The sequence below is a fragment of the Dipodomys spectabilis genome, unplaced genomic scaffold (assembly GCF_019054845.1).
Source record: "Dipodomys spectabilis isolate Male_0828 unplaced genomic scaffold, ASM1905484v1 ptg000115l, whole genome shotgun sequence".
Lineage (NCBI taxonomy): Eukaryota > Metazoa > Chordata > Mammalia > Rodentia > Heteromyidae > Dipodomys > Dipodomys spectabilis.
In genome coordinates, this window is record NW_024870792.1 from 6,746,604 (window position 1) to 6,890,782 (window position 144,179).

At 38.2% G+C, this 144,179-nt stretch overlaps 2 protein-coding genes and 1 long non-coding RNA gene across 3 annotated transcripts; 2 read left to right on the plus strand and 1 right to left on the minus strand.

Annotated features, from left to right (window-relative positions):
* The first annotated feature begins 10,535 nt into the window (after nt 1-10,535).
* On the plus strand, nt 10,536-56,607 carry Hibch (3-hydroxyisobutyryl-CoA hydrolase). Its single transcript, XM_042688314.1, has 14 exons — nt 10,536-10,642; nt 17,590-17,632; nt 19,247-19,387; nt 20,384-20,468; nt 22,102-22,182; nt 23,566-23,618; nt 32,818-32,896; nt 36,277-36,422; nt 39,114-39,200; nt 41,024-41,082; nt 42,029-42,110; nt 47,739-47,858; nt 51,445-51,478; nt 54,592-56,607. The coding sequence occupies exons 1-14, from the start codon at nt 10,608-10,610 to the stop codon at nt 54,705-54,707; spliced, it is 1,161 nt and encodes a 386-aa protein (XP_042544248.1). The 5' UTR covers nt 10,536-10,607; the 3' UTR covers nt 54,708-56,607.
* Nucleotides 56,608-58,802: 2,195 nt separating this feature from the next.
* CUNH2orf88 (chromosome unknown C2orf88 homolog) lies at nt 58,803-77,426 on the minus strand. The gene is made up of 2 exons (XM_042688320.1): nt 77,149-77,426; nt 58,803-59,622 (listed from the first exon to the last, which is right to left on the minus strand). The coding sequence occupies exon 2, from the start codon at nt 59,464-59,466 to the stop codon at nt 59,167-59,169; it is 300 nt and encodes a 99-aa protein (XP_042544254.1). The 5' UTR covers nt 59,467-59,622; nt 77,149-77,426; the 3' UTR covers nt 58,803-59,166.
* Nucleotides 59,574-60,092, plus strand: LOC122115026. Its single transcript, XR_006148682.1, has 2 exons — nt 59,574-59,662; nt 59,812-60,092. It is a non-coding gene; the product is annotated as an uncharacterized LOC122115026 (long non-coding RNA).
* Nucleotides 77,427-144,179: the final 66,753 nt, after the last annotated feature.

The window sequence follows — 144,179 nt, forward strand, 5'->3', positions numbered from 1 at the left end:
ACTTTTAAAAATCCCGTTCCTTCATTCATCAGTACTGTGGGAAATGACTGCGGATTTGACCGCTGGGTTGGCAGCTGGGCCAGAGGCACTCGGGTCCAGGGTCTTAGTGGGAAGGACGCTGAATGCTCACCATAGCCACATCTCCTTTGCAAGGTGTGGGCCTAGCGACCTAGACAGACGTGTGTCATGGGTAGGGAATGGATCTAGCTCTAGGATGGTTTGGGGTGGCAGACAGGACTAGGACTAGGTGGTTCTGGGGGAGTACGGGTAGGAATTTCTGTTTCGAATGGGAACATAAAGCGATTTGAGTAGAAGGGGGGCTGGCATAGGCTAACCCAAGCAGAGGAATGTTTGTGAGTGCCTGGAGACTTCCAGGGCGGCGCTTGTGACCCTTTTACTCCAGGCTTCTGGTGGACTTGTGACAGTAGATTTGAACTTCCAAGATTCCTTCCAAGGCTTCCGTTGGATTCTGCAAACATGATTTCCTATCCTTATTTATTCAAGTCTGTTCCTTACTGCTGCAAGTGCCCAAGGTCATCCTTGTCTTTCCCTTCTTTTTTTCCCCCTCCTCCATCCAAATCCAGCCCTAAATCTAGTCCCAACTTCTGTAAATAGTGTCTTCAATAAAATCTCTTCAGTTGAAACATCTGAGTAAAGGTTGGTTCCTGTTATGACAGACTGATATGTACTAAGGAAAACTGTTGATCATCACAAAACACAAATCTTTTATTCTTTATTGAAGCAGGCTCTGTAAAATGTCAGATTTTACATCCAAGCTTTTGATCATTTGTGAGGCAATTACAGAATGATTTATATGTTCTCTGAGCAGGAATTTGTGCTACTGCTTTAAGGCCACTGTTCAGGAACAGCACATTCATGACTATCATTCTTAATGCTTCCAGTAGTTCTTGCAAACTAACACTCTTGCATTTAAAGAAATTATACAGCACAGCATTGTGATACTCAAACTTTAATATTCTTAGCTTTTGTTTTTGTTTTTCTTGGTCATGGGCTTAAACTTCAGGCTTGGACACTGTCCCTGAGCTCTTTTGCTCAAGGCTAGTACTCTACCATTTTGAGACACAGTTCCACTTTTGGTTTTCTGGTGATTAACTGGAGGTAAGAGTCTTGTGGACTTTCCTGCCCGGGCATAGCTTTGAACCATGATCCTCAGACCTCAGCCTCCTGAGTAGTTAGGATTACAGGTGTGAGCCACCCATGCCTGGCTCACAATTCTTATATAGACTAGATCTAGATTGCATTGCTATAGCTGAGATAGGACTTAGGAACCATCTCCTCATCTTTGAAGCAGACTTTGACATATAAATTTGGAGTCTCAGAGTCCAAGATTCACACAAGTATTGATTGTTATATTTCTTCAGGTTAAAGGCCTAGAATTACATGGTCATTAATATAATTTCACCAATTACCCTTCAACACACTCCTTACCATGAATCGTGTTGCCTATCTCATTACTGTTTCTGTCACTGCAGTCATATCAACTGGCATTGGCATTACAATTACTGTCACACAGATCAACACTGTGTGCTTGCTACGACTGTGCCTCATACCTGAAATAAGCTATTGGAAATGTGATACTGGTTTTGGCCATAGTTCACTGGATTATAATGAGCATTTTCAGCAATTGCCACCTCTGTCTCTCAGGTTAGGCATACATAAAAATAACTCACAGGGTTGCGCATAGTTAATAAAATGTGAGTTACATCAATAACCAGATATGATTTAATTGTAAGAAATTCTTGCACCATATTGCACAATCTTATTCTTGTGTTCCCATTAAATCACTAATATAAATCAATCTTAGCTAGTCAACTTAAGAAAGACTGAATCACATGAATTCAAATCATAACTAGGATTTGTTTAAAAAAAGATTTGGGAGAGGAATTCTTAACATTTGTGATAGTTTTTTAAACTCTTTGAGTGTACTAAAGTATCTAAGTTAGGGGAAATGGAAATTATTTGTAGTGCACTTAGCTGAAATACCACAGATATAAGCATGAAAAAGTGAAAGTGAAAGAGAAATTTGTAAAAACAATTCATTACAGATGCCTTATGGTTATTGCCCAGCAACAATTATGGTTATATCTTATGGTCATTTCACATGCACACACACACATATATGTATGTTAAATCCTCTAAAATGTTATTATCTTTTTTCTATTTACCTTTCCACAGAACTACTGCTTTCTGAAGTCCCAGAAGTAAAATAAGTAAATACCAAAGCTTTGAAGTATATGGGTAATTAGGATTTGAGTTCCTCTCTGTTTCCAGGAAATTAAAGCCTAAAACCTGAGGGGGAAAACTTTAGTGAAGGGGCCTTGGATTGTCTTCCCCTGCATTTCACCTGACCTGCCTTAGTACAGTGCCTCTTCCACATCTACCTAGTAGGTGTAGCATTAACTACTGTTCAGGACAAAGGTTATCCTCTGAACAGACTGTTATCAATGGCTTGCTTCCTTCAATTCTTAAGCTTTCCTGAACATTTTTGTGTTAACTTTAGCTTTCTATAGGTGACTCAAAATTAAACATTGTTGGATCTACTATAGTTTATGAAATCATTTATTACACACTTTCTCAGCTTGAATGTTTACATCCTGATTGAGAATTCCTCTGCTCATTCTGCCTTGAAGTTAAGTTTGCCTAACTTTATTTTTTAGAACTGTGTGCAATTTGGTGATCTATCTTTTGATATTTTGTAGAAAGCATCAATATATAATTAATTTCCTATGAATAGTTCACTAAAAATCACTTTACTTTTGGCACAAAAACAGGACATTTTGAGACTTTTAAAACCACCTAATATACAGAATTACTTTTTTCTTAAATTATATGCCTCATATCTCTTCCATACCTTATGATAGAAAATCCTTCTGGTAAAAAGGAAAAAAAAGGGCTGGGAAGGTGGCTCAGTGGTAGAGCATTTGCCTTGCATGCATGAGGCCCTGGGTTTGATTCCTCAGCACCACATAAGCAAAAAAGAAAAAAGCTGGAAGTGGCACTGTGGCTCAAGTGGTAGAGCGCTAGCCTTGAGCTGAAGAACTGAGGGACAGCACCCAGGCCCAGAGTTCCGGCCCCATGACTGGACCCCCTCCCAAAAAATTACCACAAAGATCAGAATTTATAATCAAATTTCAGAATTTATAAGCAAATTCCCCTTATTTATTTGTAGATATCTTAGTGGTAATTTTAAATATTTATTTTTAAATTAAAATCCTTAAAATTATATCTAAATCATACAAACACTTTTATTGGTAAGCCAATTAGAGACTAGAAAGACAAGTGGAAAAAATAGATCTTTAATACGTTGATTATTATGCTGTGTTTTATATTTTATCAATTTCCTTGTGCTTCATTATTTAGATAATGGTTGGAGATGTAGTAAATATATTTGGGGATTATGTTATTACTCCTACTAATTCATTATTTAAAAATAATTTTAAAATTTCAAAAGGCCTTCATATATTTTGAATACTTGATCCTAAATGCTTTCCCCAAGGTGGTTTTTTTTGGGGGGGTCGTGGGGCCTGAACTCTGGACCTGGCTGCTGTCCCTCAGCTCTTCAGCTCAAGGCTAGTGCTCTACCACTTGAGCCACAGTGCCACTTCCGGCTTTTTTCTTTTTGCTTATGTGGTGCTGAGGAATCTAACCCAGGGCCTCATGCATGCAAGGCAGGAGCTCTACCACTGAACCACCTTCCCAGCCCATATTTTTTATTCTTTGTCATGTATGTCTGCTTAGCATATTAATCTAGAGTTTCCACAAAGGAACTGCTATCCATGGAGAGAAAACATTAAAAAACAGAAAGAACATGCACTTGACTGCAGTCATGTTTGAACTTCCTTTTTTCATAAGCATCTCCCTCTCTTCTCATACTTTCTCTTTTCCTGTCCTACTCTTTCTACAAGATTGTGAAGAAAAGTTACATGACTTGTTATAAATAATTAAATTCTGTCTTAGAAACAGCAACAGATGCAATAACTAGATATTTCTATGAGGACCCATGAGATAAATGAAGGTTGCACACCATTGCTTGATCCCCAAAATGAAAAGAGAAAGCTCATTCTCAGTTCCCACTTCTCTCCCACTCCCTCTGCCTCCCACATTCTATCCATTTAGATAATCTCATCTTGTGAATGAATATGGGTATTTTTGACCTCAACATATCACTGAGTCTAGAAGGCGATCCTTGCATGGACAGTTGACTCTGATTTGTCATTGCTGTTGATATCAAAAGTTAAACTTGAAAAATACTTGATGTTACTGCCAACAAGAAATTTTGTATCAGCTACTATTTCTTATCTACCTTGAAGCTGAAAAACCATGTCAAACCTTGCTGTCTTGCTTTTCACTCTCTTTGCTCTAAGTGACTCTTGCTACTAAATGCAGGCAGAAATTATACATCTTTCAAACCATTTTACCACTAGTATTGTGCAATGTCATTTAAAACTTTTTGTTAATTTAGGATTTGGAGGCAGGAACTACAATGGAGGATTTTTGAACACGGTAGCTGAATATCAGGATACAACTTATCAATATTTACTGTTTTCTCTTTCTTTACCTATTTTTTTATCTTCCAAGGGGGAAGAAATGATACCATTGTGAATAGCAGAAGCCTCCCAAATACCAAATAGTAGAACAATAAAAGAGACACTGGTCTGGGTACCAGTGGTTCACATCTGATATATTAGGTGGAAATCAAGAACATTGTTTTTTTGAGGCTAGGTTGGACAAAAAATTCATGAGACTCCATCTTAACCAATAGCTAGGTAATAGTGGTCACATGTCATCTTAGTACTCAGGAGACAGATTGGAGGATCAAATTTCTAGGTCAGTCTGGACACAAAGTTCATGAGACTCCATCTCGATCGGATAATCTAGATGTAGCGACATGTATACGTCATCTCAGCTAGGGCAGGAAGTGTAAAAAGAAAGATTGTGGTCCATGTCTGCCCTGGCCCAAAAGTGAGAACCCTATCTCAACAATAATCAGAGCAAAAAGATGGATGAGTGGCTCAAGTGATAGTAAGAAAATTCCTAAGTTCAAACCCTGGTAACACCAAAATGAAAAAAAAAATCAAATATTCAGGCATCTAATGTTTATCAGAGGGAAACATACATATAATCTAAAAACATGTTAGGTATTTTATGTTCACATATTACCATTGCCATGTATTCTTAGGTAGAAATAAGTCTGGGGAAATACAGCAGACTTTAACACAATAATTATTACAAAGGACCTTATTCGCCCAGTTCAATGTAAGACTTGCCAAAATTTCAAAATTTATAAGTAAATTCCCTTATTTATTTGCAGGCATATTAGTGGTAATTTTAAATATTAATTTTAAACTAAAATTCTTAAAATTATATCTACATTATACAAACACTTTTTAATAATGGAATTAAACTGGCATTGTATTACATGCAAGTTATTAAAAATAACCTTGTACAATTACTATGTGGTAAAGTCCATGCATAGACTATGAAAATACCATGCAAGTTCTTTAAAATGCTGCGGATGTATTATGCATGTATTTTAATTAGGATAATTTCGCATGCTATCTGCTAAAAATCAAACCATATATTAAGATTTTATCTAATATATCTGTTTTGGAGGGACTAGAACACAAACCTTTCCATATCCTTGGGTGTATTAGATTCACCTCATGGACTCACTAGAAATGAAGTGAATACAGCAAAGAAAAAACTTAAGAAAAAGTTATTCTGCTTGACATATACTAATTGTATAAAGAGGTTTCAGTGTTACATTTCAACACATACATACAATATTTGATCATTTTTACACTCTCTATTGCTTTTTGTTAATGCCAGTCCTAGGGCTTAAACTCGGGGCCCATACACTATCTCTGAGCTGTTTTGCTCCAGGCTAGTGCTCTTTCACTTGAGCCACAGCTCCACTCCTGGCTTTCTTTTATTTATGTAATTTCTTTTTGGTAATTTATTGTAGATAAAAGTCCCACGAACTTTCCTGCCAGGCCTGACTTTGAACTGTAATCTTCAGGTCTCAGCTTCCTGAGTTGCTAGGATTGCAGGCTTGAACCACCAGCACCCAGCTCGGTCTTAAAAAAATGTACAATGGGTTTCATTATAATATTTTCATGTGTGCATATAATGTACCTTGATCATGTGCACTCCCTCCTCACGGCTCCCTACCACCAAATTATTCTCCTTTTAATATTCATGTTCTTTTTGCTAGGTCTGGATTTCTCATATAACAAAAAAAGAGGTATTTAGCTTTCTTAGTCTGGCTTATTTTACTTAACATTATGGTTTTTGCTGCATTCATTCCCCGCCCCCTGCAAATAACATACTTTCATTCTTTTTTTCACTGTTGAATAATACTGAATTAGGTATATGTGCTACATTTTTCTTTATTCATTCATCTGATAATTTCATAACTTGGCTATTGTGAATAGTACATCGCTGTTGTGTGCTGACATACTTCTTTTTTTCTTGAAAGATTTTAAAATATAAATAGTGTCATGCTGTATGCATTATTTCATAACTTGCTGGGAGGGGAAGCATATGTACACTATTTGACAAGTAGCCTTATGAGAGGTTTCCATAGTACCATGCAACCTCCAGGGTCCAACATCTGGCATAGCCTTTAGATCCTATCAGCTTGTCCATAATTAGATAAAGCAAACAGCCCACACGTTTGATTGAGAATCCACGCAGTCAAGGAGACAGGGAGATGGAGGGGAGTCCTCCAGTTTTGTTCTCGATGATCATTTCAGTAACTCCATCATAATGTATATGGTACAGCCTGTTTATTTGGACTTCCCAAATGATTAGAACAAACATAAAAGTCAGAAATAATTTATCTTTGAAATAATGGGAAACTACGGTACCATGCTTGCTTTGAGGTCAACTCTGGTGTGTAGCAGCCTGCAGGCTGTCCTAAAAAAGGGAAAAAGAGCCTCATAGGTTTTAGACACAGGTCTCCCAGTGTGCAAGCATTACCACCATGAAGTAGCATCTCCCTCAAAGAATCTAGACATCTGTGGATTCAGGGGGATGGGTCTCTATTTGTATATAGCTATATCAAAGTGTTCTTCACCAGTGCCTCTTAGGAGCTCCTTGAAGTCAGTGACTACTAACCAGTTCAGAAAGTTTATCGATGTATTAACAATCATATGGACACCTGATGCTTACTCACTGAACTTATCTCTTCAGGAAAACTTATTTCACTTGCTTTGTGTTCCTTTGCTGAGAATATCCTAGACATATTCTAGTTATTACAAATGAGGGAAGCCATACAGCCTAAGTTTCTTTGGGTTTGGCTTGCTTAGCTTAGTGTAATTTTTTCCAAGTCTTTCTATTTCCTTATGAATGGGGCAATGTCCTTCTTTCTGATGGAAGCATAGAATTCCATTGTGTATATATACCACATTTTCTTCTTTGTTTATTTATTTTATTATTTTATTTTATTTTTGCCAGTCCTGGGGCTTGAACTCAGGGCCTGGGTGCTGTCCCTGAGTTCTTTTGCTTATGGCTAGCATTCTACCACGTGAACCACAGCACCACTTCTGGCTTTTTCTGTTTATGTGGTAGTGAGGAATCGAGCCCAAGGCTTCATGAATGTTAGACAAGCATAGAACGTTTGGTTGTATACCTCATTTTCTTGGTCCATTCATCTACAGAGGGGCATCTGGATTGATTCCGTATCTTAGCTATCTACAATGCTGCAATGAACATGGTTGTGCTGGTGGCTCTCGTGTGGCCTGGTTTGTGGTCCATTGGCTAAATGCCCAGGAGAAGCATTACTGGGAGGCACCTCTGTATTGCTTTTGATTATAAACCACACTTTGTCTTTTATCTAGGTGGTTCTCTTTCTAGGATATCTTACTCTAGAGGAAGGAAGCTTCTACTTGTGAGCAGCCATATGAAAGAGCCCAGATGGTTAGAAAGCTACCAAGAATCAAAAGTTTGGTAAAGGATCCTCCTTCCTCCAGTGAGCATTCTAACATCTACAATCCCAGCTAACATGAGAAACTGAGAACTACAAACACCAAGCTAAGCCTTTCCCTGATTCCTGAACCTCAGAATCTGAATGAGATAATAAATGTTTGTTATTTTAAGCTGCTAATTTTTTGGGGTTATTATTAGGGTAGAAAGTGTGGCTCACTGGTAGTGTTTATCTAGTCTGAAGGAGGGCTTGAGTTCTAACCCTAGCTCTGAAAAACTTTCTAAAACTCTTCACCTGTTGCCTTATTTCTGATACTAAGTCAATACTTCCTTCATGATGAATGTTTACTGTTCTTTTGACCTTTGGGTGGATCTGGAAACAACTCTACAGTGGATCCTAATGGCGTAGTTAAATCTTGACTTAATAAGCTTTTTTTTGCTTAATGTGTCTATGCTTTTAACTGTTGTTAAACTGTTTTTAACTGCCTATGCTGTTAACTGTAATGTTTAGTTTAGCTGGTGAGATCATATCTATCACTTATTCTTTTTGTCACCGGGAAGAAGGATCTGTAACTTGCCAAGTAAACTGGAAATGTCCCAATATCAATGTAAAAGATTTCAGCTATGTTGGATTAGGAACAAACTATATTGATAATTTATTTGTTATCAACTGTATTCCATCTGCTTGAGTTTCAAAGAATATTAAATTTTATTGTTCTTTTCTTTTTTATAGTGGGATCTGAAGTGAGAGCCTGGTGTTTGCTTGCTAGGCAGGTGGATAACTACTTGTTCCACTCCTTCAGTCATTTTTTGGCTGGTATATTTGAGATGGAGTCTCACAAACTTTTCCTCCCTGGCTGACCTCAAACCAATGTCTCATCCTCCTACATAGCTAGGATTAAAAGCATGAGCAATTAGTGTCTGGCTTTTATTTTTATTTAAAGGTTATTAAAATTCTAGAAAAGTCTTTTTTTTAAATTGATTTTTATTGTAAATGTGATGTACAGAGGGATTTACAGGTAAGCCAGGCAAGGAGTATATTTCTTTTTGAACAGTGTCACTTCTTTTTTTTCTCCCAGTTTTCCCCTCCTCCCCCTAAGTTACATAGTTCACTCTCAACATAGTGTCTAGTGAGTATCACTGCTATATTTGTTCACCCTTTGTCCCCCCATTTCTATGCTTCCTGTGCCTCCAATCAAATAAACTTACATACAAGACAAAAAGCACAGAAATAAAAAACAGCAACAAAAGGGGGAAAACAAAGTATTTCCATTTCAATAAGCATTACTTTATATAATCATATGCACATAGCTATTGAGCCCTTGTGATCCTAAGAATATCTTCTTTTTGTCTCACTGTGTGAATGTTTATCAAATCCTATCATGTCCATGTCTTGTTTATCATGTCCAAGTGTAATTTTTTTGTCCCTTACCATCCATTGTATTTACTTATAGATTTATAGGCATGTTCTAATTATTACAAATGAAGGAAGCAATGCAACCTGTTTCTTTGGGTCTGGCTTACTTCACTTAATAGTTTATTGCCAAATGCTTATTTCCATTTCCTTCCAAATGGGGCAATATCATGCTTTCTGATTTAAGAGTAGAATTCCATTGTGTATATATAGCACATTTTCTTGATCCATTCATCCACTGAGGTATTTCTGGATTGCATCCCTAACTTGGCTATGGGATACAATGCTTCAATGAACATGGTTGTGCTACTGGCTTTAGCGTGGCCTGGCTTGTGGTCAATTGGATAAATGCTCAGGAGTGGGATTACTGAGTCATAAAGAAGTTGTACGTTTTAGTCTTTTGAGGAACCTCCATACTGCTTTCCAGAGTGGTTGAACTAGTTCACATTCCCACCAACAGTGTAGTAGTGTTTCCTTTTGGCCACATCCCCACCAGCATCTGTTATTATTAGTTTTCTTGATAATGGCCAGTCTGACTGGGGCGAGGTAGAATCTCAATGTTGTTAGGACACAGCTAGCAAGATAAATAGAAAGCCCACAGAATGGGAGATCTTTACTAGCTATACATTCGACTAAGGGCTAAAAAAAATTACTCATTCTTTCCCCTTACCCAAAAAAACAGAAATCCTCAACGAAACAACAACCTAGTTAGTAAATAGGCTGAAGACTTAAAGAGAGACTTCTCAGAAGAAGTAAGACTGGCCAATAGACACATGGAGAATGCTCAACATCTCTGGCCATAAAAGAAATGCCAATCATAACACTGAGAGATTCCACTTCATCCTAGTTAGAATAGAGAAGTCTTTACCTAAATACTCTGGTCCTATTAGCAGCGGGCCAAACCTGAATGACCGATTCGTCTTTACCCAAGACAGCCTCTAGAGGGCAATCTCTTTTTTTTTTGTTTTTTCCTTTTTTTCTTTTCTCCCGGCCTCAGCATCTTCTCTGCTTTGGCTTTCACCCCGCCTCCGATTCTGACCACGCCCCTAAGTCTCAACCCATTTCTTCAAGAGGTTATTTTGCCCCGCCCCCTGGCAGCTCACAACCAAACAAAACAGCTGGCTTCGGGGCCTCTCTAGCGGTTTGGAGGACCTCTCGGTGTCTCACGGAAGTGGGCGGGGCTGACGCCGGGTACGGACTCGCTGCGGCCCTCTCGACGGCTTTAACTCAGACAAATATTGTGGGCATGGGGCAGCAAGACTTGTGGAGGTTGCTGTCGAGGTGAGTGGGCGAAGAAGCCAGCAGAGCGGCGGCGGGGGCCGTTGGCTACTTTCGCCCAGCTGGGAGAAGGGCCGGGGTGTCCGCTCGCCCGCCCGGCCAGTCCCCTGCCTGGGCTGCGAGCACACTCGCAGCGAGCACACTCGCGCGTTGCCGGCTGTGTCTGGGGCTGGTGATGGGACTCGATGGTTGGGTTATGTCGGACGGCTCCAGCTTCACCCCGGCGGCTGCCGTTCGCAGGCCCCTGAACGTGGCTTGGGGTTGGGGGAGTTGTGTGCAGATGTTAGCCCTTTGAAAGTGTTCCTCGCGGAAATCGGGTCATCATCCTTTCAGAAAGTGAGGGTGCATTTGCTTTGGAGCCAGCGCTTGTCCTGATCAAATAAGGACGACTGTCCCGTGTGCAAAGGCTCAACAGTTTGCTTGATGTTTTCCCACGAAGGGACAAAAAGTTTGTGGGGAAGTTAATAGTTACTGTTGCAAAAGAGTCCAACATTGTATCCACTGGCCTGCTTCTCAAACCTTTGTTCGACGTGGATACTTTTTTTTTTTTTTACACTTTTTGCTTTTTTAGTACTTTACAGTTAACCAGCTCTTGGAGAGAGTGCGTACACTCATTGCTGCCTTTTTTTCTTTTGACATGGTTAGTAATACCAAATTATTTGAGAAACAGATTTTTAACAGCCTAATAGAAGAGACGATCATTTCCATGCTTCTCCTCGTTATTCCATCCTAGCTTTCAGGATGCGGATTGACTATGTTAGATCAGGACTAGCTTGGGGGGTTGATTAGAGGTGGTTTTCCTGTGGCAGCCCTGGAATAGGATTTTCCCTAGCAAAACAGAGGTGAGGCCAAGACCGTCCAGTCTACAGTAGTGTAATCCACAAATACGAAAGAGATTCCCATGACAGAGAGGGAAAGGGCCTGCTTTCCATGGCTGGCATTGTTGGGCAATTCTGCTTGAACTCTGGTCTTCTTTGGTTTCTTTAGCACTGTCATATGTTCCTATTATCACTATTACTAATCTGTTCCAGTGCCAGCTTTGCCTTTGAATTTATTTTTTATATTTTGCCCCCAGACCCACTTTCCTGAAGATAATGGACAATTTAGTTGTCTAGCCTTATTTACTGTAAGCTCTGGTGCTGGTGAAAACTATTTGAATGTCTCCATTGAAGAGTAAGTGCACCCAAATGCATCCAAATGTTACTCTTTACGTTCACCAACTTCTGGGTTCCCAATGCTAAGTTCTCTCATACTCCCAAACAAATTTATATGCATTCTCAAATTTATCACTCGTTCATTTTGTGGAAGCTTGACTGACATACTGCCTCCCAATTTAGTAAGTTCTATACAATACTGCTAGATTAATATTAACTAAGTTTTATACTTGCAGGAATACTCTCCTGCTTGTGGAGCTAAATAAAAATTTGAAGGCTTAGAGTTGAAGATTTTTTGGCTTCAGTTTACTTCATGAGTACCACAGTACTTAATTCATTCTAGCTACTGGAAGGCACATTTTAGGCATTTCTGTTATCTGGACTATGTGTTTCTTCTGTTCTTTACATAAGATTTCCAGATGCCCTTGACATCTGAAAGAGAAGATATTAAATAAATGATTAGACAAACATGAATTTGGTTAACAACTCTTGTAAGGGTCTTAATGCAAAAGTATAGATGTGAGAAGGAGGAGGTCAAACTCTTAAAAAGAATTGATCTTTAACTTGTTGATAATACTATTTTCTTCCCCTCATGGCCCATCAGCTTTCTACTCCTTTAACTACTTTGTTTTGGTTCTTGCTCTTTTGGCTGTCTGTTCTCTTCTGTTTCGACTTAGTTGTTTCTTAGTTGATTAGAGGGTCAGTCTTTAATGCTGTTACATTTTTCTGTGCCAGGAGATGTAACCCAAAATTTAGAGGTCAGGAAACATGTAGTGTTGTTAGCTAGATGAATGCTTGTGGCTTTAAAACACTGCACTAATCAAATCCAAGTAACCACAACAAAACCACATTTGCAGACCCAGGCATCAATCTTACCACCATTACATTTCCAAGGGCAGCTTCTTTCTTTTTTGCAGAGAGTGGAGTGGTTCTTCTCCCTCTGTGATTGTCCATGCATGTGACTTCCAGCTTGTCTGTGGTCTTTTACTTTTCTTTCAGGCCCCAGGCTCTTTTCTTTATTTGTTATATAGTGTTTTTACTTATGTATACAAATAGAATCAGGATGAAAATCATTTTTAGTAATACTGTATTAGGATAAGCATATTCAGATTTTTCAAAAAATATATGGAAACTTGATTTTAAAATACTCCTTAATAGATGGGGTGCTAGTGGCTAATGCTTGTAATCTTAGCTAATTAGGAGGCTGAGATCTGAGAATTGAGGATCAAAGCCAGCTGGAGCAGGAAACTCCTTGAGACTTTTATCTCCAATTAACTACAGAAAACCAGAAGTGGTGCTGTGGCTCAAAGTGGTAGAGCACTAGCCTTGAACAGGAAAAGCTCAGGGACAGTGCACAGGCCCGTATTTTAAGCCCCACCCAGGGAGGGAAGAGGGAGGGGAATACTCCCTAGTAAGTTATAATCTGTCACTTTAGTTTACTTTTTATCAAGTATTGCTTTTAATGGCAACATGACTGCCTTTTGTAGTCATTGTGTAGAGCTTAAAACAAAATACTTACGCCTATATCCCACCCTCTGGTCTTTGATTTAATTAGTCTTGGATATGACATGAGCTTTGGAATTTTTTATGAGTCCTTGGGGGGTGATTGTAATAGGAGTTATTAGTTAGGATGAGAGAATATTTTACTTGTGGAGCAAATTTAAAATACTAGGCCAGAGATGAAAAGTGTGACTGATTCAAGTGATTGATTTCCTTCTTTTTTATAGTAGTATTCAATAAGAATATATCAAAGAGGAAAGAAACAAAAATTCCCCAAAGTTCCAGTTTTTAAAGTATAAACTCAAACATCTAATATGTGGTTACAAGTGGTAAACATGGTCTTACTCACTTTTTCTTCTCCTTTGCCTTTGGCTATTGTTCTTTTTATGACCTCAAACTAGCCTTGAAAAAATTAGTTCCATCAGCTAAAATCTGGATCTGCAGATGTGCACAATTCCTGCCATGCTACTGTGGATATTGATCCCTGCTGTGACTTCTTTTCATACATTTTGAACTTCTCAAGTATGCATTCCAGCAGTGAGGGTTCATTTGCATGCATGCATACAATGTTTCTGGCTTATATTTATCCTCCTCTATTACTCTTCCGTATCCTTCCTCCCCCAGCCTTTCCCCTTTTAAGTTTCTTACAAATGTTTTATATAAGTTTCATTGTGACCTTTGCACACATAATATTTCTAATCATGTTCTGCCTTTCTCATGTTTTCTATCCCACCCCATTTTTCACCCCAAAGAAGTCTTCCACCTAAGTTAACTAAATTTTTTTTTTGTTTAAGATTTAGATTCTTGAAAAAACTGTAAGTCTAGCTTGTTTCACTAGACGTTTTGTATTCCTAGCCTAAGCATTTTTAAATAACAAAATTAGAAACTGTTGCTTTGTAACTTGTGGTTTTGGTATTGTTGTAAGTTGTGTCATAACTATTTTTACATGATGTAAGTATTTAAATAAGCATTTTAGTAGCTGTTTTATGGGTGTGCCTTTAAAAACATTGCTGTATTAGACTTTTATTTTTGGTCAGTCATGGGGCTTGAACTAAAGGTACTGTTCCCCAGCTCTTCAGCTCAAGGCTAGGGCTCTATCACTTGAGCCACAACACCACTTCCATTTATCTGGTAGTTTATTGGGCTGGCTTCAAACCATGATCCTTAGATCTCAGCCTCCTAAGTAGCTAAGGATTGCAGGAGTGATCAGCTTGTATTAGATATTTTGTTTCGAATTTTTTCTTTCACATAAATAATTGCTGTGAACATCTGTATAAATCAACTGCAAATGCTTGTGAAATTACTAGATGGAAGTGGAAGATTTTTTTAAATTAATAAAATATATTTCTTTGGGTCTAGCTTATTTCACTTAATAAAATTTTTTTCCAAGTCTTTTCATTTCCTAACAAATGGGGCAATGTCATTCTTTCTGATGGAGGCATAGAATTCCATTGTGTATATATACCCTTTTCTTATTCCATTCATCTATTGAGGAGCATCTGGGTTGGTTCTATATCTTAGCTATGGTGAATAATGCTGTGATAAACATAGTTGTACTGGTAGCTTTAGTATGGCCTTGTTTGTGATCGTTTGAGTAAATGCTCAATCAAAAGTGTGATTGCTGGATCATAGTGGAGCTTTCTGAGTAGTCTTTTGAGGAGCCTCTATACTGCTTTCCAAAGTTGTTGAACAAGTTTCCACTTCCACCACCAGTGGGGTTTTCTTTTGGCCACATCCCCTCCGGCATCTGTTGTTACTAGATTTCTTGATTATAGTCATTCTAACTGGGGTGAGGTGGAATCTCAATGTTGTTTTGATTTGCATTTCTTCCATGGTTTCCCTTATTTGCAAAAACTAGTATACATCTATGATAATCTTACCAGACAAGCAGAAAAGGTCAAAAGCTATATACATATGATCATCTAACATGATGCTAAGCGAAATAAACCTGAGGATTGGGACACAAGAGTTTTTTTCTTTGTTGCTGTTGTTTTTAATGTACTATGTAATATTTTGTTTCTTTTGTGTGGAATAACCCCTGTTGTTACTGTATTTGATTCTGGTGCCTTGCATCTTTTAAAAATATATATATATATGTTATTGTAAAGATACTGTGCAGAAGGGTTACAGTTACATGAGTAAGGTAATCAGTACATTTCCTATGGAGTATTGTTACCTCCTCCTTTGTTTTACCTCTACCATCCTTTCCCTCCCGACCTCCCCACCTTCCCAACTCTTCCCCCCCCACCCCAAGTTGTAAAGTTGGTTTTCAACATAGTGTCTTGTACATCTCATAGGTACAACAGGTCAACATGTATCCTTATTTCAGCATTTTGTTATTTTCCTTCCCCTCCCCAAATTAGAAAAATGTCTATACAAGATGCAGGGCACTGGAATCAAATACCCTGAAAACAGGTTATACCATGGGGGAAGGACATACAAAAGAAACAAACAAAAAAAAATCACATAGTACATTGTAAGTACATTAAAAACAACAACAAAGACAAAACCTCTGTGTCTCTATCTTGGGGTACATCTCGCTTAGCATCATCTTATATGGTCATATATACATAGCTTTTGACCTTTTCTACTTGTCCTAGACATATACTAGTTTATTGCAAATAAGGAAAACCAAGGGACCTATGTTTCTTTGGGCCTGGCTTACTTCACTTAATATAACTGTGTTCTGCATCTTGTATATACATTTTTATAACTTGGGGAGGAGAAGGAAATAACAAAATGCTGAAATAAGGATACAGGTTGACCCATTGTATCATATGAGAGGTACGAGATGCTATGTTGAGAATGAACTTTACAACTTGGGGGAGCAAGGGAGGGAGGAGTTGGGGAGGTGGGGAAGGAAGGGATGGTAGGGGAAAAACAAAGGAGAGGGTAACAATACTCCATAGGAAATGTATTCATTACCTTATTCGTGTGACTGTAACTCCTCTGTACAATATCTTTACAATAAAAAATTAAAATTAAAATAAAAAACAGTATCCAGATAGAGTCTCTTGCTATGTTGTTCAAGCTAGACTTGAATTCCTGGGCTTAAGTGAGCCTCTTGCTTCAGCTCCTGTTTATCTGGGACTGCAGATGTATACCATCACACACAGTTAATCTTTTAAAGGTTGTGAATCTGTTTTTCATTCTGCTTACTAGAAAGTTAGTACTGATCTCTTAGCAGTGTCTGAAAATGCCCATGTTATTGCATCCTTACCAAACACTTCAAATGAATAGTTATTAGAGCATTTTTAAGGTTTACAGAAAAGTTGAGCAATGTGTCATGCTCAATTTCATTTGTTCAATGTCACGCAAATGTGTCCCACTGTCCTAAACATGTTCTGTCTCCACCTGCCCATGCTTCCTCCCCAAACCTCTGCCAACTAGTGACTCTTTTCTTGACTTTATAATTTTGCCTTCTTCAGTATATTGACATTGTAATTCATGTATTTGGTAGTCTTTTCAGATTAACTTCTGCTTTGCACACATTTCCTCATGTTTGTACATGTATACAGGTGTTTTGTGTATGTGTGTGTCTGTGTGTGTGTGAGTGAAGATAGCTCATTTCTGTTTTGACATCTTAGTTACTGATACCTTTTGGCAATTGTGGATGGAGTTAGCAAAAAATTCATATGCAGGTGTGTGTGTGTGTGTGCACATGTGTGGTTCTGGGGCTTAAACTCAGGGTGTGGGTGCTATCTCTGAGCTTCTTTGCTTTTTTACTCTACCACTTGAGCCACAGCTCCATTTCTAGCTTTTGGTGGTTAATTGGAGATGAGTCTCACAGAATTTCATGCCTGGGCATGAAATTTGAACCATAAGCCTCAGATCTCAGCCTCCTGAGTATCTAAGATTACAAGTTTGTGCCACTGGTTCCTGGCTCACAGGTTTTCTCTTGTGGATGTAGGTCTTCAACTCATTTGGCAAAACTCAAGAAGTAGGTTTCTGTATTATATGACAAGAATATATTAATATATTTAATTTTGTAAGAAACTGACAAACTCTTCCAAAATGGCTCTCATTTCATTGCTGAGTCTTTCAGCAATGAATGAGAGTTAAGTCCTTTAAAGATATTTTGTTCTAATGCCTTATTGTTTTGGTGGCACTGGATTTGAACTCAGGGCTTAGTGTTGACTATGTACACAGTTGTGCTCTCTCTCACTTAAGCCATGCCCTCCCCAGTGCTGTAATAACTTTTGGAAGGGGCTTAAGTAAAAAAAGAATTATAGAGTTTGAAAATGGAGACATGATTGCCCCTGGGACCATGCTCATTGTATTTTACATGTGTTTCAGGTTTGGTTCATTTAAAAGAACCAGTATCATTCTACAACATTTGGTAAGTTTGGACTTCACTTTGCTGGCCTTATTACTTACAATGTTTAACTTAACATGTTGTTATTATAGGGAAGTCAGGTAAAACAGGACTAACAGGTTTTTCTTACTCTTAGAGCATTATTATTCTTGGTTTTGTAATGTTATACTTGCTATCTCCTATGAAGTTTATGTATCAATATTATATAGCTAAAATATAGTTTTAGTTATACCACTGAACATGGGTAAGTTGAGTTGCTTGGACTTACATAATGAGTCTACAATGTAGACATTTAGTCTCTTTCAGCCTCCCTATTGAGTAGTTAGGCTCATGAACCATAGTGCCTGCTAGCCTTTTTTTTAAATATCCTTCCCCGAAACTCTTCTAGGTAAATACAAACATTTTTGCCTGAGAATGAATTTTAATAAAAATTAATTTCAGCATTAAAAGTGCAACATGATTTTATAAAAGGTGGATTGTTGCATTTTATTAGATTTTTGCTACATGTATGTTGTCTAGTTTGAACTGGCATATTCCAGTTGTGATTTTTCAGTTCTTTTTTTTCAGTATGGAGGATTGAGCCAGCCAGGTCCATGCTAGGCAAGCACTCTCCCAGTAGGCACCTCCAGCTATAATTCTCCAGTGTACCTAACTTCCTGTTTTACTTTCCACACTGTTCCTATGTGAGGTTTATAGGATTGTGTTTGTATAAAGAAAGGTGTTAAGACGAACTAATACAACAATGATACTTGCTCTAGACACTGTTGGAAATGGACTTTATAACTTGGGGAGGGGTAAGTAGGAGAAAATGAGGGAGGGGATAACAAAATTCAAAAAGAAATGCACTCATTACCTCCCTTATATAACTGTAACCCCCTGTTCATCACCTTTACAATAAATATATAAAAATAAGTAAAAGGTGTTACGGTTGGTGGCACCATGAACTTTAGTGATTGTATGTAATGGAATCTTAGAAAATTAGTTAATTCCTGTTCCTATAGGTGTTATATTAGTACTGTATGTTACATTAAGTATATAGTGTAAGCCCCTAAGTTAGTGTTCAGGAATCTATCTCTTCCCAACTCTGTAACATGTAAATCTGAAGTTTTACCACCTGGCCTCAAACTGCTTTTCCTGCTTATCCCACCATTATTCCTTTCCTCCACTAGCCATATTTCATTCATATTTAACACACTAACATTATCAAATATCAATTGTTTTTTTGCCTAGCATGTACTGTTTCTTCTACCTAGTAGTTGTTGTCTTTCTTTTTCTTTACATACATCAAAGCCCAGCCCAGACATCACTTTTTAAGACTTGTTAACTTTTCTTTGACTTTGTATTCTAAACACATAACAGAACTCAAATAATAATAATAATAAAGTAAAAATTTTAGGAGTATGTTATAGTCCAGGGAATTCCACGCTAGGGGATGAGGGGATTCACTCAGAAATAAAAATAAATAATTCAAAAGGCATGCGTAATTTACTTTAGAATTTGTTCACTTACAGTCTTCAAAACTTTTGAGATATGTCTAGCTATCCATTCCTTTAGTTATTAATATGAAAGATTTGCTATGAGCTTGTGATGAAATATTTTCACTGTTTTTGTTTCTTGGGTTATTTTTAATCTGCACAGAGAATGTCTACACACTCGGCAGGCTTGGGAGAAGTGTTGTTGGAAAGGAAAGGTTGTGCAGGAGTGATAACACTAAACAGACCAAAGTTCCTCAATGCGCTGTCCCTGAATATGGTTCGGCAGATTTACTCCCAGCTGAAGGTTTGTCATTTTCGGAGAGCATTTATTTAGATTCTTTGTAATGTTTCTGGAATTTTATCAGAAGGGATTTCAGAACTCTCTTGCGTATGCACCCTGACCCCATTGATTCTTGAGTCCTCCGTTCCTTCCGGTGTAATAACATTGAATGCCCTTGGTGATAGGAAGCCCTTTCTTCATGAGACAGCCCTTTCCAGAAGCTTTTAGGTAGCTGTCTGCCACTCTTTGTTCCTCTGACCTTTCAAACAGTGAACCTGGCTCTACTTTTGAGTGTAAGTTAGCAGGTTTTAATCTCTTGCACATGACAGTCACCTTTTGGTTTCAAGACAGTTCTTTTCAAAATGCTTGCCTCATGATTCTTTCATTCTATTTTTATTTTTCATTTATTTTTTGGTGGTGCTGGAGATTAAACCCAGGGACTCACAAATGCTAAACAATTGCTCTACTACTCAGCTCTACCTAGTGCCCCATCCTGCTTGTCTATTAGTCATCCTTACCAAGTTCAAGTCAATTCCATATTTCATCAACATCATAAGTTGTTTATTCTGTTGTGTGCATATTTTTCTTAGAACAGAGCTCTATGACAATTGCTCTATCAGCAATCTTTGTGCTATTCACCAGACTTACAAATTTATGTAATCTATCATTAAGCCCTTATTTATTCATCTTGGGCTCAATTGGAACCATATACTGTAATTGGATATTATTAATATTGAATCAATAATATTAATTGGCTTACTAATTTTGTGATGCCATGAAGAAATCTGATCACAAAGTACTCAAGCAGGAGCCTTTTATGGAATACACCTTAATTTATCTCAGAAGAGAAAATGGAGTTCATTCCATGTTTAAGGAAATGAATGAGATCCACTCCTCTAGATATGTTTTATAAAACCATCAATGTATCTATACACATGTATGTATATGTATACATATGGATGTATCTTTAATGAGTTTATGTTTACAGTTTGCTCATACCATCTTCTTCTGTTTGAATAGAAATGGGAACAAGATCCTGAAACATTTCTGATTATTATAAAGGGGACTGGAGAAAAGGCTTTCTGTGCTGGTGGTGATGTAAGAGGTGAATTCTCTTCTCCTATATTAGTGATTTTTTTTTTTCTGATAAGAACTGACAAAGGGGCAGGGCACCCGTGGCTCCCGCCTATAATCCTAGCTACTCAGGAGGCTGAGATCTGAGGATCACAATTCAAAGCCAGCCCGAGCAGGAAAGTCCATGAGACCCTTATCTCCAATAAAGCACTAGAAAACCAGAAGTGTCGCTGTGCCTCAAGTGGTAGAGCACTCACCTTGAGCTGAAGAGCTCAAGGACACAGTTCAAGCCCCCTGACCAAAAAAAAAAAAAAAGAACTGACAAAGGTAAATATTTGAGGATGTTTATAATTCATCTTATTTTCTAGAACCATTAAAGATAATAATTATTAAGAAATTAGAAAAATAGAGACCTAACCTTTTGTTGTTAGTGTTAGAAAATGAGGGGAACTGAGATTTTTTTTTTTTATTGCGAAAGTGTACGAGGGGTTACAGTTTAGAGATTTGTTTTTGACTTCACTGTACATGTAGTAAAGTTTAGATCTGAATCTCACATAATTTTGTCAAAGTAATATAATCTGAACATAGTAAGTCTGAGAATGTAGAAGGAAAAATGGACCCAAATTTTGTTTCTTCTACTACTTATTACACAGATCACTTTTATGTGTGGGATTTATTCCTCACATACTAAGCAGGCAATTTTGTTGAGGATGACAGTTGATTGTCTTATAATTCCATTCAGTTCTGACACTATCTAGGTGGGGGTAGTGTCCAGATCCCAAGATCAAGGGCTCAATTCTCAACATGGCTCCCTTCCCCTACACTTTAGATGCCAATAGTTAAGACCCAAGTTTGTTTTGCCTATGCTCCTGACTCACTGGGTATAAACCCAACTTCCCATAAGCCACTTGTTGAATTTGGTTAGTATGCTTGCATGGTTGTAGAAATCAAGAGAATGTACTGGTTTATTATAAGGGTATTTATTATAAAGGATATAGGACATTAACGCATAGAGCACAGGGCAAGACATGGGAAAAGGAGTGAGGAGCATCCATTAGCTGAACTACCCTTTAGGCATCTCCTGTGGAAGTCTCCAGACTCTATCCTTTTGGATTTTTATGGAGCCTTCATTGCATGAGCAGTGGAGCATGGATAGCTACATGGAAATGTGACTGGATGAAAAGGGTATGATGAATGCTAATAGACAGAGGAAGGAAGCCCACTGCCTGCACGTTCACATTCCTTTTGGCCTCTGTTCAACATTCCTTCTCCCAGGTCTGGTACAGGACTCCTCAAATGAGGGCATCTGCTCTGGACAAGTGAGGCCGAGAATGTCTTCATGACCAGCTCCAAGAGACAGCAGGAAAAATTCGAACATATGACCAGCTTTGGGGAAACCTATGGCCTACCTTATAGCCTACCTTGGGAATTATGAAATATATACCATAATACACCAGTATATCGAACAAAAATTTTTGCCTTAAAATGTTAACAATTGGTCTGTGTCTAAGTGTAATATGTCTGTAACATGGGCAGTTTAAGTGTGTTAAGCCCTTTTAGAACCTTCACTCCAGTACTTATCACGGTATTTTTAATCTATTTGACTATATTGATTAGAAAACACTTTTTTGATTTGCAATGTGTTTCCTTCTTTCCTTCCATAGCAGTCTCAGAAGCTGCAAAGACAAAGCAGAATCTGGCTCAGGATTTCTTCAGAGAAGAATATTTACTGAACAATACTATTGGTAGGTGTACTCTGTTGAGAGCATTAAAAATACAGTGGAGAAATGGGGAGGATGGTATGATTGGTTAAAATAGGCACTCTTATTGAAACTTTTATGTACCATGTATTGGGCATAAATAAAATTGGTTGAACTTTCTGACTGCTTATTCCAGAAGAATTACACTTTAATTTTGGTAGACTCTACTTTTATTTGTTATAAAGTTAATATTAAAATAGGGATTCAACTGTGGATAGGGATGGGAGCGAAAAGCTGGGAGAAAGTGAGAGAATGGGTAACATTGTCCAAAAAGAAATGTACTCATTACCTGACTTAAGTAACTTGTAACATCTCTGTACATCACCTTATAATAACAATAAAAATTAAAGTTAAATAAATTAAAAAATAGGGATTTCTGATCATATATCTAGCTTTGTGGGAAACAAAATCTTGGGGCTCAGCTTTCTATGTAAAATGAATCATTTCTTAATTCTTAAGGAACTCCACAATGAAAAAATTTTTATGGTCAAAGTTGTAGGTTTCAATGGAAGCAAAGTTTTGAAGGTTTCATATCTCCTTGTAGCAAGTTAAGGGTATTTTTACTTTGTTCCCTATTTGTTAAGAGTGCTTTGTTTTGTCTGGTTGTTTATCAAGTGATGGAACATCTACTTTCTTGGATTTTTTTCTCTCCTGGGCAGAAGGCTTGTGTTCTTGAGTTCTAGAATCAACCAGTGAAGTTCTTCTAGTTTTCATTGCAAGTGGAAGAGCTCCTAACTGAAATTTTATTCATTTAGCTGATTGGTTAGCTCATAATCTTTAACTATTGTTTCCACTCAACTATTGGCTTCAAGTTTCTTTTGTGCTCCTGACACCTGGGGACTTTCCTTCATTGATGTGCAATTGGATATAAAATTAGAAATTGCTTTTTCTGTAATTTTTATGAGTTACGAGTAGGACTGGGGTACAGGGAAAGTTTCCCACTCAAGCTCAGTGAGCCAAACTGAATGGACATCTGTCTGTTCTTTACATCCAAAACTGTGCCAATCTTTATTAATTAATAAGCAAAATGTTGGACTGAAAGTGTTGGCTCCAGTGGGAGGGAGGGGGAAGAAGAAGAAAAGAAAACCAATTGTGTACATTAACATTGGTGCCTTATTAAGGCAGAATTTACTTCCCAATAGCTAAAACAAACATTCTTTTATTTCCGATTGAAAGTTGAGTTGTTAAATGATAACAAATAATCTGTATTGTGCTTAGATTAACATCTAAAATTACATATTTATTTATGAATTTTAATATGTTTTATAAAAGTTTCCTTGGTAAAATAGATCTATATAATGTGTTTTTTAAACAAAAAGGTAACGATTTTAAATATTACAACTAACATTATAGCTCTATTTCTTTTAGGCTCTTGTCAGAAACCATATGTTGCACTTATTGATGGGATCACAATGGGAGGTGTAAGTAGATGCTACTCTTTTCTTTGATGTGAGTTATGCTCAAAACAAGCTAAAATTATTAAACAGAAGTGAAGAATATAATACACTATAAGCCATTGCAACAATTATTTTGGATTGTAATCCAATTACAGTATATAATTTTTTAATTTTTTAAGTTAGGTAGCTTGCCAGAGTGTTTGTACTTTTTCTTTACCTATAGGACCTTTTCTTGTTTTGGAAATCAAACTCATGGCCTTGCGTATTCTAAGAATCAATACACTACCACTAGTCTATATTCTCAGCTGTTTTTGTTCTTGTTTTTCTTTTTCTAAATTTTAGGTGGTATTAGGGTTTGAACTCAGGACCTATACTTGCTAGGCAGACACTCAACAGTTGAGCCATACCTCCTAATCCTCTTTTGCGTTTTTTTTTCCCCTCCAAATGAGATCTCAAGTTATTTTTCTGGAGTGGGCCTTGGACCATGATCCTTCTACCTACAGCTCCTGAATAGCTTGGGTTACAGGTGTATACCACCACACCTGGCTTATTTATTGAGATGTATGTCAGAGTAACTTTTTGTCTGACTGGCCTTGAACCACAATACTTCTCATGTCCATCTCCTGAGTTGCTGGGTCCACAGGCATGTTAAGTTTTTCTAGGCTTTTAATGGTTGGCTAATCATAGCTAGTACATAAAACTTTACCAGAAATGCTTAAAGATTTTGGGACAGGAATTTACTGTGTAGCCCAGGTTGGTCTGAACTTATTATGAAGCTAGACTGGCCTTGTACTCATGATCCTGCTCGAGCCTTTTGGTTTCTGAGATCATACAGGCATATATCACCACGCCTTGGTTAGTGCTTTTAATTTATATGAAATTCTTTAAAATGGTATTTCTGCCCATTGACAAATCATTTTTTTTTATTGTGAAAATACTGTTTAGAGGGGTTACAATTACATGGGCAAGATAATGAGTACATTTCTTATCAAGCATTGTTGCCTCCTCCTTTGTTTCCCCTTCCCATCCCTTCCCATTCCCCCCCCTCCCCAATATGGTCCCACCCCCCCTCCCCCGCCAAAGTTGTAAAGTTGTTTTTTTAATAACAACTTGTACATCTCATTGTTGCAATGGGTCCACCTATATCCCTATTTAAATAATTTGTTTTTTCCCTTCCTCTCTCCAAATTATACCAACATCAAATATAGCGAAAACAGGGGTTATACCGTTGGGGAGGGACATACAAAGCAACATAGAAACATCTTATAAATATGTTAGAAACAATCACATAAAAGAAAAAAAACATTTAAATACTTGTCTTAGGGTTCATTTCACCTAACATCAGCTTATCTGACCTTTTCTGCTTGACTCAGACATATACTAGTTATTGCAAATAAGGGAAACCATGGGGCCTATGTTTCTTTGGGTCTGGCTTACTTCATTTAATATAATTTTTTCCAAGTCTTTCCATTTCCTAACAAATGGGGCAATGTCATTCTTTCTGATGGAGGCATTGAATTCCATTGTGTATATATACTACATTTTCTTGATCCATTCATCTACTGAGTAAACATAGTTTACATAGTAAACATAGTAAACATTCATCTAGCTGCAGTAAACATAGTTGTGCTCATAGCTTTAGTATGGTCTTGTTTGTGATCATTTGGGTAAATGCCCAAAATTGGGATTGCTGGGTCATAGGGAGCTCTATGTGGAGTCTTTTGAGGAACCTCCATACTTCTTTCCAAAGTGGTTGAACAATTTTACACTCCCACCCACAATGCAGTAAGGTTCCGTTCTGTTCACATCCCCTCCAGCATCTGTTGTTATTAGATTTCTTGATTATAGCCATTCTAACTGGGGTGAGGTGGAATCTCAATGTTGTTTTGATTTGCATTTCTTTTATGGCTAGGGAGGTTGAGCATTTCTTCATGTGTCTATTGGCCATCCTTCTTTCCTCTTCAGAGAAGTTTCTCTTTAAGTTTTTAGTGCACTTATTTATTGGGCAGTGGTTTCTTTGAGAATTTGTAGTTGGGGGATTTAATTTTTTGAGTTCCAGGTATATTTTAGATATGAGACCCTTATCCATTGTATGGCTAGTGAAGATCTTCTCCCAATCTGTGGGCTTTCTATTGATCTTGCTAGCTATGTCCTTTGCCATGCAGAAGCTCTGCAATTTCATGCAATCCCATTTGTCCAACCTTTCTTTGATTTGTTGTGTTTTGGGGTCTCTATTAAGAAAATTTTGGTCTGAGCCAAGGAGACCTAGGGTTTCTCCTATTCCATCCTGTAATGTTTTCAGAGTGTCTGCTTTGACTCCGAGGTCTTTGATCCATTTGGAGTTGATTCTGGTGCAGGGTGATATAAGGATCTAGCTTTAGTTTTCTACAAGTAGGTAACCAACTGACAAATCATTTTTGCTTTGCCTCTGTTATTATACAGAAATCTAACTGGCTAACATGAAATAATTTTAGAACAAGTGGTGAATTGGATGATCCTGAGTATAACAAAGACAATCCTTTAAAGAAGAGAGTAGTCAGAAAGGGGGCTACGTGGTGAGGCTGGTGGATTGAGCTGATCCTAGAAGGATGGTGTGGAGGAGAAAAAGTAACTTCCATTCTGATCCAGCCATCATGGCTGATGCTGCTTGAAGATGGTCAAGAGGGACACATCTATTTGTCAAAGCTATACAGTGTCACAGGAACTTCTAAATGAAACTGTACTTTAATATTTCTTTTCTTTTTTTTTAAAAAATTTTTTTGGGGGGTCTGGTCATGGGGCCTGAACTCTGGGCCTGGGCGCTGTCCCTCAGCTCTTCAGCTCAAGGCTAGTGCTCTACCACTTGAACCACAGTGCCACCTCCAGCTTTTTTCTTTTTGCTTATGTGGTACTGAGGAATCGAACTCAGGGCCTCAGGCATGCAAGGCAAGCGCTCTACCACTGAGCCACCTTCCCAGCCCCTTAATATTTATTTTCAATGCAGAACAGATGGCTGAGTAAAAGAATGGATGGACAAGATTGATATGATCCAATGGTAATAAGTTAGAGGCAATTTAGGAAGGCCTGTTTGTACAGATTCTTTTCAGCCACTCTAACATTCCATTCTGTTTTCTCTGGGCATAAAGCAGGCCTTTCACATAGGGGTGTTACAAAGTGCTTTTAGTAGAGATAGACCAGAGAATTCCTTTGGTACCAGCCCTACTTCAGAAGGGCTGAAATTCAGATAATGACCTCTAAAATATGTACAAGAGATAGGACTTAGGTATACAGGTTGTACAAGATCAGTGGGTGAAGTCCTAAAAATTCTACTGACTCAATATTTCAGAGATTTAGTTATTTAGAAAGGAAGAAGTCTCTCCTCTTACTCTTGTAAAACCACCTTCAGTGAAGCCTCTTGGGTACCAAGAATTGGCTTAGATCTTGCACATCATTTGGAAAGAAATTCTACTAGCAGTTGTCTAGTGAGAAAGCATCATCAAGAGCAGGCAATGCCTGTCTTCCAGTTGGTAGATACTGTCCATGGTTTTGTTGTTCTTCTATTTTCAAGGAAGTGCTAACTTAGGGATATTAAAAGCTCCGGAGTGCCAGTAATGGTGGTTCACGCCTATAATCCCAGTACTTGGGAAGTGGAAGCTTGGGTTACGTAATGAGGCCCTGCTTCAAGAAAAGAGATATAAACATAAAATACTGTATGAAGAAAGTTCTTCAGAACAGGGGAAAAGAAATAACTGGAAGTACTGATGTATAACTGCTTTGTGGGTATATAAGGAATGAGGAAAAGATGAAAGCAAAAGCAATGAGCATAACCAATAGCATGTAAGAAAACGTGGCCCCAATTAAACATGAAAGAAACCCAACAAGAACATAGCAATCTCAGATATCTTGAGTAGAACTGAATAAGTGTAATCTTCTTCCCACTGGTTTTCTTTCTGTATTTACTGAAAAGTGCACGAATAACTTTCTAAGTAAAAGTATACTTTATATCAGCCCTTCTAGTCAGAATTCTACAAATTAATACTTTTTACAATGCTTTGAGTGGAATGAGCAAAGAAATCTCATGGACAGACAGCACTCATTCATGAGCTCAGCTTGGCAGCAAAAGCAGATAATTTTTGTAGACTGAGCTAAGGGGAAAAGTAAAATTTGCATCATTTGGGCATGGTCTTAATTAGTTGGTTTCCTGTGATTGGCTGAAACATAGATGCTTACTAAAGTATATTAAGGTTGGGTTTTGTTATAGTTTGTTGCACAGGTACTCAATATACAGACACAGACTGGTAACCAGCTAATTTAACAAACTGAACACAGGTAAAATAGGCTTTAATAAAAAGTATGAATAATGATTGTTTTGATTTTGGTCAGTAATTTTCTTTCTTCTAATGTAGCAATTTTAGCAGTCCAAAAGATGGCGCTACAGAACTTCATTTTTACCCCACCACTTTTTTTTTTTTTCCTGTAGAAAGTATTTTTCTCCAGCATTATTTTCCTGTTTCATTATCCATCACACTGCATTTTATGGAGGAGAAGGCTATATTCTATTGTTTCAGGTTTCTGAAATTCAAATATATACTCAGTATTTTGTTATATAGTAAAATAACAATGAATGTTACTAAGTGGTTCTCTACATAGTTGATCAAAGTTATGTAAAATTATGACATTTTAGTGTATTTGTTTCTAGAGAGATACTTAAAATAATACTTCATTCTCTTTCCAAGAAAAAAAATAATTAAATTTGTTGGCTTTCCCTTTAAGCAGTTTTTTCTTTTGGGGTGGGGGGGGGTCCGGTCATGGAACCTGAACTCTGGGCCTGGGCGCTGTCCCTCAGCTCTTCAGCTCAAGGCTAGCGCTCTACCACTTGAGCCACAGTGTCACTTCCAGCTTTTATTCTTTTTGCTTATGTGGTGCTGAGGAATCGAACCCAGGGCCTCATGCATGCAAGGCAAGCGCTCTACCACTGAGCCACCTTCCCAGCCCTTAAGCAGTTTTTGAAGTTATGTATACTGAACTGGATTTAAAGAAAAGCTGTTTCCCTCCTCCAACTTTCCCCCCACCTTTAAATTTTATAAAGAAGACAGTATTGACTCCTCCAAGGCAACTCAAATTATGGGTATAAGGTGGACTTGTTTTTGTGTTTCTCAAAGTACCTTTAAGTTGGTACTAACAGAAGGATTGCGATTGTAGACAAACAAGATATGACACACCCAATAGATCACTTTGTCATAGGACTATTTGAGAAACAGTAGGAACAGGAAAAGTTCTGAAAACTGTACAAGTTATCCTTTTCTAAGGAAAGTTACACCATAAGAAAAATCTGTATTTGTAAGGGAGTCTCTTTCTCTGTCTGTCTGTCTTTCTGCCTCCCTCCCTCCCTCCCTCCCTCCCTCCCTCCCTCCCTTCCTCCCTCCCCCTCCCTTCCTTCCTCCCTCCCTTCCTCCTTCCCTCCCTCCATCCCTCCCTCCCTCCTCTCAACCCCCCCCACCTCTCTCTCTCTCTCTCTCTCCCCCCCTCTAGGAGAGGGATGCCTGCATCACCTGAAATACCTACCTGTGTAGAAGACACCAATGTTTATCCTGTAAAACAAACATGACTCTTGTTTTCCATCCTTTTCCTGGACATCTTCCTATAACTAATCTCCCTATATCTTTCTTTAGTTGAAGAGACTATATAAACTAGAGTTCTAGGCTGCTTCTTGGAGATGTCCAACTTTCCTATTTATACCTCCCATGTAACACCTGCTTATTTTCTCTCTTTATTGACCTGTCTTCTGTAATGGAGGTCCCAGCTAAAAACTCAGAAGGGCAGAAGAAAATAATTTTTACCCTTTTTTCATGATCAATAATGAAAATAGTTGGAAAGTATGTTTTAGGAAGGGGATTGTTACAGGGATAAAGCTCAGCTCTGAGACTGTCAACAGACTAAGCTGGCCACCTATCCCCACATGCAGAAGAGATGAGCAGTGCTGGAGAGCAAGAAAGGAGCTTTAGTCAATGATCACCTTGGGAAGATGAAAGGGGTTCAGTGACCCCAGGTCTGTTTCCAAGGAGCTGACAGGAATTTTGAGTTGTATAGCAAAGGAAACAAAGCTAGGGGTTAGAGGTTAGCACAGGTCATCTTGGCCAAACCAGTGGACTACTTGGTTATTGTCTTAGTTCTGGTTTGGGGAAGTTATATTGGGGTGATATATTCTACAAGTCTCACCATACTTTGGGGATGATTTCAGTCCCTTGTCATAAAGATGTTTACCCATCAGTTCTGCTGGTTTTGTTACTCAGAAGAAAGACTCAGAAGGCAAAAAGTTAGAGGCCAAATAGAGCTAGAAAGGGACAAAATGGAGCTAGCTAGGCTTGTGGCTAAACTCTTTCTTTCTGTATGTTTTTTTCTGTATGTTGTGATTGATTGGGAAATGGTAGTGGGAATAGAAACAGTGAGCCTGTATGGTTCCCAAATGGTTTTATAGGACATAGACCAACCACATGGAATGTGAGCCATTAAATGGGAGCTTTTCAATCAGATTATATTTAGCTACTGATGAGTGTTACTTGAGACATGTCCTTTATTATGAAAAGAATGAACAATCCTCTAAGATAAAAATATGTTAATGTATTGCAAAGGTTTGTTAGAATTGGTACTCTTTGGTTTGAAGTGACTTTGCTACTGCTAATGACAATTGAAAATAAGAAAGCTTTCTTTATATTGTCATGAAGTATTAGGTTTTTTTTTTTTTTTTTAATTTAATTTTATTTTATTTGAGAACATACTGTACAGAGGGGTTACAATTACATGGGCAGGATAATGCATACATTTAGGTTTTTCTTAAAAGCATTTAATAGAATCTAGGGATTAATGAAACCTGAAAGAAGGGATGAAATAATTTTATGAACTCAGTTAAGCTTTTTAGGGAAATTTTTGAACTTCTCCCACTCCAATCCCACATCTTTTAAATCTTTAAAAAAATAGTCACTTTAAAAATTCTTTTAAGAAATGAAAAAAATGCATTAGCTGAGATATTAGTAACCTAGCAGAAGCTGTGAGAGGAAATATAAAAGGAATTTCTAAGTGTATAGGCCACATACTTCCTTTTCATTTGTTTTTATCCAGTGTTGTACTTTCTCCAAATGTAAGATAATCATGTACTGTTTGTGGAATTCATAGCTAATTAAATTTGGGGAGGGGAAGGGGAATAACAAAATACTGAAACAAGGACACAGTGCAACAATGATACTCACAAGACACTATGTTGGAAATGAACTTTACAACTTGGGTTGGGGAGGGAGGAGTGGGGGAGAAAGGGAAGGGATAGTAGGAGAAAAACAAAGCAGGGGGAAACAATGTTCATCAAGAAATGTAGTCATTACCTTACTCATGTAACTGTAACCCCTCTGTACAGCATCTTTACAATAAAATACATTTTTAAAAAAGAGTAGGGAGAGGTAAAGAGAAGGATTAGAGCAGAGGCAGTATTGATTGTTAAGACCTAGAGATCTAGCTGTGAGGCAATTCTTCTGAATCCTAGGATCCATAGAACACAACTGAAAAACTGCTGATCTAACTCAACATTTTCTTATAAATTCTTAGCAATACATTTCTGAAAAGTAGAGAATAAAATGCAAGGAAAGGGCTCTTAAAATAATATAGATGAACCAAGTGTTATGGTATAGACATGTAAACACATCTATCTAGATGGGAGGTACAAAAAGGAGTATTGTGGTTTGAGACCAGCCTAGGGGTGAAAGGGAGTTATGGAGACCCTGTATCATAAAACAAGTTGAGAATGGTGGTGTATGCCTGTAATCTGAGGTACACATGGTGTGGAGGAGTTGTGCAATAGAGCATCACAGTTTGAGGTAAGCACTGGACGATGTGCAAGACCCTAACTGAGAAATAAACTAAAACAAAGAGAGCTGAGCATGACTCAACCAGTTGAGCATTTGCCTGGCAAGTGTCCCTAAGTCCAAACCCAGAGCCACCCTTCCTCCCAAATATAAGGAAATTATCAGTGTAACTAGTGTTTTATTTTTATAAGAATTGTGAGATTTCATTATAAAGTATGTACAGTCTCATTGGGGTTAATATTTTCAGTTGACTGTGTCCTAACATAGTACCTAAAACGTAATTCTGCTGTCTCTATAAGGAGACTCTAATATGGTAGATATAACTGATAGGTGGTGGCCATAAAAGATGTAGTGACCAAAGAATTTTATTCATTTCCATGCTTATGAACATGTTCTATTAAATTTTAAGTAGTAATAGCACAAAAAAGTTTATGCAAAATTATGTATATGTCTAAGTATTTTCTTAAAGAAAGGCTTGGTAGTTTTAACAATTTGCACGTGACTGAGTATGAAAGCATTTGAACTGAGGTGGTTTTATTGAAAAACTAGAAGACTCAAATAGAACTGAAACCCTTTATATTTAGCTAACGTTTACCAAACTCCTATTGAGAGCAAATACACGTTTTAACTTACTTTACTCTGTGATGTCAGTGATAGAGTAGTGGTTCAAAAGAATTAAGAATGAGAAGAACTACAAGAATAAGAAGTTCTGAGTGAGGAGAAAGAATATAATAATGCAGGCAATTACAGGGATAAGCGCAAGCTCGAGCTTATGAACTTTGTCTTCATGGACTCCTCATAAGACGATAATAATACATACCTTTTTAAATAACATGTAAGTTTGAAGTAGATTCTCAGTCAAATCTTTTAGTAACTGATTTTAAGGCCTCATGAAGTGTTATGAGAAAAGTGATCAAATATGTAAGTAAATAAGATAGGTTCAACATATGTTTATTGGACTAGCTTGTGATGGTTATTATTTATGCCGCCAATAAACAACACTAAGTTGTTCCAGGCAGAGTCAGTATTTTTTGGCATGTGTTAATGAATTTCATCACCGCACTTTCATGTGCATATAATATACTCTGATTACACTCACTTTGCCCCATTACCATGTCTTAAACTGCATCTATTTTGAAGTGACAGAGTTAGGGAAGAGACAAAGAGTATATGGTTTCAACAGATCAATTTCAAATATCAAGGATTCCTTATGTTTTTCATTCAGAGAGTTCATTTGAAATTTTGTGGCTTAGTGCTTTCCTCCAACCTATCCTTTGTAACACATTCTGGTGGGAAATAAATATATTTTATTTGCTTTATGATATTTGTGGGTATATGCTTTTAATTTCTGCAATACTGTTAAGCCAAAATCTTTTTTCTTATTTCCGTAGGGAGTTGGTCTCTCAGTTCATGGACAATTCCGAGTGGCTACTGAACGGTCTGTTTTTGCAATGCCAGAAACAGGACTAGGTAAAATACCAGAAAGTTTTCATAATTACTTACAAGCAGTTTGTTCCTTTCATCTACTTTGGATTTGTTTATTGTTATTGTTTGAAAAATTGGAGCAGTGCTGATGTGAATGCTAATTAATTATTACCCTCCTCATCTTCCCCCCAGGCATCATCAGCTGTCTGTCCAGTGCCTATGAATGATTACTTTTGCTAGTCTGACTAGTGGGGAAACTCATTGTCTCAGCCTTCCTGTGGATTTCCAGTTCAGTTTCTTCTAATCTTTTCCTAGTCTCATGAAGTTGTCTCATGCACATGTATTGCCCATTTCTCAGATACTCAGAGTTCATATTCTCTCTCTGTCTCTCTCTCTGTCTCTCTCTTCTTTCTTCTCTTTTCTCTCTTCTGTCTTCCCTCTCTCCTCCTGTCTTTGTTTCTCTCTCCTCTCTCTCTGCTGCACTCTCTCTTGCAATCTCCTCCTTAGTACACTTTTCTGGTAATTCTAGATGCCCGGGTCTCTCTGGATTCTTAACTTCATTTATCAAATGAAGGATTATGCCAGGCCTGGAAACTCCCAAGGCATTAAACTGGAGCTATTGTACTTTGCTTGTCTTCTGATACTTAGAGATTATTTTCCTTTATTGTCTGATGTGCAGTGTGCACATTGGTTTATATATTTTTGTGGTTCTAGGGATCAGACCAAAGGTCTTGCAGATTCTAGGCAAGCACTCTACTCCTTAGCTGTATTTCTAACCCTTGGTTTTTTTCTGTTGTTTGTTTTGTTTTGTTTTATTTATTTTTTTTGCCAGTCCTGGGGCAAAACTCTGGGCCTGGGTACTGTCCCTGGCCTCCTTTTGTTCAAGTCTTACATTCTGCCACTTTGAGCCACAGAACCACTTCTGGCTTTTTCTGTGATTAATTGGAGATAAGAGTCTCACAGACTTTCCTGTCCAGTCTGGCTTTGAACCACGATCCTCAAATCTCAGCCTCCTGAGTAGCTAGGATTATAGGTGTGAGCCACAGGCTCATGGCACCCTTGGGTTTTTTAACACAGCATCTCACTATGTAGTACAAACTGGCCTTGAATTTATGCTTCCCCTGCTCTGCTTCTCAAGTGCTGGGATTAGAGGTGTGGGCTACCATACTTGCCATGTGTCTGTTTTGGTAGTTGTTTCAGCAGGGATGTAACCATGGTCCTTGGTAGACTGTTTTGCCCATGGTGTAATTTTTCTGGATGGTCATGTTAGGTTGGGTGGTTACGGAGACAAGCTGAGGAAATGATAGGAAGGAGCTAGTTTAAGTAAGGCCTGAGAATAGAATGTGTGGCATTGAGAAAAGTTGGCTCCAAAACCCAAAGGTGAGAATGAACCTTTTCAGCAAATCAAATGCGTGTAAGTGGGTCTGAATCTAGGGAAAGAGTGATGGAATATGCTCTTGAAGAGACACAGCCACTTCCAGCAGTGAGTTTGGTAAGAAACCATGGGAGATTTGTGTAGTAGGGAGTGACACAGTCTCGATTCTACTTTTAGACCACCATTTGGTGCTTTGAAGATAATGTCTTGTAAAGGTGCCCTAATATTAACAATGAGATTGGTTAGGAGGTCCTTACACCAAGCTAGAACTACAGTGTCTGGTACTTAGCCACTAGCTACACATTGCAAATTTAAACTTTTAAGTAAAACTTCTCCAGTTGCATCACCCATATTTCATCTGTTTAATGGCCACATACGGCTGGTGACTACCTCACTGGACAGCAGAATATTCTTATCAGCACAGCATTGTACTGGACAGCACGGAGCTAGAGAAAGGAAATTCCAGTTTGAAATAGTGTGGAGGAATAGCCTTGAATAGGAGGAATAGCCTTGGAAAACATTACGGGAGTTAACTAGCTCACTCATACATGGAATCCTAGATGACTCCCAAGTATTTATTTGTGCTACTCAATGGTTAAGGCTGATCAAGGAAGGTGCATTGTAGTGTCAGCATGTGGTTTAGGAGATACTTATTAGCTATAGTTTTACCTACAAGGCAGATGTAAGAGTGTGATATTCAAGGGGAAAAGCGTAACTGGTTTTAGCAGTGAATAATTTGCTAGGCTGCCATACTTAATAAGGCTCTGTCTGTGAATAACCATATTGTAGTTATGAATATTGGAAGGATATATGAATTTTGGAGGGACACAGTTCAGTCTATAACAAGACTACTCAGCATGTAGATGTTACTTAAAGCCAGAAGATCTAAGGAAAATGTAAACTCAGGGAAGAGGAAGTCATCTAATATCAAGCTTGGACTCTGTAACATTTGACAGTCAAAAGAGGAAGAGCCAGCCAGGGAAAGTAGAAAAAACAGCCACTGGTCGTGGAGGCAAGGGTAATTGGGAGAATATAATGACCTAGAAGAGAGTATGTTTCAGGATAAGAGGGTGTTTTCACTTGGGCAGTACACTGCCAAGCTGAACCCCTAGACAGATTGGACAAATTAAAAACAAAGCTGAGTGACTGGAGTATCTTGAGTAGTTAGATGTGTAATAGGTCCTGGAAGATTTTGAATTGGTAAGCATGATTGTTTTAATTTAAGGGAAACCATGGAAAGGTTTTAAGGAGTTGAATGCAAGGAATCTGATCAAGATTTGTGTTTGAAAAAGATCACTCTGGAGGGTAATCAGTAGGATGTTGTAGGTTCTGGTGAGGATAATGGGTGCCAGGCTGGATGGTTGTTCTCTTTGTGGAGGTGAGTAATGGTAGAAGTTAGGGAGAGGTTGGTTCAACTTCAGACCTTCTGGTTTGATGTACTAAGATCTCCACTTTCAGTAGCATTCTATTTACTCTTTAATTCTAGGAATTTCTTGGCAAGTAGAACCAGAAAGAATTTAAAGATTTATGCTCATATTTATGCTGCCAGTTAGGAAAAGAACAAGTGCAAAAGATTTTATTACTTAGGAACTTGCTCATTCAATAGAAGTAATGGTTATTGTATCAGTCTTCATCTACAATATTACATAATTAAGTTTAGAGAACTTAATCATGAACTTAATAGTGATTTAAATGGTAATTTGCATATAATATAATAGTCCTTGGATTGAATGTTTTACTATATGTATTATATTAATTAGTGATAAGAAAATTTAGGTAGCATTATTGATTACTTATACTATGCAAAATATTGTGCCATATGACAGCTTATTGACTTCTACATGAAATAAGCAGATTTTGAAAAGTGTTAATACTAATTTAGCACAATTTATAGCAAGTTCTTTGTACTGGTTATACTGTGTAGTACCTAGTTTAATACTCTTTGCCATATTGATGAGAACTTCAGAGAGAAATGAATAGGTAAACAAAAAATGTATGTTCATCTTTATCTGAGTCATCGTTAATCACTTTTTCTTATATTTAATTACAGGACTATTCCCTGATGTGGGTGGAGGTTATTTTTTGCCAAGACTTCCAGGAAAACTGGGCTACTTTCTTGCATTAACAGGATTCAGACTAAAAGGAAGAGATGTGTACAGAGCAGGAATTGCCACACACTTTGTAGATTCTGGAAAGGTAACTGGGTGTTTATTTTGTATGAGGAAAATGTTATGAGTGGTTGAGACCCCAAGGTAGATGTGTGTGTGTGAATCCTTGACCTTCTGAGAGAAAGTGTGTAAGCATCTTGATTCTCAGTTTCCCTCTGTAAAATGAAAGGAACCTTTTATTTTGTAAGAATATCCTTCCTTCCTTTCTCTCTTTCTCTCTCTTTCTTTCTTTCTTTCTCTTTCTTTCTTACTTTCTTCCTTCCTTCCTTCCTTTTCTTTCTTTCCTTCCTTCTTTCTTTTTTTTTGTTGGTTGTGGGGCTTGAACTCTGGGCCTGGGCGCTCTCCCTCAGCCAACAGGCTACTTCCTGTAAGAATATTCTTGAAGAATTCTTCTGTTTCTAAGTTTCCTTAGTGCAGTTCATATAATTGCATTACAAAATATGTTTTTGTGACTTTTTAAAGCATATTTGCTTCAAGAAGATAGCATGTTATTTATCTGTCTGTTTTGTTTCATCATTTTCTTTTTCTAACTAGATGGCCAATGTTCTTAGCACTGGATAGTAATGAAGAGTAGGCCGATAGATAGGGCTTTCTTGAATTTAACTTTGGCTTCCAAAATGAGGTATTAGTGTTATCATCATAGTTCAAGCTTCTTATATTATATGTAATATCAGGAAGAGCTAAATAATGTGAGGTGATTTTATCCCAGAGTCTCAGACAAAGATCTGTGATTTCTTCTACTTCCTCTGGCTTAGTTTTTTTCTTGATGAACTGGCTTACCTCACCTCTGAACCACATAAGTGTGTGCACCAGCTGGCGGGCCTGTCCTGTGTAATGGTCTCTATCTGTGGAGCTATGGGGTGAAATCTACTTCCTAGGAAGTACATAGTCTTCACATGAATATCTGATCTTGAGGACATGGCATTTAGAATAGTGGAAGGACTATTATAAAAGTTGAATTAGAAAATTTATGTTACATGCGTAGTGCAGTAACTGGCATATATTAAGAATTCAGCTTGGCACTGGTGGCTCACTCCTGTAATCCTAGCTACTCAGGAGGCTGAGATCTGAATATCAAGGTTGAAAGCTAAGGCTGGGCAGGAAAGTCCCTGAGACTCTTCTCTCCAATTAACCACAAGAAAACCAGAAGTGGCACTGTGGCCCAAAATGATGGAGTGCTAGCCTCCTGGACAGCACCCACTCTCTACGTTCAAGCCCCTTGGCTAACAACAACAACAAAAAAGAAAGAATCCAAATTTTAATTATTTTGTTACTAGAGATTACTCTGACTTTTGGACTATTATATGAATCTCTAAAGGCTTCTAACAAATGATTAAGTTCTTTACTCTCATGTATCCCCCCTGGCCTACCATTGAAGTTAAAACATTTAGATAGTATAAAATGCATTGTTTGGATGCTAATAGAATTCTCTTCACGAACTTTATAAATTGGCAGTGAACATTTTTTATTTTAATGAGCCTTAGATTTTTCTCACATTATTATAGATCCTGTAAAATGTGCGAAGTGTACATTTGTTACAAGGCCCCTCTATTTGGCTGAAATTTCAGATCTCTCTCCATGTTTTGCCTGTCCTTAGCTACACGGAGTAAGCAACTGTCTGATCCTTACCCTTAGCAAATGTGGGCCCTCCACTGTCCACTCTGGGGACACCCTTAATATGGTGGATTTAGTTAGTTAGCATAAGAGAGAGAGCTGATGCATAGTTCTCACTTTTCTTCAGCTTGTCCAATGATAGTGTCTGTAGCAGGTAAATGGCCCATTTGGGGGCCTATAATAAATAAAAAAAGAGAGTGGTACACATTAAGGATAGTGCATGAAAAAAAGAAGAGCTTTCCTGTAAGAAAATACCAGAATTGTTTCATACAGGTTGCAGTTTACTGATGTTAGGGTGTGTATTGTCAGGAAAAAGCATTCCACATAGAATAAAAAAAACAAGGACAGGAAAACCTCAGCTATTTTGAAAATAGTGAATGGTCCCATTTAGTTGTAAGTTAGGTATATAAGAAAATAGAAAGATAAGTGGATTGTATATGGTGTTAGGCAGGGAGCAGAGTAGCCACTAGTCATGTGGTGAATTTTGTAAGTCAGACCTTTGGTTGCAATATACTTTGGATATCTTTTATCTGAAATGCTTGGGACCAGAAATGTTTTGGATTTCAGAACCATCTTGGTTCACTCCTTCCAAGGCAGCATTTGCTGCCTTCAATCCAGTTTATTTCAATGACCCAGCTGAAAACAGAGTATCATAAATTTAGACAAGAATTCTAAGAATTCTATCAAAAAGCTTTTATCCAGTGTGGTGGCTAATGCCTGTAATCCAGCCACTCAGGAGACAATGCTCTGGAGGATTCAGTATATGGCCAGCCCAGGAAAAAAGTTAGCAAGACTCTATCCCCTCAAAAGGAAAAAAAGCAAAACCAAACAAGCTAGGTGTGATGGTTCATGCCTGATGTCCCAGCTACTCAGGAGGTGCAGGGAGGGGTATCAAGATCCAAGGATGGCCTGAGAGAAAATGCAAGACCCTGTCTAAAAGACGGGATTGGTGCCAGGGCTCAGATATCTCTCAGCCTAACAAGTAGGAAGCTTTGAGTTCAAACCCCAGGACCACCAAAAATAAAAATCATAAAATAATTAAGAGAAGAAAAGCTTTCTGTGTTTTTATGGTGTTTCAAATCTGTTTTCCTTTTCTCCCCTTTAGATGTCCATGTTAGAGCAAGATTTGTTAGCCTTGAAATCTCCTTCAGCAAAAAATGTTGCAAATGTCTTAGCAACCTACCATGCGGAGGTAATCTTGTCAGTGTTCTAACCTGAAGGTTTTCATTTATGGGGAAAGAAAAGTGATTAAAAAATTAATAGTTGAGAAACATTATACATGTACTGGGAATTTTTTTACTTTAAAGCATGGAGGGAGGGTCAGCCCTCCACACTCCTTAGGATTGCTGTCTGAAAAGATGACATTTTAGTGTGCAGCTGCACAACTTGCCTTGTGATTAGCCTTGGAAGGGATTTTTACAACACACTGCATTTTTGTACTGGAGGCCCAGTGTTCACATTATTTTTGCGATTACTAAAATAAAACTCTTAAATCTTTAATAATAAAATGTATTACAGGATTTAATTCCTTACATTACCTAACTTGAGTTCCTTTATATAGAAGCCAAGTATCTATAAAAACATGTAGTTTCTAACTATCTGCTTTTTTCCCCTGAAACTGAACTAAAATTATAATAGAGCAATGAAAGGGGAAAATGAGATGACAACAGAAATGAGATGTCTATAATGAAAGCTTGCAAGGAGAAGGCCTTCGGTAGTTAACTTAGACCTGCAAACGCTATGATCATCCTTCAGTGCTGAAGCCAGGAAGAAGTAACCTGATTCCTGCTCTCAGCCCTTCTGAAGAGCCAGGAATCTCTGAAGATGTGTGCAGGTGTTGGGCTAAAGCTAAATTGTAGTCAATTGTGGAGTGTTTACTTAGCCTGTGCAAGGTCCTAGGTTCTGTCTCCAGATCTACTGAAAGGAAAAGGAGAGGAAGGATGATAAGAAGATTGTGTTTAATTTTTTTTTAAAAAATCAGCAGTTAGAACTGCAAAAGTCCAGCAGATCTAGCCAAGAACAGGAGTAGGTGTGGTGCTCTACTGAGAAGAATTGGAGCGTGTATATCAAGAAGACCTGTACCTCCCTCGACCACCTGGCCTGAAGAACCAAATGCATATCATCCCACTCCCAAGTAATACATTGGGAGGAAAAGAAATACTGTATACCATTGATATGCATGGACCCCTTAATGATGCATCCAGGTACTTATCAGATTGTATAATGCAATGTACAACTGATAACTGTGGTTGGCATTACATATAAAATTATAAGAGAGACCCATCCAAAGTACTGTACTCATGAGTACAGGATAAGGGAGCTCTACCACACACTGATTTTTTTTCCTAAATAATCTTAATTAATTGGAGGTCCGTGCAAATAAGTTCTACAATAGGCCTTCCCCAAACCCAGAGCCAGTTGTCTTAGTGAAAGTCTTGTATCCAGTATTGTACTGTGTTATGATTCTGCATCACCTGCAGTGAAGAATGACCTTGGTAAACTGAGACATGTTCATGAAGAAGACTTGGATTGTGAAGATACACACAGCTGTGTTATATGAGAAACAATTTTGGTAATCAAGGGATTAAATCAAAGTAGAAAGTCTAGAAGACAGACTTTTGGCCCAGGATTAAACCAACAGAGGCCTAGTTACTGTATTGCCAAGCACTTGGGAGCACCTTCCTGGGGTGCTGTTTTCTATCCCTGGAGGTCAGAGCTTGCAGGGACACCGGGAATGGTAGATTAAATGGATGTGTCAGGGTGACCTCTCAGATCTCTTAAGTTCTTGGGTTTACACAATAGTTTATCAATTTTAATATTTAAATAAAGATACAAGAACCAGTCTAGAATACTGTATACATACTGTCTGAATTTTGAGCATATGGTGGTAGTTATTTATGAGAGTGTTAGATGTAATTTTACTGAAAGTGATAATCTGTTACAAAGTGTATAATTAAGTAGGAAATTTTGGAGCATTTAAAGCAGTTTTAATTTCTTCAAATTATTTTTAAACAGTGCAAGACTGATCAAGACAAGTCTTTTATACTTGAGGAACATACGGACAGAATAAACAGGTACTTATAACTCAGTTATATCTACTATATTCCTTTGGAAAGAGTCTGTTCAATTGAATTTGCGAACATTTTTATTATATTGTGTTTATGTAGCAAATTCTGAGTTCAGATAGCATAATGCTTTTATTTTTATGTAAGCTTGGAAGAACCTTCTTGCTAACTCTTTGAAAGGGAAATAAGTAATCACTGTCTAGTTAAATATTCTTCTATACTAATCCATTTAAATGCAAAACAACTTTGTTTTTTCTATGTGCCAGTCCTGGGGCTTAAACTCAGGGCCTGAATACTGTCCCTGATAGTTTTTGATCAAGGCTAGCAATCAACCATTTGAGCCGTACCTCAACTTCTAGCTTTTTGGTGGCTAATTGGAGATAAGAGTTTGATGGACTTTCCTGCCCAGGACGGCTTTGAACTGCATTCCTCAGATCTCAGCTCCCTGAATAGCTAGGATTACAGGCATGAGCCACCAGCACCCAACACAGAATAACTTCTTAAAAAATGGAGAAAGAGGCTACAAAATAATAATTGAATCAGTTTTTATCTTTGTAAAGTCATTTCCTCTGAAGAGCTTATTAAGTCAGCCAGGAAAAGTGTGCAGTGATGTAAGAAATTGCACACTGTCTAAGGAAGGAAGAAAAAACACTGTTGGAAGATAATTTTTCCATCTCTTCATTTTAAAAGCATCAGTTTTTCACAGTGAGATATTTATTCACACATAGGTCCATCAATGTAATAAAAACAAAAGAAAAGAGATTTAAGTTTTGTTTTGAACTAAGGAAAGAGCTTCACAAGGAAAGAGCTTTCTATTTCCTTATCCTATAAAACAGGCTAAATAATTCTTCATTATTGGTACCAGGTTAGGGAGAAGTGTTCAGTCAGATCTGTTGTTATCCTAGAGATAGGAATTCACTTGCACTTTGGTAAAATCACACTTTTTTCTTAATAGTTGTTTTTCAGCCAATACTGTGGAGCAGATTATTGAAAATTTACAACAAGATGGTTCACCTTTTGCTCTAGAACAGTTGAAGGTAATAAACTGACCCTTCCTTCCCCAAGTATGGTGTATTCTCCAGACAGAGAAGCTTTTCTGAGGTGCCATTGCTGGGTGTAACGACACAGGAAGTCTCTGACAGCAGTGGCATCAAACCATGACCAAACCCAACTGCCATGCCTGCTCACCAGCTGCTGAGGGCAAATGAGAGCTGATTTTATGTCCTCTGTATGTAACAGAGAAGGACTTTAGTAACTCTGTTTCATTTCTGAATAGTTCTTCTTGTTCTCTGGAAGTAGCTTTTAGTTCCATATTTAATAGAAAAGTTGAGAAGCTGAGGGATAGTCACATAATGATATGTTGCAATTACATCAATCCATAAATTGTGCTTAATATGGAATATGGTATTTGTAAGCAAGAGAGTTCATGAAAAAGTGATCCTATTTGAACTAGAAAGAGACCCACCTACAGCCAAAGCTGAGCCTTAAGTAGTATTTCTCAGAGTTAGGGACTTTTTAATCATCTTTTAAATAGTAATGTAACTCAGTTGGTAAGAACAAGGGAAAAGCTGTTTTAATATAAATGTGTACACCCTTACTATTTACTATTTACGACCTTCATTTATCATAAGATTATGAAACTTGAGGTATTATTGTTTTCTTAAAGGAAGTTTTAGTTTGTCTTCATCTGCTGATATTCTATTTATAGATATAGCTACAGCATTTCAGCTCTCAGGAAATTTACTGACAAAAATTTAATTGTCTTATGTGCCTGCTTAGTGGACACTCTATAGATGTGTCATGCCTCCAGGTTTTGTTTTTTTTTGCAGTGGTTCTTTTTGAAATAGGTTCTCTCTGCCTGAGTACAGGCTTGGACTGTGATCTCCTATTTATGCTTCCTCACACACTGGGATGGTAGGTGTGTGTGACACTATGTTCACTATTGGTCAAGAAGGAGTAAGAAGGAGTCCTGTGAACCTTTATGCTCCTGCTAGTCTCACACCATGATCCTTCCAGTCTCAGCCTTCCAGGTAGCTAGCATTGCAGGATCATGCCTTGGACCCATGGGGTGTACTGCCAAGGAAGCCAGCATTACCTACAGTCTTTTGGGTGTGCCCCTTGTTGCATTCTGGATGAAGGGCTTAAAGGGAGGGCATGTAAATGCCTTTTTCAGCACCAGAAATCTCACATTTTTGTCTTCTTTCTAGTTACAACTGTTAGATTTATGTTTAATTTTAAAGTACCTATTTTTTTGGGGGGTAGGGGGTCTGGTTGTGGGACCTGAACTCTGGGCCTGGGCATTGTCCCTCAGCTCTTCAGCTCAAGGCTAGTACTCTATCACTTGAGCCACAGCACCACTTCCAGCTTTTTGCTTTTTGCTTATGTGGTGCTGAGGAATTGAACCCAGGGCCTCATGCATGCAGGGCAAGCACTCTAACACTGAGCCACCTTCCCAGCCCCTAAAGTACCTATTTTGTGGAAGAGTCAATGGAACTGTTTTATACTTGAAGATGTTAACATACAAAAAGGGGACAAAAATTCTTTGCAAGATTTATGTAAAAAAAAAAAAAAAGAGGAAAAATAAAGACTCTAAGAATGATAGCTAGGTCATGGATTTTTTTTAAAAGAAATAGCAAAATACTAAAAAAAGAAATTAAGCTGAAAAGGTTACTAATCCTTCTGTAAGCTTTGAGAGCTATTCACGAGTATGCTAGTTCAAAGTAAATCAGCAGCTGTCCTTCATGAAGAATTAACTGTAGTAGGAATCCTTCTCCTGCTGTGTAAAGACCTGGAAAAGTGAAGAAAAGAGGTGAAGCAATTGCCTTATCCCTGAGAGAAGAGTAATAGGGATGGTGTCAGCTTTCCTTCTCAAAGAATTTCCAGAATATTGATCTGTGCATGTCTCAGACAGAACTCCACAAGACCATGGGAAGACGTACAGGAAGGCAATGTGCTGAGAAAGTAACACAGCTCATTAAGGCTTGGCTGGGGTGAGTGTACTTCCCATCAGCCAGAGGTTCACACCTTCTTTCAGACTACAGAAAAGGCTGCTCTGGACGCCTAAAATACTTTACTGGGGGTAAAGTAGTCTTTTCACCAAAGGGTTTTGGAACAGTTGGATATCCCTATGTAAAGGGGAAAAAAAGTAAAAATATATAGCTTGCACCCTATGCAAAAATTCAAACTAGTTTATAGACATAGATGTAAGATCCACAGCTGAAATGAATTCTATTGTCAGTTCGTTTTTTTACACAAAAATATGAACAACAAAAGGAAAACAACCAGTTAGTTGATTTTTAATTAAATAGTTTTTCTCTTTGAAAGACACGGTCAAGAAAACGAGTGAACCTTAGGGGAACAAGACATTGACTTATATAGACAAGAGAAAACCGTTTTCCAGTGTGCTGGTGGAACTTAGTCACTTAATGTCTTCAGCACCATCATGAACATTTTAGGATATTGTGAAATAGAAGTATTTGGCATCTTTGCCAAATGTTATTTAAACCATTCCTGTATTTAAGAAGTTACCGGGGAAGTTCGAAATAAGGTTGCAGAAAGCATTTTTAAAAATACACTGGCTCAATACCTTTTTTCCCCCCACATTATATCTAAAATAACGTAGTGCTTTAAGTAGAGGGCTGTTTGAACTTTGCATACATTTTTAAGTGGTACAAATACATTAAATTTAAATGTTGAGCTTGGAGTGGTGACTCATACCTGTAATCTCAGCACTCTGAGGATCCAGCCAGGGCTGCATTGTGAGACTGTCTCAAATTGAACAAGGGAACGGATGAATAAATGTTTCTGTGGAATTACACTATACAGTGAGCAGAAAGTCTGGTTTATTGTAGTTTAAGTAGTTTTGAGTTTGTATTGAGTTGTACTGGTGAAGATTTACAGATACAAGTATATGGTGATTTAGAAATAAATTCACATCTCATAACAAAACATAATACTTAGCTATGGTTCATTTAAACTTTTCAATATCAAAGATCAATTTACCAGACCAGAATATAAAAGCCCTTTTTTCACTATTTGGTTTTAAAATGACAGTTAATGTGATTTATTACATATGGTTTCAGATTCTCTTTGACTTAATTCCACTAACCTGAAGACAAAAACTAAGAGCTGTTTGCCACCTAAACCTTACAAAAATGGACAGACAGGGGCTGGGAAGGTGGCTCAGTGGTAGAGCGTTTGCCTTGAATGCATGAGGCCCTAGGTTTGATTCCTCAGCACCACATAAGCAGAAAAAAAAAAAAAAAGCTGAAAGTGGCGCTGTGGCTCAAGTGGTAGAGCGCTAGCCTTGAGCTGAAGAGCTGAGGGACAGCGCCCAGGCCCAGAGTTCAGGCCCACTACCGGACCCAAAAACTGACAGACACAGCTTTCAATGTTTTGGTGGTGATGTTGTAAACCATCATACAATAGCAGTGTTATTTTATTAGGCCTGTGTTCCTCTATGTGCTTGTCTTGATCCTGTTGGTTTTTCCTCCCCTACTATTCTGTCTGTCAGACCATAAGTTTCTCAGAGTTTGCTTAACTATGTATTTTAGCATCTTATCACAGAGAATGTCAGGTGACAGGTGTGATGAGGAAGTAGACAAAGTACTGTTTGGGCCACTTGAAGTACAGAAGCAATCCAATCCTGGGAGAACTAAGTCAAAGAGAGTAATCACATAAACAATTATAACTTAATATGTTGAGTAAGATTTGTATGACTTACTACAGAGTCCAGAAAATAGTGCAGGGAATCTTTTCCTCTGACCTGTATAATGTGAGCACTACACTGAATGCTTAAATTGCTACTGTCTATAGCTTATACTCTTCCCTTGGAAGTATTTTTATTAGTATGAAGTAAGTTTTTAGAAATCATGAATTTTATTTCTTACTGGAGGGATTAGAAAGTTCTATTTCATAGAAAGTTAATAGATTTGAAATATATCATAGCTTTTCTCAGAGAAGAATAATATTATACACATGTAAATTATAATTATCCTACACCTTCACATGTTCCTTTAATTTATATAGGGAACAAATCAATTTGTTTCCTTTAATTAGTTCTTAACCTCTCATTTCCTGTTCATTGTCTCTATTTAGAAGTCAGTATCAGCACTATCTTTTCATTTTAAAAAGTAAAGGCCAGTCAGGCATGGTATCCTAACTACTCAAGAAGCTGAGATGGCTGGGTGCTGGTGGCTCACACCAGTAATCCTACCTAATCAGGAGACTGAGATCTGAAGATCATAACTCAAAGCCAGCCCAGGCAGGAAAGTGTGTGAGACTCTTATCACTAGTTAACCATCAGAAAACCAGAAGTGGTGCTGTGGCTCAAAGTAGTAGAGTGAAAAAGCTCAGAGACAGAGCCCAGGACCTAAGTTCAAGCCCCACAACTGACAAAAATAAGTAAATAAAAGGAAGCTGACATTCATTGTGGGTAGTAGGTCAGCAGCCTGGGCAAAAAGTTGCAATCCTATCTCCTTTAATTCTAGCCATGGCAGACGTGTAAATAGGAGAATTGTGGTCCGGGAAGTGTGAGTAGGAGGATCACAGTCCAGGCTGGCTTGCAGGGGGGTGGGGGGGAGAGGGAGGAGGGGAGACCCTTTCTCAATTCTATTTGATTTTTTTTTCCCGTTTAAAGGAAATTTATAATTACTAGACAACTAATAGCCTAGTTTTCTCAATTCTTTGAACTCATAAAATAAAATTTAAGTCTGAGGCATTTATTCAACAGATAGCCTAAAAGACTATCTGTTGATGAAAGTGCAAGCATTGATGTATACATCTCTAGTATCAGCAAAGTAGTCACAATCATACACATGTTTTGCAACTCAGGTAGTAGAATCTTTAAGCTGAAAACAAATGGCACAGCATTGGAGCTATGTATAAAATTCCTATTTAATATTTAAACTGAAGAACAGTGCCTCGTAGTAACATGAATTGTTTTTATGTCTCCAAGGTAAGTAGACTTAACTCTAGCTGAGCCAGTTGAGTTTAGGTACTTTTCCAGAGTCACAAAGTGAGAGGAGAATAGTTCCTTCCCCTTGTCCTTCTCCTTCTCCTTCCCCTTCCCCTTCTCCTTCTCCTTCTCCCTCCCCTTCCTTCCCCTTCCCCTTCCCCTTCTCCTTCCCCTTCCCTTTCCCTTCCCCCTTCTCCTTCCTCACTTTACTTTCCCCTGTCCCCTCCCCTCCCTTCTCTTTATTATTATTATTAATTTATTATTTTTCAGAAGTTGTAAAAGAGATTTCAATTCTACCTGTCCGTTTTTGAGCACATGTATCTTAATGTCATCTCTTCCATCATTCTCCCCATCTCTCCCAACCCTACCCTTTGTCTACATATAAAGCAGAGTGTCCTCTGTATGTATTAGTGATTTGTAACATGTCTATTAATTTTTGATGTTTGCTTATCTACTTGAGATCATAATTTTAAAAAATGGGTAAAGAATTCCTTTCACTTGCCAAATGATCTGTTTCCTTTTCTGTATCAGTTTAGAAAATGTGTTTGGTGCTTTGGCAGGATCATGTTAAGATATAATTTTTATGAGACCTTGCACAAAAAATAACATTAAAGGGTGTATTTTAATATAACATACATAGAAAGTCAGCTAGTTTATTATAGTTAATAAAGGAACTGTTGGTCTTCAACTACTATTTTTCCCCCAAAAGGTCATTAGTAAAATGTCTCCAATGTCCTTAAAGATCACACTAAGGCAACTCATAGAGGGGTCTTCAAAGACCTTGCAGGAAGTACTAACAATGGAATATCGGCTCAGTCAAGCATGCATGGTAAGTTTTTTTTTTTTAATTAATTATGGCTTTCTAGTTAGGATAGTAATATATGCTCCTTGTAGGAAGTATAACAAAAAAAAGTATAAACAAGAAAATGAGTTACCTATAAATCTCTTTTGTGAAAAGAAAATAGGCCAGGTAGTGTTAAGTATGTGAAAATATTGCCTTCTAGATTATTTGTAAGCCTTTATGAAATACCAATTATATTTGTGTGTAAGTGTAAGACCTCTGCCTTTATGTAGATTTCAGAATAGAAATAATTTTTTCAAATATAGGCAAAGGAGGGCTGAGAAGGTGGCTCAGTGGTGAGCGCTTGCCTTGCATGCCTGAGGCCCTGGGTTCAATTTCTCAGCACCACATAAACAAAAAGAAAAAAGCCGGAAGTGGCGCTGTGGCTCAAGTGGTAGAGTGCTAGCCTTGAGCTGAAGAGCTGAGGGACCGCGCCCAGGCCCAGAGTTCAGGCCCCACAACCGAACCCAAAAAAACAAACAAACAAAAACAAATATAGGCAAAGGAGAGTAAGTGCTGGAAATCTGAGTTCATTGTTAAAAAGAGGAATAATAGTTACTAGGCATATTTTATACATATTCAATAAATGCACAATAAATGCACATGAAACATTTCTTTTTCTACATGTTAAACTTTCCAAAGACAGACCAGCGTGTGTGGTAGAGCCTTTGAAAAGCATCACATTATTTATATTAATAAACAACACCAAAGAGGAATATTTGATTTAATAATCAGAAATCGGAGATTTTTAATGGATTTAATGTCTTCAAAATACTTATTAAGATATGGAAAGTACATCTGGGGAGAAGTAAAGCTCTCGTAAGCCATGTCTGAAAGTCACCCCTTGGAGGATGTCCATGAAGATGAAGCTCTATTAAGTGGTTGTTATGAGCATTTACTGGTAGTTACTCTATTAAGTCTGTGAAAATGGATACTGTTATGTTTCACAGATGAGGAAACGGAGGTTGTTCAGCTATTGTGAGGCAGAAACAAGGCATGTAAACTTGATAGTAGTTAGCCAGTAGCCTGTGAGCCTCATGGAGTTTATTGACTGTGCTTTTAGTGCACTGCTGAGATAGACCAATTCACTTCCCTCTCACAGATGTTACTATGTGGCAGTGCCTTCTTATTGGGCTTACGTTGTTGGAATAGAGAGACCCAATCCTTTGTTTTCATGGAGTTCTATTTACTGAGAGTGTAAATACATAAAATAACTATATATTATTCTTAAAGAAGCATACAGCTTGGAAATAAGAGAATCACAGAGGCTGGAGGAAGCTGAGGAGGCAAAAGGGAAACCGGATATAAAACCATAGCATTGATAGCTGTGAGACACTGCCTCACCTGTGACCTGACAGATGAGAAGTGAGAATATGGAGTAGCTTTTTGGGTTTTAAGGAGGAAATGGTTTAATTTTTTCCATTTGACTTGATTGCATTTTTAAGTAGATAATTATTGCTGCCAGTAGAGATAGGGCAGGAGGGGTTTAAGAGTGGATGTAGAGACCAGATAGGAGTGTGCTGCAGTGACCTCAGTGTGAGCTAGAAGTGGTGTTGAATATCACAGTGCCAAAGGACACGAGTCAATGGATATGAGGCAAATGTCTGAATTGATAGGATATGAGGATTGATAGGAAGGAAAGGATTCATTTAGGAGTTAGAGCTTGGAGCTTGGCTCAGACTTAAGTCTGAAGGATAGTTAAACACCTCCCCCTCTTTAAAAAAGAGCTCTTGAAAAGAATTTATTAACTCAACAAATAAATATGTTGCAGGGCTAACAATAGCTTGAAAGAAAACTGACATATTACTATCATCACTAAGATTTTGATGTTCACAAAGACCGTCACTAAAGTTCTTTGAAGATGAAAAGAAATAGGAAGGGAAATAGGCAAGTTTCAGAGTGGGTGGAGGGAACTGCAGGACAGAGTTTTGAGGCAGGAGTTCCTGCCAGTGCCTGAAACTGCAGAGCTTCTAGGAGAAGAATGGAGGGGATATGGTGGTGAGAGCTGGAATCCAAGCAAACAGTATGGGCAAGGTCCCTGTGGGACACATAGGGCCCTGATGAGTAAGACTGAAAGTTCTGTTCTGTGTAAAATGAGAAGACATGACATGGTGTTGAGCAGGCGTGCTTTGATCTTACACTGGACCAGACGCCATCAATATGGCAGTTGCGTTAGCACTGTCTGGATATGATCATACAGAAGGCAAATTTCAGATGTAGGCCTGGGAGAAATCCAAGTCTATCCTATTGAAGTGAGGAACAGAAAGTAAGATGGGAAGAGAAAACAAAAGGACAGGTAGGAGAATCAGAAGAGCATGAAGTCACATAAATGAGAGAGGCTTATGGCTGGGGGTTTAAAGCTTTTGCCCAGAGAAGTTCTGGCAACAGCATAATGTTTGGAGGGGAATGTAGTGAATAAATAGTGTCAAATATTGCAAAATGTCTGGCAAGTAAGGTTGGGAAGTATCCTTTAAGTTTGATGACATTGAAGCTCTGGGGTCCAAGTTAAACTTCAGTGAGTTGAAGAGGATGGAAGTAGGCAAGAGGTGAAAGAGGAAGGGCAGACAGCAGGTACACAACTTTTTCTTTTTGAAATAAATAGGTATTCTCTGAGTTTTATTGTGTAAGATCAAAGATACTACAGCATGTTTATAAATGACTGGAAATAATCCAATAGAGAAAAAGATTGTAATAGTTAACACTAAGCACATAATCAGTCTGTGCTGCCTCATGGTTTAAAACCCTATGATTGGTGTATTGATAGTGCTACTCATATGAAGAAACAGGGTTAGAGAAATTACTAACCAAGGCAACATAGTGACTTGCAGTACAACTGGCATGGAACTTAGACATTTGAACTGTGTATACTCAGCCATTCAATTATGCTGACTCCATAATGTCCAGAGAACTGAGACATTATCTTATCAAGAAGAGTTCCCAAGAGGGCACAAGGGGATCTGCAGCAGGGCCTGGTCTTTGAGACAGGAGGGAGGTAATCCCCTCCCACGCAGTCAAATGGCCAGGGTCGGTGGCAGGTGTTTTAGTGGTTCGTGTAGGATTTTCACATCAGAGGACTTCCTTTTGTTAATGGATGGTGAGTCTTTACATGATAACATAGTAAGAATGTGCACCTGGGCAGAAGCTGAGAAAGTAGAAAATAAATAATTGCTTTGGGGACTAGGGAGAGATGACGGGTTGTGGGTCGTTTTCAGTGCTTTGTTTTAATTGAAATCTCTGGTACTCAGCTGGTACAAGGATTTTGCTAGGATAGTGTATAAGGGAAAGGTTTGCAGAAGGTGACAATTTCTATGGAAAGTGACTGTGTAAATAGATGGGAAGTGAAGCCTGCACAGGTGGGAGCCATAGGACCAGCAGCCTCAGGAGGATCAAGAATACGCCGAATGGACACACTTGAAGGGAAAAAGACTAGAAAGTAGTCCAGGCTCTGGATGTCACAGTTCAGGTCATGGGAGTGAGAGGCGAACATGGGGCGAGGCGGGAGTGAGGGTGGGGGCGCAGAAGGGGGAGAGCACCAAGAATGAGATTGACCCACTTAATCTCAATTTTTTTTCAGGCAAATCATGACTTTCATGAAGGTGTTAGAGCTGGTGAGTGACAAATAACTATAATTCTTGCTTGGCTATCAGGGATTTGTGAATATATACTGCTAACTAAAGAGCACATTTTTTTAATGGCAGTCCTGGGACTCAAACTCAAGGCCTAAGCACCGTCCCTGAGCTTTTGCTCAAGGTTAGCACTGCACTACCTGGGCCACAGCTCCACTTCCTGTCTTTTATGGTGAGAGATAAAAGTTTCATGGACTTTCCTGCCCAGGTTGGCTTTGAACCACAAATCAGATCTCAGCCTCCTGAGTAGCTAGAATTATAGGCATGAGCCACTGGTACCAGTCACTAGATATACTTTTATATTTCTTTTTGTGGTCCTAGAGATTGGTGCTAGAGTTTAGACTTGCTAGGCAAGCGCTCTACCACTGTCGCACACCCCTGCCCTAGAAATTTGTTACTGTTGTTGGTCATGGTGCTTGAACTAGGCTAGCACTCTAGCACCAATTTGAGTGCCACAGCACTAATTCTGGTTTTCTGGTGCTTAATTGGAGATAAGAGTCTCACAGACTTTCCTGCGTGGGCTGGTTTTGGACCATGATCCTCAGATCTCAGCTTCCTGAGTAGCTAGGATTACAGACATGAGCCACCAGTGCCCAGCTAGAAATATGTTTTTATCTGAATAAGAGGTTATGTTCTGAACCCTAAGCTTTAGTAAACACTAACAATTGTCCTAATTTCTGGCATGATATAATATCATAAATAAGAACTGGGGTCAAATCCTTTTATAAAGCACATGTTATTGAATCAGAACAGATGGTTCCACTTTTTTTTAGAAACAAAGTAACATATATTTTCCTTACTAACTCACTAAACATTCTTGCTGTACTGGAACCTAAACCTCTGATTTTAGAAAGACTATGTACAGATTTGGTTTTGTTGAAGATGCACTATCATGATCATTTATTGTGAGAGTGTATCTATCTAAAAACATTTTATATTTTTAGAATATATCTTTAAGGAAAAAAGAGTTGAACTCGAGCAGCATTTGAGTGCTAGATCATAAACTTTATCAAGCTATTGTTTTTTAAACTCAAGTTTTTAAAAAAGTCTAAAAATTATTGAATCAGTGTCTCACTATGTAATCCAGCTGGTCTTGAGCTGATCTTCCTACCTCAGCCTTCTAAGTGCTGGAATTACAAGTAAATACACCACACCTAGCTACATTTTTAATAAACGTATGAAGCCTCCTCTTTAACAAAGCCTCTTATTTAGAAAGCAGTATCTGCTCTGGGACAAATGTTTAGTGTTCTTGCTATCTATAAAAATATTTCAAAGCTGGGCACCGGTGGCTCATGCCTGTAATCCTAGCTACTCAGGAGGCTGAGATCTGAGGATCGCAGTTCAAAGCCAGCCCTGGCAGGAAAGTCCGTAAGACTCTTATCTTCAATAAACCACTAGAAAACCGGAAGTGGCGCTGTGGCTCAAGCGGTAGAGCGCTTGCCTTGAGCTGAAGAGCACAGGGACAGCACCCAAGCCCAGATGGTTCAAGCCCCATGACCGACCCCCCCCCCCCCGAAAAAAAAATTCAGCAAATTAAATAAAATAAGTAGGTAGATTAGGGAATGGTTATTAAATATCTTAGGCTTACTATTTAGAATTAAACTCTTTCTAGTTGTGAAAGAAAATAAAATGGATGATCTTAAGTAGAGCTCAGTAGCTAACAAATGAAGTCTGGGGATCTCAGGAGACCTTCTGAAAAACCCGAGCTGCCTACATGGCAAGAATTTGTTATGTTCTTCTAAGCAAAAACTTGGGCTAGCTTAAGAGGAACTAGTACAGATTTGAGTAATAGTCTTTTCTGTTTCCTTTGGTGGCATCTCAAGGAGGCAGATAATATTGGCCAGAAAGCTTAAAAGGGAAGAGAATGACATGGAAAGAATGCACCATTATAAATTTACAATAGCTAGGGAATGTACACTTTGAAATTGATTATGGATCAGAACACTGGTGTTTAAGATACCACTGATTGGATTCTGGAGTCCCATAGTAGACAGCCAAACCTTAAAGCCATCCAGTATGCATGTCTATAGTCCCTCCTACTTGGGAGATAGTTTGAGACCAGTCTAGGAAAGGTAGAGACACATCACCTCAAAAACAGAAAAACAAAAACACCACCCAAAACAAAACACCTCTCTAATTTCCACATTTACATAAAGGTTCTTTTCTTCCTCCTAACAAGATAGCCTTCTTCCTTGTTTTCCAGACTGCTCCTTATTTAGCCATTTAATACTTAAATTGGATTTTTACAGTTATCCAGAGTTATTTTTATTCTTCATTAAAATTATGCATATTGTAAACGTTGAGAACCATGGTTTGAAAATTGTTTTAGATTCATATGTACTTGTAAAAATAATAAAAATCCTGCATGCCCTGTACCCACTTCCCCAAATAACACTTACATAACTACAGTGTGCACCAGAACTATAGTACTGCAGCCAGGAAATGGGTATGAGACTCTATTTTTTAAGAGGAGGTTACAGATTGCCTCATACTTTCCATCCTCTGGGAATATTAGGTGGCTTCACTCAGTGATGACTATGTGGTAACAGGAGAAGTGGAAGGTTGCATGATAACCTGTCAGAGCTCTGATTTTTTTAAATTTAGAGCTGTCTGAACTAGAGGATTCAGCAGAACAGCAGTATCTACATTTAATTAAGCACAAAGTTCCCTTCTACCTTCAGTGATTAATTTTCTTCCCAAAGAAGAACTGGGCCTCCTCCCTGGCTTTCTGTTTCAATTATGCCAGTGCTGATTTTTAGCTGTTTGTAACATGGAGGTTTCATTAGTGATTTTCTTTGAAGAAGGAAAAAGAATGTTCAAAGAACTCTATTAATCTAGCTTCTATTAAAGCTAGATATGTGAAGCTCAGAAGGTGAGAAATACCCTCACTGTTCATCAAAGAATATGGCTATCTGAACAAATTCTTTGAAGGTTTAATTGAAAAGAAAAACAGATCATGTAGAAAACCATAACTTTACAGAAAAAAGTGCTATAGAAAAGTATACCTAGTAAAAGACAGGTTTTTGTCAACTCAGCACTTAAAATATGATTACACAAGAAGGAAATGTGCTAGTATCTTTTTCTTCTTTTGACAGTTTTAATTGATAAAGACCAGAGTCCAAAGTGGAAACCAGCTGATCTAAAAGAAGTTACCGATGAAGATGTGAATAATTATTTTAAATCTCTGGGAAGCAATGATTTGAAACTCTGAGGTGGTTGATGTTTTAAGATATATTTGGTAGCATGGGTTGGCATACTACACCACCTGGGCCAAATCTGGCTTGGTGCCTATTTTTATACAGCCTAAAAGTTAGCAATGGCTGCTCTACTTTTATATCGTTGAGAAAAGAAATCTAAGGTATTACATGACATGTGAAAAGTCAGAGTAATTTCAGATATCAGTGTTCAGAAGGCTTTATTGAAACATAGCTGTACTTATCTGTTTACAGGATGCTTTGAGTCAAGCAATTACAACACAGGCTATATGGCCTGTAGCACCTGAAATACCATCTGTTTTATCATTGTCAGTTTGCCAATCCATTTTAGAAAAGGGGAAATTTTGAAGGTCTCTAGAGATATCTAAATGAAATGGAAGCTTCATATTTGCCTTTCAGTAGTGGTTTCAGTGTAAATGATAAAAAAAAATAAAAACCCTGGGGTTTGGGGGGAGAATGTTAAAATGTCTCATAGAATTTCCTTCTTGTATGTATGTATGAAATAATTGACTTACAAGAGAGGGGAGGGTTCATGTAATTAATCTATCCAATGTATAAATTCAGCCTTGGCCTTCCCTAAAGTAATGAGAATACCTTCCTCTGGCGAAACCCCAAATTACATTGAATTTTTACTTGAGAAAATTCAAAACAGTTTAAAATGTAAGTATCTTCAATAACTGGTACTGTTGGCAGAAAAGTGTGTGTAAGCCATGTAAGAAATTTGATGGAGTTCCAGGGGAAAAGACCTTGAAGTTCTAGGCAAGAATAAGTTTACAAAAAGCTATGAGATCTGGAAAGGGCATCAGAGATTATATCCTGCACCTTCTCATAGAGGGAAGATGGCAACCTATCACTTTTGTTTTGAATTTTCCCCATTCCTAATCTATTTGTCATGAGGACTTTTCTTCCAAAAAATTCAGGAACATGTCTGGAATAAAATGCCAACAATATTGGACATATTTATATTTTCAAGGCTCATAAATTAGCCTATTTAATTATTATTATTGGTTTATATTCACTTCATACTTAATATAGACTGTTAAGTCTTTTATGTTAAAAATGTCTTTGTATAAAATATTGAAAAGAATTTGCATCAATTAAATGAGAAACTCATAGCTAATTGCAACTGGATTTATTGTGCAGTTTCAAAAAAGGCGACAAAGTATTTGGAAAATATAATACTACTTCATCACTAACAGGGAAGAGAATTTGCTAATAATATTTGTGTTTTGTAAATCAAGATGCAGGTAGTTTCTTAGAGCCAGTGATGGAAGGCGGTTTGATTAAAAGCTCTATTAGAAATTTGTTTTAAAATTACTTGTTTTTTTGGCATAGATAACATCTCTAACTTTTGGCTTTAAGATCATGTAATATGGAAGCAAATATTTCTGCCTCATTTTATGAACTGCCGGTGATATTGAGTACAAAATGAACCCCATTTTAGTCCTGTGTTTATTTTTCGTACTCAAAAGGCAATTTGACACAAATTATTCCTTTGGAACTAAGATGGTAATCATTATTGTCCCCTTTTAAATTGTGCTTTAAGTGTTAATAACCATACACAGATTGCAAACAACTAGTAAGGCAACAAAAAGGGGGAAATTCTAGGGTCACAGGCTTGTAGTTCAGTTACGAGAGAGGCAAGTGTGGAAGGCAGCAGTGAATGTCTTGGTTTTGGATTGGTATTAGGAATTGGCACATGTATTTTATGAAGACCTGCTTCCAATCTGAAGGTTGTGCTAGTAATTTCCTCTGCCCTTCACTAATGTTTCCCTTTCTAGTAAACTAGTAATTCTTTCAGTATTCCATTTTTCAGGTCTCCCCTCTCTTCTGTATTATTCTCTTCCTTGAACATGAAAGATCTTCAAAGTGAAGTAAAGCCAATATTTGATTTTTTTTTTTGTTTTTTGTTTTTTTTTTGTCGGTCGTGGGGCTTGAACTCTGGGCCTGGGCGCTGTCCCTCAGTTCTTCAGCTCAAGGCGAGCGCTCTACCACTTGAGCTACAGTGCCACTTCCGGTTTTCTGGTGGTTTATTGGAGATAGGAGTCTCACGGTCTCTCCTGCCCAGGCTGGCTTTGAACCGCGATCCTCAGATCTCAGCCTCCTTACTAGCTAGGATTACAGGCATGAGCCACCAGCGCCTGGCTTAAAGCCAATATTTGAATATAAAGATATTTAAGAATACTAGTTATAGGCCAACCTACCTTAATAACTGTCAGCTGTTTTATACATTTTCATTCAGCTATTTTTTCTCCCCACCTGGTTTATCTACTAACTCTGCTCAAAGTCTCTTGGAACATATACACATCATACTCCATTAATAAATGGTGCAGGGAAAGGGGTGGTGGCTGTTTTGGTAAAAGTGTTTCACCACAGTTGCTGGGAGAGGTGGCTGGAGAGATTTAGAACTCTAGCTAGGTAACAACCTGACTCACCTCCAGAAAATAGGGGCGCAGAGCAATGAGGGAAAATCAAGTTAAATATTTAGATATAACCCTAACCCACGAGTATTGGTCCCTATGTATGCCGAGAACCTTAGTGTGGCATATTCCTTTATATGGCTTTTGTGTTCTCCCTGAAGTATTTTGAATGTATTTGAATGACTTGGCAACAAGTGTCATGAAACAAGATGAATGAAAAGCAACATAACCTAGGTTTTTGTCTGAGTAATTAGTATAAACATTCACAACCTTAAATCTTGCACTCATGAGCTAGAGAAATCTGTTTTGTTTTTAATGGAAAACTTTCTGCACCTAGCCTTAAAACTCAGATCCTAGTATGAATGAGAGTGAGTGGGCCTCTTCTATACATGTTTCTAGATTGCAAATCCTGTGGTACAGGAAAATTAAAATTGATCAGGTGTAGGTGTCCAAGCACAGCTGGAAGATGGCATGCTGCTTATTTTAATTATCTTTTTGTTGGAGAATTTGCTCTATTTGATTGTGGGTGTCAGAGTATTGTTAAAATTAGAGGTAGCTTTTTCTACCTGCTTACAAAGTCAAAAAGCATATTTAATCTCTGCTTTTAGAGATCCACAGCCTTTTTCCACCTGCTTTTAGTTATCAATGACACTGGTAGGTTACACCTTTATAAAAATATCAAACATAAATTGAAGCCCATAAATTGAAGCTGCCTTTCCAACAATCTTGATGGAAAAACCATTCTAGAGGCTCAGTTCCTTTTACCTGTCTTAGTTCCTTCTTTCCTATATGTTTTGTCTTTTCACTGTTTTTCATCTCATCCAGTCTTCTGTTGCTGTTGATCTTTAAGTAGTACTTTAAAAAAGGTGCTTGAAATTATGGCTAAAAATACCCTATGGCAAGTATTACCACTAAAAAGCACATTTCCTTTAGAGGAGTGCTCTATTTTATAATAAGCTACAAATCTGTCAGCTCCCCATAGTTATGTAGCAAGTGACTGCATCACAAAACTGGGCATGAGTTCCCTTTACAGCAGCATCTCTGTCAGTAAAGCCTCACACAGTTAACCTTAACCCCACTCTCTGCTTTATGCCTACACACTAGGCTTCTGTTATTTTTGAGATTTACTGAATTGGTATTTATAAAAGGGGCCTAATTCAATGCAATACAGCATGTAATGGCTTCTAATAATTTTATCTTTTTAAGATGGCAAAGTCTAATCTCTCCTATACTTGTTCTATTTAGGGCATGGGGTTCAAGATGGCAGTATGCTTAAGAACAAGGGTCAAGTGGCCCTGATTGTACTTTGCTCACTTTCTAATCCTGGGTTGTAGATGTAAAGACCTGGGAATCCTTAACCCAGTTAGTTTTGACCAACAAGACACATGTACCTCACTGTGACTTGAGAGCCATTTGCTTGCCAAGGTGTTCAGAAAAAAAAAGGGGGCGGTTTTTAGGGGGTATAAAAGAAATAGTCATTAAAAAAAATAATCCAGTAAGGGGCTGGGCAGGTGGCTCAGTGGCAGAGTGCTTGCCTCGCCTGCATGAGGCCCTGGATTCTATTCCTCAGTACCACATCAGCAGAAAAAGCCAAAAGAGGTGCTGTGGCTCAAGTGGTACGAGTGCTAGCCTTGAGCTGAAATGCTGAGGGACAGCGCCCAGGCCCAGAGATCAGGCCCCACAATCAACAACAACCACCACCACAACAAAATCTATTAAAACAGCCATTTGGAACTTGGGCACTTATTTCTCTTTGGTGATCACATTAGTGCATGGGGAAGATGTGCTATGGCATTACAGCTAATTACTGAGACACAGGGCCTCTGTCCAGCCTGTGACACCAGGTGCAATCTGTATTGCCATTAATAGAGAACTGCTTAAAACACATTTCTTCTTAGTTATTCCTACACTTGTGGCATTCTTCACCTGTTTTTACATCTAGATAGACTTATTTGTACTTATTCACACCAACATTTGCTTTTGCCTCATGTATTTAAACTAGCACCAGCTATATGCAAAGTTCAGGAAAGTTCTGTCATCCTGCAGTGTCAGAGCTGTCATTCTCAATGTATGGGATGTCACAGTACTTGGTGTTATTGCTTGCCCATTGATTCACAGCGTCCTCCATGATCTCCTGAGCTAGGGACTCTGCATATTCAAGGATCGTAGTATTCGGTGGTGGAACTTCCTTCTCAGCTGTTGGGGTGATATCTGGAGAGGGTATCTTAGGTAGAAGTCTCTCTTCTGGTATAAAGTTTTCTTCACTCTCATGTCGCTTCTCATTCTCCAGTGTGGTAGGAAATGGGAAGGTTTGCTTTGATTTCATGCAACCCATGGTGGTGTGAAGAGCTCTGGCTGAATGAAGGAAAGAAGTACTGGCAAAGACTACTTCTGCAGCATCACTGGAAAACAACGAGGGGACCTTAACTTGATGTTGACCAGGCCACGTCGATAATCAATGTCCCTCTCACTATTCCTGTGTGGTATTTACCTGTTGAGAGAAGGGAGTTTTCATTTTGGAGTTATAGAAGGTAAAATATGATTCATTAATGTGTGGAGATAGTATAACATAGAATGCAAAATATGATTCATGGTGTGGAAACAAGTTCATTTCACTTGCCAGTTTACAAAATATGAAAACATATTTTCAGCCTTTTTAATTATCTACACTTATTTATAGCAGGCATCACAGGACCAGATACATCACTGTTGGACCAAATTCTAGATTCCTGTGGAACTGTCAGAACACCACCGTTTCTATGTTGTGTATAAACATGCTGACAATGGCAGAATTGAATAGGCTGTGGTGCACAAAGCATAAAATACTTACTCTCTAGCCCTTTATAGGAAACGTTTGCTGATGCTGATCTTGAATGTGACAAGAAACAGGCAGAGCAAAATGTGCTTCTGCCATATATCCTGTGAGCCGGCACATTATGGCCTATTAAAAATTTGGTTTTATTCTCTGGTTGAATATTTACCACTTGCTTTAGCAGAGAATGATGGTTTATGTTGCAGGTTTCTCCTCCTAAATAGCATCCCCACCCTGATTTGATCAGAGTGGATGTGACTCCTAGGCTGCCAAGGTGTCATTGACCAAACTTGTTTAAAGCTAGGACTTAAGGCTAAAGCCTCACAGAGCAATTTCACTGTAGGGACCACTAGCCATCTGAGAGAGGGTGTGTGAGGTTATAGTCACCAATTAATATCTTAGTTTTTGAGTTTCAGATATAATTCTGAAGATTCATAAAATTTGTTTTTGAACTCTCTGACCTTTAGATGGTCAAAGACAGCATAAGCCGAATTCATTTTTAATGGTTTGTAATTAAGACTTGGAAAGGCAACCTTTGCCAGGTATACTTTTTTCTATAAATTCTTCCCCCGTTTTCTTTCTCACAGTAGTATATCTGGTCCCTATCGCTGTCTAATAAGGATAATAGAGAAGGCAAAAAAAGAATTCTAGCCTTTGGCTTTTAATAACCTTTAGTTCTGCACACCCTGCTTCATGTTTCAGCTTTCAGAAATGGATTTCATAAGGGAACAAGGAATGTGGGTGGTCTGTCTTGTTTATGACACTCAGCAACTTGGAGATGAGGACTGTCTGATTGTGCAGCCCTGCATGTGGTGACTTACCATCATCATATCTGTTCTGTACTGTGAGGGGTAGTTAAGGAACTGGGCATGGATAACACGGAAGATTAGAGAATTCAATGAGTGTCAAACACAAGGCAGTGGGGAGAATGATCAGAATATGCTCTTTCCTAGGACTTTTGGTTTTACATAGCAATACAAATAGTGCCAGATTTCTCCCTTACCATAATCAACTAATATGTCAGCAAGTATTCCAGGCACTGAAACACAAGCAATGTACAGTGTGTCTTAGAGAAGGGAGACATAAGCTGTAAATATCCTGGATGTTTGTTTGAGGTAATCTTCCAGCATTATCACAGAGAAGTTGAATACAAAGAGAGTGGCAATTCTGCTATGTTGTAGAAGCAGACAGCAAGTGGAATTTATAAGAGACAAGAGCTAAACTAAGGGAGAAAAGTCATCCAGAATAATGATTGGATGTGCATACATAATACAAGGATATGTAAGGATCTTGCAGAAGGTTAGCTGTTTGGAACTTGAGTTGAACAGTGATGCTGAAAGTTATATTGTACTTGTTGAATCCTTGGAGTTAAGGACCAGCTAAAATAGAATACTGCTAGGGAAATATGACACCTTAAGAGATGGGTTTGTGAAAGTATTAAGGAGTTAGATAGTGTATGTCTTAGGCTTGTGATTCATATTACTGAAGACTGAATGCTTGTCCCCTGCTGTTCAGATTCCAAGGCTGAAACCTGATCTCTACCATGATAGTACTTGAGGTGGAACCTCTAGGAAGCCATTATAGGATCACTGGGTCTATAAAAAAGAAAGTTCAGAGAAGTCTCTCACCCTCATGTGACAACATAGCAGGACACCAGCTGATGCTGAATCTATGGTGTCTTAACGATGGATTTTCCAGCCTGCAGCTGGGAAATAAGTTTTGAAAAATAAATTTATTTATTTATAGTCACTCAGTTTATGGTACTTGGCCAACAACTACAAAAGCAAAAACATAAATAGGTGGACATAATTTCTACTCAAATAAAGTCTCATTTTCAAGAACAAGCTGTCATTTATGGATCACAATGGACTAAGAGACATAGTCTTTCTCTAACACAGTGTAAAGCTCAGTATATTTAAGCAAAGGTGACCATCCAGACTTCATACAAAATATCACAATGTGCATCATCTAGTAAACAAGAAATGGCTAGTTAAGCTGGGTGCCAATGGCTCACACCTATAATTCTAGCTATTGAGGTAGAGAAGAAGAGGATCCACATGGAAGAAAAATAGCTATAAATAGACTCCCTGAAATGTGATGTGTCTCCAGGGGCAAGAGGTGGGGGAGATGGAGAAGGATGGAGAATGACTGGTCAAGATGTGCTGGACCCTAAGTGGCTACGTTAAATTTTAATCTTAACGACTATTTGAAGATTACAAATAGACTCCCCGCCCCCCCCCCCGCCCATGACCCAACATTTGGTAACAGAATTTACAAAAATGTTAATTAAAATAGTTAATATATTCAAGTACATAAAAGAAAAAATGGTCACAAAAGTGAACAAATAGAGAATGTCATTAGAGGATGGGAATTATATAATGAAAGCAGAAACTCAGACCTAATACAGTATCTGAAATATTTACTGTCTACACTAATGGCTAATGCAAAAGGTGGGATTTGTGAATATGAACATTTATCTACAGAGTTATCCATTCTGAAATAGGGAAGGGTTTACCAAAAATTAAATAGAGCAATCAGTAAGGAGATAAGGTATGACTTAAAAATGGTGAAGAAACAGATACATTGAATCCAGAAGAAAGAACATATGAAGAAAGAAAATGTGACAGAAATCAGCAACATGACTAACTTGCAATTAAAAGATTATTTCCAATTAAAAAGCAGATGATGATTGGGGCTGGGAAGGTGGCTCAGTGGTAGAGCGCTTGCCTTGCATGCATGAGGCCCTGGGTTTGATTCCTCAGCACCACATCAGCAGGAAAAGCCAAAAGTGGTGCTGTGGCTCAAGTGGTAGGGCACTAGCCTTGAGCTGAAGAGCTAAGGGACAGCGCCCAGGCCCAGAGTTCAGGCCCCATAATGCCACAAAAAAAAAAAAAAGCAGATGATGGTCAGACTGTTAAACAATAAGATCCAGACCACACAAAGATAGCTGATTGTCAGCCAAAGCTGTACAATGGAGAAAAGAGATTTTGCAACAAATGCTTTAAACATCCACATGCAACACACACACACACAAACCAAAACAGCACAGAAAAAACAAACACAGCAAAGAAAAAACTATGAGTTTACTGATCCTTTTAAGGTACAACACCAAAGGTGTAATTTATGAAATAAACTCCATAAGACACTGCCAAGGCATTAAGATAAGCCAGACTAGGAGAAATATTTTAAAAGCATACTTGATAAGAATTGTCATTCACATATATGAAGAGCTCTTAAAATTCAATAATTATATGAACTTGATTAAAAATGAGCAAAAGATCTAAATGGGTGCCTCACTGAGGAAGACATACACATGAAAAGCATATAAAAAATAACATCATATGTCATTAGGGACTGCACAATTAAAATAACAGTGAGATACCACCATAAACTTAGAATGGCCAAAATCCAGAACCCAATACCAAATGCTAGTAAGAATGTGAAGCCACAGAACTCTGGGGCTGGGGAGAATGCAGAAGTGTCACTTCAGAAGACAGCTTGGCAATTTTCTGTGTAACAAAACACTCTTCATATAACTAAATATATTCCAATACTGCCTTATATTTACTCTAATGAGCCAAAAACATGTCCATGCAAAACCTTACACTCAGATGTCTGTATTGGTAATTGCTCAAATTTAGAAGTAACCAAGATGTCCATCCGTTGGCAAATGGATAAACTATGGTACATGTAAGTTTCAGAATAGTATGTAGCCTTAAAAAGAAATAACTTACCTACCCATGAAAACTAAAGGAGGAACTTTAAATGCTTTCTTACTCAGTTGTCAGTCTAAAAGGACTACATTATCATTCCAATTACATAACTTTCTGAAAAAGACAAACCACTGGATGCCAGGGAGGGAGGGATGGCCAGGTTCAGCACATGATTGAGGGAACAGTGAAACTATTCTGTAAACATGATGGATATACATCATTCTGTGTGTGACAAAACACAGCATGGTGGCCAATGCTTACAACTCCAACTGGGAGACTAATATCCAGAGGATTGCAGTTCAAGCCTAGCATTGGAAGAAAGTCTGTTAGACTCCATCTGCAAAGTAGCAGCTTTAAAAAAAAATGCAGAACTGGAGGTATAGCCCAAGTGGTAGAGTGCCAACCAAGCCAGCAAGCCAAATGAGCACCAGGCTCCGAGTTGGAAGCCCCATACTGTAAACATTGTGAACTGTCCAAAATCAAGAATGAACAGGTATAAATTGGACTTTGGATGGTCATGATATGCCAATATAGGTTCAAATAGCAAATCTACCCTTCTGGGTATAAGACAATGTCTCTGGGTGCATGCTGTCAAAAATATATGAAGACTCTGCATTTCCTGTTCAGTTTCTCTATGAATGTAACACTTACCTTAAATATAGACTGTCTACTGTCTAAAAGAGGTGTACTTTATAAACATGAAAACAAAGTTTACAGAACTCAAGGGAGAAACAAAACCCATCAGCATGTTGCTTTCAGTAACAGAAACTAACAATAAATACAAAATAAGAAATACACAGGGTTTGTTTTCAACTCAGGTCTTGCACTTGGTAAGTAGGCACCCTGCTGCTGATTATTTTTGAGGTAGGTTCTCGTTCCCTGCCCAGAATGTGCTTGGATCATGCATCATCTGCCTATTTTCTGCTTCCGGCCATAATTGGTATCACAGAAGCTCTCCAATACAACTGCTTCTTCATTGGAGATGGATTTTCACATACTTTTCTGAGAATTGAATTGAGAATTGAATTTCTCTGCCTTGGACTGGGCTTGCACAGTAATCCTCCAGGTCTCAGCCTCCCAAGTAACTAGTATTACAGGCAGGAGCTAACACTTCTACCTGCTACCATACCCAATGGGTGAATTAAATAACAATATGATCCAACTTGATTTAATTGACATTTATAGAACACTACATTCAAGAAAATATCTTTAAATGTTTATAACAGAAAGAACAAAAGTTTAAAACAATTTAAGATAAGCCGGCACTGGTGGCTCACGCCTGTAATCCTAGCTTCTCAGGAGGCTGAGTTCTGAGGATCACAGTTCAAAGCCAGCCTGGACAGAAAAGTCCTTCTGATTTTTACCTCCAATTAACCGCAAAAAGCTGAAAATAGAACTTTGACTCAGGTGGTAGAGCACTAGCTTTGAGCAAAAAGGCCAGGGACAGTACCCAGGCCCTGAGTTCAAGCTGCAGGACTGGCACCAAAAGAAGAAATAAAAAGCAACATGCAGTATGCTGGGCATGGTAGCACATGCTGTTTGGGAAATAGAGGCAGAAGGATTGAGAGTTCAATGTCAGCTTGTGCTATACAGTGAGATCTTGTCTCCAAAAATGAATCTAATAGACAAATCTCTATCTAAACTGATTAAGAGAATTACCAAAAATGTGTAGTTACAAAGAGAAAAAAATGGTATTAGAACTGATCTTACATACATTGGAAGAATATGAACAACCATTACCAAACTGTGATGTGGACACAAGGAAAATTAGAAAGTCTAATATCAATTAAATTAACAAATTTTAATTTAAATCTTACTCCACCAAATCCTTCAAGGCCCAATGGCTATCTAGAGAATTATGTCAAACACTTAAGGAGAAAGCGATACCAATCTTAGCCAAACTCAGTCTATATGAAGCCCTGAGTGTTCTGTTACCAAGACTAATGACAGAGTAAGAAAAACCTTTACAGACCAGTATTCCTCATAAACATGGACTCAAGTATTTAAATGATAAAACTAGTCCTAAGATTTATACCAAGAATGTAAAAGTACTTATGCCTAAAAAGTAAAATGTAAAAAAAATTCACCATGTCAATATAAAAATCAGATTATCATTGCAGTAGAAGCAGGGAAAACATCTGCTTAAACAAATATTGATAGAAATCTCCAGCAAAGTCACATTAGAAGAAGGGTTTTCAAACTAATGCTATCCAGTGGTAAAAGACTGAACCTTTTTTTCCCTCAGTAAGGCAAGAGTTCTCATTCTCATGGTTTCTACTTAATATACAGTCTTGCTTAAGAAGGAGGAAAATAGGGAAAATTTACAAATCTTTAAGACTGAAAACAAAAAACAGGAGTGTATATAAATAAGATCCTAAAGATTAGGAGGGGGGCTGGGAAGGTGGCTCAGTGGTAGAGCGCTTGCCTTGCATGCATGAGGCCCTGGGTTTGATTCCTCAGCACCATATAAGCAAAAAGAAAAAAAATCCGGAAATGGCACTGTGGCTCAAGTGATAGAGCGCTAGCCTTGAGCTGAAGAGCTAAGGGACAGCACCCAGGCCCAGAGTTCAGGCCCCACGACTGGACCCCCCAAAAAAAAGATTAGGAGGAAAACTGCCTTCACTTGTGGATGACATGATTATACATATAGAAAACTCCTAAAGATTATAACCCTAAATTCCTAAAATAAATGATTTTTTATCAAGATCTCAGAATATAAAGTTGATATACTAGGCAGGTGCTGGTGGCTCACACCTGTAATTCTAGGTACTCAGGAGGCTGATATCTGAGGATCGCAGTTTGAAGCCAGCCCCTTGAGAATCTTATCTCTGATTAACCACTCAAAAATGGAAGGGGCACTGTGATTCAAAGTAGTAGCGTGCTAGCCTTGAGCAAAAAAAGCTCAGAGACAGTGCATAGGCCCTGAGTACAAGCCTCATGCCCAACAAAACAACACTCAGCTGTAGTTCTATACACTTATGAAATAATTGGAAAATAAAGACAAAGCCATTTGCTATGGTTTAAAAATATGAGGACTTAAATTTAACAAAGTATATGAAAAACTACACTATAAATTGTATATATTGTACATGTGTGTATACACACACACACACACACACACACACATACATATATTTGGTTCTGGGGATTGAACTGAGCGCTGTCTCTAGGCATCTTCTGCTCAAGGTGCTCTACCACTAGTGCTCTACCACTTGACCTATAGCACCCCCAGTGGCCTTTTCTGAGTGGTTTATTGGAGATAACAGTCTCATAGACTTTCCTGCCTGGGCTAGCATGGAACTGAAATCCTCAGAACTCAGCCTCCTGAGTAGCTAGGATTACAGGCATGAGGCAACTTCACCCAGCTGAAAAATATTTTTTAACTTAGAAAATGTAAAGAACATTTGTTAAGATGTCAAGATGTCAGGATTCAAGTCTCTGTAGATTGATGTACATATTTAATGTAATTCCAGCAGGTTGTTTTATAGTATTGATAAACTCAAATTCCAATCAAAATTGCAGCAAAATTTGCTATCATTATCGACATGATGATTCTAAAGTATGAAATGCAAAGAAACTAGGATGACCAAAACAATTTTGAGAAAGAGCAGAGTATGAGTATATAAAATCTTCAGAAGTCAAGACAATGTGATACTACTGACATGAATCTGTGTAAAAGAATCAATATAGAAATAGACTCACACACATATGGTCAATTTCTGACAAATATGTAGCAATTCAATACAAAAATGTATAATCTTTACAACAAATAAGATAAAACAACTGGACATCTGTATAGTCCCATCCATGTGAAAACATCTACCTCTACCTTACAGGCTTGTTCCTTTTTTTTTTTGTTTTTTGTTTTTTGTTTTTGTTTTTGTTTTTAAATGACTCCTGGGTCCCATGAGATGTCCGAGTCCTCAATTCTCTTATAAAATGGTGTTTTAAATTATCCCTAGATTATTTACTACTAGTACCAAGTACAATGTATTGTATTGTTTATGGAATAATGGTGAGACAAACATTTGAATGTGTTTAATACATTTTTAAAGTACATTTGGTTTGCATTTGGTTCAATTATGCACACACTACTTGCCCAGATAGAGAGATAACTATACTTAATATACAAATTAACTCAGTAGAGATAATCAATTCTTATAAAAGGCAAACCATAACACAAGAAAAACACACACAAAATGTTCATTATCTTGGGTTAGACATTCACTAGATGTGACATCAAAAGTATGAACAGTTTACGAAAACATCAATAAGGTAAACTCAACCGAATTAAAAAAAATGTTTTCTCCAAAAAAGAACAGTTAAGGGAATGAAAATATTAGCAACTACTTTAAAACGTTGCAAATCAGATATCCAACAAATGACATAACTAGAATATATAAACACTGAAAACTGAGTGGGAATGTAACCTCAGAAACTAAAAAACAAAACGATACAAAACAAAAAGAAGCAAAAAAGCCTCAAAAAAAACCTGTCTGGGCTGGGAAGGTGGCTTAGTGGTAGAGCGCTTGCCTTGCATGCCTGAGGCCCTGGGTTCGATTCCTCAGCACCACATAAGCAAAAAGAAAAAAGCCGGAAGTGGTGCTGTGGCTCAAGCGGTAGAGCGCTAGCCTTGAACTGAAGAGCCCAGAGTTCAGGCCCCACGACTGGACCCAAAAAAAACCTGCCTGGGAATCTGTATATCTAAACAAATGTAGGTCCATATGCAATGATGATAGCTGCCGTCCATATTTAGGGCAACACTATATACAATAGCCAAGTTAGGACTCAGCGCCAATGCTTATCAGAAGATGAATAAAAAATTGTGGTATATATACAGTATAGAGTATATACTCAGCCATAAAGAAGAATGAAATTAAGTAATTTGAAGGAAAGTGGATGGAACTGAAAATCACATTAAGTGACATAAGTCAGATTCAGACATAAGACAAAAATAAGACAAGTTTTTGCATATATGCAGAAATCAGACCTAAAAACCAAATGAATGACACAGATGTAAAGTGGGGGTAAGGGCTGGATGTGTACAACAGTGGGAATGAGCATGGTGACAGAGGGTGAGGGGTGAATATGATCAGAACATTCATATGCATGCAGAGAAATAAGGTAACCTGTTACATTGTATTCAGAGGGATAAGAAAACCTGTATGAAAATATCACAGTGAAGTCCCTTAGTATAGTTCATATGTGCTAATAGAGAAGCAAACATTTAGAAAACAACCTTTATTTAAAGCGATACAAATGATGCAGATAAACATTTCACCCAAGAACCCCTTTGAATGGCAAATATGTACATGAAAAATACCTAGTTCTAAGATACTAATCATGAGCCATTAGGGAAATACAAATTAAAAATCATAAGATAGTACTGTATACCTATTAAAATTGGATATACATATGCATACATGCATACAGTGAAGGACTACTATTTGTCTGTTTCTAAGCAAAATTGTACTTTCCCTGTGTACTGCTCATTTCCTTTCTAGGTCTTTGTCTAAGAAAAAATAAAGAGATTCCTATAAAAGAAACTCATGTATCAATGCCATTAGCCGCTTTAAACATAAATAGCCCAAACTGGAAACAACCCAAATGCCTGTCGATAGGTAAGCAAAATTCCCTATTGGAAAATCCCCAAATGTAACAATTATAAAAAGAACAATTAATATATGTGACAATATGGAGGAATTTCAGAAATACAGTCAGCCAGATATGAAAGTTACATCATATTTAAATGAATTTCAAGGTGTGCTGCCCATCACTAGAAACTGTAACAGTGGCCTTTGGGTGGGAGGTGATAAGGCTCTTGGAAAAGGGTTTGGGATCACTTCCTAGTAATGGAAATGTTCTAAGCCAAAGTAGCTCCTTCTCAGGCCTCATTACTCTAATCCTTGATCATCAGCAGGATATACATTATGGCTCAGATGTACACCATGGATCAGAACTTCCCAGGGTCCCAGACAAGTCTGGAGTCACTATCCTAGACTCACTGTCAACTCTGATCTTCAAGGTCCTGCCTTGGGTAAAATATCACTGATATATTCCATCAACAGCTCCAGTAACTATCTAATGGAACTGTGTGTCACATTTTAAAGCAATGCAGGTACCATAATAGAATGCAATTAGTAATTTAATCAGATTTAAATAATCAGTAAATTATTAATTTAATCACCACAAACTAATCCGATCTCAGCTCGGTAGTTTCTATCCCACAAAAACCTCAAGATTAATCATAAATTAAAAAGTGAGGCAAGACACAGAATGCAGCTCAGCGGTTGGTGCTTGCTTAGCATAAAGCTTTGATGCCCAGCACCGCCCCCCATACATGCAGTATGATTCTTAAAGTCAAAGCCAAAGCGGGGAAATTTTGTTCTCCACATCTTCTATTCATAATTGCAATTGTCTAAATACTTGGTAGACATGAAAGGCAACTACAACCTAAGCTTTTACACTACTGGAGAACAAATAAGGTACGTATGATTTGGCCTTCCATAATAAAAAAGTAAGTGTTTTAGCAAACTACATGCTTAGTCTTGGGAAAGTAGGCAGGATTAGCTGTCCTAAGTTAACTTTTGGACTATATTAAAAATATTTCAGGTTAGAAAGTTAGTGTCGTTGTTAGTTGAAGGCATTACATCCAACATTAAATGTTGGGTATTATCCAATAAAACTATTTTGGCATTTTTGGTCATTTTTAACTGGCTCATTAGATAAATATAAAATAGTCAAAAATACATTTTTCAAAAATATTTACATCAATATATTTTATATTTCAGTACACAATCCCAGGGTGGATAATAGACCTTGCATTGAGAACATCCCTTAACAGTTTAGATTATATGGGGTGTTGAACTGTGTGTTCAGGACCAGTGTTCAGCAGAATGTGCCTTCAAAATCTAACAAAATAAAATTAAAAGCTGGGAGGTGGGATGAGATGAGAATTTACTGAGGTCATAATTAGGAAAGATACTAGAAAGAATATCTTTGTTTTATTTTGCTCCAATAAGTGAGGTCGACTAATTGTTTATTTTTTACAACAGTTCAAAGACTTTAATATGGTTGATTCATACATTTTACATTATTGTAATTCCTTTTCTGAATTGTGATAGTGAAGGTCTCATTTTCTCACTCAAGTTCTCAACTTCTTGACTAATTGGTTTTGTCATTTTTAACCAAAAATAAAATTGAATGGTGTCTTTCCTTTCTCTTACCTCTGAATCCCAGTGTATGGACACAGTCATGCACACCAGCTAGTCACACAGGAGGAACCCTAGCCATTCTGCATAGTGCATTCTGGAGCTGCAATCCTCTGTCTTGATGTAATGCAATCAAAAGGGCTCTGATCCTTGAGATTATGCATGGAATTTAGGACAGAAAAATCCACAACTTGGACATGAGCTGACCTTCTCCCAGACAAAAATCTAGGGGGAAAAATCCAAAATCTAGAGGCTGTTGGTGCCTTCCAAATCCACTTGAATTCTAAATTAACAGACCATTTATAGCTGTCCCATTTTATGACATATTCTAAATCTTTATACAGGTGCATGAAACCATGACTTAAAATGAGCTTTACTTTTAAACAATGCGGATCTCTATATAATAAGCAATGCTATGGAGCAAACCCAGGGCCCTGCGCATACCAGGAAAGCCCTGTACCACCGAGCCACTTCTCCGGGGCCATATTATGGTCTTTTCAAAAGTCTTATGCATATGAAATGTAGTTATGTAGATAGACAATACAAATTCTAATTCTAAAGACATACATAATTCATATAAATGTGTAACTGAGTTGCTATCCACCTGTCTGTTACTAGTTGTTCTCTAATGATGGTACAAAGTATAGGGTTTCCTTCTTGTGGGGATCATGAAAGTTGGACATTAACGGGGATATTTAGAAACACTAATTTGGATGGTCAATTCATAACAACAGTGATACCAGTTAAACAAGCAAATAGAAATAGACTAAATTTACTGTTCTTTTTTTTTCACCCAAAAGCATAAGCTAGGAAAGGCATAACGGCTATAAATGCATAACTATGAAAAACATAACTATCTGAAAATCAGCAGAAGTTCAACCACCTCAATAAGGATTTGAGAAACTGAAGTAGCTGGCTTTTCCTGTGGCACACAGCACGCACGCAGTGTGCAGCTGCGGGCCAGCAGGACAGGTGTGGACAGAGAACACTTTACACCTGGAACGACAATTGTTTAATGCATGGGTTGAGAAAATTACAGTGGTTAGTGAAAAGACAATGCTTGGGATTTTGCTGAGCCTGAATTGAGCTTGGTGGTATGATTCTACCTGTAAATTGGGCTCCATTTAAGTCATCATAAAAGTTTAAGTCTAATTTGGGGAGGGGAAGGGGAATAACAAAACGCTGAAACAAAGACACAGGATGACCCATTGCAACAGTGATACCCACAAGACAGTATATTGGTAATGAACTTTACAACTTCAGGGAGGGGCTGTGGAGGAGTGAGGGAGGTTGGGGAGGGAAGGAATAGTGGGAGAACAACAAAGGAAAGGTTAACAGTGCTCTACAAGAAATGTACTCATTGCCTTACTCATGTAACCGTAACCCCTCTGTACAGCATCTTTACAAAAAGTAAAATTAAAAAAAAAGTTTAAGTGTGGTCCTATGTATAAAGGATCTGCCTTGAGCAGAGGTGTGTTACTTTCTTTTCCTTTTTCACATTGTTTCTTTTTATTTTTTACATATTTTTATTGTAAGAATAGTGTACAAAGGGGTTACAGTTCCATGAGTAAGGTAATGAGTACATTTCCTATTGAGCATTGTTACCTCCTCTGTTTTTCCCCTACCATCCTTTTCCTCCCCACCTCCTCAACTCCTCCCCACCCCCAAGTTCTAAAGTTTGTTTTCAACAGTGTCTTGCACATCTCATTGTTACAATGGGTCACCCTGTATCCTTATTTCAGTATTTTGTTATTTCAGAGTGTTCCTTTAACCTACTACCATTATTATTTTAAATGCTTGATTTATATCTTAAAACTTAAATTATAGAAAGAAGTCTGACCTATGAATGTCAGTAGCCATGTAAGAGTTCAAGGTCAAAGAAGGTGATACATACTTTAGGTCACAGGTGAATACTTGATCTCATTTTTCAGGTCCCCCCCAGTGGGGAGGAAACAAGCAGGCATTTCTCTCAGTCTTTCTGGGCTTTCCTATGGCTACCATGGGTTTCACCTGGCCACTCTTGTTTATGAGGACAAATATTGCAACTACAGCAACTTCTCTGTCATTGTAAAATAAGTAGCTTCTAAACAACTAGTAAAGAAAATACAATGTAGACTCTCTCTATACACTTTTTGCCCATTATGATAAGCCTCAAATTCCTCTTTGAGCTCTTGCCAATCCATATGTAATTGAACCTCTTTTCTCATCATATCTGTCTTTCATCAGTTTGATTCTCAGGCCCTAGTCACCAAATCTAGGAGGATACAAAAAGAGCTTTTTTTTTCTCCCCTATAAATTTTAGTCTGTATGTATTGAAACCAATTCAAATACTTCAGAACAAGTAGGAGGCATAAATAATGAAAGAGTATTAAGTGCTATGCACTGATTAAATTCCAGGCAGCAGTATATTTAATTTTAAACACTGAAAAGAAGCACTGCTCTGATGTGGAGACATCAGAGAACACAGTGTTCAATTGCAGTTGGACTCTAGATAAAAGAACAAAAAATCAGAAAGTGTGCCATTTACAATCACTCTTCAGGCTATATATCTCCTACATCCCTTTTCCCAAGAAGCTATTGGATTTCCTGCTGTTTGTGGTGGGGAGTAAAGTACTTTAGAAGGTGGGAAGTCAGTAATTCAAGGAAATTTCCATTCCCATCAAGCCAGTTTCCTTGCCACTGCATACCCAGCTCCTCTTCTATTCCTTCCTAAATCAGGACCCTTCCCTGTATCTCCTTCTAGAAACTTTCCCCCTCCTCCCTACTTAAACGAAAGTACTAGCTTCATGAGACGTTCACTTCCATTCAGACTTCCCAGAATTCCTCTCACCCTTTTTCAGAATCCTCTAACTGAAATTTACAAATGTTATCTCTCCAATGAGACTAAATATTACTTATGGGCAAAAGTCATTTTTCCCCTTCGTGCAAACAACAGTTCTCTACATCAAGGCACTTATGTAAAGTTTGATGATTTGCCAAATATCCATGTGCCTGCCTGCAGTGTGGTAGACACTTAGAATCAAAGAGAGAACTTCTTGTTGTTCTCCCCTGTTCTAGGTGCTCAAGAAGAAAGGCTTGAGGGCAGGGGTTACGGTGTTGTAGGTTAGTATTCCTCTGAGCTGGGCCTTCAGGTTTCCAGGTCTCTATCATGCCCAGTCACTAATCTGTTTCCTTCAGCTCCTTGTAAACCTTGTTTAGCTTCACAACTCAATGAATAATTGCTTGTTCTGAGCATCACACTCTTAACTCAGCTTACTTGCTAGGCTGACAATCTGCCACTTGAGCCATACCTCCAGCCAAGGATTTTGCTGGTTATTTTGGAGTTTGAGTCTGCTGAGCCTGACCTGAAACTATGACTCTCCAGATGTAAGTCTTCTTTCTGAGTAGTTGTGATTACAGGCTCTAGCCACCCGTGCCACCTACAACTCTTAATTTTTAAGGAATTACTAAAACACAAGGCTCTATTCATACCAAATTCTGACTTGAGTTACACATTCCTGCCCTGTCAATATTATAATGTCATTCCCCAACTTTGTGCATGTATTGTTCATTGAACACTGGCTATGGAAAACAGGCTCCAGTTAAAGAATTCCCAGATCCAAAGGCAGATGCTATATTTACTAATTAAAGAAAACAGAACTGCTCAGCAGCTGTTCTGCTGACTTACAGCAAATGAGCTTCAAGCTGGAAGGATAGAAACATCATAAAAAGAGAACTGAGCACACCTCACAGCTAGATGAATCAGGCTCTAGGGTCCCAAAAGAACTGCATGTATGACTACAGGAATTTTTTGAGAACCCAGAAAACCTGGTGGAAGGAAGTAGCAAGAAGTTAACATCTCACATCAACGTTCTCCCTTGAACTCTTAAAATTAAAGAAAAGTATTAGAATTCCTAAGTATTACAGGTCAGTTGGTTACCATAGGGCAAAAGTCAGGACTTGAACACACAACACATAGAGGGCAAAATGACTGGAAATTTCTAGGAATTAGCAATTGAAGAATCATTCATTTTTCAACTAAAGTCACTTCTGAGATAAATTAGAGAATCCTCAAGGTCTTTTGATTTTGATTAAGATTGTTCTCGTAAAGTAGGTGCTGATGGCTCATGCCTGTAATCTTTCCTAGCTGCTCAGGAGGTTGAGATCTGAGGATCAGGGTTCCAAGCCAGGCAGGGCAGTAAGTCAGTGAGACTCTTATCTCCAACTACCACAAGAAAACCAGGAGTGGAGCTGTAGCTCAAAGTGGTAGAATGCTAGCCTTGAGTGAAAAAGCTCCAGGACAATGCCCAGTACCTGAGTTCAAGCCCCACGACCCCCAACAACATAAGATGGTTCTCATGAGAAGACTATTTTCTATGGACTGGAACAGTGTAACATAAATCAGTGCTGAGTTCACCTAATCCCTTAATTTGAGCAATACCTACTGAAGACCAACTAGATTTCCAACCACAATTATATTTGGCCTTTCAGTACTTTGAATTTAGATTAGATGAAAGATGTTTCTGAAGTCAAGAAGCTAGCAGATGTCAGGACCAAACTTTTAGATAGAGCTTCAGAAATCCTTCATAGCAGAAGACTAGAACGGTGGTTCGCCAGAGGTTTTGAATATTCCTGACACAAAGACATGATAAAGTGCTAACTACCCTTATCTGGCTACTACAACTATACATATACTTATTATAGATCATATCATATATTTCATTATATGTATGAATATACATATATGTGCCATACTACCCCCATAAATAGGTATAATTACTATGTATCAATTACAATAAAAATACAATAAAACCCAAATTTCCCCCCAAAATCCATAGCAAAGTGACTTTTCCCATGTATTATCAGTGACTTGAATGGATAAATTTATTAAATATATTGGATTAACATGATGAATGTGAGAGTTACTACTAAAATATACCTAATCAAGGCTTGAGGCATGGCTCAAATGCCTAGAAAATTTGAAGTTCTGACTCCGTCCTCTGGTACTACTTACTTCTCTACAAAAACAAAACAAAACAAAACACCACTATGCCTAACAAAGTAGAAACCAAAGAAGATTTTTAAATCAGTGCATGATGAAAGAAAAAATGTTTTGGCTCAGTTACACAATTTTAAAAAAATTTACCTTTTCAGCACAATAAATTCTATTTGAAGGTAGAATTTATTATACTCTTCAAGATTTGCATGGTTTACTGATTTTAACTTGGGGCTAAAGATCTTCAGCACAAAGAAGGGTCTTAGGTAAGGATGTAGAGACAAAATGATTAATAAAGATAATATTTACTGAATCTGGCACCTACATGTATTTTTTATTTATTTTGTCTTCACACCCCCTTGGGCAGATACTGTACTACAGATAAGCAGTCTGAAAGGCTATCAAATAGATCGAAATCCTTATTTTGTATTGCCAGAGACATTTCATTTAACTACTTTTTGATTATGAGCTTTTCCTAGACTGATAGAAGTATTCTCAGAATAATTCTTAGAAAAATTCTGCATATAAATAAAAGGTTATTGACAGAAGTAGAAGTCACAAGAAACAGGTTCAAGGAAGCAATTGTCTTCCGTGTAAACAAGGCCTTGCTAATAACACACAAGAAAGATAGATGGCTCAAACTTAGCGAACTTCCTGTCACTGGCAGACAACTGAACTGTGGCCCTGGACTGGACTGGACTGGAAGGCGCACAATGCGCAGACCCCTTTGCTTTACACATATGATTTTTGCTTACGGCAAAACAAATTCCTTACTATTTTCCGTTCCATCCTGCTATAGCTCAATTATGATATTTCCCATCTCTATATGACAACTATTTCAGGTATAAAAACTAAAAGGGGAGAAAGGAATGTCTAACTGTTGATCCTGGTTTGATTTATACTTTTGTCATAATAAAAGTTCTTTTCTCCTGTGACTTCATATCTAAACATTTCCCGATGATAAATAATATCGTATACACCAAATCCTTAAAAAGGAGTTTTGACCCGAGTATTTACTAGTGGATAATTCTGTTAACCTACTTCCATCAAGGATGTGGGGCAGAGATCAGACTAGAAACACAAGAAACAACCCCAAATGGTTCTGCTTTGACGGGGGGGGGGGGGGGGGGGGGTGCTTCTCTACTGCAGAGGGATTCATTTGCATTATTCCCCTTCCCCCCAACATTCAGCCGCCCACAGCTCCGAAGAGTACAAGAACTAGTACTTAGCTCATCATGTGCCACTTTAAGAGCATGAGCCTGACAGCTTGGCATACGCATGAAATGCTCACGGGCAAAGCCTTTACCTGAAAGTCTTCATTCACTCTTCAGGTGGGAAGGAGGGCGAGCCCGCAGCTCCTGACGAGGAGGAGAACAAAATGGAAGGGGCGAAGCTCACTCTCCTCAGAGCAGGGGACCGAGATGGGAGGCTGTCACCGAGACAGCTGGCCCAGAAATATTAGGCTTTCATTAAAGTCCCCTGGAAACTCATGGGCTTCTCCGGGTGGAAAAATCAAAAGGGCACAGCTGATGAGCAGGGACTGAGAGCCCCACGCCCGGGTAGCCTGCCTCGCCGATGTCCACTTACACCACGCGCGCCATCCATCGCCGGCCTGGACGCCGCGGGGGCCGAGGCGGCGTCCGGCGGGCGGGCTCGGCGGCCGGGGACCGTCCCCGAACCCCCGGAGCGGGCGCTGCTCGGGGAAAGGTCTTACTGGCGACAGGCCGGGCAGCTGGGGTGCAGGCGGGGCAGCGGCGCCGCAGTGCCCGGTGACCGCGCGTGGAGGACGGGGCGTCCTTCGGCCGCGCTCCCGGCCCCTCCTTCTGCTTCTGCCGCCGCCGCCGCCGCCGTGCCAGCCGCGCGCTCCTCGCGGGTTCGCGCCCCGCGCGCTCGGCCCGCGCTCCGCCCGCGGGGCCCCGCAGGTGGCGGCCGAGGGATGCGTGCTGGTTCCAGGATACGCCCGCTGAGCAGGGCCAGCGGAGTCCTCAGCTGCGGTGGCGGCCAAGAGGAATAAATGGGCAGGGAGGGATGGGCCAACACTGAGTTGGCTTCACCTGTGGTTCCTTGGCCACCGCACGCATGCACGCCCACCCCGGCTGCCACTCCCTTGCAGACTCTAGAGCCCCAAAGTTATGAGAGCTGAGCCAGCAGGTCCCTGCACCGTCCAGCCCCCCCCCTCTCCCCCGCTCCCTCTCCGCACCCGCCTCGGGGACCACCGAGGTTGCAAACCCACTGAGTTGGATCCAGGTTGGAAGGTGGCACTGATCTCCAGGGCCCTCCCCGCGCGCGTCCCCAGGCCCTGCCTGCGCAGGTGAGGGCCAGCCTTCCCCACTAAGTTCTGGCGCTCCGCTTCAAGTTTAGCAATCAAACTTCCTTGGACTCCAAGCCCCACGCTTTGTAGGGTGGTCCAGCCAGCAACTCTGCTCTCCTAACTAGTTTTTGCTCTGCGAGTGTGCACAGCACAAGTGCTTTAAGCATTGATCTGTTTTGCACTTTTATGTTTCTCCCATACTTAACGTTTTCCAAGCTTGTTTCTCCTCAGAACATCTGGCAAAAGGCCATCTTCTCGCTCACAACTAGCCATGATTCAATCATTCTTCCCCACATTCCATGTGATCCCTGCATCTGCCCAGCGATTCCCAGCAGCAGTAACTGCCCCAAGAGAACAACAAAAGAACTATTATTTTCATCATGTTCTACAATGGATGAGTCAATGCGAAATTCATGGCTGAAGGGACCTTACTGATAACTTCGTTTGGCTCTCCTTACAGATGAAGATGCTCAGGCCAAGTTCAGCTTCCAAACGGAACAGTAAAATCCTAGAGTTGAAAAATCCTGAAGCCTGAAGATTTAGTTATTTTAGGGTAAAACATAGTAAAAACCCAGATAGCACAGGAATTGAGAAACAGGACTTACACAAAATCCAGCTGGGAACCTTTGAGATTTTTTTTTACTATGCTTAAATTAGCTACTAATGTAATGTTTATATTCAAATATAGTAGTGCCGAAATGAAAATTTTCATGTTATGATGCTTAGTAGAATTGGGGTTGATGCATTGTGACAAGCATAGAATGTGAATATACTTATACTAATTGGTTTGATAAGCGTCAATTTTAGTGTATATAAATCATCATACTTAGATGAAAAAATTTAGCTGTACATAATGCAGGCACTCCATGCTAAATAATTATAAAATGCTGTTCTCTTTAGGCCTCATTCTACACTTAGCATTTGTTTGCCTTCTCCTTCTCCAGCTTTAAGATTGCCAGACATGCTAGAATCTTTCTGAGTGTCCACTGCAGGGGCTCTACATTGGGTAATGGGTGTGAATCCTTGATGTGCAGGTGGTGAGCAAAGAAACCGAAATTGGTACAGAAATTTGTTCCAATTACCAAGGTAGATGAAAAATATTAAGTGAGCAATCAGTCTCTGGCCCCTACAAAAACAAACAAAAATCCCATGTGTATGTACATTACTTTGTCTTACTCAGTTGAAGAAAACACTGAATCATGTTTACCGAGTTTTACCCCAGTTAGCCTTTGGTCTAAGATTGAGGCAGGTGATTGAGGAACAAGGCAGGTGTGTACCATACTGAACTGCTCTAGGCAAAGCCGGACTCCTCCTCCTCCATCCTCCATCTTGTCAAGCTGGACAGTAGACAGTAGAGGTCCAGCTTGAGTGTCGTAGGGCAAAACCTCTGCCACTGCCTGTTTGCCTTGTTTGCCGCAAACAGAAAGAACATGTCATAAGGTCAAGCTGAAGGCCCATTAGGACCCCACACAATTACTTTTCTGAACACAGCCCTCTTGCCTTTTCACAGGGACTTTCTCAAATCCAGAGTCCAAATACTGAGTTGGTTGTGTGGGAACAGCCTGGCTTTTCTCTCAGAGTGCAGGCTGTACTTATGGTCAAGATGGTGCCTTGGTTAAGATTTAAAGATGGCTGGAGGAAGTAAGGTTTCTTCTGCTGCTGGGGTTTAGAAAGGCTGCCTTTAGTCACAGCTACCTCAGCCTGGAACTGGAAATTAGGATCTGGTATTTCCAGCCTCTTTTCATCTTCTCACTCTGGTGTTGACAAGGATAGAGGAGATGGGACCTAGAGCTCCTCAGAACTAGTAGTAGTAGAGCAACTATAGGAATCTGAAAGAACAGAACTTCAAAAGCAGGGGAACGGCCAGGCACTGGTGACTCCCATTTGATAATCCTAGCTACTCAGGAGGCTAAGATATAAGGATCATGGTTGGAAGCCATCCCAGGCAGGACGTTTGTGAAGCTTATCTCCAAGAAACCACCAAAAGCAAAAAAAAAACATGGCGCTAGTGGCTCTAGTGGTGGAACACTAGCCCTGGGCAAAAAAGTTCAGGGACAGTGCCAAAGACTTGAGTTCAAGTTTCAGGATGGACTGACAGAGAGTCACACACACACACACACACACACACACACACACACACACACACTAAAATCTGGGGATGAGATTAGGAAGAGGAGGAAGCACCCCAGGGATGACCTAATACCAGTGTGACTAGTCGAGGGCACTTGGGATATGACAAGCTTTTTAGTACGCTTTCTTTTTGCCAGAAGGCAATGGAAAGAAAACAATCATAAAATATTGCACTTTGAACACAAGCTATCAGTCCCTAGTGACCATACTGTTGACAAAGAAATATTGAGTTGCAATGAAGACTGCATGCCAAACAGTAACCTTCAGCGAAAGAATCAAGGCATCACCATCACCATACACTTCCTGGTAAAGAATTCTCGTTTCCACTCCCAGTCCCATAATATAGCCCTCCCAATTTCAGACAGACAGATCACAGACGTGGAGGCAACAGATTCCCTCCACTGGTTTCCCTAAGCACAGAACGTCTCAACATTTGATTTAACTTCTATTTAACCTTCTATCTAATGGGTCTGCTTCAGGCAGATCTGCCAGAACTTGAACCTTTTCAGGAAGCAATCTGCCAAGCAGAAGGAATTTCTCTAAATGAACTCTAAGTAGTAAGACAAGGGGACCCTATAGAAAAATCTGTGTCCCGGAGCTCACCTCTCTGCGGTGGAATCATACTGGCATATCAGATGGCCAAAGATCCTGATTTGTTTTCAGACAATGAAGTGTCTAGACAGAATGAGTGTTCACTCATATGAGGCTAGAGCATATATTTGCTTAAGAGGCATAGAAGTCGCAGGGAAGATTTAGTCTTATTAGCCACCCAGAAAACATTTCAGGTTATGAAAAAGGAAACAACTTCAACTGGGCAGGTGGAGGACAGGGTAAATGCTAACAAAATTAAGCAACTGAAGAGCCAGGGAAAACATCACGACAATATCTGAAAATGAATTTTGAGGTTCTGCCTCCTCATTTCATACAGAGTACATAATAGGGGAAAGCCTTTATTGATTATTGGAAAACATGACTACTCCTAGATATATTTCTCATGGATCCAGGTTTCATGTACTATTTTTTGTGGATTTGGGCTGAAATGGTCTCTTTAAAAGAAAACTTGTATGTGTTCATATTTTATTTAAATTTGGCTGAGGTTCTGAGCCAAATTTATGTGACAGACACATTTTCATGTCAGACTCTATGATTTTGGATGCAAAGTGCTCACAACTCAGAAGCAGAAATGGTGTATCAATCTTCAACACTCTAGTCCATGCCATCTAAGAATGTTTTTGATGAAGAACTAGCAATGTGTGAATGTGCCCAGCATTTTATTCCTGCTCCTGTCATTCTACTCCCAGTTATTCCTGTGCTCAAGCAGGCTTCAAATCCTTGTGATAAACTTCAATCACACTCTTGCAAAAGACCTCTTCTTGTGAACATGTTTCCAGAATGAAAGACCAAATCATCAGATTACCTGACATTAAGATGGGACCAGATTATGTTTGCAAACAAGAGGGATATAGTAACCCCTCTGCACATTACCTTGACCATAATTTTCTTTTAAAAAAGGACATTGTTGAAATGAAATAACTACTGCAAGCTTCACTGTCTAAGAATGTACCATTTTCAAGTATCATATTGTATCATGTATTCTGTTTTTAGGACATATGTGTCTTTCAAGATGACTCACTTTCCATTATCTCATTGCCCCAAGATTTAGAAACAATCTGTCCTGATTCCATCAAAATAGCTTATTTTTCCCTTGGAATTCTGGATTTTTATCCATTGGTTAGCTTGTACTTTCAACCTTAAACTTCTATTTGACAAACACACCTTGAAAAGGCAAACAGCTAGATAAGATAGTAAGATGTTCTGGTAAGATAAGGGAAAATAGGCTGGCTAGTCTTACACTGCTCTGATAGGTGGTACTAGAATCAATGGAAAGAAGTCACTGCAGGAAGTTAAATTTGATTAAGACAGGATTGCCTGTTGGTTATAATTTACAATAGGGTGTTCTGGGATGAAGTAGCTTTTTCTTCCACCATAAGTGATATGACCTACCTAGTATATGGGTTTTTTAAGTGCATAGTAAAATTCCATATCTCTAAGAAAATTCCTACAAAGCCAAAATCTATATTCTCAAAAGTTGCTTCGCAGCATGAAAACTCACCTGCTCTTGACTGAGGACTCTCTCTATCCCAACACAATAGGGAGCATCGTGATGTCCTCCTTTGTATGCCCTTACAAGCCTAGATTGTGTCTTGCTCTGGTCTTTGGCTAAGGGGAGTTTTTCAATCATTTTAAATTATTTTTGTCTTAGAAAATCAACCATTAAATATTTTTTATTGTGAAAATACTGTACAGAGGGGTTACAATTACATGGGCAAGATAGTGAGTACATTTCTTATCAAGCATTGTAGCCTCCTCCTTTGTTTACCCTTCCCATCCCTTCCCATCCTCCCTCCCTCCCCCAACCCCCCCCCCCAAGTTGTAAAGTTCGTTTTCGACATGACAACTTGTACTTCTCGTTGTTGCAACAGGTCCACCTGTATCCTTATTTAAATGACTTGTTTTTCCCCTTCCCCTCCACAAATTATACCGACATCAAATACAGTGAAAGCAGGGGTTATACTGTGGGGGAGGGACATACAAAGCAACAAAGAAATAATCTTATAATTGTGTTAGAAATAAATGCATGAAAGAAAAAAAATATTTAAAATACATATCTTAGAGTTCATTTTCCTAACATCACCTTATCTGACCTTTTCTGCTTGACTCATACATATACTAGATATTGCAAATAAGGGAAATCATGGGACCTAAGTTTCTTTGGGCTTGGCTTACTTCACTTAATATAATTTTTCCCAAGTCTTTCCATTTCCTAACAAATGGGGCAATGTCGTTCTTTCTGATGGAGGCATAGAATTCCATTGTACACAATGGAATATATACCACATTTTCTTGATCCATTCATCTACTGAGGGGCATCTGGGTTGGTTCCATATCTTAGCTATGGTAAATAATGCTGCAATAAACATAGTTGTGCTGGTAGCTTTAGTGTGGTCTTGTTTGTAAACATTTGGGTAAATGCCCAAAAGTGGGACTGCTGGGTCATAGGGGAGCTCTATGTGGAGTCTTTTGAGGAACCTCCATACTACTTTCCAAAGTGTCAACCATTAAATATTAAATAAACAGTACTCAAAGAATTCCATCTAGTTGAACACAAGGAATAGTCTATCCATGTAGTACTATTTTGTGGCTTGTGATATTTCCCTTAACTAACTTCTAATAGAGTACAGAGCTATGCTAACAGACACAATAATGAAATTTAAACTATGTTTTGTGATGCATAATAGTCTTTCACATTCTATCTCACTTATTCTTCATAGTCATGTATGATTGCTTTTCTAAATATAAGGAAATGGACAAGACAAAGTAACTCTTAATATAAGGTAGGACTTGAATTTGAGCCCAGACCAAACTCCAAAACAAGTGCTCCTTTTATTATTGTGTGTTGTTTTCCAAAGCCTCAGACGTCTTCCTATTGGCTTTTACATTCTAGGCAACATTCCTCCTACCCAGCTCGTAATCTTTCAACTCTTTACAGGCAATAGCCATTGTCAAGGTATTGTGATTTGGAACAAAGATGTATTGCTACCAAAGCTTATAATGATACAATACCTGGCTTTGATAGTATTATAAAATAGAGAAACTGTTCTGAATAATATTTTCTATCGCTTCCGTAACTCTGAGCAAATATCTAGTCTATGAACCATTTCAAATCAAGAATGCTATACTTTTATAAGGCCAGCCCCAGAGATAAGATCATTATGAGATAACTGAAGTATAGCCAAAAGCAAACTAGCCAGCAAATGTAGAATAATGGGAGAAGGCAGAATATAATATGCAAATCCTAAGAAGTCAATGAGACGTGGGCATGCTTGATCCAATCATGAGAAGGAAGAAAGTATATAGAGTCTAGTATATATAGTCTATGCTAAAGAAAGGGGAGGCCATGAAGACAGCATTCATCTGAAAGGGAAAAAATTCATATAAGCTCTAAAGGCATGGTGCCCAATCGGACCATAGGTGACTTACTGAGAGATCTCAAATTATGAAAGGGATATAATAAATTATTCCTGGCAGATTAGATTTTATGATTACCGGGGCAACACTGACTGCGAGCATAGAAATTAAAGACTTTGACCAACCATGCTGCAGGAAGCTCAATGCAAAGTTTAACTTGTCTGGCTTACCATAAATGCCTGGGGAGAAACATTCGTTCCCCACAACTTATTTTCTTTCCATAACTTTGTTTATCTGTGGTTACTCTTTATACCATCTGTCAAGATCTGAAGTTCTTAAATTTAATAGAACCACTATCCATTGAGTTTATGTACTTCAAGAAACACCAATTTTCTCCAAGTACTAATGGTTCATGCCTGTAATCCTAGCATCCCAGGAGACTGAGATCTGAGGATTGCGGTTCAAAGCCAGCAGGCAGGAAAGTCTGTTATCCTCCATTAGCCACCAAAAAGCCAGAAGTGAAGCTGTGGCTCAAGGGACAGAGTCTTAGACTTGAGCAAAAAAGCTCAGGTATATTACCTAGACTGTGTCTGCACACGCGCGCATGCGTGCACACACACACACACACACACACACACACACACACACACACACACACAGGCAAAAGAGATTTCATGGTGAATGTAACAAAAGATTTTATAAAGATATGTCTTTAAAACTTGATTGTCAAGAAACTATGATCATTTGATGGTGTCCTTAAGTAGAAATTAGCTACCAGCACAGTTTCACCACCTGTTTTGATCTAATTTCTAGTTCTTCCTTGACCTTAAAGTACTTTGGACAGTATGAATATTTTACTGTTTTTATCTTTTATCTCATTTATTTTTTTCAAAAAAACTGATACCAGATGTAATGAAATCCTTTCAGTTCATTGATTGGCTTCCCATTAATTGGTCCTTCTAACTTCTGACTATGCTTTTCCAGTTTTGAGTTACATGACCATCTTAATTGTAGAACTACTTCTAATTAAAGACAGTTACTAGGAACCCATCTGATATGTAAGTCAAAATTCTTTCCAAAGAGAGTGGCCAGCTCAGTTTGAAAGAATGTTCATCCCAGACAACCCACCATCTTGATCAAAGAATTGAGACTACACAGTGCAATTTAACAAATCAGAACATAGTCACTCTAACGAAGGGTAAGGTACATTAGAACATCTTTACTGCACTTGCACTGTGTCACCTGTGGATTAGCTATGAATTATGTTGCTCTTTCATTAAAGGAAAGTGTCACAGGGATTGGTCTATGGTTAATATTAGTTATATTTTCTAAGTATAGAATTAAAACCTGTCAGTGTCCCATAGCCCATTTATGAGTCCTGGTTGAGAACAGATGGGGAAAACAGTAACAGGGAAACTAACATAACTTAAACTGAAATACTAGGAAACAGGTAACAATATATAGGTGAAGAAAAACTTAAAACCTAAGTATTTCTCTACCAAATTGTTCTAATTCTCTTCATTCTACACTATTGATGAAGAGAAAGCATCACCACATCTTGTCATAATAATCTAATAAGGTTCAGTTTTGTAGGACTATTCTAGCCTAAATGTTTGCATTACCTCCAAAGTCATATGTTAAAGCTATAGGTTACGATGCTATAGCATTTGGGAATGGGGTCTTTGGGACATAATGAAGTCACAAGAGTGGTGCCCTCATAATGAGATTAATGTCTTTATAAGAGGAGACTCTAGGAAGCTTCTTCCCACCATTTTCTCTCTGTTGGGTACTACACAGCAAGAAGACAGCCATCTGCAATTCAGAAAGAGAGCCTTTCCAGAATCCCACTGCATGGCCAACCTCATCTCAGACTGCCCATAGTTCTAACAATGAGAAATATATTCCTCTTGTTTATACCACCTCGTCTATTTTTGTTAAACTAGACTGATCTAAGACAAAATCTTACCCCTTCTTTTTTAACTGAATAACCTTCCCTCCCAATGCTGTGGTTTGATCTCACTCATGGTCCTCAAATGAGTTCACTCAATGAGGCCTTTGGTAGACCAGAGCTCTACCACTCAAGTAATACTAACAGCTCATTTGCTTTAGTTATTTTTTCAGAAAGGCTCTCTAGTATTTTTCCCAAGGATAGCCTCAGATAGTGATCCTCCTATCTATATGTCCCCATGAAGCTGAGATTACAAGTATGAGCTACTATATGAGCCATTGTGGCTGCTCTCTCTTTTTTTAATACCTTTGAATAGCCTCTACTTCCTTTATACTCCTTTTCAAATACAAATGAGAAGGGTTTTCGCAGCCTTAATTTATTTCTTCCCAATTTTAAAGCTATTAATATTTCTCTAATAGTGCTTCATGTGTACAACACCTTTATCCTACTCTGGGAGCATCCAGCTAACATGCTGTATCTTAACCCAAACAAGCTAGGGGATAATGCAGGAATGAAATTTGTTTCAACTATATGAGCATGAGAGGCTCAGAGTTCAAGCCCCAGTATCAGTACACACATACAAATCCTTATAGTTTATACAAATAGCAATAGGAACATTCTTTTTGTTTCTGAATTTCGAGAGAAAGTTTATTTTGGTGGGTAGTACAATGCTTGCTATAAGAATTGGCTTGGGGGAGAGTTGGAGTGACACTGAGGAGTTTAATTTAGAGCCTTATGTGTGTCAGGTTGGTGAATTGCTTCAGATAGTTCATGTGTAAATTTTTAGAAGTTTTAAAATGTAGAGAGTCATGTCCACTCTGAATAACTGTTTCTTCTTTTTTTAATCCAGGACTGGAGACATGGCGCAAGTGGTAGAGCACTAGTTGTGAGCAAGAAAGCCAGCCAAGTAAGTTGGAGGCTTGGAGTTCAGGCCTCAGTACCAGCATACTCACTAACCCTTATATCATTTATTTTTAGTCTATTTCCATTCTAGTTTATAGCAATAATATTATTCGTTCTATTTCTGATTTTAAAGAGGAATTTTCTATATTTTTTCTATTTAGAGATTTGCTTGCTCTGAGATTTGGCTTTTTAGTGGGATGGTAATGTTAGGCTTTAACTCAGGGCCCTCACTCTTGCTAGGTTTGTGCTCTATCACTTGAGCCAGGCCCTGAGCCCTGCTTTTGCTGGTTATTGTGGAAATCCTATCTAGCAAATGTTTTTGCCTCCTGAATATCTAGGATTACAAGGTCTGAGCTATACCTAGCTGGTAGTTTTTCTTTTCTTTTGCCCCCTAAATCTGATTATTGGCTTAGCCAATATATTTAATGCTATATTTGCCATTGTTATGCCCAAAATATATTCTGAAATTTTAACTTTGTTAATCTGAATGTACAGTTAACCATAAAGAATCAGTTTAAGATATCCTCTTTACTGAATTTTCTAAGATATTTTTTTCATGCCTGGGGGATGGAGATCACCATTAAGGTGATAACTTGCAAAAGTAGACTTCCAAATGCTAAACTTTTCCTCCTAGGTTTTTTAGAATAAACCAAACTTCTTGTAGTCATTTTTTAATAAATTACAGGATTTGCTCTGTCACTTTTGAATTGTGTTCACAAATACTATTACTATATATATGTGTATACTTATTAATTTATATATATTTATTTATTGGTGTTGATCCTGGGGCTTGAATTGTGGCCTAGACTCCATTCCTGAACTTTTTTTGCTTAAGGCTAGGACTCTACCACTTGAGTCACAGCTCCACTTCTGGTCTTTTGGTGACTCATTGGAGATAAGAGTTTCATGGACTTTTGAACTGCAGTCCTCAGATCTACTTCCTGAGTAGCTAGGATTATAAGCATGAGTCACTGACACGTAGACTAGGCTATGATTTCTAAGTGGTTCTCTTGTATTGATATTGTTATGGTATCATAGAATACATTTGAATGCACTGTGGCTTGTTTTAATCTTTGGTGATAGGAGATAGGAATTATCTGTTTTTACAAGTTTAGTAGGCTTCACCCAAAATGGAAAAAAAAATAAGTTTGGTGGATTAAAAAAACCCTTCACATATTTAAGTATCATAATTCTTGGAATAATTATGAAAATTTGTAGCTTTCTAGAAGGTTCTAAGCTTTATAATTTATCAGGATTAAGTAGTTTTATTCTTCCATATTTAAACAACTGCTGTTTCTTTTATTCTTCCATATTTTAAATAACTGCTGTTTTTCTTTCCCATTGCTAGTAATAGTTCTTTAACAATGCTCTTTACATTAGATTCCTTTGTTCTAGATTTAGTTCCTTCTACTGTGAGTACATCCTTGAGTTAATCTTTCTGTCAATATATAAGTAGTTTACTCAGTTTCTGTCGAAATATGACAATATTTGACTTGTCTTCTTAAATATTTTATCTGGGGTTATACATCTAATCCAAGGGATATTTTACCTTAGACCTTTGAGGAAATTTCTTCTCTTAACTTTTCTGCATGGATTTTTTTCTCTCTAGTTGGCTTAATATTCATTCTCATAATTGGCACTCTGAAGTTTTGCAGACAGGTATAGACTCTTAATTATTCAGTCTGGAATTCAACTTTCTTAAATCTGAAGAATAATGCCTGTCATAGAACATAAAGATGTTCAATTGTCATGTCTTTACACCTCCCCTGACACTCTCCTCTGGAATTTCTGTTATACACACGTTGGAACATCTGTCTTCAACATCTCATAACTGCTCACATTTTCCATCTCTGATCTGTTCATGCAGCAGACTGAGTAATTTCTGTGGATTAGAGTTTGATCTTCAGCTGTGTTTAATTACCAGTTTAGCTCATGCTTTGAGAGTATTTTTTATTACTTTTTTGTTTCTGGAAATTCTCTTGGGTTTTACATTTTCTACTTAATATGATTGGGATTTTGCTTCTTGTAAGTGTTCTTCATTCTCTCTCAGACACTGAAATGTAGCTATAAAATCCAGACAGAATTCAAGGAACAGCTACTTTAAGGTCTCTGACAAGTTAGGTCCACAGCCAGACTCAGAATCAAGCCCAGAATTAGAAAAATCACAATTGGCAATAGGATCCTATAGCCCTGGTATAGTCCTACCCCAAAAAGGAAAGTGGGCTCTGGAGGATTGGGGCAGAGGAAACTCCAGATGGATTTGCTTCTCCATGCAATTGAAGAGTGTCAGTAGTCTGGGAAATAAATTGATATTTATTTATTGGGTTAAGATTACTGTACCATTCAGGTAATATAAATCACACTCTAAAGTCAAGCACTACATAAGGCTGCTCCATCTTATCTGATGACCCCAAACCAAACAGAGACTAGTTTTTATGTTTTCTCTTTGAGATGATACTTAGTTTCACCTTTCTCTCAAAGCATTTCATGGGCACCAATTTTAGACATATTTGTTGCTGCCAGTAAATTCCTGGGCTTTATTTCTTTGGTCCTTGCACTTTGATTTCCACTCCTTCCCCTCACCTTTGGAGTTACTCCTTTATGTACTAGTATGTTTTGGTTTTCTGTTTAAGAAATACTTGATAATTTTTGTTTGATTCTTATGAACATGCTACATATTTAGTTATTTGAATTTAGGTATTTAGAGATTGGTGAACTTTGTATTAGTGAATCCCGCTGCTAAAACTGGAAGCCTCCATTTGTTCTTTGGCACATTCCAGTCTTGCTACTAAGTCCACCATGCTATTTCATTGATTCTCTTTTCCCTCTCTCCCTTACCCCTCTCCTCCTTTTCATCTCTCTCTGTCTCTCTGTTTTTGTCTCTCTCCTCTCTCTCTCCCCCCTCTCTCTCTTTCACTGGTTCTAGTACTGGAGCTTGAACCCATAGCCCTCTTCTTGCTTGGCTTCACTTCCAGCTTTCTGATGGTAACAATTAGAGAAGAGAGTCTCATAGAATTTTCTTCTGGGTCTGGCTTCAAAACACAATCCCCATATCTCAGACTCCTTAGTAGCTGAGACCACAGGTGTGAGTCACCAGCACCAACCTTTCTTTTCCCTTTCCCTGTCCCTGTCCCTTTCCCTTTCATTTCCTTGATGGCAAGTAATGATTTGTTACCAAAATGAAAGAACACCTTGAGGTATGAAGTGAACACGGGTAAAAGCTGACTGAATATATGCTGTTGGGGCTTGAGCCTGCATTGTACGTTACCAAGAAGTGCCAAAACAAATAAGCGCTTCCCTGTGGCCCCTCCCCAAATGGTTTGATGACTGAGCAGTGACTGTCTGTGCTTTGAGAAGGTGAGAGGCAGGCACCTGTGCATTTCATCTTCTTTGCCTTGCCCGGTTCAACATTGATATGAAGTGCGGGCTCCATAGAGATAAGAAGCCTGGTCTTGTCAAAGACACTGATATTTTCTGTACTGTCTAATACGATGGCATTTCTCAGTCATAGTTACCTTCTGTCTCTTCCTACTTAAGCACTTTCCACTTAGCTTATGAGACCACACATTCTTCTGGTATTCTTCCTTTGACTTTAGCTGCTTCTCCTCTTGTGCTTAATCTGTAAATATTGTCATCATCCCAAGGCCTGATGTAGGTTCTTTTCTTGTTCTACGGTATTTCTTCAGGTAAGTTTACCCAATTGTATAGTATTAAACTATCTTTATGCTAGAATTTCTCAACTTGACATCTTCTGCTTTGTGTTTTGTTTGAGACAGAGCCTCACTATCTAGCCCAGGCTGACCTTGAACTCAATACCTTTCTGCCTTCACCTTCCAAGTACAGGGATTACAGGCATATACTACCATGTCTGGATCCCAAGATGGTCTTACATTATGGACTTAACTGCTCCTCTTATCAGTCTTTCTGGCAGCTGAAGCTACAGTCATATGCCACCAGGATCAGGTACAAATATATTTATTAATACTCATTTCCCTAATATGAGTTTTTTTTTTGTTTTCTTTAACCTAAAATGATAACTAATGGCTCAACTCAGAAACGTAGCTATTTTTAGCATCTCCTGTTCACATATAACACTTCTTCCATTGCATGGAGCTCTTGCAGGGATTTCCTCTCTAATTTTACATCCTTTAATTAATTCCTTCTCTCATAAATTCCTAGCCTCACTGGCCTCCTCAAGAACTTCACTCCAGGAAGACGTGGAGACAAGAAAGTGTTTTCTTTGTTGCTGCTTTTGTTTTCTTTTAGCCTTGTTTATTTCTCTCTCTTTGGGAAGTGAGGGGGCACAGAAATGGAGGAACAAAGGGGAAATAATGTAGCAGTAATATTCACTAGACACCATGCTGAAAATGAACTATACAACTTTATGGGTAAGGATGGTAGGAGAAAAATGAAGAGCGAGAAAGAGAAGGGTGATCTTATCCAAAAGGATATTTCACATATTTAGTAAATGGTTCAAAGCAGTTTTTTGGCTCATACTAAAATTTTATGAAGAGCTATATGATTAGAAATTTGTCACAAAAATAACAAGGATTTGTGATACAGTTCTTAATTCAGATTTTTTTTTCTTTTCTTGTTTTATTGTTACTATAAAGATAATAGAGGTGTTACAGTTTCATAAGTCAAGTAATAAGTACATTTCTTTTTGGAAAATGTCACCCCTGCCTTCATACTCTCCCAGTTTTCCTCCTGTTCCCTCAGGAGGAAAACATAGTAAGTAAGTACCCCTCCTGCATTTGAATTTCATGCTTTTTATTTCCTCCCTTTCCCCAGGTTTTCACTTAACTGTCTTCACATCTTTAATGTTTTAAATGTCGTCTTCCCTTAACCCCTATTCTTTTACATGCCTACTGTTTATTTCCTTCATAGTCCTTATTACAATTTGAAATAATCTCATTTGTTTATATTTTATGTACAATAAGACAAGAATAACTTACTGATGCTTAAACAACAGAGCTTATAAAAATACTACCTTGTATACAATAAGCACAAACGATTTCCTGAACAAATAAGATATTTTCATTTCCAGAAGTCTAGTTTTTATTGCACCAATACTTCTAGTGAGAAAAAACTATGAAATTTGAATAGAATGTAAAAAAATCACACTGAAAATATTCCAAATCTGTCAAGAAGCCAAGATTCTACCTAGAATGGAAATGCTGAGAAGGGAGTCTGTTATTTTCTGTAGTACATCCACGTGAGGCACTTGCCAGTTTACAAGCAACAGCCAAAGGCTGAGAATCTTCACGGGGTTTCCACAGAGTGTGGCAGAAAAAAAAAAGTAGTTCAGTATTCATCAATGCAGAAAAACATAAGCAAATACCACTGGCTTTCAACTGAACTGCTGAATGAATAGATAGTCCAGGAGTAAGCTGTTAGTAAGCTGTTAAGTAAGCTGTTAGTAAGCTGTTAATAAATCTACTCTCACAAAGACTAAAATTCAGTCTCTGATTAGCTTAATTTTGTGTTGGTATCTTTCTCAGCCCAACAGACTGCAAAAGCATCATCTGGAGTCTCAAGTTCTAATTTTCAACTAACAGCATTTATCACTTAATTAGAAATTATCATGTGCACTCTGAAGACAAAAGATCAGACTAAGCAAAAACACACACACAAACAACAAAACAAAACAAAGCAAGCTGGGTGCCAGTGGCTCACATCTGTAATCCTAGCTACTCAGGAGGCTGAGATCTGAGGATCGCAGTTCAAAGCCAAGGCAAGGAAAGTCTGTGAGACTCATCTCCAATTAACCACTAGAAAGCCAGAAGTGACTCAAGCCTATGAGCTGAAGAGCTCAGGGGCAGTGCCTAGGACCAGAGTTCAAGCCCCATGACCACTAAAAAACAAAACAAAACAAAACAACAAAAACAACAACAAAAACCCAAACCCAGGAAGAACAAACAGGTCCACAAGATCTGCAGATACTAGAGTTTTCTTTTTTCTTTTTTTTGGGTCCAGTCATAGGGCCTGAACTCTGGGCCTGGGCGCTGTCCCTCAGCTCTTCAGCTCAAGGCTAGTGCTCTACCACTTGAGCCATAGTGCGACTTCCGGCTTTTTTTTTCTTTTTGCTTATGTGATGCTGAGGAATCGAACCCAGGGCCTCAGGCATGCAAGGCAAGCGCTCTACCACTGAGCCACCTTCCCAGCCCAGATACTAGAGTTTTCAAACAAGCTATAAAATAACTATGATTAATAGGTTCAAAAATAGGAGATTACACTCTAGCCCTTTGTACAACTACTTGAAGATAACAAAAAACAAGTGTAAAAAATTGTAAAATGCCATAACCAAAATTCATAAACAGATTGAATGCCAACTGGATATAACTAATGTGAGAAATAGTGGGGAGAAATATTAAAAATAAAATTATCTAGACTAAATCATGAACTTTTACAAAGATGAGACAATGTAAGATATATGGAACAAGACAAACATATTTATATTTATCTTTATAAGAAAAGGGAAAAAATAGAACATAAGAAATACTTGAATAGATTGTAGCCAGGAATGATTGCAAACTAATAAAAGTCATCAAGCCATAGAACTGAAAGCCCATATGGAACCTAAGGAGGTAAACTTAAAGTCAAACCACACCTAAGTACACCATGGTAACACAGCTGCAAACTAAATACAAACAGAAAAGCTCAGGAACAGGTTTGTCAGCTGTCTTTCAGCCCAAACAATACAAGCTAAAATAATGGAATAACAACATCAAAATACTGAAAAAGAAACAAATAAAAAATAAAACCTGCCAACTTATTAGTTTTCAGCAAGGCAAATATTTCTTAAACAGAACCCAAGAATCATATTCATAAAGAAAAGATTGACATATAGCATTAAAGTTAAGAACTTATTTTCATTAATTAGATTCTGAGTGAAAATGCAAACCATATCAGAAGAAGAGAGGTTTGCCACAAAGTTATATAGGATTCACACATTCATTAAAAAGAACTTCTATAAAGGAGTAAATCAGCAAATAAAATTTGTAGTAAGCACAGCACAAAGGAAGATATCTAAATGATCAATAAATATACGAAAATGCCCAAACTTATTAGTCACATCAGAACTGCACTTTAAGAATAGCATAAGATATCACTATAAAGCCAAATATGGTGGCACACTTCTGGAATTCCAGCTACTTGGGAGGCAAGAACAGAGGTAGAAGTAGGGAAATCAGAAGTTTGAGACTAGTCCAGTTCGAGGTAGTAAGACTGGCATCCTAAAAACAAAACGAAGACAGAATGGCTAAGGATGTGGCTCAAGTGGTATTACAACTAGTGTGAAACATAGGATTCAATCCTTAGTAAGAACAGGGGGGGAAAGACACTACTATAGTATCACAAAATGATTAAAATATTATTAGGCTGAGAAGTGACTGGAATTCTTATATCCTGAAATTAAACGAAAACTTAGGGAAACCATCTTGAAGATGCTTGAAATTCTCATTTGAAACTCACTATATGTTTATGGTATGACTTGGAAATCATAATTCCTATATGTTCAGTCTATGTATACTTTATCCAAAGTGCATGGGACTAGAAGTGTTTTAGATTGGTCCTTTTTGGATTAAGAATTCAGATTTTTACTTCAAAGAAACAACTGCCCAATAAATAAGTGGGCTAAAGACTTAAAGAGAAACTTCTCTGAAGAGGAAAGAAGGATGGCCAATAGACATATGAAGAAATGCTCAACCTCTCTAGCCATAAAAAGAAATGCAAATCAAAATAACATTGAGATACCACCTCACTCCAGTTAGAATGGCTATAATCAAGAACTCTAATAACAGATGCTGGAGGGGATGTGGACAGAAGGGAACCTTACTGCATTGTTGGTGGGAGTGTAAACTTGTTCAACCACTTTAGAAAGCAGTGTGGAGGTTCCTCAAAAGACTCCACATATAGCTCCCCTATGACCTGGCAATCTCACTTTTGGGCATTTACCCAAATGATCACAAACAAGACCACCCTAAAGCTACCAGCACGACTATGTTTATTGCAGCATTATTTACCATAGCTAAGATATGGAAACAACCCAGATGCTCCTCAGTAGATGAATGGATCAAGAAAATGAGGTATATATACACAATGGAATTCTATGCCTCCATCAGAAAGAATGACATTGCCCCATTTATTAGGAAATGGAAAGACTTGGAAAAAATTCTATTAAGTGAAGTAAACCAGGCTCAAAGAAACATAGGTCCCATAGTTTCCCTTATTTGCAATATCTAGTATATGTCTGAGTCAAGCAGAAAAGGTCAGATAAGTTGATGTTAGGGGAATGAACCCCAAGATAAGTATTCAAATTTTTTGTTTTTTTTCCTTTCATGCAATTGTTTCTATCATATTTATAAGATGATTTCTATGTTGCTTTGTATGTCCCTCCCCCACAGTACAACCCATACTTTCACTGTATTTGATGTTGGTATAATTTGTGGAGGGGAAGGGAAAAAAACAAATCGTTTAACTAGGGATACAGGTGGACCCATTGCAACAATGAGATGTATAAGTGGTTATGTCGAAAAACAAACTTAACAACTTTGGTGGGGGGTTGGAGGAGGATTGTGGGGGGGGGGGGGAGGGGAGGAGTATGGGAAGGGATGGGAAGGGGAAACAAAGGAGGAGGCAACAATGATAAGAAATGTACTCATTATCTTGCAAAAAAATCACAAAAAATATATAAAAACGAATTCAGATTTTTAGAGTATTTGCATATAAAGAATAAAAAAGGATCTACTTTTAAACAGAACATCCCATTTGTTTTGTATGCATCTTAGCCATAAGGCCTGAAAATAATTTTATCCATTATGTTTAGTTAACCCATCTTTTGACACTAGTCCATACAGTCAAATATAGAATTCTGTGAGGTTTTTGACATTAGTGCTATGTATGTGCCCGACATTTTGGACTTGAGGACATTTTGTATTTTAGATTTGAGGATTATAAGTATTCAACCCTTATTTCTAAAAATAATGTGTGCATATGTGCACCCCGAGATGAGGATACTCATAGCATTGTGTATAATAGCTACAAACCTGGAAATGGACATGAGTATAAAAATAATACAACCAGCAAATATTGTACCTTCAACAAATATAAGTTGTTTGTTTTTAGTCTATGAAAATCTTTCTGAATTTCATAGAATTCAAACATCTGCCCAGCTGAAAACCTATAATATCTTCTTAGAAGTATCTGATTAAAATAAAAATCCCCAGATTAACTAATTCTTACTTCAAACATTTGTAATAGATTTAATCACTTAACATTTATTTTACTTTTACATATCAATATTTAAAATTAACCATAAAATTGATTTGACTTTATTTTTAATATGCCTATCTTGTTACATGGGGTAGACACTTCTTCCTTTTGAATTGCAGAAGTAAGCTTTTCAAATAGATATTTGGCAGTAGACACTTTTATTATCTTAATGAGCTAGTTACTAACTATTTTGTCTTACAGATAAAAATTTGGAAATCAAATAAAATATTACCATCAGTATTTGTGAAGCCAACCATAGGTTTTCTGTATAAAGCTTTTGTTGTGCCTAGCTATTACTAAGTATTGCATGCTCCCTTTCTAAGTAGTAGCCAAAAAGATTTAATAGATGCGATTTTAATCCAAAAAAGTACTAGTTAAATTTTTTTATGTATACTATGAAAACTTATATGCACTTAGTGGAATATTGGATTGATGTAGTTTAATGTAAATTAGTAGACAATCTCCTCCTTATTCTCTCAGTACTATCCATATCCATAACAAGAAATACTTTCTATGATGGGTTATTTCTATTTATATCTTCTTACTCAAGTGATAGGCTTGATGTCATTTCATTTTAGCATTCCAAATTCCTAGTTGAATGACTGGTACTCAGTAGGCATAGAGTACAATAACTAAATACAGAAGCAGTTTTAAATCTATATATTAGTTACATTTGCATTTCTGTGACCAATTTTCCCCCAACCCCATGTCTGCACCAACTTAAGGCAGGAAGCTTTAGTCTGCTCATGGTTTCAGAGATTTTTCGTTCTGTCATGGGGGAAGATGATGGAAGACACACACCATGGTAGGTAGGAAACAGACCATGGCCCAGTCTCCTCTCTTCCCCCAGTGACTCACTTCCTCTAGTGGGCCCACATCCTAATGTTTTTAGAACTGCCCTAAATAGTGCCACCAGCTGGAGAGCAAGCCCCCAACATAAGAATTATGTTTGGTGAAACTGGAGTTTTGAATTCAGGGCCTTATCTTGTTAGGTGCATGGCCTTACTACTTGACCCACACCTGCAGCCCTTCCATGAGCCTTTTTGAGAGGCATACTTTACATCCAAACTACAATACATAAGGAAGAAATGTAAATTTCAGGTTTAGATTTCATATTTGTATTCATATTTGTTAAGCCCAGGGTAAGATTTCTTTGTATAGGACTTGATACCACAAGTCCTTAGGGTTTTATAAAAAACCCTAACTTCTAAAACCACCAAATGGGTGAATGATCCAACAATCTGATGAGGTCAATGCTGAGACAGGTGCATTCATTTTGTTATCTATATTTGTTATTACTCATATTTATTATTAAATTTTCTGCTTGTTTTTCCACTGTATTTTCTTGCGTAACAACTTTTTTTTGTTATTCCTGTATTTCAAGTAGCATATGAAAAATAAATTTGCTCTCAAATATCTGAACAAATAAATACTCAGATATAAACTTACCTTTACTTTTGTACAGCAAGAAATATTCTCATTGAAAGTCTCTTAAAAACTGCTCCCATTTGGCCCAAATTTTAACTAAGAAAACCCCAGAGAAATCTTCTGGTATGTCTTAAGTTTGAGTTACATTCATTAATGATAAACATAGCACTTAAACAGGCAGCTTGTTTTCCTAGTATTCTGTTGAGGAAACATTCCAATGATATTTGCAGAGAAAACAAAACTTGTCAAGTCTTAGTGCCTTACCTCAGTAGTCATAAATATATTAGCAGAGATTATTGTAGAATTTGTTTTTCTCAAGAATTTCCTTTGTGGCTCTACTAGCCATTCTATTTTCTTTTCCAAAGTCTTTCACAGACTTTCCATTGTAAGTTTCTCTTTCAGCTTTTTACTCAATTTCTTCCCAACTATTTCTGCCCTAGAGCAGTTGGGGAGAAAAATATTCTTCTAACGTAAGTTATCACAAAACAAATACTACATACATTTTAAAGTTATTGTATAAGAATAATATATATACTATTATTCATATTAGCAGAAGAAATAACTTCTATTTTCTGTAATCTAGCTTTTTAATCTTACTTTTGAACCTTCCACTCTGCTAGATAAGAGGCATAGAGAAGGGGAGAGTTGGGATCGGAAGTAAACATGTCTGCTCACTGCACCATCTGGATCCACAAGTACTGTGTCTCCATTTAAATCTTCCCTCTGCATGAGAAAGTAGCATTCTAGGATGCAATCAGTTTGAGGAAACATGGTAAGATGATCAATATAAGCCAGGTGAGATGTCTACCAAAAATAAAGATCTTGCTTTTGGAAAAGCTGATTTAAAGCCATTTTATTTTTCCTGGAAGTAATTTTCTGCATAGGACAAGTCATATTTTAGAATTGGTACCAATGCTAAGAAGCAGCATCAGAAAATTATCCCTTATCTTTAACAGAAGTTGAAAGCTCAGTATGCAATTAATTGAAAAGCTATTCATTAAAAAACCACTAATTATATGATCTTTAACTCAAAAAGTTTTTGGTTTTTGTACCATATATAGTTTGAGAAAAACTTTAATAATCCATACAGCTGAACTGAAGCCCTTGTCTTTTTCCTAAATAATTGAGAAGCTTTAAAAATGCTCACATCTCTTACAAACTATTTGCTCATCTATGAATTAAGGATTTTCCAATGAATCATCCAAGATGAAGTATAAAGCATTCTTATTCTGTTACTATTTGATTAACCTCACATTTTACTTATGACTTGAAGAGATTAATCATAGCTGATTTTTCTAGGAACTAGTTGTTCTATTTAAACAACAAAAATGATAATAAAATATGTCTTTGAAAGATCACACTTTTTGATATATTTTTATTTGGTATATATAATATAAATATTTTGATATATATTCTCTTTGAGGCTTTTATTTTATAGTCAGCCGGGTGCCGGTGCCTCACACCTGTAATCCTAGCTACTGAGGAGGCTGAGATCTGAGGATCATGGTTCAAAGCCAGCCCGGGCAGAAAAGTCTATGAGACTCTTATCTCCAATAAACCACTAGAAAACCAGAAGTGGTTCTGTGGCTCAAGCAGTAGAGCACTTGCCTTGAGCTGAAGAGCACAGGGACAGTGCCCAGGCCCAGAGTTCAAGCCCCACGACCGACAAAAAAATAAAAAAATTTTTGTCAATGTCTACATACACTTATATTTTACATAGTTGTTCTTACACATAAGCAGCTTCAAAATGTATTCATTTTATCACATACAACATTAGGATTGACTTTTCAATTATTGTTTACAAATGTACAGAATTTAACTGAATAAAAGAAACCAGGCTTTCACTCAGGGAACTTATCTGATATATATTTCTTTTTTATTCTGAACAAACATGACTCAATTTTTATGAAACTATAAATGGATGTATAGAAGCATTAAGAAAATGTGAGTTACAATAAGAACTAAAATTTACTTGTCCATATAAGAATTATACTGAATCTGTCCTGGAATCATTGAAATATTTTTGCCTTAATATCACTCTACTGACTTAGTGTAGGACACACACAAAAGAATAGTCTACTATTCCAATTTGTTTCCCATTCCACAAGTTAAAACACACTCAGCATCTGATTTTATTTTGTAAATAAAATGGGAGAAAAAATATTCAAAGCTCAGTATTTGATTAAATAAAAGGCCACGAGAGTAATATTTTGGATTTGGTATTTCCATGTGTGGCTCACCAAAGAGGACCATTAATTAATATGTTAGGATCATGGCTTGCTCTTGCTCTGTCTCTCTGTCTCTCTCTCTCTCTCTCTCAAATCCTTTACTCTGACTAGGCTCATGCCTGTAATCTAAGCTACTCAGGAGGCTGAGATCTGAGGATCTCAGTTCAAAGCCAGTCCAGACAGGAAAAGTCCGTGAGACTCTTATCTCCAATAAACCACTCAGAGAACTGGAAGTGGTGTTGTGGCTCAAGTGGTAGAGCGCTAGCCTTGAGCTGAAGAGCTGAGGGATAGCGCCCAAGCCCAGAGTTCAAGCCCCACGACCGACAAAAACAGAACAAAAAAAAATCTTTTACTCTGATTAGTGCCATCAAGCTAAGTAGTGCCATCAATGTCCAATAGCACTCCCCAAAATAACCATATTATATTATCATCAACTGACTCTGAGACTATTTGCAAGGCAAGCTGACCTAAGAAAAAGAAAAATAATTACCAAAATAATGAGCCTTAGTCAGCTCAAGACTAGATTCATGGTTAGTTCCTGATTTTAAATTTAAATTTCTTTAAAATTTCATAATATCTCAAAAACAAATTGCTAGCATAATGACCTGGATCTGACATTATTTTTTTTTGGGGGGGGGGGGGTCCGGTCGTGAGCCTAAACTCTGGGCCTGGGCGCTGTCCCTCAGCTCTTCAGCTCAAGGCTAGCACTCTACCACTTGAGCCACAGCGCCACTTCCGGCTTTTTTTTTTCTCTGCTTATGTGGTGCTGAGGAATTGAACCCAGGGCCTCATGCATGCAAGGCAAGTGCTCTACCACTGAGCCACCTTCCCAGCTCTGGATGTGACTTCTAAACTGAAACATTAAAAGAAAATGTTCAGGCTGATTACAATGGCTCATACCTGTAACCCCAGCTACTTAGGAGGTAGAGATCAAGAGGATCATGACTCTTGGTCAGCCCATCAAAAATTAGTCAGACTCCATTACATGAAAAGTCTGTTATCCTAGCTATGGGTAAATCACATAAAGGAAGCAGGCTAGCCCAGGTAAAAACATGAGAGTCTATTGAAAACAAACAAAAAGCATAAAGGAGCCAGGTGTTGGTGGCTCACACCTGTAATCCTAGCAATTTAGGAGGCTGAGATCTGAGGATCAAGGTTCAAAGCAGCTCAGGCAGGAAGGTCTGTGAGACTCTTATGTCCAGTTAACTAACCCCCCCCCCCCACCCAAATGACACTGTGGCTCAAAGTGGTAGAGTACTAGCACAAAAATTTAAGGACAGTGCTCAAACCCTGTGTTCAAGCCTCAGTTCTGGCGTGCGCGCGCACACACACACACACACACACACACACACACACACACACCACATAAAACAAAAAGGGCTGAGGTGTACAAGTGGTTGAATACCTGTCTAGTAAGTGTGAAGCCCTTGAAGAGTTTGAAGAGATTGAAGAGACTGAAGAGATTGAGAGTTCAATCGCAGTCCCACAAAAAGTGTGCAAAAATTTTTTTGCAATAATGTTCTAAATCAATTTACTCCTAGTTTAGCTTTGCCAGATTCTAGTTCTTAATAGCTTCATGTTTTCAGATACAAAAGCCAGTTTCAAAAGTTAAACAGAAATTTAGAAAGGGCCAACAATGGCTCTTCAGACTAAAAGTTGTAATTTGGACCTTTTCACACTTTCTTACTGGCTTTCTTGATGCTTTATCCTCTCATTGTATGCCAAGAGTTTGGTTTTGAGAGTCACTAGGTCCAGCCTTCATACTTACAGTGATCTCTCGGCTGTGATACTGAATGTTACTGGCAAGCTCTCTACTTTGTATCATGTTGGCTAGAAAAATATGATTACAAAGTCATCATCAGCCAAGGACCATAGGGACAAGAAAACTTGGAACACTCATCTCAAAGAGATAAGTCACACTCACAACCAACACAACACACTAGCTAATCTGCTTCCCAAGTCAAATAGTAAATTTAGCAAAGAAAAGATCCTTAAAAATTGAGTCTAAACTGGGTGCTGGTGGCTCATGCCTATAATCCTAGCTAGCCTGAGGGAGGCTGAGATCTGAGGATCATAGTCCAAAGCCAGTTTGGGCTGGAAAGTCCCTGAGACTCTTACCTCCAATTAAACACCCAAAACAAACAAACAAAAAAAAAACAATGCCATAAATGGAGCTATGGCTTAAGTGTCAGAGCACTAGCTTTGAGTAAAATAGCTCAGGAACAGTACATCTAGAATCAGCTCAAAATAAAAGAGGGGGGGGAGAGGAAGAAAGGAAGGAAGGAAGGAAGGAAGAAAAAAGAAAGAAAGAAAGAAAAAAGAAAGAAAGAAAGAAGGAAAGGAAGAAAGAAAACACCAAATCCTCAAAGAAAGAACTGTCCAATTAATAAGTGGTCAAAAAACTTAAAGAGAGACTTCTTTGAAGAGGAAATAAGAATGACCAATAAAAACATGAAGAAATGCTCTACCTCCCTAGCCGTAAAAGAAATGCAAATCAAAACAATATTGAGATTCCACCTCACCCCAGTTAGAATGGCTATCATCAAGAAATAAAATAACAACAGATACTGGAGGGGATGTGGACAGAAGGGAATCCTACTGCATTGTTGGTGGGAGTGTAAACTTGTTCAACCACTTTGGAAAGCAATATGGAGGTTCCTCAAAAGTCTACACGTAGAGCTCCCCTATGACCCAGCAATCCCACTTTTGGGCATTTACCCAAGCGATCACAAACAAGGCCATACTAAAGTTACCAGTACAACTATGTTTATTGCAGCATTATACACTATAGCTAAGATATGGAACCAACCCAGATGCCCTTCAGTAATGAATGGATCAAGAAAATGTGGTATATATTTACAATGGAATTCTATGCCTCCATCAGAAAGAATGACATTGCCACATTAGTTAGGAAATGGAAAGACTTGGAAAAAATTAAGTGAAGTAAGCCAGACTCAAAGAAACATAGGTCCCATGGTTTCCCTTATTTGCAATAACTAGTATATGTCCAGGACAAGCAGAAGAGGTCAAAAGCTATGTACATATGACCATAGAAGATGATGCTGGTGAAATGAACCCCAAGATAGGGACACAAGAGATTTTATCTTTCTTGTTTTTCTTTTTAATGTACTTATAATGTACTATTGTTGTTGTGGTTTCTTTGTATGTTCGTCCCCCATGGTTTATCCCTGTTTTCACTGTATTTGATTCCTGTGTCCTACATCTTGTATATAAATTTTTCTAATTTGGGGAGGGGAAGGGAAATAACAAAATGCTGAAATAAGGATACAGGATGACCCATTGTAACAACGAGATGTACAAGACACTATGTTGAAAACGAACGCTACAACTTTGTGGTGGGAGGGGTGGCGAGGAAAGAGATGGTAGGGGAAAAGCAAAGAGTGGGTAACAATGCTCAATAGGAAATGGACTCATTATCATACTCATGTAACTGTAACCCCTCTGTACAGTATCTTTACAATAAAAATATTTTAAAAAGAAAGAAAGAAAAAAATTGAAGCTACATTGTTTAGCTCATACTCAGAGGGGATATGTTATACTCTCAAAAGTGCCACTGTTAATAATGATTTACAAGGTAATGGAAACAGCAGCAGCCTTATAGAACAAGCCCATCATCCCAGAGCCCCTACAAGCTTCCCAGGACTTCTTGTCCTCCAGCTCCACTCCCATGTCACAAACCTAAGTGACAGGTCAGACTGCCTGGGACTCTCAGGCAAGCACAGCAGGAACAAATTGATGAAGGCCAGTGACTACTCATTGTCATTGTAATGTGTGTGTGTGTGTGTGTGTGTGTGTGTGTGTGTGTGTGTATGCATGCTCAGCATGTTCATGTGCTGGTGCTAGGATTTGTGCTCAGGGCCTGGGTGCTGTCCCTTAGGTTTCCCGCTCAAAGGCTGCCATTCTAGCACTTGAGCCACAGCTTCATTCTCCAGTTTTTTTTGGTGGTTAATTGGAGATAAGAGTTTCACAGACTTTTCTGCCCCAGCTAGGTTTTTTTTTTTTTTTTTTGGGTCCGGTCATGGGGCCTGGACTCTGGGCCTAGGTGCTGTCCCTCAGCTCTTCAGCTCAAGGCTAGCACTCTACCACTTGAGCCACAGCATCACTTCTGGCTTTTATTCTTTTTGCTTATGTGGTGCTGAGGAATTGAACCCAGGGCCTCAGGCATGCAAGGCAAGCGCTCTACCACTGAGCCACCTTCCCAGCCCCTGCCCCAGGTAGTTTTGAACCATGATCCTCAGATGCCAGGATCCTGAGTATCTAGGATTATAGATGTGGGCCATCAGCACCCAGCCCTCATCACTTCTTGTGCAGGAAGAAAGGCAAATGCCCAGTCCTAATCCAGACCCCTACTTTCTGTAGTTCTGGGTCTTCCTTCTCTGTCATTCTGTAATCAGCTTCTGTATTGCAGCCTTTTGAAATTCTAACCCCATTCGAGTCAACTCCCTGAATCCTGTCCTGTCTTCTAGGTCCTAAGGAAAGTCCAATCCTTCTATCTCCAACACAGGCACAACCTGTGACCCAGTGTGGCTTCTGTCCTGGGCTCACATGCTGGTCTGCTCTTCCTGGTTGGAGGTTTTTGAATCCTCATTCTTTCTCTATTGCCCCTGGGTCTGCATGATAAGGCTACCCATAAGAAGAAGAATTGAATGAGAAAGTGGACAGATTTCTTCAGTGATAATAGCATCCTGAGGCAGACATGGTGGTGCAACTCCCAGCACGTGGGAGGCGGAGTGGGATACTGAGTTCAAGGCCTGCCTAACTATGTGGTCTGTCAACCTGAGCTTTATAGCAAGACTGACTCAAAAATAAGTTAAATCCAGCCCCCCTCCAAAGTCACCGGGAATCCCCTAGAAAGTGTGTAATTTAATCAGTAATATTAAAATAATGTGATTATACTTATATAAAGTAAAATTAATTTTAACTATATAAATATTTACTTAGGCTTATAAAGACACAATCTTACCATTTTCTATTCAATAGGTGAAAGATTGCTCAATTTACTTCAAATAAATGAAAATGAAAAATAGTATGTTACTAAATTTTTAAATGACTAAGAAATCTATTATATATTAAATATAAACTTTATTACTGCTAAAAATCTTACTTTAATGAACTGATGTTTTATATGTATAACCAAGTAATTCATTTTTTCTTAGGTTCTAGAAATATGGGAGATATAACCTTGAGATAAATTTATAGAACTATGGTCATAGTATGTCTTCATTAATGTGCATTTTTCCACAATAGATATAGTTTTGCATGTTTACTCTTAAATTAATACAATTTAGCTATTAAAAAATAAAATAAAATAGAAATCACATAGAATCCAGTACTCCCACAGATGACAGATTATGTAATATAATTGATTATATAATATATAGTTTTAAGAGATTATATTATATAATTGATTATATAATTTATAATATATTACTATATAGACTCAAAATGTATGAGATAGTTAATATTGTATAATAAATTATATCGGTTATAGTATACATAATATATGTATAATATATAATTATATATAATATATAATATATAATTATATATATAGATTCATAGATATATATATTAAGGACCTTTATAGTCATAGTCATATCTCTGTAGAAGATAATGACTTTTTAAATTCAAATTGTATATTTGCCTCCCCTATAACTTACAATGTTAACAAATTTATGTGTAACCTTCCATATTTTTTCTGAAATACATTCTACAATCATATTTCAGATATGCAGCATTCTATGACTGAGTGTGTTGTGTGCATGTGTGCACTATGTAAAAGTAGGGAGTTATTTGCTTTATAATAATGTGATCTTATTTTGTATCTTTTTATAGTTATATTTTCATCATGAATAGTGTATTATGAAATCTCATTCCAATTCAACTGGAATAAAAAGAAATCATAGTAGGTTTCTGTACAGCATTACAGGTCTTGTTAAAACCTCTGCTTCATATTCCTTCCCTATAACACCCTTGCTACATCTTAGCAAATTGATTTATTTAGATCAAATTGATTTATTTAAATCACTGCAGATGGTTGAGCCCTGTCATACTAGCTACTCCCAAGGCTGAAGTTTGAGGATCAAGGTTCAAAGCAAGCCTGGGTTCAAAAAGTCTCTCAGACTCCTATCTCCAATTAACAAGCAAAATGAGAAGTGGCTCAAGTGATAGAGTGCTAACCTTGAGCACACAAAGATAAGAGCATACAATCCTGAGTTCAAGCCCCAGTACCCTCACACACACACATGCACACATGTATAACACACACACACACACACACACACACACACACACACAAGAGCAAGATACTGGATGGCATGGATGTGCCATAATGTATTGAGCCCCGTGCTGCTGAGCAACAATCACCTCTGTCTTCAGTCTTTCATAGTATCAGTTATGTGCTAATTATGTGCTATCTCACCCAGCAAGAATTTCACTTCCATGAGGTAGATTCCTCAGAGTGGGATACGTTTAATTTCAATAGATATGGCTAGGTTACATTTCCACCTACATGAAACATAGTCTTCTTCATGAATCTCTTTGGAGCCAGGAATTTCTAAGCTACTAGCAGCCATGAAATGAAGTGCTGTTGTTTTCATTGCATTGCTCAGCCCTTAGGCAAGCCATTGGATTAGCTTTCTGTAGAGCTCACCTGTCCCTGCCTGGTTTGTTATTCACATTTCATCCATTTGGAAGCATCTCTGTGTACTTCAGCAGTTCTCTGTTATAGGCTCTGAACAAGTAACTCCTCTTAATTTATTTCCTTTTTTAAAGCAAAATTTCTTTTTTAAAAATTTAGTTTTAATGTCAAGGTGACGTACAGAGGAGTTACAGTTACCTATATAAGGTAATGAGTACATTTTCTGTCAAACATTGTTACCCCCCCCCATTTTTCTCCCACTTTCCCTCCCTCCCAATGCCCCCGCCAAGTTGTAAAATTCTAAAGCAAACTTTCACTGAAGCATCATATTCACTTTTTAAAAAATTTATGTTCAATCCTTTGCCATGCAGATTTTTAAACTATCTGCATCTTTTTTGAATAGCTTCCAGATTCTTTAAGCAAATTGAAGGATGTTTGTATGCAAATGCAAATAAACTTGTTTTTCCTTTTCTTTAACTATCTGGAACTTATCTTGACACACTTTTTTTCCAGATCAATAGTCTGTTAGGTCAGTACCATTCAGTACTATTTTAAAAATAACCCATCTTTTTCTCTTTCAAGTGAAATACCATTTGGGGGGGGGGGGTATATATAAAATACCTCCAGGCACTAGGATCTATTCGTGAGCTCTCTATTCTACTCCTCTTGCTTTTTTCTAAATCCATACCAAAGTCAATAAGGAGGTCATGCTATACTTCAATGTAGTGAGACAAATCACTCCTTAGTAATGCCCTTTTATCTATCTCTCTTAAGCTCTCTCTCCTAAAGTTTAAAATAACTATCCAATACCTCCCAACCTCTTATCAAAACTATATTCTAGTTACTTAATTTTGGAAAAAATGTGGCTTTATAATATTAAATGTATCTAAAACATATTATTTAGTAATTTTATATAACATTTAATTCTTTTTCCAAATAATTTTTAAAGTTTTTTTCCCTTTTATAGTCTATTACTAGTATTTTTTAAAAGACTATAATTTACTTTTGTTCATCTTTGGTCAATTTCAATATCTGTATTCCAATCATCCTAAACCTCATTCCTAACAGACATTGTTGCTTTCTGCTTCATTAAAGAAGGATTTACATAACTTCATGAGGGTAGCAATGGTTTTGTTGAGCATCCCTAGCCAGGCATTGGTGGCATACAACTGTCATCCTAACTATTCAAGAGGCTGAGGTCTGAGGATCATGGTGTGAAGCCAGCCTCGGTAGTGAAATCTGAGACCCTTATCTCCAATAAACTACCAAAAAGCCAAAAGTGGAACTGTGTCTCAAGAGGTAGAGCACTAGATTTGAGCAAAATAGCTCAAAGACAGCAGCTAGGCCTTGAATTCAAGCCATATGATGGCAGAAGAAGATGAAGACGAAGGAGGAAGAGGAGGAGGAGGGAGGAGGAGGAAGCAGGAGCAGGAGGAGGGAGGAGGAGGGAGGGAGGATGTGGAGGAGAAAGAGAGAGGAGGAGGCGGAGGAGGGAGAAAGAGGAGGAGGAGGACAAGGACAATGACAAGAACAAGGAGAAGCAGCCTGGCACAAATACTCACTAGTGAAGATTTTTGAAAATAAAATGAATTTAATGCTCATATAACCTTGTAAAGTAATATTCTTGTCCCTTCTTTTCACATGTGGAAATAAAGCTCAGAAATATGCACAGATCTTCCTAGCATCCCCAAGTATGGATACAAAGTCCTGTGCTTCTAAGGAGCAAATAAATAGGAATGAAAAGAAAAAAAAAAGGCTATCTTGGAAGTAGCACAGGTCGTTAATGATGATGACTATCTATCTCCTGGCTCTGTTTTATGAGGAATGGAAGAAAAGCAGCTCTATTTGAGGAGACTGAAATGAGAGATCTTTGGAGGTGGGGGGGGTCAACCACAATAAAGATAGGACAGAATATTTTCTTAACAGGTTGAGGGTATGGAAGAAGTGGGGTTACAAAGTAATGGTGATGTCAGAGGATCTGGTGGAGTGACTTAAGTGGATAATGGTGAGAAAATGAGCAGAAAAGAGGGTGGGGATGATGGGGTGACTGGTGGATGGACTGAATGCAAGAGTATACCTGGGAACAGCTGTGGGAACTCTGGGAACCACAATGAGAGGAGTCGAGATACTCAGGGAGGAGTATAATGAAGTGCTTTTAGGGCTATATTAGTAACTGTACTTCTCCAATTTTTGAGCACTGCTTTCCCTGGACAGATAGGGCCCACTAGAAGGGACTTTCTGCTCCTTAGCATATTCCTTTCATTACTCCAGAAACTTCTGCTTCATTGTAATCAACACAGCTGTGTTCTTCAGGAAGAGCCAGGAGCAAACAAATATTTTAAGATCAGTTGTAAGGACAAGCAGGGAGTCTAGGAAAGGATTTTTTTTAGGGATGAGTAAAAAAGTTTCTGGGGTATGTTGAATCATACATTTTACCCTCCCAGAATGTGGCATGGTTTACTTCTAGAGGAAATAAACATATATGATCTTTTAAAAAAATATTAAAACTCCTAACTCTAGATATTCTATTCCATTATAGTTAAAAATCATTTGTATATTTCTGAGGTCTATATATTCAGAGATGGATAAAAACAGTAATAATAAGTTCATTCTGCCAGTGACTAACCAAAGACTTCAGAAGTGCTAAGAACTGTACCTTAAAACTGGAATCCAAATAATCCAAGTAGATATCCTCTAAGTGTTCAGAAATAGGCTGATGGCTCCTGAGAGGCAGCAGAAGCCAGCTCTCAGCACCTTCTGTCTAGAGATGGTTGCTAGGCAGTGCCAGATTTGCTCACAAATGCACTTTTCACCCAATGATCAGTATTATGATAACACAGGCCACCTCTCAGCCATGTTTTTCTGCTCCTGTTTCATTTGAGGGCAAGAGGCACTGGTAAAATGTTTTCTTTCTTTTTTTGTTTTTAATCACGAGTCTCATGTACAGTGCATTATGCTAGTTGATTTCCTAGGTAAAAAGATGAAGACCTTTGCCTTCAAAGTCTAGGAATACATTATCCAGGTCTGAAGGCTACATCTTCCATTCTGCTCTTACTTTCTTTTTGGTGAATAGGAATGCTGCCAGAGACAAAAATAATGGAATAAAGGAACTGAGAATCATTGTCTTTCAATATTTTTTTGTTAATTCACGGAAAAATCAGTACTGTAATTCACTTAATTTAAATTCATTTTAAGATGTATTTAGTAGGCAGATTCTGAGCACTGGAAACAAAAGGAAGATTCCCTTCCAGAAGTTTCAGGTTCTTTGCTTTGTATTTTCTTATTGTTCATCATAAATTTGAGGCTCAAGGTTTTGCTCTTTAGCCATTTCCTGGACTAATGACATCATTAGGATAAAAAAAGAATGTTATACCAACATCAAATACAGTGAAAGCTTGGGTTATACCATGGGGGAGGGACATACAAAGCAACAAAGAAATCATCTTATAAATATGTTAGAAACAATTGCATGAAAGGAAAAAAAAAACAAAAAAAAACATTTGAATACTTATCTTGGGGTTCATTTCCCTAACATCAACTTATCTGACCTTTTCTTGACTCAGACATATGCTAGATATTTGTGGAGGGGAAGGGAAAAAACAAATCTTTTAATTAGGGATACAGGTGGATCCATTGCAACAATGAGATGTACAAGTCCTTATGTTGAAAAACAAAATTTACAACTTTGGTGGGGGGTGGGGAGAGGATCGGGTGGGGGGAAAAGGGGGAGTATGGAAAGGGATGGGAAAGGGAAACAAAGAGGAGGCAACAATGCTTGATAAGAAATGTATCCGTTATCTTGCCCATGTAATTGTAACTCCTCTGTATGGTATGCTCACAATAAAAAATAAATAAATTTAAAAAAGAATGTTTGACTAGCCTATTGGTAATATGACACTTCATGATAATTTTAAAAGTGTGATGCTAGTCACATGCTTGGTAACACAGAGACTAAAAGGTAAGGCTTAATTGATGCTGCTCTGAACACAGCACTTGCTGCTGCACCTGCTAGACCACGTTATATTTCATTTTGGGGCACATGGCCCTCAGTGCATCCAGGAGCAGAGGGGCTTCTACATTTCTGTTTGTGCCCCAAGCACCAGCTCAGTTCTGGTCCTTCAGCCTTCACCTCCTGCAGCCAAGCCTATTTCCTCTACAAATTCTCTCTAGAATCTAATGCTCAAATGCTACTGCTTTTCCCTTGCCCTCTTCTACTCAGCCATCCTATAACACTTTCTTATACTTAAGATGTTTGCTAATAAAGTGTTGAAACCAAAACCAAATAAAAAATGACTATTGCTCACCATTAAGGCTTTCTTTCTGTTTTTAGTCTGGAATTGGGAGGATCTAATCTTACCTCCTTAGCTGCCCAACAAAGCCTTCTGGCTCTACTGATCCTATAGCTTCCTCAAAATTCCTGCCATGTGGTACACATACATTTATTTACTTCTATCCCTAAGTCTGTTCACCTAAAATACCATTAATACCAATCATTACCAAGTATGTTTCCTTTGAAATGGTTTCAAATTCTCATTTCCTCCCCCAAAATTTCCTTAAAATGTCAAGCTGACACTAATTAATAGAACACTCTATTGTCTCTTGGTCAATCACTTGGCATATCCAAGCATTCTAGAATGCCAGCCAAGGAAGCAGCTTGGGTCACAATATGAGTTGATTCTTGTATACTGCTTATTCTATGCAAAGCATTAATATATATGTAATGTATATATAACTTGATTATCATAAGAACTTTATGAAGTAGATACCTATGGATAGTTCTTAATTTCAAATGAGGAAATAAGGTACGGGGGAACTATATAATCTGCTGCACAGTAACAGTAAGTGGCAGAGCCGAATTGAAACCTAATACATTTATTCCAGCAGGCATGCTATAGTTATATTCTTTGCCTATTTTTAAAATTGATTGATGCTTTCTTGCTATTTAGTTGTTTGGGCTCCTTACGTATTTTATAGATTAATTTCTTATCAAATATATGACTTGAAGATATTTCCTCCTTTTTTTCAGGCTGTCTCTTCAAGAGCTGTTGATTTTTTATTTTGCTGTTCAGTTTGACAAAATTCATTAGTCTATTATAGCTTTTGCTGCTTTTGCTTTGGGATCAAATAAAACTATTGTCCAGATCAATGTCATGTAGTTTTTCTTGTTCTCATGATGGTTTTAGGTTGTTGGTTTAAGAATTTAATCCATTTTAGTTGAATTTTATGTATGTTTTGAGAAAATGGCATAATTTTATTTTCCTCCATGTGGCTATCCAGCCTTTTCAATAGGTTTCATTTTCATTTATTTTAAAACATTTTTAAATTATATTTAAGTAGTTTTATAAAGGGGTTCCAATTCAACATGTGCGTTTATGAGTACAATGCATCTTCATTAATGTCTATCCTTCCATAATTCTCACCCTATTTCAAGCGTAACCATCTCTTCCATTTTCCTAGTTGTTTCACATATGTACATTGACTATTACGACTGCGTTCACCCACCCTTCTCTCCATCTACATCTCTCCCCTTGAGCTGAACCCCATCGCCACCACAGCCTCCAGTTTCCTGATATTCATTTGATTAAACTGTCACCTGTTTAAGGGGTTTACACAGTTGCTCTTATTTTCTAAAAACTGCCTACACATATCATCTATATTGCTTGTTTGTTTGTAGATGGTGAAACTTTGATATATCCTAGACATGAATACTACTTGATTACAATGAATGATCCTTATCCTGTACTATTGAATTTTGGACACTAGTATTTTCTTGAGGATTTTTGCATCTATCCTCATCAGAAATTGTGCATTGTAATTTTTTTCCCTTCTTATCATGTCCTTATCTGGATTTGATATGAGGATAATGCTGGCCTCATAAAATGAGTTTGACAGTATCCTTTCCTCTTTTTGGAAAAGGTTAAGAAATATTGATCATTGATTCTTCAGATGTTGGGGAAAATTTATCAGGGTAACCATCAGGTCTCTGCTCTTCCATTACCAGAAATATTTTATTGCTGATTCAATCTCTTTGTTATTTATCTTTTCAGATTTCTATTTACTCCTGGGTTTACTCTTAATAGATTGTATGTACCGTTACTCATTTATTCTAGTTGATTGAATTGGTTGGTGTAAAGCTGTCATAGTTGTCTCTTATGAGCCTTAGCATTTTTGTGATGGTTATAGAGTTAGAAGCGTATGCTTGTAATCCTAGCTACTCAGGAGGCAGAGTTCGGGAGGATGTTGGGCCCAGGCACAAAATGAGATACTATTTGAAAAATAAAAAAGCAAAAAGCATGGGGATATGGCTGATGTGGTAGAGTACCTGCCTAACAAGTATGAAGCTCTGAGGTCAAACTCCAGTATTTCTCTCCCCTCCAAAGGGTAAACTTTCATAAAGGGCATGCAGAGTACATGACTCAGTACTAATGAGGACCTCAGAGTGAATGGTGGATGGCAACGGTGAGAGTACAATGAGCTGTAAAAAAAGAAAAACAGGAGGGGGCTCACTCACCATCCTCAAGGGAATGAACATCCACTAGGCTCCGCCTTTTAAAGGTGCCACAACCTCACAGTACTATTGCCCTTGGACCAAGCATTTAACCCATGAAGTTTGGCAAGGATACAATCAGACAATATCAAACCAATAGAAAGAAAACAGAATCTAAACTAGAATAGCATTGACTCCTTGGCTGTGATGAATAGTTTTGGAGGCAGAGAGTGGGGAGTATTAATTCTTTGACAGGCACCAAAACCTTCAGGGAAAATGGTGTGGGAGAAGCAAATACTCACACTAAGCCCCATCTATATTGGATCTTATCTCTGGAAGGTAGGATTGAGGGCCATATTTTCATCCAAGCAGCTCAGGCTGTGATCCACATTAGGGCAGACCCAGAGGGTCTTGAAATAAGCTGAATAAAGTCAACTAGAAAGTGGATGAGAATTCTCTCACATTCACCCTCTACAAATTCTGATCTAAGCTATAGAGCAAAATATGTTCTCATAGCTTGTTGCTAGAGGCTCACAGGAAAGCCTTGTGCCACAGGGTTTCATCATAATTCAAACAAGATATTAAACAGAGGCAGAGAAACGAATCACCAAGATCTCTCTCTCTCTCTCTCTTCCCTCGTTCCTGCTGTTTCTCTCTCACCTTGGTTGCTATAATCATATAGTAAAATTTTAGAAACAAATTTAAAACTTGGATCCAGCCAAAATGCGTGTAATTATGATAGTCCTGATGAGAAAAAGACAATTAATTAGATGGTCTCTTTACCCAATGCATCTCTAAATTTGTTACCAATCTCTAAATTCCAATAGTAAGACTGAAAATTTTTCAAGAATGTTTTGCAGTTAAAATTCACATCCTTTCCTCCCCCAGCATGATAAATTATACAGGACTCTAGCTATCCATATCCAATGAGACCAAAAGAGGATACTTTTAGGGGAGGAACACAAAGGTTCAATACATATGTGCATTTGATCATATAAAATAATATTTATCAAAATGCACTCCTGGAAATGGAAACAAAAGGTGTTTTTCTTCTATTTGTGTGACCTGGAATAAATCACTTAACCTCCCTTGGTTTTGGTTTGTTCATCTGTAAGCTCAAAGATTGGCCTAGAAGTCAATTTTTATTTTAACTAATGATATCTTGAGGCCCAACTCAGTCCTATGTAAAAGAAGAATATGGAAAACCAGAAGAAAAACATGAAAGCAAGTCACAGCCAGAGAAAGGATTTCCTGAGCTGGACGGAAGTGATGCTGCTTGAAGGAGGGGTGCTCAGGCCTGCTTCACCAGCTCCTCTGCCTCCTCTGCCAGTCAGGAGCCTCATCTGCATAGGTTCTCTGACAGTAATGCTGCTGCAGTCTTTTTTGAATGTGATGACTTACTTGTTTGACATTATTGCCTGTGTTTTCTTCTGTAACAGATGCTGCACCCTATTGAGGAGAACTAAAATTAGACTGTACTATGCATACATAAATCACGTTTTTCCTCATCACCTTAGAAAACCTTTCATATGTTACTGAGCTTGGAGTGGTTATTTTGAATAAACTGAAATGAGCTGCAACATCCTGAAAAACAGAAGAAACAAAACACAACATAATCATAGCCCATCACATAACAAGTATTTACCTGTCTTTAAAACATGTATGATAAGAGTTGAGGGTAATTCTGTCAAATGTTTCACAAAGATATTGTGACTGTACACATACTATGACATCCAACTTTTCACAGTCACAATTACATTGCTAAAGCAAAAATTTAGAAATAAACTAGAATTCAATAAGTGGATTAAATGATGAAATATACACTCTATTGTTCTATGGCTCTCAAACAATGAGGTAAGTTGATGTGCTTGTACTGATTAATGAAAAAGCCAAACAGATGTACATATACTGACATCTAAGAATATCTATATTATTGGCAACCTATACTTTTTCTTCATTACTCATCTTTCACTAAGTGTTTTTGTTATTTGGTTGGTTCTATTTTAAAGTATACATTAAATAAGCTTTATGTATCTATACACATGCAAGCAAACCAGAAACGAGAAACCTGTGTGGGAAAAAAGCAATCCACTTATAAAATATTCATTGAAGACTTTCCATAAATCATAAGCATGTATTATTTATGCATTTAAAATACCCTAACTCACAGGGGTGGCTAGATCACATGGCTAGTCCTTGTTAGGGTCAACACTGGAATTCTAGTGCCTTCTACTCCATCCTCCTTCATTACAACTCCTCAGTGCTGGTGCTGGATAAAGAAATCAGATAAGCTGACCCAAAGCTGCACAGAACCAATTCACTGACTTCAGAATAGATTTCTGATTAACTAATCTTCAGCCAACCAAATACTTTCATAATTACTAAAGCATGTAGAACCTTATCCTTATATTTCTTTTTTTTTGGGTGGGGGTTCTGGTTGTGGGGCCTGAACTGTGGGCCTGGGCACTGTCCCTCCGCTCTTCAGCTCAAGGCTAGCGCTCTACTGCTTGAGCCACAGTGCCACTTCCGGCTTTTTTCTTTTTATGTGGTGCTGAGGAATCGAACCCAGGGCCTCATGCATGCAAGGCAAGTGCTCTACCACTGAGCCACCTTCCCAGCCCCTTATATTTCTTTAATATGTAGTTAGAGTGCCTGATAAAATAACTCTGAAATTGTAACAATCAAGGAATTATTGAAGGATTTTTTTTAAAGAACTGTGTAAAGGTGGTTTCATAGTACTGCAGCATCTTGTACATATTGTGCAACACAATTTTGTTAATAAAAATTTAGCTATGTAGTGATGCTTTTTAGTGTATTCTCACTCTCAATATATCACTTCTAGAATAATTAATAAATTTGATAACTAAGCACATTACTGTTGTTGAAAAGATTTTGAGTGACTAAAGCTATCTTGTGTCATATATTTTTCAGAGTTTTATTTAATCTGTTGAAAATTTATAGCTCAGACTTGCCATGCTAGTTCCCTTGATTTGTCTCTTCCCCAAACCAATTGTGTGTGGGGACATTAACTTTGTTTTCCACAGTAATGCACTCATGGACTAATAGAAAGATATTTGCTCCATTGACATCTATTTTGTAGAAACTAGCACTTTAGCTATCATCTCTGTGTGACAGATTTCCCAGGAAACAGCACAAATGATTCTGCGTACATGGAGTGGTAGGAAAAGAGAAAACGGGATCATTCACTATTCCAACATTGGTTTCTGCATTGATTACAGAGTGGATGATTCTTTTTTTGTTGACCTCACATAGATCAAGTACAAAAATGTCCAGAGAGCTGGTGTATGTTTGTTTTTAAAGCAGAAGAGAATCCAGGAGTTCCATTGAGGCAGTCATGGAGACAATCCTTTGAATTATGTAGAGGGCCTAGTTCCCTGACAGGGAACTGCCATCAATGTACGCAGCGAGCTTTGCAATCATGCACAATCTTTATTGGGAAGAATTAAGATATTTCCTAAAAAATACACTTGAATTAAGTGTAAAAGATTTGTGGTAGAGAAGGAATTTTAAAGCTAGTGCTATTATCTTTTGATAATCTTTGTAACAGTTGTCCTTTTAAAAGCACAGGATTGATTTTACTACATTCAAAATAACCAAACTAATCAAAATTTATACCTTAATATCAGGCTCTGCCAGTAAAAAAATATTTACAAGGATCAAACAGAGAAAGAAAAAAATAAGATAAAAGTGCATGATAGGGAAGTTATTACAAACCAAGAATTAGAGTGCTAAGAAAACAATACACTTTCACACCCAAATAAAGAAATTCTGCTGGACCTAACTTTTAAAACAGATTAATGCAGAATAAGGAAAGATAAGATAAAAGTAGATTTTAGGGGGGGCAGGGAGAGGATGGGATGGGAAGGGGAAACAAAGGAGGAGGCTACAATGCTTGATAAGAAATGTACTCATTATCTTGCCCATGTAATTGTAACCCCTCTGTACAGTTTTTTCACAATAAAAAAATGCTAGAGAAAAAAGTAGATTTTAAAAATCAGATTCAGATATGCAGTAGTTAAAAGATTGAAATTCTAGTGAGGTTCTTGAATTCAAGTTTTTAGCGTAAGACGAGTGATCATCTTAAATAGAACAGAGCCTGAGTGTTACCATGTGATTAAATTGTTCCACCGAAGTTCAAGGCGATGTCAGCAGGACGCCCATGGCTCACACCTGTAATCCTTGCTACTCAGGATGCTGAAATCTGAGGATAGAGGTTCAAAGCCAGCCTGGGCAGAAAAGTCCCCATGAGACTCTTATCTCCAGTTAACCACTTAAAGTGGAGCTGTAGCTCAAAGTGGTAGAAGGATAGCCTTGAGCTGAAAACTTGAGGGACAGTGGGTTCAAGCCCCACAACCTGAGTTCAGCCCCCACAACCGACAAAAAATAACAGGCCCTGAGTTCAAGCCCCACAACCAAAACAAAACAACAACAGCCAAAATGCAGTGTCACATAGGAATCTATATAATTGATAACTAACATTTGGAAGGCTGAATCAAATTTTCAAAAGCTGAATATCATTGTTGATGCAACGAATAATGAAAATGGCATGAATAATCATGTAACGAAAAAAATTACTTGGATTAAAGACTTGATTTACTTCAAATACAAAATGAAAGCAAATAAAAATCTTCCATAAAGTAGAAATTGATTAGAAAAGTAAATTAGTGTAAGGAATGTGAGCAGACAGACCACAGTGGTCTTATCAAGGTCTTCGTCTTGAATGAGAAGCTTCAGAAAAATTACCTGACCTCAATGGCTTCAGATTACGGGTATCCTTTCTCCCTGGTGGTCCACCTCCAGCATGAGTTGAAGACCATCTTCACCAGAAACAAAACACAATTCTTTTCATGTTTGGTTGTTGTTGTTGTTTTTACTCACATTGAATGCAAATGTCTCATTTATCCCTGGTCTAGAATGAAGGCTGTTGCTTCTTTTTTCAATTACAAACTCACCACTAGGTTGCAGTCTTAGCTCAAGTGCTTCTTTTAGAAGCTCTGCTCACAGTTTACAATTTTAAATGCTTGAACAAAATGTACTTTTCTCTTAAGATAAACATTGACACAAACAACACTTAGTGTATCAGTGAGTGCAGGAGCCTGCCTAGCCTGCATAGCACATGCACACTGCTTTCTAAGCACATCCGCACTCACGTGCTACCCTCAGGAGTTCTCAGGCATCAGCAAGAAGCCCCATTAAGAGAGCCAATCGGGCACCAAAAAGAGTCATTCCACGGTATTCCAAGCCTCTGGTTTCAATATAGAACCAACAGTTAGGTAATAAGTACACAATTACCATTGTTTTCCATTACTTTGATCAGTTCTCAGACACCCTTCCTCTGTCCCTACCCCATACAAACAGAAATAATCTTGCTGTGCTGATTCCTTTGAAGAATCCACACCCCCTGGATTCACTGCAGGCTCTTTAACTAAATAGTTCCTCAAGTGAGTTTTAAAAAAATGAAAAATTATTGTCTTTAAGTAGTTGTACAAAGAATTGCCATTTAACAAAACAGTTCATGAATACAAGTTGATCAATGTCACAATTTTTTAACATTTTAACCTCTCCCTTCGCACCCTCTTTTCCTCACTCTTAATTTTGTAGGAAATACATTTGATTCTTGTGTAATTGTGTGTGTGTATGTGTGTGTGTGTGTCCATGTGTACACCAATCATAAAGCTTGAACTTAGTGCTGGGGATCTTTCCCTGAGTTTTCCTCAAGGCTAGCATTTAGCCAATTAATTGAGCCACAGCTCCAGTTCCAACATTTTTGTGTGTGTTTATTTGAAGATATGAATCTCTCAAGTCTTTCAAGCTTTTCTGGCTGGGTTGTCTTCAAAGGACAGTGCTTAGATATCAGCCTCCTGAGTAGTTAGGATTACAGGTGTGAGTCACCGGCACCTAGCTGCTGTATTCATTTTTTTAAAGTCATCAACATGAAACTAGAATGTTTAGACCCCAGGACCACTTGCCTCTATATGTCAAAGAGACATGGCGAAGGGCAGAGAAGAGATGTTTGTTATTACATGGCAGCCTCAGGAACATAGCAGTTCAGTACAGACGTGAGCTTTGTGGCTTGAATAGACAGGGAACTAGGGCAGAGGTCAGAAGTATTCATAAACAGTACTGGTCACTGATGTGACCTGCCTGACCAGGGTTTTGCAATTACTAAGCCGACACTCAACCACTGAACTATACTTCTAGCCTTTTATGCACTGGTTATTTTTGAGACAGGGCCTCACTTTCTGCCTGGTTGTACATCTGACGGTGATCATTCAGGATCCCTGTTGGGGTTGGAATTTCATAAACTTTTCTGTGCACACTGGTTTAGAATTGCAATCCTTCTGATTTCAGCCTCCCAAGTAACTAAGTTAATAGGTATGAGTCACGAGTGTTTGAATATGTGAAGAAATTTTAAACACTAATGTTTGAATGAAAAGATAGAGATGAATTTTGTAATGCAAGTAAACTGTATATACTAACACAAAATAATACTAAATGTATGTGAACACATGTGTGTATATATATGTATATTTCTGATATGAATCTTGCTTATCTATGATCTCTCTACTTATCGATTCCACCTCCGGGTAAACACTAAAGACCCAGGGAGGCAGGCTTATTACCAACCACACAAATTCCTTAAATGGTAACCAAGGCTGGTTCTGAAAGACTTAATCTCTCCAAATACCAAGCTTAGTTTACCTAGGGTTGAAAGAGATGATGCTGGCACATTCACTAGGTTAGCATGATAATAAAAATCCTCCAAGTGCATTTACAGTGTAACATCATCCAGCTCCTTGAGTTATTAATGCAATATCACCTGATGGCTAATGGACATTGGGCACTCTGAGGCTCAGTCTTCAATGTGAGATGATGTGTTACTCAGTAATTTGATTACCAGTATTGGGACTTAGCCATGAAAAGGAATCTGATTTCATTTCTGGGATGGAAAGAACCAAAGCAATAAGTAAACCCTAAGTTTTGTTTGTGTCTGTTTTCCATGCAGGCACTTCGGTGAGATATCAGGGTCGCCTAGCAGCAGTCTCCTTGCTGTGTCCACGCACAGATCAAAACTTTCCATGGACTCTGACAGGGTTCTGCTCTCCTAGAGGCCTAAGCCAATCAGTGCCTTTAACATAGAATCAGAAACATTGCTTTCCAATTCCATACCAATACCCTTTAGGAAGATGCAGGAGTCATGAAGAAACCATTGTGAGCTTGCATGCTGTCTCTGAGCTGCTTATTTGACATTGACAGCTTTGCCTTAATTCACATTAATTCTTAGTCTCTTCTTTGTGGTAAACTTAGCATTGGGTAACAGAGGCTAAGAACAGAGATATAAACATAATGGTGAAAAATGCTAGCATCTATTACCAGGCATAGGACATGGCAAAATGGACAAAGATGTTTTTTGTTTCCAAATTTCATCTTCCCAGGGATCATGGATTACAACTGTCAGGTGATTTTTGAGATCAAGCACATCTATAGGAAGAAATTCCATTATCACTCTATATCAGAGAAGGAAGTGCATTTCTAATTACTATTCTAATTACTATTACTATTACTATTCTAGTATGTTTGCTTATCTAGGTAGTTTGTTTATTCAGCTTATTTTTATTATTATCTGTCCTTTTGATCATAACTCATTTCAATTTACTCAGCAGAGACTGAGCTAGGATTAGCTTTTAGAAACTTTTAAAGAAAAACTCCCATTTAGTTCACTTCCTGCTGTCTTACAACCACACAATTTTAGATGGATGTAGATAAGATTCTTTATTGTCAGTGAAAATTTGAATAGAGTTTATGCCATTGGGGATGCTTGATGAATTGCCATCTCCCACTATTTGTTCTGTGTTAAATTCATCAATTTTAAAGAAGAAAGTAATATAGGTTTCTATTCTTTGGTCAAATATACCGTTGCTACGTGACACTTATGGGAACAACGTATACTAAGTAGTGCAGACATTCTGATGTTGGACTACTACATTTTGTTGTGATTTTCTCTAGGCAACATCTATACTCTAGCCAGTGTTTCATTTTATTTTATTTTGTTCAAAATGCAGTCTTGGTTCAGCAACATTCCAAATGCTTACTCTTCACCACGCTTACTATATCACAAGCTCTGGAGTTGGGTTCTAGCAACCTCTGTTTTAATAAACACCCTGAGTGACTGTGACATAAGCTGAAGTTTGAAAGTAATTGCCCCCGGTTAATACCCTCAATATGTGCCACTTATTGTAACATCATGGATGTCTAAGTGAAATTGGCGTTGAACTGTTTCATCTTGTTATAGGTGTCACATTTTCCTAGGGTTTGTATAGCAAGTCCACACCATGAAATTATGACGTTCTTCAGAAGAAAATAGACCATCCCACTACAAGAACTCTAAGAGGCGGCAGATCCTGAGACATACAACAGAGACAATAAGAAGATATCTTAGCTTTCAGGTGAATGGGAAGCACTTTCTTTTTCAAGGATTGCAGATTATTTGGGCTTTGGTAAGTACAGGAAAAAGTCTATCTGAGGGGCTGGGAAGATGGCTCAGTGGTAGAGCGCGTGCCTTGCATGCCTGAGGCCCTGGGTTCGATTCCTCAGCACCACATAAGCAAAAAGAAAAAAGCCGGAAGTGGCGCTGTGGCTCAAGTGGTAGAGCGCTAGCCTTGAGCTGAAGAGCTGAGGGACAGCACCCAGGCCCAGAGTTCAGGCCCCATGACCGGACCCCCCCCCCCCAAAAAAAAAAGAAAAGTCTATCTGAGCTTAGGACAAAGTTGGCCAAGTGAAATGCCCTCCCTAGAGGCTGGCACATGGAGTGGCAATGACAGCAGAGAGGGTCCACAGGAGACTTGGAGTTCTTAGAAGAGAAGGTGTGATTCTTTATAGAGGGATTTCCTAAAGACACTGTCAGCAGACATGGTGGTATGAAAAGCTGAGCAGGAAGAAGCCTATTTGGCAGTTCTTACAACTCTTTATTTTTGCCTTTCAGTAAAACCTTAAAAAATAATATACAGGTTAAAGACAAGTTGAGGTCATTGTAATATTGACACTACAAGTAAATATTGTAACCATATTCTAACTCTTGATTACCTGATTTTTCTATGTCTCACAATACAATTGCCTTTCCTCTGGCCCTGGAATAAAATGTACAAAGCCAGTAAGGTTGCAAAAATAGGAAATATAATTTCATAGTTAAATGAAGGATATTACAAAAGTACATTTTTCAATACAGATGTTTCCTTCGTTTTTTTCCAGAAAAATACAAACCAATGAACATGAAGTAAAAGAAAATGAAAGTAGAAATCTCACATGAGAACTTTGAGGATGATAGTAGGTTTTGCTCCTTTCCAGTAAGAATTTGAGAAAGTGAGGTAAATTTTAGAGTTTCAGTCAACATCCAGGCCTCTTTGACTTTTTTTGGAAATTACCATGCATGCTTAAATTTTTTAGAAGAAAATATTTTCCTATATCTTGAAATGATGCTTTCACTTGATATGACAAATACTGTTATTCAAGTATATTATTATTCTAGTATTCCCAGCCAAATCATAGACAATGACTCGTGGTCTTCCCACGAAAAGAAACATTCATGACAAGGGAAATGATTACATTGGGTTATGTCCTTTTGAGTTGATCTCTGGAGCAACTAAAAAATGTCTCCACGAAGCAGACATTATGTCACCAGAAACGTTCAGAGGTAAGTGCACTTGATTTCAGTAAAGAGCAAACTTCGTGAACATGGGCCACTTAAAAAAAAAATAAAACCTATGAAATAAAAGTATTGGATCCTGGTCTGAAATGCAATTTTAAAATCGTGATAGTGCAGCCAAAAATATCTCTGATACTATAACACACCATTACTTGATCTGTCCTTTTGCATCATCTTCCATTGTCTAGTTGAGTTTCTTTGCACAGAGTTGCAATACATGCTACCCGATGACCCTGTTTCCAAAACTGTGTCCTGGCATCGACTTTGTGAAACACCCACACCTGACTTCGTACGACGCCACTCTTTCAGCAGTGCGCCTCTGGGACAAGCAGTACTCAGGCTGCTGCTGAAGGATGGAGCTGGACACCGTCCTAAACCAAATAGACTCATCCAAATAGCCTACTTCTACTGGCAAACCATACTGCACATGCTTTTTAAACAAAAAGAAAAATCAATTTCCTGTTCTTTTCCAACTTGAAAGGTGATAACCCACCCAATGTATGTAAAAAAGAAGGCAAGAGCAAAAAAGACGGAATAACACTGCAATGAACACTTGGTTTTAGTTATTAATTCCTATTTTGTGTTAGATGTCTCAACAGGTACTTTGATTTTTTAAGATTAATTACCATAACAAAATCAGTGGCAAAAATGTTATTCTTCTCATTTTAGTGATGAAGACTAAGTCTCAGACAAAGTTGGTGACTTGCTATAAGTCACACAGCTGGTAAATATCAGAATCATAAAAACTCCTCAGTTAGTTTGAATGCTCTTTCCACTACATCACCCCCTCTTCACGTTTTACATATGAAGCAGTAAACATTTCTTATCAATACACAGAAGCATAATAGAACAGTTGAGTAAGAAGAACGTTATTTCATACAAAGATGACCCCTCTCTTCAGTACACCTAGATGTAGCTCATACCGTTGCCAAAGATTACTTGGCAGTCTCTAATTTCAACTCTTCTCTCTCCAGCTTATATTTCTTGCTGGCAGAATAGTAGAGTCTAGGAATAGAATCTCCTCAGTTGGGTGAATTTAAGCTGTTCCTCAGTGATAGGCACCACTGAACATTACCACAATAAAAAAGTCCCACACTTCTTGAGTTGCTAGATAAGTTTACCCCAAAGCCTAAAAAGAAAACATGTCTTAGTGAACTTTAATGCTTTTTCAAAAAGATTTTTGAAAAAAATCTACTACATGTTGTTGAATCTGCTGATTTGGGGAACATTTAGATTGCTGTAAGGTAGGTCTGTTGGACTGTGATGAGAAATCACACTGAGAAGCCTTATCTAAGGTATTAAAGAGAAATAGGCATGAAGCTTGCCAAATTCAGAGTCACCTATGAATCTAGGTAATAGGTGAAGAGGACAGAAGCCAGAAAGTTTTAAAACTATCAATGGCCATGAGCTAGACAACAGCTAAGTAGAAGTCAGCAGGACAAGGTAGGGCAAATAGAGAGTGGACAATGAAGAACAGTATTAGTGTGAGTTCTTCCACAGAAAATTTGAGAAGAGTTTCTTAGGTGAAGATTTTTCTAAGTTAGAAACTACAGCTGGGCGCCAGTGGCTCACATCTGTAATCCTAGCTACTCAGGAGGCCGAGATCTGAGGATCACGGTTCAAAGCCAGCCCCGGCAGGAAAGTCCGTGAGACTCTTATCTCCAATAAACCACTAGAAAACCAGAAGTGGCGCTGTGGCTCAAGCGGTAGAGCATTTGCCTTGAGCTGAAGAGCTGAAGGATAGCGCCCAGGCCCAGAGTTCAAGCCCCATGACTGACAAAAAGAAAAAAAGAACAAAAGAAAGAAACTACAGCATCTCAGCGAATCAGAGTTTTATAAGGCCTAGTCATATTTGCAATATAAACTGATGAACTAGAAATGTCCAATGACAAAAATTTCAAATATCTTTAGTTCTCAATATCATAACTGTTTTTGTCGTTTCTTTTTAGATGGGTAAGAAATAAAGAGAAATGGAATCCTTGAGCGCAAGACTGAACGAGACTATTGCTATGTACTTGAGGCAGTGGGGTAAGCTGGGATTGTGCTGGGGTATAGCTGTCCACATGCTAAGCACTTAGCCAGGTACTGTGGAGAAGGTGGAAAATGAGGAGAAATGGAGCTGCCAGTGCAGTCAGGTAGAGCCAGGACACACACTGAGCAAGAAGCCATAGCTATGCTGAGTGATGATTTACAAGAAGAGAGGGTAAGGAGTCATGGGAAAAGCGTTCCTTAGGAAATAGCAATCAAGCTGAGATTATCAAGGCGAGTAGGAGTTTCAAGAAGACGCAAGGTATGAGACTCCCAGGCCGAGGGGAGAACATTTACTAAAGTTTTGGGATGGGATAGAACATTGTTTGGCTTCTAATTTTCTAATAGAATTTTTCCCAAACCTTTCTTACCACCACCCCCTTCAGATTATTCTTTTCTTCCCCTGTGGAGTATACTTTTTCTTCTTCATCCCTTTGAACATTTTTGAACGTGTTTTGATGAGAGGTGGGTTTCACATGACTTCATGCTTCCAAGTTTCAGGTCCTACTTCTTTCATCTGCTCACTGTCCCACATGGCTGTTTTGTGGTATAGTTTTCAATACTGACTATTATCTACTCATGAGAAAGCAATTCTATTTGGGGAAGTTGTCTGCATGATACTTCCTAAAGTCTCAAGTAAGAGAATTAGCTCTCTTTTGAGGTAGATTTCTCAGCTTCCCCTCTCTCCAAGCAGGTCACATGATTTCAGGCATACCAAGCAACCCATAGCCCAGATGCAGGGTTTTGATTTCTGGCAGGTGATATTGTCTCATTCACAATCTGGAATATGAATAACCACATTGTTTGCTCGTGATGATGGGTAGAATTCCTAGTATAATTTCAAAGTCAACATAAGCCTGTGTGGCTCCCCAATTTATCTAAACATACCAGCTCAAGCTTTCTTCCCAGTGCCTGAACCCTGAACTCTGCTTTGAGGGAAGTTACTAGAATCCACTTGAAGGTTTTTATTGTTGTTCCTGGTCCTGGACCTTGAACTTGGGGCCTGGGTGCTGTTCTTGAGCTTTTTTGCTCAAGACTAGCTAACACTTTACTACTTGAGCCATGTCTCCACTTCCAATTTTTTTTTTTTAAATTTGAGATGAGTCTCATGGCCTTCCTGCCCAGGCTGGATTTGAACTGCAATCCTAGATCTCAGCTTCCTGAGAGGTTCTAAGACCTATATCTGCTATAATTCTAGGATCTGTTTGGGCCTACGATTCTGCATTATGCTCTGATTTTGGAGTCATTCTTTCATTCTGATACTTAATGGACTCTCTTAAGTTCAAACTCAGTTATGTACTTACAGTTTTGTTTTATTTTCTGTGATCAAAGGAGTCTCTCATAAGCTCATGTTATAATGTAGTAAATTTGAAAAATTCTTTAAAACCCATACTCTTCAAAGAGTACTCATAGGGTACGTATAATTTATGATCATTTATAGGATTGGAGAAAGGTTAAAATAGAAGAATGAGACAGAGTTGTATAAGTCATGTTAAGAATTTAGATTTTGGCCCTCTCCCACAGTATAACCCCTGCTTTCACTATATTTGATGTCAGTATAATTTGTGGAGGAGATGGGGAAAAACAAGTCGTTTAAGGATACAGGTGGACCCGTTGCTACTATGAGAAGTACAAGTTGTCATGTCGAAAATGAACTTTACAACTTTGGTGCGGGGGGGGGGGGGGGGGGGAGGAGAGTTTGGGTGGGGGGGGCAGCGGGAGAGGCTGGGAAGGGATGAGAAGGGTAAACAAAGGAGGAGGCAACAATGCTTGATAAGAAATGTACTCATTATCCTGCCCATGTAATTGTAACCCCTCTGTACAGTACGTTCACAAAAAAAATAAAAATAAAAATTAGAAAAGAAAAAAAAGAATTTAGATTTTGGGGAGCTGACAGTGAGGCTCAGAGATAAAAATGCCTGCCTAGCAAGTGTGAGATCTTGCGTTCAAACTCCAGTATTGTTTCCCTCCTAATCTAGATATTCCCCTGTAGCAAATGAACAGCTGTTAAATTTTTAATAGTATTTTCATTTTTAATGTATAATGGAGACTACTGGATCCAAAATAAGAGAGATGCAGGGAAAAGTATGCATTAGTTCAGTGGTTTCTGCTGGTGGCTAGAACTAAAGTAATGCCAGTGAGCATTACTTAAAAGAGATGTAGTTAATTAATTTCATAGAACTTGTTATGCATTGAATTGGGGAATGAGACAAAGTTTACTCTCAGGTGTTTGATTTGAACATCTGAGCAGTTAAGACCAACAACAAGATTAAAAAAAGAGAAGGAGCAAGACTATCTCAAGTTCAGTATGGGCCTTGTTGCCATGAAGGTATCAGTATTACATCCACATGGAAATATTAAGAAAAGCAATAGGGTCTATGTGGGAACTCAAAAGAAAACTGAACTTTTAAAATTAATGAGATTTCCCGAAGAGCGAAGGCAGAGTGTAAAGAGAAGAGTTTGTGCCTCATTATGAAGAATCCTATTTTTTTAATGGTCGGGAAATGGCAAAGAGGAGCCAAGAAAGTAGCAGTAGAGTAACAGCTAAAGGGAAGTCATCAAGGAAGATGGAAACAAGTCCATGAATAAAGAAATTTGGATGACCTTTAGAAGCTGGGAAAGGCAAGGAAATACATCTTTTTCTAGAGCCTCCAGAGGAAACACAGCCTTCCCATCACTTCAAATTTAGTTCAGCAAGACTCATTCCAGAATCTGAATTCTACAACTGTAAGACACATTTGGGATACTGCGGCAGCAATAGAACACTAATATTAATTTTTTTTAAAAAGCAAAACAAAAAAAACCATTTTGAGAACTTGATGAGAACTATACTGTGGCGATGCTCTTGGGTGGGCTAGTTCTCTCCAGATGTAGAATCTGCTAGACTTTGATTATAAGCTTCCTAGCCCCCAGAACTATGAGAAAATAAACCCCACAAACTTGTTTATAAATTTCTTGAACTATAGTATTTTGTCATCACAGCACACATGGACTATAGCAGGAATTATTAGGAAGAGGAAAGAATAAACAATACCAGAGAAACAGCAGTATCTCTTAGGTGTTGGTTAACAGCAGAGAGAAAGTGAGCACCTTGCGCTGAGGACCAACAAACAGGCAAGCAGTAGCCTTTCTCTCCATGCTCCCTGTCTGGAATAGCGCAGAGTGAGGACAAGATGCAAGCACAATGCCGTGTGCTGCTGGTTGGAAAGTACTTGAGTCTTGACCAACAATCCTTTGTCTTTTATATGCTAGTGCTATCTAATCTTTTTGTTTTGTATGGTCATCTTGTAGTGTGCCAGCCTGACTAACCTTCTTTTTCTCCATATTTCTGTTTAGGGTAGGTCATGGATACTTGCAGAGCTCGTAAGGTAGAAGTGAAGCAGCAGCCATTTTGCAGGTTAACCATACTGACTGCGTCAGCACCTATGAACACTGGCAGACACGATAGAAGCTGTTTCACTTGCACTCTGTCCTCCTCTGTCAATTGGTTTTGACTGCTGAGATAAGTACAAGTGTTTACAGTTCCAGAAAGAAAGGCTTGATTTCTTTTTTTTCTTTTTCTTTTTTTTTTTTTTTTAATGTCAGTCATGTAGCTTGAACTCTGGGCCTGGGCACTGTTCCCTCAGCTCTTCAGCTCAAGGCTAGTGCTCTACTACTTGAGCTACAGTGCCACTTCTGGTTTTCTGGTGGTTTATTGGAGATAAGAATTTCACGGAGTTTCCTGCCCAGGCTGGCTTTGAACCGTGATCCTAAGATCTCATCTTCCTGAGTAGCTAGGATTACAGGTGTGAGCCACCGGCACCTGGCTAGAAAGGCTTGATTTCTGTAGGCAACCCATACCAACAAGGTCAGAGACAAGAAATGGTGTAGGTTTGAGTCTGTCCTATGAGTTCCATCTTACACTGTGGATTCCAGTGCTATTTCATCCCCCTTTTGCACACTTCCTACCTGTGGACTGCAAACTCCAAGATCAGATTCAAAGACAGCCCTGACTGCCTAAACAGCTCTCCCAATTATATACAGTCAAACCCTTGTAATCTGTGTGTATGCATGTATATGTATCTATACAGACATATACTTACATATAATGTATATATGCAGCCTACTTCTGCGATTGAATGTTAGTTAATTTACCATCATATTTGTTTCTAATCATTAGTCCTTTTATGCTTCTGCCACAAGTACCATAGACAGGGTGGCTTAGTTCTCACAGCTGGAGAGTGAAAGTGAAGGACTTGTCAGCCTGCATTGGTTCTGGGATGGAGATTTCATTGTGTTCTCACATGGCAGAAAGAGACAAGGATGCTGCCTGGGGTCTGGGCTTTCTTTTTTTCTCTTTAAATTGATTGTCTGTTTTTGTGCTAGTACTGTAGCTGGGCTTGAACTCAGGCCTCATGCTCTCACTTGGCTTTTTCACTCAAGGCTAGTGTTCTGCCATTTAAGCCACACCTCCACTTCAGCTTTCTCATGGTTAACTGGAAATAAGTATCTCAAGGACTTTTCTGCCCAGACTGACTTCAAATCATGATTCTCAGATCTCAGCCAATTGAATAACTAAGATTACAGGAGTGAGCCACTGCACTAGATGCCAGGCTGGGCCTATTTTACAAGGTCAGTAATCGCTTGCTGAGGTTATCTCCATGGCCTGATCATTTCACAAAGGTCCCGTCTCCAAGTATTATTACACTGGAGACTAGGATTTCAACACTTGAACGTTGAGGAGACGTCAATGTTCATTTACTTCATAGATATGACCAAAAATTATTTTTGACTTCTGGGGCTTGTAGGAATTAGTGTTAATTGATTGTTCTTATCTTAATTGATTGTTATCCTGGTCACTTACTCTTTCAACTTATCCCTCACTTTTTTTCTTGAATGCTGTTTTTCTTGAACCCGCAAAATCAGTACCACTCATATTCCGATAATCATTTGTTTTCTACTTAAAGTGATCTATAGAAGGTCTTTACTCACCTCCTTCTTAACATCCTTCTCAAAGGAAAAGGATCCCTCAAAATACAGAACTCAGACAGAATGTTAATAAGAAACCAGTGATCTATAAATAAATTATGAGAAGTGACAAGCAATGGCAATGTGTGTGATTCAGCTCAATAGTCTTTGCTGGCAGGGAAACATAAATAAATAATCCTTTTAAAACGTAATAAATAAATCCTTTGATTGCTGAAAACCATGGCTCCCAATATAAAAAAAAAAACAGAACAGATAGAAATAGTAGACCAAATACTTGTAATCTGAGAACTCCACTCTCCCTGACCCTTTTAAACAAACTTAAGCTGAGTGGAGTGAAGGATTTGGTAGCCAGACAAAGCTGGGTTTCAATCAAGGTTCTGGTACCACATAGCCATATGACTGTGAGCTCATTTTTTCCAAAATGGCACTTACAGTACCAGCCAAACAAGATGGCTGAAAGGGTATGTAAAACTTCTAGAACACAAAAGTTCTAGGGAAATCATCAAGTCCTTCATTAATACCTTTTAAAATATTTTTAACCCTAAAATTCCTTCTTAAACTCATTGCACGTCTACACACAAGCTCACTAAACTTTCTACTAGAGTCTTAGGTCAAACTAAAGCAATGTTGGAGCTCACCCTGTTCTTTAAGGAGAGGAGGGAGAAAGTCTTGGCATGGACATGGGGTCCTTTCAGAAAACCACAAGGCCTGGACCTCAGTCAGAAAGCTGCTACTTCAGGAGCTGCACCAAGAACTTGTCACAAGGTAAGTGGGAAGTGAGTGGGTGGGGAGATTGCTTTACCCTCTCTAACCAGTTTTTCACCTGGTCTGTAGGTTCCCACAAACAAGCTGCCAAGCTTGGGGATTCCCAGACAGAAATGTAATCACAACTGTGTTTGGAATCTGTTCACAACATTTGAACAGTTAAATACAGGGCCAAATGTGACCTTGACAGTATAAGACTCTTATCCTCAAAAGACCGAATGATAATGAAGAGCTCACATAGGACTGACCCAATGTTGAGGAAAAATGAAGATGGAGAAGGGGTGACATGAAGGCAAAATGTTATGTTAGAGACAATAGTTTACACTTTCATCAGGGTACAAATATTTCTGCCAATAACCTTCTGCTAAAATGCATTTAACAATGTGGATCTTCTGACTCTTGTTACAATTTAATGGCTTTTTTTCCCTGTCCTGGGGCCTGGGCACTGTCCTTGAACCTATTTGTGCTCAAAGATAGCACTCTACCCACTTAAGCCACAACATCACTTCTGGGTTTTTTTCTGATTAGTTATTGAAGGTAAGAATCTCGTGGACTTTCCTTCCCAGGCTGGCTTTGAACCAGGATACTCAGATCTCAGCCTCCTGAGTAGCTAGGATTATAGGCACAAGCCACTGGTGCCTGGCTTATTTAATGACTTTTTACTGCAAACTTTTATCATCATAAGTGGACTCTGGGCTTTCTGCCTATGGCATGTATAGTCCAGGAGAGCATTAAATAAATATAGACAATATTACATCCCTTAAAATGGAGCAACACAGCATTTCTTTCCTTTTCTTCTGCTTCTAGTTATAAGCTTGATATAAGTAGAATTCTATTTAATAAGTAGTCATCTTTGTTCAGCTATACATGTATGCCTGCAACAAGAAACTGTTTTTCATAGATCTGCTAGCCAGCAACTTCTGCTAGTGCTTCAGCTCAAGCAGGCTTTTACTCTGGATTGATAGGATTTGGGGAAAATAGGCATTTTAAAATTTTCTGTTAGACTTCTAAACCAGTATATTTGTGTGTATGTGTGTGTGCGTGTGTGTGTGTGTGTAAACCAGTATATTTGTGTGAGTGTGTGTGTGTATGTGTGTGTGTGTGTGTGTGTGTGTGTGTGTGTGTGCTGTGTTGGTGCCAGTACTGGAGCTTGAACTCAAGGCCTGGGCACTGTTAGCTTTTTCTTTCTATGTTTGCGCTCCACTACTTGAACCACAGCTCCACTTCCAGTTTTTTGGTGGTTCATTGGAAATAAGAGTCTCATAGACTTTCCTACCCAGGCTGGGTTTGAACTGTTATCCTTATGTGTGTGTGTGTGTGTGTGTGTGTGTGTGTGTGTGTGTGTGTGTGAGTGCATGCGTGCACATGCGCACGCACACACACACGTGTGTTTGGTAGTAATTGAGTTTTTTTTTTCAAATTATTCCTCTTACACCTGGTACTTGTTCTTTTTTTTAATTTTAATTTTTATTTTTTGTGAACATACTGTACAGAGGGGTTACAATTACATGGGCAAGATAATGAGTACATTTCTTATCAAGCATTGCAGCCTCCTCCTTTGTTTACCCTTCACATCCCTTCCCAGCCTCCCCCCTCCCCCCCCACCCAATCCCCCCCTTCCCCTGCACCAAAGTTGTAAAGTTAGTTTTCGACATGACAACTTGTACTTCTCATAGTAATTGAGTTTTGAACTCAGGTCTTTGTGCTTACTCTACAACTCAACCCATGGTTCCAACATGTTTTGTTTTAGTTATATTGTACATAGAGTCTCACATTCCTTCTGCTTATTCATCTCAAGTAGTTGGTATTGCAAGCATGAACCACCATTGCCTGGCTTGTTATTTGAGATAGGGTCTTGCTAATATTTTTGCTTGGATCAGCCTTAAACAACAATCTTCCTATCTTTCTTACGAACTAGCTGAAATTACAGACATGGGAAACAAAATTAAATTGTGCCTAGCTGTTAAAAATAAAGTGGGTGAATCTTAGAAATAAATAACTAAGAATTTAAAATGAGTTTCTGTGTCTATTCTTGAAGGATGACATGTATCACAAGTCAAGTTCTCTGGTGTATATGGCAGCAAAAGATCTTTTTAATGAAGTATATTGTTCAGCTTTTATAGACATTTGAATTATTAGGCCAAACGTTGATGGGTACATAGCGCCATTCAGTTCTCAAGTTGTATAGGCAGTTCTTTTATTAAACCAGCTGTTGGTATAGATTTTTGATAAGTGTTACCCATTCAACACAGGATTAATCCCTTATCATACTTCTTGCTACGTGACACACATTGTGCTAGCTATTAGGGATATGTATAATAATCCAGAGTTCTTCCCTTCAGGAGCCTGTAGAATACAGCATGACAGAACGCTACGTATTACGATAAATTCCAGTGGTAGGGAGAAGAGTAGCTCGTGGACAGAATCCATCTGCAGGATGTTTGCATTCCATGCACTTGTATCTTGGAATTCTCTTCCACCTCCTAATCACAGGCATGACTGTAGTATGCACCCCAGCCCCAGCTTCAGATGACTGAAAAAGGGGTCCACCCATAATCCAGCCCACAAGTCAGAGAAACTTGACCAGTTAGCTATGGCAGTTAACTATAGCTGTGAGAATGCAGGGGCTGAGGTGGATATTTGAGTCCTTATAAAAGCAGAGACAAAAAGACCGAAATCAGGGATGGGGAGGGGGGAATTGTACCACTCACTTGGGAAGAATCTGCTTCCTGGGTGGTGCACTAATGTGCCAGGCAAGTTGGTGCCGGCTTCTGGCAGGAAGCCTCAGTTCTCCCCATGGCTGCTGGAGGCATGGCAGCTGCCTTTCCTGACACAGATCAACACAAGACCAAGGCAGACACTGCAGGGCCATTTATGACCTAGTCTCAGAAGTCATATAACATCACTTTGGCTATATTTGTCACCAGGCTGTCCCTGAGACATTGTGGAAAGACACTCTAGATGGCTTTCCTCAAAGATTTTCCTTAATTTTAAAGGCAAATTGAAAGGAATCCAATTACTTGCCTAACCTAGAACTTTAACCTCTAATAAGAATGAGGGCAGCATAAGTAAATGTTGCCCTGACTGGGGCAATATTAACCTGTGTCACAGACACAGCTGGCTGTGAGAAAGGGAGCATGGGATTAAAAATGCCCACTACATACACACCAAGGACTCCTCTGACATGAGCAGTACGCCCTGTATGTCAGGCCAAAGGATCAGAAACTACTTTTCATGGAGTAAGTTCATTTCTTTCTTTCTTTCTTTCTTTCTTTCTTTCTTTCTTTCTTTCTTTCTTTCTTTCTTTCTTTCTTTCTTTCTTTCTTTCTTTCTTTCTTTCTTTCTTTCTTTCTTTCTTTCTTTCTTTCTTTCTTTCTTTCTTTCTTTCTTTCTTTCTTTCTTTCTTTCTTTCTTTCCTTTCTTTCTTTCCTTTCTTTCTTTCTTTCTTTCTTTCTTTCTTTCTTTCTTTCTTTCTTTCTTTCTTTCTTTCTTTCTTCCTTCCTTCCTTCCTTCCTTCCTTCCGTCCTTTCTTTCTTTCTTCCTTTTTTTTGGTCAGTTTTGGGCCATGATCTCTGGGCCTGGTCACTGTCCCTCAGCTCTTCAACTCAAGACTAGTGCTTTACTACTTGAGCTATAGCACCACTTATGGCTTTTTTCTGCTCATGTGGTGCTGAGGAATCGAACCCAGGGCCTCATGCATGCAAGGCAAGCACTCCACCACTGAGCCATCTTCCCAGCCCTGGCTCCTTTCTTTGACACAAAGAAACCCTTTTCAGTTTTTGCATGACATACGGAATGAGGCTTTGGAGCAAGCTGAACCCTTTTGGAGTATTCCTAAATTGAATTATGACTATCCTGCTATTAAGTACCCTAAATCTTAGGTCATAAGACTGAGTTTTAAAACTGTGGACACTAGGGAGTTGTGTGTCTTTCTGGGAGCCTAGAGCTTTCAGCATTACAGACACAGCGACCCTGTCTATGCATATGCACAGTCACTGTATTTTTAGGGCAAAAACCAAACACTCAAATTAGAAATGGTACTGAAATCTTTATCCTCCTATTGAATATATGAGCTAATCCATGTTTGTCTTCATATTTGTCTTCATATGCCTGGCAAAGTAACTATGGGTAGAAAATAACAATTATGGAACTGTAGCTATATCAGGGAGAGAATAGAATTTCTGGGTTCCAAAGGAGATAAACATCTATTTAGAGGTTCATAGAATAATGGGGGAGGATTAATTAGGAAATGGAAAGACTTGGAAAAAATGATATTAAGTGAAGTAAGCCATGCCCAAAGGAACATAGGTCCCATGGTTTCTCTTATTTGCAATAACTAGTATATGTCTGAGACAAGCAGAAAAGGTCAGATAAGATGATGCTAAGTGAAATAAACCCCAAGATAGGGACACAAATTTTTTTTCTTTCTTGCTATTGTTTCTAACATATTTATAAGATGATTTCTTTGGGCTGGGAAGGTGGCTCAGTGGTAGAGCGCTTGCCTTGCATGCTTAAGGCCCTGGGTTCAATTCCTCAGCACCACATAAGCAGAAAAAAAAGCTGGAAGTGGCGCTGTGGCTCAAGTGGTAGAGCGCTAGCCTTGAGCTGAAGAGCTGAGGGACAGAACCCAGGCCAAGAGTTCAGGCCCCATGACCGGACCCCCCAAAAAAGATGATTTCTCTGTTGCTTTATATGTTCCTCCCCCACGGTATAACCCCTGCTTTCACTGTATTTGATGTTGGAGGGGAAGGACAAAAATAAAGTGTTTAAATAGGGATACAGGTGGACCCATTGCAACAATGAGATGTAAAAGTCATTATGTCGAAAAACGAACTTTACAACTTTGGTGGAGGAGAGGAGGATCGGAGGCGGGGTGGGGGGGGGGGGTATGGGAAGCAATGGGAAGGGGAAACAAAGAGGAGGCAACAATGCTTGATAAGAATGTACTTGTTATCTTACCCATGTAATTGTAACCCCTCTGTATGGTATTTTCACACACATACACACACACACACACACACAAACACAAAATACCAAAGTAATATGAGTTAATACCATTTAAACACACACACACACACACACACACACACACACACACACACACACAAAGAATAATGGGGGAAGGAAACAATATTACTTATTTATTTATTTAGTCGGTCACGGGGGTTGAACTCTGGGCTTGGGCCTGTCCAGCTCTTCAGCTCAAGTGTGCGCTCTACCTCTTGAGCCACAGTGCCACTTCTGGTTTCTATTGGTTTATTGGAGATAAGAGTTTCATGGAGTTTCCTGCCCGGGCTGGCTTTGAACCGTGATCCTTAGATCTCAGCCTCCTGAGTAGCTAGGATTATCCGCATGAGCCATGGGTGCCCTGCTAACAATTCAAGACTGAATTTTATGTATTTTTTTAAAATGTCATGTCATATATTAAGGGAAATATATTCAGAGATAAAAAGTCTGGTCTTGCTAAATGAAATAAATTATCTTGAAGTATCCCAGAGTCAATGGAGATAAATGACCTCCAATGACAGGCTGAAAACAGATCAATAAAGGAAAAGAATCACACAATAAAAAAGTTGAAATTGATTTTCCAAATGCCTTTAAAGACAATTTAGATATGATAAGTGAATAGAGTATATGCAGTCTCAAAAAGAGTTAAGGCAAAGAAAGAGCAGATACAGTGAGTAAACAGTCAACTATGACTTAACACACAGATTTAGGGCTTGGTGTGACTACAGCGACCCCTGCTGGAGTCCATCTTATTTTTCAACTCCAGGAGTTACATTAGGGCTTGTGTACAATAATTAAAACTTTCCTGGAATAATTGGATTGAAATTTGGGAGAACATTTTATATTATTTAGTCATGTGAAAATGGATAAAACAGGCTTTTGTCCTGGAGAGGTTAAATGATATAATTTATATCATACTACTAAAATTGCTAGAATATAAAGACACTTGTTCAATTCTTGGGCTTGCTTATACAAGTGGAATTTTCTGTCACAAAGTGGAACACACAAAATGAGTAAGCCAAGTGAAATTCTAGGAACCTACACTGATATTAAGGCATTCATTTTATCTGGCTAACTAGACTTAATTTTGTTAAGCAGATCATTTTTCTAATTAATATTAACAGACATTTAAATTTATTTTTGGCCAAGTGTGGTGGCATAAACTTGTAATCTCATAATTTTGGAAGACAGGAGAATCTCAAGTTTGAGACCCGGCTGGTCTATACAAGATCCTGCCTCAAAAATACGTATGTATGTAATATATATAAATACATACATACATACATATTTATGTATAAGTATACATAAATACATACATGCATATATATTCTTATAATTTTTTGAATGAGATGTTCTGTCCTTCACTAGGTTACCTATGTTCCCCACTTCTGCATTTTAATTTTTTGAAATATTGCTTTAGACTCTCATATCATCATCTGTCCATTTTTATCTACCTCTAAACCTTTTGATAATTAACTAAGAAACAGGACAGGAAGGAAATAACAGGTGGTAACGGTTCTTTTACTGGGTTTCTGGAAAGCCTTGATTCCTACCATCTACCTAGTGTTCGGAATAACCCATTCCTGAGCGCTCTTGCTCCTCCTCCTCCACTCAACCAACATTTCTGCTTTTCCAGGCATAGCACGACCATGCTTTGAGCTTCTAGTCCTGCTCCTTGCGTATATTCTTAGGTAGTTAAATAAATTTCACAAACCACTTACTCCTTCCACATTTTAGTCTGTATAATAACATTAGTTACATTTACTTCACTGTGTTTAATGATGATCCCTATGATTTTTTCTTCTTCAACTATTAAAGCAGGTAGCTATGCTGTTCTTATAGTTTTTTTGCTTCTGGTATAGAGCATACTTGATCTGTGTAAGGTTAAAGATCATGTGGGAGAACCCTGGAGAAGAAGAAGGGAGAAGTGTTTTAAGTTTGTTCCATTCCAACTAGAAAGGTGGTAGAAGTATATTGGCTTTATGACAAATAGGAATACTGTCAAGACTACTCAAAGGCTCTCTGAAGAAGGTGACAAGACCTTAGCATGCAGGGTTTTATGATATATGTGTCGAGAGCTGAGTGTCTATTTAGCAAAAAGACCAAGGGGGGGGGCGGTAGATACCTCCCCTGATTCATGGATGAGTAGTTATAGTTATTTGGTAAAGGAAGGAGGGACTTGGAAACCAATATTGGAAGACTGATTAAAGGGATGTATGAGGATGTGTTTTAGGATGGGTTTTAAAAGTGGGCAGAATGTGAGGATATTTGTGACCCAAATGAACATCACTAAAAGATAAATCGAATGATCAAGTAAAGATATGTCCACTCCTCTGAATGCCAGCTATTTTCCATCCTCAGCTGCCCTAGTGTTTGTACAATGAACTCATGACCAGGAACCAGTGATGATCCTAGGCTTCCCATACTCTAGTGCCAGTTTGGCTTCTACCACCGGTTAGTGTCCATCTTCACCAGTATCACTGACCAACACTGAGCTCCCAAGATGGTACTATTTCTAGTACCTTCCAGTCATTTGATGGCAAATAGACTGCACTGGTCCTCCATCATCATGGAGTTAAAAAACAACTTGGATACAAATTTGCCTACTTTTCTTCTAACACCACTCTCCATGATCTGAAGGACAGTCTTGATTGCTGACTTGGGCCCTCGGAAAATATTGCTTATAACTAAGGAACCTCATTTAAGAAAGAATCAGAATTGAAGGAATTATTTCATCGTGATAAAGAAATAAAATGACATAATAGTGGGATGATTTATTCACTGTCATATGGTCACTCATGAGAGAGTGGAGCCAGAAACTAAGACAGGATCAAGAAGCCAAATGTAGCTCTATATTATTATTCCTAATGTCTCACAAAATTTTATATCTAATCTCACCATGATGTACTCCTAGTTTCTAAGGACATACTAATTCCTCTAGAAAACACTAGAAAGTAATTCAAAAGTTTCTACTGAATGGGAACTGAGGCTACCATATCAGCCACATTGGGATTTTTATGCCATTGAACCAATGAATGAGGAAAGAGAGGAGAGGTATGTATGGATCAAGTGGTAGAGCACTTGGTAACCAAAAACAAACCTTAAGTTCAGATTCCAACACCAAAGAAGGAAAGAAAAAGAAAAGAGAAGCAAGAGAGAGAAAGAGAAGGAAGGAAGAACAAAAGGAAGGAAGGAAGGTAAGTCGAGTGCAAAGTAAGTCTAAGAAATCAATTATACAGTAGTGGGTAGGTGGGACTATGTGTGGAAGCTAAGAGAGTTGCTGAGCAAGTCATAGAACTCCCATGTCCATTGTAAAACTTCTTGGAAGAGTAAAATAAATCAAGCCAAAGATGAACTACTAACAGAATGATAATCATAACTAACTGAAAGGAGAGAAAGGAAGCTTGGGAAAATGAGTGGAAGAGTGAGTTACAAATGCCAGTGTGGCCTCATGAATGGTACAAATGGCAGAACTGTAATCATCATGTACATTTTCCAAAATGATGCATTTTTTCTGCTTCCTTTAGGTCTCTTAGTATGTGAATGTAATTACAGAAGGTCAGGGTCTGTAAGCAATGAATCATGGGGATTAACCTCAAGGTCAGCTGCCACAGGGGCAATCATCACAGATTATCAGACAATGAAATGGTAAGATTATCAGACAGAGGAGGACTTCCCATAGTAACAACTATGATTCAGTGGGATTCGGTAATTCAAGCTAGTTAGATTCATTAGAGTCTATCCAAATATTTCCATTTAGAAATGTGTGTTATACTCTTATAATCAGTAGCTAAGAGTCCTGCTACACTCTGGAGAGTAAACAGGATTCTTTGAGCTGCCTCCTTCCCTGTTCACTAGGTGAATAGCAACCATTGCATGTATTAAGCTGAATTAGACATGAAATTACTTCTTGCATCCCAAGTATTGACCTTATACTTCTTATACAGATAATATTACAAATGACGGTTAGACTTCTACATTATTTCCTTAAAATATATTTAACCAGAAAGGATATTAAATGCACTATTCTTAGTAACAGAGTAAATTTCTAGTAAAACTATTTATGAGATTTAATTGAATAAGTAGGACACTTAACACCCGCATGTTGTCTATATGGTAAAATATATTTGAAGTCTAGACATTAAAAATATCCTTTTCCTTTTCCTTTCACCCACAGACACAGGTCCCACCCTGACATTCAAGGCTGAAAGGGAAATATTCCTCTCCTGGTCCCTTCCCAACAACTGTATGTGATGGGATAAAGGAATCATCGATGAGTCACTGTAATGAGAAAGGCTGGAAGCTTGGAAAATATTGGCAGTGGGAAACAGAAGATGGGTTTACAGCCGTGTTGATTTGGAAAACATATTATTTTCCATCAGCTTTTTCAAGGCAACATATACACATCGTCTTTACCCACTTAAAAGAATACCAGAAGCAACATTCCTCTTGTTCAAAGATACAATTTCTTGTCATGGACCTCTATTTTTTTCATAATCAATATCTTACACAATGCTAAGCAACTCATTAAGGATCATTCAGGAAGAAAGTGTCAAAGCCAAGGTTCAATGGTAGGTGTCTCTTAATTTCAGGTTCTTCAGTACTTTGTAGGAAAAATACACTAAAAATAACCCATAAGTGGCACTTTCCACCTATTTATCATAACAAACAAAGTTATGCTTTCTACTCATGCTAACTTTTGAGAGCGGTATTCTTAAGCCACATAGCATATTAAAGTTACCTGGAAACTTTTAAATCATCACCCCGTTCGGAACAATTACATTAGACTGAGGGCAGGATTTGATAAAACATTCCCATTTTGTTCTAATGTACAACAAGGGTTAAGAACCATTCTTGTAGTATACTATAAAGAAAATAGGCTTTAGAATTTCAGAATTAGGTTGGATGACAGAGCCACAACTTGTTAGATGTGTGACTCAGAGTAAGGTATTTGCTTGCCTTGAGAAAGTAGATTATTGCTGGGTACTGGTAGTTGACACCTACCTATAGTCATAGCTATTCAGGAGGCTGAGATCTGAGGACTGAAGTCTAAAGCCAGCCCAGGCAGAAAAGTCTGTATGATTCTTATCTCCAGTTAAGCAGGAAAAAGATGGAAGTTAGGCTCTGGCTCCAAGAGTAGAGTGCAGCCTTGAACAACAACAACAACAACAACAACAAAAAACCACAAAAGGGTAGCACCCATGCTCTGAGTACCCAAACATGTACACACACACACACACACACACACACACACACACACACACACACAGAGGCACACACACAAATATAAGCACACAAACACACCAAAAAGAAAAGAGAATATAAACCTCTTTTCTACATTAAAAAATAACTATATGAAGTGGTGCATACATTAAGTAGCCTGATTTGGCCATTACAAATTATACACATATCAAGATGTGTTGTATACCATAACTATATATAATATTCATTTGTTGATTAAAATAACAAGAAATAGATTGCATGAAAGTCAGGAAGACTAGCAAGAGTATCTTACATAGTGTTTGGAGTAAGGTGGGAGCCCAATAATGGTAGCGGTAGCACTGGGAGAATATTATGGTGGAAAGAAAGAGGGTTTGGAGTTGAATAGATTTGGCTTTATATTTTGATCCTACTTTTTTCAGTCTTTGATAAATGTTTTGTACTTTAATTACTAATTTGTATAGGGTAAAACTTATTCCTCTCTTAGTGAGGATTAAATAAAATAATGGCTGCTAAATACCTAGAATATTCCTTCTATGGTTTATAACCCAGTTATACTAATAAAATTGCTACTGAAAAGTCATAGACACTCTTTGCATTTATGTTTGTGGTAGATGTAGAAGTATAGGCCCCACGTTTAGTACAATACGTTTACATCTTAGTATAAATTCATACTCTACTCCAGTCCCCATTATGCCCCTAGAGATACTGGTGTCAGTGAGATGAAAAGAAACACAACTCAGGACTCTTCCATCCAAGATGTGAGGAAAGGTTGTTGCTGGACCTCACCCACAGTGGCAGCCCTAGGAGAGGGGGTGTGGGAGAGGGCAGGCGGGTTAGACCATCACTACTGCCTTCCTGAAACGAAGTCTAGAACAGTTGTTAGCTGCCTTCATCTTCATGCTGTCAGTGCTGGAGTGGTTGAGGTTTGCAATCAGGGTGGAATGTGTCAGCAGTATTAAACAAACATCCCTGCTCCATCTTGAGAACAAGCTCTATAAATAGGAGATCTGAACATGGCTCACACCATGGCTTATACCTTGTATAATTATCTGTCTTCACAGGATGTGCCTGGCAGAGGGCTGGAGAATCTGGAAGATTGCCTGACATACACAAGGTACTCAATAAGTGTTCCTTGAGCTGACTGGTGTCCTCTGCCTGGAATGCTTCCTTGACTGGAACTAGATGTGAACATTTATTGGTTCTCACCAAATGCCTGGCCCTGTACTAGGCACTGTATATAGAGATCACCTCATCCACTTGGCAAACTCCAGTCCATCCTTCAAGATCTAGCTCAAATGTCACCTGTTCTGTTAAACCTTCCTGACTCCCTCCGGCACCACCCTCTGTGCTTCTGCACTGACAGCTCTTTGCTCAACCTTCAGAAGAGCACTTACCACATTCTACTTTAACATATCTAGTTACAAGTATGTCTCCCCCCTGGAATGAGAGGTCATTAGGGGCATCGTGACTTTATTACATTTTTGTCAATTGCATTTAACGTGGAATCTGAGGAAACTGATTTTGAAACTCTTGAATTTTGTTTACAAAACGATAAGTTGCACTGAGCACGTTTACTCAAAGAATTACATGCTTCTAGACATAAAGTCAGTTACTACTTTTATTTAAGGTCATTTTTATATAACCAAGGAAGAAAGAATTCTATATCTGCACATGTCCGTTTCATACCCAGAATCTCACCGAAAATGCCTAATATGCATGCTACACTAGCACTACTTTGAGACCAAACTGTTTTCCTCATAGCATCTATTTTACCTGAGAAGCAGTTACTGGCATGTCCAAAAGGCTTCAACAAAGAAAAGCATGAAAGGCTTAATACATAGATACATGCATACACATATATACATACACAGAGCTCATTTTTCACAAAAGTGTTATCCTTGAAAGTATTAAACCCAAATACATATGTTTGTTGGCTTACAATGAGGTTATATCCTAACAAACCCAAAATAAATCTGATATACTGAAGTTCAAAAACTGCACCGGATATGTACTACCTACCCAATGTCATGGCTTAGCCCCACGGGTGGTTACTTAGTTTTGTGATTTGTGACTGACTGGGAGTTGTGGCTACCGCTGCTGTGGCTGCCCAGCATTGTGCGAGAATGGATGAATACCCCTGCAAAAGAGCTTACACTGCAGGTCTGTGCTAGGGTTTCATCTTTAGTCCCCACATACTTACACACCGAAGGCTTCTGTGGTGCTCTCTGGTGGAGGTGGAACCCTTAGGAATAGGGTCTGGCAAGGGATATTAGGTCATTGAGGTTGTGCCTTGAAGGTGTATGGGGACCCGATTCCTTCCTCTCTCTTTCTCTTGGCTTCCCTGACACCATGAAGTAAGCAACTTAGTTCTACTGTGTGCTCCCCACCATGAAGCTCTGCCTCACCACAGGGCCTAAAACAATGGAACCTGTCTACCATAGAATGAAGACCCTAACACCATGGCCCAAATGAATCCTTCTTTCTTTCAGTCTGGTTTTCTCAGGAATTTTGTCACAGTGGAAGAAAGCTTACCATGTAGACTGGGAAGGAGTCTGGAGAAAGTTCCATTTAAAGGCATACCACTTTTGCACTATTATAAAGTTGAAAGTTGTAAGGTGAACCGTGGTAAGTCAGAGGTCACTTGTGTATTATGGAATGATTTTTATCGAGTTTTGTGAGGACGAATGGAAGTAATATATATGGAGTTCCACAGTGACTAATTCATTACCAGACTAAAAGCTCTTACTACTGATGGCCTGTACCAGACCACATCGTATCAGCCCTCTGCCTTTCTGATTCCTTTCTGATTATTTTCACTGAGTGGTTGGGAACAAGATTCCTTAACTCAGATATTTGATTAAGTAACTGGTTCAGTGGTGGTGCCCTTTCTGAAGTGGAAATTGGCTTAAAGAGATGGCTGTCAAATCAAGAATTCTGCCTTGAACACATTTAACTGGAAATTCCTAGTGACTATCAAAATTGATATAGAGTGTGGAATGTAAGTCTGGAACAAATACTTAATATTAAAGGAAGCACATATATATGGATTGTAGCTTTTCTTTTTTTATAGTTAGTAAATTGATTCTATTTTAAACTTTTCTTTCCAGTTATACATTAGATTCATCTTTCTATATTTGTTCATACAGATTTACTTAAGAGATACTACAGTTTAATTTCTAAATTGTTTCAACTTTCAACATGATAAGTGCTAGAGATGTCTTTGGGAGTTTATGAAAATTGATTAGAAGGTAAAATGTACAAAAATGGAATTTCTGGGGCAAAGA

What these genes read in the sequence shown, in the direction of transcription:
- Hibch (XM_042688314.1), top strand. Translation starts at nt 10,608, where the DNA reads ATGGGGCAGCAAGACTTGTGGAGGTTGCTGTCGAG. An exon ending in TAGCAACCTACCATGCGGAG is followed by an intron (nt 39,201 to 41,023) that starts GTAATCTTGTCA and finishes ATTTTTAAACAG; the next exon opens with TGCAAGACTGATCAAGACAA. An exon ending in CATACGGACAGAATAAACAG is followed by an intron (nt 41,083 to 42,028) that starts GTACTTATAACT and finishes TTTTCTTAATAG; the next exon opens with TTGTTTTTCAGCCAATACTG.
- CUNH2orf88 (XM_042688320.1), bottom strand. Translation starts at nt 59,466, where the DNA reads ATGGGTTGCATGAAATCAAAGCAAACCTTCCCATTTCCTACCACACTG.